The sequence below is a fragment of the Bactrocera dorsalis genome, chromosome 2, assembly GCF_023373825.1.
Source record: "Bactrocera dorsalis isolate Fly_Bdor chromosome 2, ASM2337382v1, whole genome shotgun sequence".
NCBI classification, from domain to species: domain Eukaryota; kingdom Metazoa; phylum Arthropoda; class Insecta; order Diptera; family Tephritidae; genus Bactrocera; species Bactrocera dorsalis.
Genome location: NC_064304.1, coordinates 9187124 through 9331302, shown reverse-complemented (window position 1 = coordinate 9331302; position 144179 = coordinate 9187124). Strand labels below are relative to the sequence as shown.

At 36.0% G+C, this 144179-nt stretch overlaps 2 protein-coding genes across 5 annotated transcripts; one reads left to right on the top strand and one right to left on the bottom strand.

Moving 5' to 3' along the window:
* Positions 1-31781: 31781 nt before the first annotated feature.
* Positions 31782-127789, bottom strand: LOC105234144 (forkhead box protein O). Of its 4 annotated transcripts, XM_049448459.1 has the most exons (11): positions 127645-127789; positions 124518-124739; positions 102542-102908; positions 101074-101288; positions 62792-63084; positions 60208-60429; positions 59689-59854; positions 59322-59601; positions 57386-57504; positions 56156-57286; positions 31782-32626 (listed from the first exon to the last, which is right to left on the bottom strand). In XM_049448459.1, the coding sequence occupies exons 3-10, from the start codon at positions 102753-102755 to the stop codon at positions 56924-56926; spliced, it is 1872 nt and encodes a 623-aa protein (XP_049304416.1). In that variant the 5' UTR covers positions 102756-102908; positions 124518-124739; positions 127645-127789; the 3' UTR covers positions 31782-32626; positions 56156-56923. The 4 variants fall into 4 exon arrangements, with proteins under 4 accessions (XP_049304416.1, XP_049304415.1, XP_049304413.1 ...); XM_049448458.1 differs by lacking the exons at positions 124518-124739; positions 127645-127789 and adding an exon at positions 124377-124509; XM_049448456.1 differs by lacking the exons at positions 124518-124739; positions 127645-127789 and adding an exon at positions 123759-123925.
* On the top strand, positions 53911-54626 carry LOC125776468 (mitochondrial import receptor subunit TOM20 homolog B-like). The gene has a single exon (XM_049448461.1). The coding sequence runs from the start codon at positions 53911-53913 to the stop codon at positions 54427-54429; it is 519 nt and encodes a 172-aa protein (XP_049304418.1). The 3' UTR covers positions 54430-54626.
* Positions 127790-144179: the final 16390 nt, after the last annotated feature.

The following is a 144179-nucleotide window of genomic DNA, read 5'->3' as shown; positions in this document are numbered from 1 at the left end:
ATTCTGCTCTGCGGTTCAGTAGTACAGAAATCCACCTACAGAAAGCCGACATGATCTCACTTTTTAATGAGAAAGAAGGTTCAAGTTAAACATAGAAAAAGACGATTGGCGTAAAAGTATGTTATTTGCTCCCAACACATTAAATATTTATGCGGAATGCTCGAAAATGCAGGACGGTGCAGGATTGTGCATATTTAGGCATCAGACAGCCTTTTCAGTAGCCGGACCACTGCAATATATTACAATCAGATTACTTTGCTATTGAGAAAGTCCCAGCTCCAAGCTGATGCATTACTCCCGAGTCAACATCAACGTAGACAGCCAATCAGCAGTCACGGTAACCTCACATCGCTTATCGGCCAGAACTGTCTTCAGAAGAGGCACAGCAGTAGAGATTGTCACCAGAAACCAGCAACTTCACTTCTACTGGGTACCAGTTCACAAAGTCATCAATGGCAATGATATAGTGAACGAGATTGGCAATAGTGATATACGGCTGTCATTCGATAACTTGACCAACATTGCTTTTACGATAAGCCGAACAAGAGCATGACAAGGAAGGTTAAAGTTCGATGAAATGAGATATGATGGACTCACTGGTCGCAGTCTCGTGCCGGCACATGGCTGCGGAATGGGGCTGACATATAGAAATGAATGTAGGAAATGTTTACAGCAAGACACCAGAAAAACAATGGATCATCATATGTGCAAATGTCCAGCACTTGCAAGGCAACGCTCCAAACATTTTGCGGAACTCACTAGCAGAGGCATCGACAGTGAGGCCGTCAAGCATAGACATTTTTAAAGATTACTACTTTTGAATTAGGGCACTCCATCTGACATCGATAATAACCAAAACTGGTCTATGCGCGGCTCAAGAGTATATTAACCTAAGCTAAGTAATACTTCAAATGTGTGATATAAGCTGAAAAAGAAGCACAAGGACAGTACTTTACAACACATGTATTTTAAATTGGAATGATCAATTAACGCCATTTCTTTATTTCTTGGCTGACTAGAGGCGAGAGAAGTGAGAAGAGGAGTGAAATAATATTGGGATTGCCCACAAAGGCCTTAAAATTTATATATCTCCACAGAAGTCTAATGACCGGCCCAAAACGTGAAATTATCTGCGTAAGTCTATCCATGATGAAAACCCAAATAAAAGTGAACAAAAATAATATGACAGCTTGACACAACTCACGCGTGAAAAAAAGGCCACTTGAAAAAGTAGCTCTACTTGAGTCGCACTCTATGCATATAATATGTACCGTTATGAACAAGAAACTAGGAATTGCATAACTCACAAGCACAATCCTTTAAGAATTTTAAATATTATATATATGCAATTTTGATAAAATTGTTTTGATTTCGAAACATTTTTCGGTCACTAAGAATACTTTATAAACCAAAAAAATTATGTTGCGCTTTGTGAGGCGGCCTCTGACAATCACATAATGCTTTATAATATTTCCCAACAGCTGCAAACAATTACGATGAAATCACTTAAGAGCTAAAAGCAACAAATTTTTAATACTTTCAAAGATTTCAATTTGAAATGGGACATCTTCTAAATTACTTTTCTCCAGAAAAGCTTCTCTGCCGCTTTGTGTCACCGTTCACGCTTCAAAATGTCTCGGGCCACAAAAGTATCTAACGTTTGTTATTGCTCCACTCTCGAGCGTTTTAAAGGAGGAAATGCGAAAATCTAAATACACACTCACATAAGTGCAGTTACATCGGTACATATATAGTGAGGTGCGGCTCACAGACAATGTAAATCTGTTTACAACGGCAGTCGCCACATTGTCAATGAAAGGCTTAGACATCTGTGTTGATATTTAATAAGGCGCTCACGACAATTCCCACGCGACGAAATAAGCAGACAATGTCAATGGAACCAACTGTCAGTCGCTCGGTGCGAAATTGCTCTGTTTTGGCGTTTGTCAGCTGCTACGCGCACAATACCGTAATACAATAAATGAAAATACACAACCCAGCGAACAAAAAGAGTGTGTGAGAGAGAGAGTATGTGATTTGCGCACGTTATGATACTCAAATTGATTTTCAACTTTAGGAAAATTTGATTTTATCAACTTCTGAACTAAATATTAAGAGAAAATGAGCAGCAGGTTAAATTGGTAACTAACGCTTGACATATGCGCCTCTTTAAAACTTGTGTGTGTATCTCACGCAGTCACATCGCGCAAAAATGCTCGTTGGTATATGCTGACAGTACGTGTGAAAGTCACGATAAGGATTCCTTTAATAACGCCAAGTCAAGTCCTTGTTGCCTGCGCATTGTACAGCGGATAGAAGAGAAGCGCCACCTCTTGTGACAGATTCAAAGCTTGTGGCTGTCAGTGACAAGTGTACGCATGTAAGAAGGTGTCAGCTCCCATCGACATATTTTATTTTATATCGTAGTCACTTCTTTGTTGCTTCTTGTTTCATTTTTCAATTTCTGCTCGACGCTGCACATTTTATTTTTCGCATTTTCCGCATTATACAATACTTTATTTCATATATGCTTGCTCTTTCTTCGATAATTTGGCATTTTCATTTTGTTATTGCTTTTGTGTTGCTGTATTATGGTAAGGGTGTCTGCGCTTTTCGCAACTTTTGGCCTGCACTTAACTTCACATTGGCAACGCAGTACTGTAAATGTCATGTCAAACACTCAAAGACTTTGAAATTTATATTGTTATTTCGTTATATGTGCTTACATAACAAAGGCTTAAGCTTATACGTATGTATATGTGTGTGACAACTTCTGCTGGTATTGTGTACCATTATATGTGTTTTCCTTCTTTATTTCATTAAACAAAGCGAATGAGGTCTGATTGAATGCTTGAAGTTTGGAGTTGCGCTGGTAAAACCATATCGATAGCGATCTTCAGGATAAGCAGCTGTATATATCAGTATACTGAGTGGATTACATCAGGTTTAACGCAGGTATACATTATGGCATTAAAATTGACATTAATCCAAACGCAATTATATTTATGATTTTACAGAATGTGGCTACAGTCATAAGCTGTCATTATGGGTTCTATATTTCAGCGTAAAATGATTAGCCTTCCATTATATTTTTTTTTTTAATTTTTTAATTAAATATGTTGAACTTTATACCTAATACTTTCAATTGTTCTTGATTATTTTAATATAAAAAATTCTCAGCCCAAAGACATTGTATTTTGGTGCAAAAATATGGCGAACATGTTCTAGCTGAACAAACGTGAAAAAAAAAGGTCAAACTATTTAAAATTGGTGATTGTGGCTTGGAAATGCTTTGAAAAACCGAACGTTTACAGCAACCTTAAACTCAAAAAATCCTATTTGAGATCTACCAAATCTGTCAAATCAAGAGCAAAATCGAATATCTAAAATCTTACCACTTCTTACTACTATTTATTCTGGTCACCTTAAAACACACGCAAAAATTGGCATAGAGATGAGAAATTGTCATAACTTATGTTACTGTTTCAAGTAATAAAGTTTTGATTATTCAAAACTTACCAGTCATACGAGTATGTATCTACATACATATCTTTACAATTTTCACAAGAAACTTCCTAAAAGGTGTCGAGCAATACCTGGAACTATAACTCAGCAGCGACATTGAGCTTGATGGTTAGAAATAAAACAGCTATTCACTTAGCATATTATCTGAAACAAACATATTTATTTAACGGTGTTTTTAGAGCAAACCTCACAATACTACAAATGACGAATCATTCCAATCTACACCTTGATACGTTTTAACAATAGCTTTAACCTTCGACATGTAAACATACTCAAAATTAGATTTTATTTTAAAATTATTTTTCCACTGCTTTCTTGTATAAAAACTACGCTGTGCGCTGTTCAAATTGAAAAAAGTAACGAAAGTTATTAATATGTTTAGAAAGCCAGTTCGTAGTGATTGCCGCACTCAAATTGACTACTACTTGATTATACCAGTCTCTTAATTTTATACCAGTTTTTGTTTAATAAGTTATTTCTAAAATTTGTTAAAGGAAAGATAGTTGCACTGCGAAAACTGGACGGGAAATTTTACTTGATTATGCCAGTCTCTTAATTTTATACCAGTTGTTTGTTCAATAAGTTATTTCTAAAATTTTCCAAAGGGAAGATAGTTGCGCTGCGAAGGCTGGTCGGAAATTTTTACTTGATTATACCAGTCTCTTAATTTTATACCAGTTTTTGTTTATTCACTCTTTTCGAAATTTGCCAAAGTGAACATAGTTGCGCTGCGAAGGCTGGTCGGAAAATTTTACTTTATTATACCAGTCTCTTAATTCTATACCAGTTTCTTGTTCGATTCGTTATTTTCTAAATTTGCCAAAGGGGACATAGTTGCGCTGCTAAAACTGGAAAAATAACGTATTTATGTTTTTTATTTCGTTTTAAAAAATTGTTTTCAAAATTTTGATAAATAGAAAACTTTTACTAAACTGTAATAAAGGGTGATTTTTTAAGAGCTTGATAACTTTTTAAAAAAAAAAAACGCATAAAATTTGCAAAATCTCATCGGTTCTTTATTTGAAACGTTAGATTGGTTCATGACATTTACTTTTTGAAGATAATTTCATTTAAATGTTGACCGCGGCTGCGTCTTAGGTGGTCCATTCGGAAAGTCCAATTTTGGGCAACTTTTTCGAGCATTTCGGCTGGAATAGCCCGAATTTCTTCGGAAATGTTGTCTTCCAAAGCTGGAATAGTTGCTGGCTTATTTCTGTAGACTTTAGACTTGACGTAGCCCCACAAAAAATAGTCTAAAGGCGTTAAATCGCATGATCTTGGTGGCCAACTTACGGGTTCATTTCTTGAGATGAATTGTTGTCCGAAGTTTTCCCTCAAAATGGCCATAGAATCGCGAGCTGTGTGGCATGTAGCGCCATCTTGTTGAAACCACATGTCAACCAAGTTCAGTTCTTCCATTTTTGGCAACAAAAAGTTTGTTAGCATCGAACGATAGCGATCGCCATTCACCGTAACGTTGCGTCCAACAGCATCTTTGAAAAAATACGGTCCAATGATTCCACCAGCGTACAAACCACACCAAACAGTGCATTTTTCGGGATGCATGGGCAGTTCTTGAACGGCTTCTGGTTGCTCTTCACCCCAAATGCGGCAATTTTGCTTATTTACGTAGCCATTCAACCAGAAATGAGCCTCATCGCTGAACAAAATTTGTCCGAAAAAAAAAAAAAACCGAACACTGATTTTGGTAATAAAATTCAATGATTTGCAAGCGTTGCTCGTTAGTAAGTCTATTCATGATGAAATGTCAAAGCATACTGAGCATCTTTCTCTTTGACACCATGTCTGAAATCCCACGTGATCTGTCAAATACTAATGCATGAAAATCCTAACCTCAAAAAAATCACCCGTTATTTCTTCAAATTTAACAAAGAATTGATAGATTGGATGTTGAAATTTCGGACACGTTCTTTTAATATCAAGAACTTGCTTATTTGTCTGAATCAGACAACTATAGCATACAGCTTTCATGCAAACTGACTGAACGGTATCAAGTGCTTGTATCAAAAGCTTTGGAATTAGACGAAGTATCTTCAAGACATTAGGCAGAGATTATTATGTAAAGCATAGCTACAATCTCCGTAGAAATTATTCAGATCGGACTGGTATCTCATATAGCTGTCATACGATTTGATCGGCAAACACAAATGCTTGCAAGAAAAAATTGGTTATTTATAAAATAATCTTCACGAAATTTGACATCGAGGCCCAAAATTTTGCTCTTTATTCATTCTAATAATAAAAAATATTTTTCTTTGTGTCTTGTGATTTTAATATAATTTTATTTAATATACATATGTAACTAAATTTGAAGATTTACATATCTAAAGTACCATATTTAAAAAAAATATAAATAACACTCAAATAGACAAGCTTGTTGCAACTTTTCTGATATCATTGAATTCAAATCGCTTAATTAAATTTTCGCATTCGTCCTTTTATATAAAAGTTTTTGATATAAGCAAAAAATCACTTGAATTTTCAACCAGACTGATTCAAGTAGCAAATAAATCTACAAAATCCAAAGCACATATAAAATACATGCTTGTATCCTACTTGTGACAATACACTCCGCACACGCTTGTAAGCATAGAAGCCAGCATGAAAATGTCGGAAAAGTCCCACGAGGCAACATTGTGTCAGTTCGCGCTTTTCTTTCACAACCCGTTGCCACTTGCCCCAACGGGCAACATACACATTACTTTGTATGCGCATGTGTATGTATGTATGTGCGGGTAACAACCGCGACGAGTAACGCATGTTCCGACACGAATCCGGAAACACATTCGGCAGAAACAATAACACATATCTGTGCAGAAAAAGTGGCTGCTGTAGCGAGCGCTACAAAAACATCAAATTTAATGGCAACGCTTCTCAAGCTTCCGCTCGATAAAGTCAAAACCAAGTGCAGCCCCCCAGACTGCTCCTTCTACAACGCAACTGACAACGTGTGGTGTGAGAGAGAGTGTGCCGCATAAAAAGCAGCTGCTAATATTTCAGAGACAATTCTTGCACCCCAAGAGTTGTGGGATGAGAGGATTGGTGGTGTTTGACTACATTTAGCTTCGCATTTTTGTCATATCGCTAACCCATTGCCTTCTTTCTGGAATTTTTTCTGCCAATTTGTAGTCTCCATTGTGTCTTGCCCCTCTGTGAACATTCACAGTTGTTGCTTTTTATATTGCCTATGTACATCAATTGGATACACAGCCGACAGCCGATCAACCGTGTAGGCCCAACGACTCGAATATTTGACCCGTTTTACTGGCTACAAATGCCGGCACGTCGATTAAATTTTAAATTGCCAGTGTTGCTTTGCAGTAGCTTTTCACTCAAACTGACTGTGCACACAAATTAGTACATGTTACATGCATACACAGTCAAATGTGGTCTCTAGGAAACTGATATTCAAAAAAATTTTCTGAACTCTTTGAGTCAGTTGCTTTAGTTAGCTGTAAGAAGCGCGTTTAAGATTCTAAAGAATTGCCGAATAATTAAAAATTCATTATTCATAATTTTTTATTCATAGTTCGTAATACATAATTCGTAATTAATAATCGATAATTCATAATTCATAAACTCATAATTTCGAACATAAACAAAATCTGGTCTCCCTTCTAAGTTTTTCGTTTAGGTCTCACCTGCTACCATACTAATATAAAGCCACCTCCATACCCCCGGTATTTGACTTTTTTGTGCGCTCGGAATAAATTATTAGAAAATTTAAAATTTAGTGTTAATTAAAGACATTCCTTAGTCGACACAAACACACGCATTTTTCCCCATACTTTCAAACACGCAAAGTATACACACCCCACCCATACGCACACACATAGTTGAAACAACAAATTTTGCTCCAAACCCGCCGCTTCTTTTGCTGCATTTTTTGTTGATTTTTGCTCCAACATACTGAGCCTGTCTTTTTGTATTTGTAAGCATTAAGTTTTTTATTGCTGCATCATTTTGTTATTGGCAGCCTTTCGGGCTGCCGACAGCCTCTTGTTACCCACATTAAAAATTCAATTACCAGACCAAAGTAAAATTCCATCGACATGAATTTGCGTAAATTCCTATTCGAACATTTTTGCCAAAGTTCAGGCATTAAAGTCTTTTATAAATATGTAAATGCTGCTGGCACGGAGCACCGGGCAGCGCACCCCAAGAGGATCTGTCAAATTTGTTAATAGATAAGTTGGTAAGGATTATTTAAATACTTACAAACAAGCGCACTTACTTCGAGCTGAGATGCTAAGGGCTGCCAGCTTCCATTGCTGTTGCGTTTAATGGGCAACTTTGGAAGATTAAATCGAATCAAATTTAATTTTGAACTACTGCCTTGAAATTACATGCTGAGTGCGGGGCATTAACATTGTTTAATGCGATTACATTAATGGGAGAATCTTTAAGGAATGTTTTAAGTTATGTTGTAAGGGTAGTAAATATTTCGTTAAATTATTTTTATCTCAAATGTAGTTTTTATTTAAAAAAAATATTATTCTATAAGAACTAGGGGACTGAGGGTTATCAAATCTTCACCTCTTTAACACAGAGCACAAATTTATATATTTTTTTATTAATTTTGTAAAACTTGAGCGCCCTGCGTGGTCACAAGGTGTGCACAGCTTAATGTGAATGTACAGACAGGGCGTATTAGCAACGTATTTAATTATGTAGGTTGCTATATATATATCTGGACTAGACAAGACTAAGTGTTGCCAGGTGCAATCTGACATTTCCATTGGAAAGTTTGACATTTCTTAGCATAACATCACTCAGAACGTTTTGTCATTTAATAGTGAATTGTTTTATTTACAGGGAATTAAACAATTCATCTCGGCAAAAAAATGGAATTAACTCGTGAACATTTTCGTGCGATCATTTTTCACAACTTTCGACGTGGATTTTCACGACAAGAGTGCATCGATGAACTAAAATCTTTGTATGGCTATGAAACACCATCCTATAGCACTGTGAAAAACTATTAAAACGAATTCAATCGTAGCCGACGCTCAAGACGAATTCCGTGAAGGTCGTCCAAAAACAGCCGTTGTGCCAGAAAACATCGATGCCGTACGTGAACTGATAATGCAAGACCGTCTTGTAACATACCTTCAGATAGAGGCATGCCTATGCATTTCTCCCGCCAGCAAACATTCGATATTGCATGAACACATGGCCGTAAAAAAGGTTTGTTCTCGTTGGATCCCGCACAATTTGACAATCGCTCAAAAAAAGGCTCGCGTGGATAGGTGTAAAGAAATGCTGAAAAAATACGATCGCGGTGCTTCAAAAAACGTTTATAAGATTGTCACAGGTGACGAATCATGGATCTATGCGTATGAGCCCAAAACAAAACAGCAATCGACCGTGTGAAAAAAAAAACATTTTCGTTGATAAATACGCCTATTTTCATTACTAGGCCAGAAATATATATAGCAGCCCTCGTATAATAAAACTAAATAAAATTGCTGATATATTCTATAAAAGCTAAAATACAATATAGTGGACTTAAAATTACGTATTTTGATATTTTTTGCGTTTGTCCATTAGAGCCTAATGCTTTTCGGTAAAGAGCATTATCATAGTTGTGCCGTACATGGCGTATGAGTGACACAGTTTACAAACATATATCATATTATATATTCAAATATTTTTTCAACTATATAAATATATATATAAAATCTGTTAAAAAACTGTCAAAATAAAATAGAAAATCATTATTAATAAATATTTTTATTATTTCTATCACATTGTTGGTTGGTTGAAAGGGAGACGGACGAGCCCTGGACCGCAAACGCCCGCACTTTATCCATCATTTGGCCAATTGTGCTCCGGACTAGTTACCAATTGAAGCCTTACAGAGGAACACAGTGGATTTGGTAATAAAAACTGATGCTTTAGTTATTATTGAGAACCGTGAAATATTGAGTTGTCGAAAAAGTCTTTTCGTATTTTGTCAATAGATGTCGATTTTTGTATAAACAAGAAAAAAACGTTAACTTCGGCTGCAACACAGCTAATATACCCTTCACATATATGCTATAGTAAGCCGATCTGAACAATTTCTTCGTATATTACATTTTATCTGTCTGCTGTATCAGTTTGTGAAGCACAACAATGGTTCGCTCGCTTCCGTTATGGAAGTTTCGAAATTTCGATGCATATGCTTCATTACGCGGAATTCACGTTTTCCGTTTTCTGAAACAACTTTGCAGTGTGCGCCGTGTTGCTAGTATTCCATGATCTGAGTTGTTTTTCTAGGGTCCATTGTTTTAAATAACCCTGGAATGAGCTGAATATCCTGGGGTAGCTTAGAGAAATTGTGTATACAGATAGTCCAGAGCGGACCAGATTGTCCACCTTTACACTACCTTCAATTGCTATTTCACCAGATGCTATTAAACGAGTTACCTACTATCGTTGACATTTTATCACATTACCTTCTGCAGCTTTTCTCAAATTCAAAATTCATAAAAACTGTAAAAATTTCATTGTTTTAGTGTGGTATGCTCATATTTTCCCAGACACCTACTATTTTCCTTTCTTTTATTGATCTATAAAATCATTGCTAACACAAGAGAACAAATGAATATTGTAATTATCAAATCTACTGTGCAAAATAGCCTTACGCATAATTTATAATTTCTTTGAAATTCATTTATATTGCAGCTTTCACAACTAAACCGCATAATGTGCATTAAAAAGAATTCAAATGCGTAAAAATTTAAGAGAAAAGTAATAAAAGAAAAATTGGGAAAATTCTGAGTAAGAAATACTGCTTGCACCGTTATATTTGCATACATAATACTTAAGCACAGTGTATATATATACTTTCCATCATTGCTTTCTACAAATTTACCGAGAAACGGTATAACTACATATTTCAGGTACAAACATACCATTGAGAGAGTAGTAGACGATGTCGTATATATACTCGTACATATATACAAAAAAGCAAATATATATGTATATCTATATCGCTATAAATGAGTGTTGGTGTACACTACAGCGGTGCAAATTCATATATTTTTGAAATAGTCAGCGAAAAATGAAAATTTACTTTGGCACGACTAACTTTTTCCCCAAGTTGTTTTAGCCATTAAAAAGCCAATTGTAGTTACTTCACATGACTTGAACGTGAGAAGAGATGAATTAAAGCACTCAAGCAAGCCAAAGCTGCCACAGTGTTGACATTCTTTACTTTTGCGAAAGGCATGCAGCGTCTGTCTACTCGTATTGTGGCAATAGTAGAATAGTGCAGCGCAGCATAAATGATAAAGTAGCGCCTCCTCGTCTATATGAAAGTAAATATAAATGTATATACATATATATACCTTATACTTAAGGTTCGTACGCTCGTTTATGTGTATGCGAATAGTCACTTTTTAGTTGGGAGTCGCTCTAAAAGTTGAACTGTTGAGGAAACTTAGCTTGACGGCAAAGAAATCGTTAAAGTTGCGAGTAACAAGAAGCAGCCTCTTCTTGTAGGGAGAAGTTATTATTTTTGCAGAACAAAAAAAAATATTTTTCACCTTTAAAGCTACAAAAACGCTTAAGGTGGTTATGCAAATTAGCAAGTATATACCACACTTTAAACTTCAGCTTTAACTGTTGACCACTAGCAACTTTAAAATTTCATACGAACATTCGAAAGCAAATTATTTCACGGTTTCATATATACAAATGCTTGGAAGAATATATTATGAACAAAAGTATTGAGTAATTTTTAATATTATGCCCTGATACTTAATAAAAATAGGACAATGAATATTAAAATTTAGAAAGAAACCTAAATAATAAATTAAATATGGAATGTGTGCCACTGGCCAATGGTTTCCATTGCATCTGACATTATTTCTTCATTTTCGTTTTCCGTTTAAAAGTTTTCTTACAAAGCTCGCAGTGCATATCAACCTTTCCTTTTTGTATTGCACTAAGTATTATATTGCGGTTAAATATTTTTACTACTTCTTTGAAAGTAAACTTTTTGGCGGTTGTCATAGCAAGTCGATGGTGCCGTAATATGGACATTAAGTATGAAATGATGAAAAACATTTATTTTTTAGGGCCAGCAGCCACACTAAGGGTGTGCAATTTCTTTCAGATAATATATAAAAATCATTTTTACATTCAAAAGTGAGACTAGAAAGGAAAATGTATGCATTTAAATCAAATGTATAATTGTTTTCGGACGCGCCCTTTGAGCAGCTTGTGAGCAATATGCACTTCTGCTTCACTTATATAGTATATCCAATCATTCAAATTACAACAAAAAAACACTTTCTTGGTCTCTTTCGGGCTTAAAATGTATTTTTTCTTCTTTTTTTGTCACATTTGAATTTTGATCTCATCTCTTGAATTTTGTTCTAGTATATCGTGGCTGCTACGGCGTATGAGTAACCTTATGCATTGCATCGCTACGATAAATTTTTCATAAATGGAATGATTTTGATTTGGCAGACTAAGACTTTTACTACGATTAAGTATATCTGAAAAATTTTTAAATAAAAAAAGAATACAAAACTTGAAAAGTAAACTACAAACTGTATCTAACACTGGAACTAAGGAAGGGCTAACCAAAAAAGAATTCAAATTGTCGAAATTTACGTTCACGGGATCGTCGATCTACGCGGCTTAAAAATATTGTGTGTTTTTGTGCATATTCATAATGAAGACGAATATAACTAGAAACATGCCCTATGAAGAACTAGAAAAAATCCATTCGTCAAAATATTTTTTTTCTAAGTTGGTTGTCACTGACATGTGTGCCAAATGTCACATCAAAATAATCATAAGTGTGTAGTACATGTCTGTCTTTCTGAAGTACATAAAATGCATTCAGTGATTTTTACGATGAGTGAAATTACTCAGCAAAGTTCCATTAAATTTTGTATGTGGAATGAAATTTAGTGTGCTTAAACGGTCACAATGTTAGAAAGCACCTTCGATGATAATTATTTGTTGCAATTCAAAATCACTATATTTTTCCCAAAAATAACGTCACGTTAACATCCGTGAAACAATACTTTCCGACTGTATGATGCCATGAAACGAATTATTACGTACTGCTGCTATATATATTTCTGGCCTAGGGAACACTAAGCGTTGCCAGGTGCAATCTGACATTTCCTTTGGAAAGTTTGACATTTTTTAGCATAACATCACTCAGAACGTTTTGTCATTTAATAGCGAATTGTTTTATTTACAGGGAATTTAAAAAATCATCTCGGCCAAAAAATGTAATTAACTCGTGAACATTTTCGTGCGATCATTTTTCACAACTTTCGACGTGGATTATCACGACAAGAGTGCATCGATGAACTAAAATCTTTGTATGGCTATGAAGCACCATCCTATAGCACTGTGAAAAACTGGTACAACGAATTCAATAGTGGCCGACGCTCGCTCAAAGTCGAATTCCGTGAAGGTCGTCCAAAAACAGCCGTTGTGCCAGAAAACATCGATGCCGTACGTGAACTGATAATGCAAGACCGTCATGTAACATACCTTCAGATAGAGGCATGCCTATTCATTTCTCCCACCAGCATACATTCGATATTGCATGAACACCTGGCCGTAAAAAAGGTTTGTTCTCGTTGGATCCCGCACAATTTGACAATCGCTCAAAAAAAGGCTCGTGTGGATTGTTGTAAAGAAATGCTGAAAAAATACGATCGCGGTGCTTCAAAAGACGTTTATAAGATCGTCACAGGTGACGAATCATGGATCTATGCGTATGAGCCCGAAACAAAACAGCAATCGACCGTGTAGGTCTTCCAAGACGAGCCAAATCCAACGAAAGTTGTTCGTGAAAGAAGCACTTCGAAGCAAATGGTCGCCTGTTTCTTCGGCAAAACTGGTCATGTGGCGACTGTTCCGCTTGAGCAACGTAGGACAGTCAATTCTGAGTGGTACACCACCATTTGTTTGCCTGAAGTCTTCGGAGAAATTCGAAAAACAAACAAGAGAAGACGAATCATTGTGCTCTCACACATCGGCTCAAACCAGCGCCTTTTTGACCGGCCAAAACGTCGAATTGATGGGTCATCCGCCGTACAGCCCTGACTTGGCACCCAATGACTTCTTTTTATTCCCAAACATCAAGAAAATAATGCGTGGTCAACGATTTTCGTCGCCAGAAGATGCTTTTGAAGCATTCAAAAACCATGTTTTGAAGGTGTCTCAATCGGAGTGAAAAAAATGCTTCGAAAATTGGTTTGAGCGCATGCAAAAGTGTATAAATCTTGATGGAGAATATTTTGAAAAACAATAAAACCATTTTCGTTGATAAATATTCCTATTTTCATTATTAGGCTGGAAATATATATACTTAGCAGTCCTCGTACTGGCAGTGAGTCTTAGATCTATGTGTACGACTCAGACATAAACGATCAGAGGACCGAATATGGCGGCAAAGGTGGCCCGAAACCGAAAAATCACGCCAAAGCAGGCCAAAAATCAAGGTTACGTATACGTGGTTACCAGAGTAGTTCGTATAGTATAGTGCTATAGTTATTGTATAGGGCTCGATATATAGTCTACGTTATGCAGTTCCATATTTCCAGAAACAATATTTACTAAATGTACGTTTATTTCAATGCTGAATAGTTGATTACTTGACAGTACTCGGCACTACTCGAAACTCCAATCAGTTTTAGTTTTATGACAGTCAATCTCGGATACACAAAAATCTAAGATGGATTTGGCTGGATTTCCGCAAACAATTTTTTTACATAAAATAAACAAAACACTTTGGAATATAGGTATTATAACTGTAACAAATATATCAATAACAAAGTGTTGGTGCCATAGGTGAGCATGTTCTAGAAATGAAGTTAAGATAGTATGGAAGAGGTTGCCTGGTTGTGCCAAAGGTACGTAATATGGTTTATATATTATTTCAATGATAAAAAGAAAATTTGTGAATGAAGTTTAAAGTTATTAGGGATGTGATATTTCGAGGTATTTGATAAGGGTCTATTTGATAAAATTGAAGCAAAAAGGAGAAAACTTCAGTCAAAATTGAAAATGAAAGAAACACAAAGTAACTCACACAAGTTTTCTGATACAATGAAATAGTAGGGACTCTACTACTGGTGGATGGAGCCATGTGTAGAAGTTCACGCCAGTGAGGAAAACACATCCCCACTGCTTTAGACTTGCGTACGGTCCGAAGTTCTAGCGTAGACTCTACGAGACAGCGAAGATACGCACGCGCCTAACTCTCTAGTAACTCTACTAACTCTTCATCAACCAAATTCAAATTTAAAAATTCAACCCATTTTTTAATTAAAAAATCCATTTCCGTAATACCCTTTCAGCTAATGACTTATATACAACTTAAAAAACTGTTAAATGCCACACACTACAACAAATACACAGCTAAGCGTCAACTTTTAACGCCAACTTTAATTATTAGCGCGATAAAATTGTGCGGGTGCTGTTTAGGGCACTTGCGGCGAAAGTGGCAATAAAGCGTTAAGGGCTAAATTACAACAACAAAAAAACCAAATAGCACGAAAATGTCAGCAATGTGAGACAATAAAATCGCAGAGAGTGCGCTGCACGACTTAAAGGATGTTAATAAATTTGCACAAAGCTCGTTCGGTACTCGCTCGCTACTCACTCACTCACTCACTGACTCACTTACTTATCATCTTCCACTTGTGCGCCGATGAGAATTCCTTTTGTACGCGAAGCGATGCTAACTCAAACGCGACTGATGTGCTTGATTTGTTGGCTTTTTTGCTGTCGCTTTGGTTGCACGCCTGAGTTTTTAACTTGCACCGCTGTGTTTCCGGTTACAACTGCTGCGGTCTGGCTGGCGTCGGCTGGCGACTGACTGCTGTGCGCTTGACGGACGCGGCGTTGCCTCTAATTAGACGGCTGCTGCTGGGGTTACAGCGAAATGTCCGCTTTTTGCGCGTGTGTTCATATAATCCGTTATTTCTTGCGGGTTTTCAGTTTTGTTCACAACTTTTGCGCTTATTTCTGTTATGCCTGCTTTGTGCGAGACGGTTTTCTTGGTACACTTTTTTATTGTTAACTTTTTTTCATTTACTTTGTGCGCGTTTTGCCCGCTGCGCTGTTGTCTTTGCTTGCCGCTAATTGAATCGCGTTAATGTAATTGAAAACTTACAACACAAATGAGCGACATGAAAGTCACTGTGATTTATTGTTGATTCGAGGCTTAGAGTCACGCTTTAACGGTACATGTATGCTCTTGAGGATTTATCGAGAAATACTACACTTTTTAGTTGGTGATTTGTGTGCCTTATTTTCGGCTGGGTAGCATATGCTGTGCGCACAAACGTCCCGTTCACTTTATTGAGTCGCTCATGCGTGTACACACAGTGCGAATGATATGTTGGCTCGTAAACGCAGAAATGGCAATAAAACCGTTAAACTATCTTTTTACAGCGTTGCAGATAAGTCAATAAATTTTTTGTTGTTGCGCGTGTGTGTGTGTGTGCGGTTCAATGCGCGCATAGTGTAATTGGCGGTCGTTTAGAGCGAATGCTTGCAGTTTAATTCGTTACTTATATATACACATATATACATACATATACACATACATATGAACATGCTAGTACACTCATATATGTACGTATATATGTTTGTATGTAAAAATGTATGTCCAGCTTTTGTGGTTAATGACTTGCAACAGCTGCTACGGTCAACTAACAACAAACGCAGCTACACACATACACCGAAAAGTAAATACCGTTGTATAATACACGCAAATAAACGCGAAGATATAGAGGAAACAGCCTCAATAAGCAGTCAACTGCAGCTCAAACAAAACTTCACTGTTGTTGCAGCAGTTATATTGCTATTGCTGCTGCTTTTCCTCTAGCTATTGCTCTGACTCTTGCTGTAGCTTTAGCTGCGGTTTTGGTGCAAAGTTCACACGCGACGTCCACAAGTCCTTGCGGCTCGAGCGTAAATTACCAACTGAAGTCCGCAGCAATCGCATGCAGTCGTCAAATGCCGTTGCGGCGGCAGCGAACGCTGGCAAGTGCGTGTGGTGAGTTTCACGCGTGGTGAGGATTTTGCTGTGCGAAGCATACTTTTGTGCGTTTGCTGTGTACTAAGCGAGCGTACAGGGCGTATGAGTGATATCGGAAGCTGTTTTGCCATCACATGTATTTAGAAAAGAAAACACATACAAAAACAAAAACAACTACAAATAACACCAAAATCAGCTTGTGCGCTTACTAATGATTTTCAGCCGCTTTTATGCTTTCACACGCTCAGCTATTAAATCACATTTGGCGTATACGCCTAGCAGCGTACTCCATTGATTGACTGTCAGCTGTGCGCGTAAGTGTGTGCGTGCGTATTATGTGTTGCGAGCGGGTATCTTCAGTAGACACACTTTTGCATTGCAGCTTTTCACCAAAATTGTTGATATGCAAAGCTTTCGTTCACTCTTTAGCGCCGGCTTAGAAATGTGCTTGCGTGTGTGTGTGTGTGTGTTTGCGTCTGTGTGAACCCATAAATATGCGCGAACTGCGAGTGAAACTTGCGCTCACGACATTGGCATTGCTTAGTTTGGCTTGACACGCGCTGTTGTTGTTGTGACTCGATTATTGTTGTCGTTTCATCATTGTTGTTGTGTAAGCAGAGACTGTTGCTTTCTGTGTGGACATAAAGCAACAAATTGTTGCTTCGTGTTAAGAGAAGCAGCACTGATAGCACGGTAGCTGCTATAATGCCGCTGCTTAGTGCTTATCGTAGCGCTGTTTAGTAGAAGTAGAGGCAGTGGAAAAATTTTTGGTGTGTTTATTGTAATTTTTTATAGGTTGAGCAAAAATATTGCGATTTCGGATAGTGATTGAATTTTTTTGAAATTTTTGACTACAAAAAAAGAAATGCAATACATATTTTAGAAATATTTGCTAAGCAATAGAAATATAATTGAGTGCAAAAATAATTTGTTAAGAAGTTTGGACTTTTATAAAAGGTTAAAAAATAATAATTTCGAAGAGTTTTTAGTCTCGAATGTTGACCCACGTTGTAGTAATTATTTTTTTAATCAATGAGCTTCTTTAGCCAATCAAAAAAAATCAAAAAAAATATTTCTTAAGTTTTGCAGCTTTTTGAGAAAGCGACATTCGTACTAAGCAAGAATCCACCATTGTTCTATTGCCACAAGAGCCAAAATGGTAACAGGTAATAAAAAATGGATAATAAATATATAATTTAAATGGTTTTGTTTTTTATCACTTGCCAAAAACACTGGAAGTTTAGGCCTCTGGACTAGAATACTCCCTTAAGTTGGCGTACTTTTTCACTTCTGGTCTGAGAAACTTTAATAATGTATCTAGCATAATTTTCAAACATAGAGGCTCTTGAAAATGTTCTTTTAAAATTTGATCTAGAAGCCGGCATATTTATTACTATGAGCAAAACATAGTAAGACTTTGTTCATAATTTTATAATTTTTAATTTATCCTTTGAAATCGATGTAGTGCCCTTCAAAGTAATCTTCTTCGGCCCAATGCACTTGTGGCAACGTTTTCTCGAAACAGTTCTTAAAGTCAATTTTCGAAATAGCCTTCAAAGCGCATAGCAACTCATGTTTAATGCCTTCAATTGACTCAAAACACTTTTCCCGGTGCGGTCGTTTGAGTTTTCTAAATGGCTAGAAGTCATACGAAGCTTACTAAGGTGAATACGGTGATTGCGGCACTATATTGGTTGAGAACTTGGCGAAAAACTTACGAAGAATCCATGGAGTATGCGACGGTGCATTATCGTGGAGCACAGACCAAGACCTGTTGGCCCAGAATTCCGTCCTCTTTTTACGAATAGCTTCGCGCAAACGATGCATAACACTCATATAGTTTTCTTAGTTGACAGTTTAGTCGGCCGAAGCAAATTCGGAGTGCATCGCGCATTGATAATCAAAGAACCTGCTGAATGAATCGAAGAAGATTGCTCTGCGTAATCAACGAAAATAGGGACTCTCCAATATGCGCCAATTACGGTGAGATAAGCTTTCTTAAATCGCATATAAGATCTTATCGAGTGTAGTATGTGAAAGGCTTAAGCAAACTGATTGGATCGTATCAGTATAGTTTTAGAGCTGGAAAATCTACTACCGACCAGATTTTCATCATGCAACAAATCTTGGAAAAGAACAGTGCAAGAAAGATCGACACATACCACCTCTTCGACGATTTCAAAGCTGCTTACGACATCAAGAAAAGAAACTGCCTCTGTGCTGCTATATCTAAAGTTGGTATTCCAGCAAAGCTAACATGAATGGGAAGCTGGCGTTGAGCAACACCAAAAGCTCCATCAGGATTGGGAAGGACCTCTCCGTGCCGTTCGATACCAAACGATGTTTCAGACAAGGCGACTCCCTTTCGTATGGCTTCTTCAACCTACTTTTGGAGAAAAAAAGAAGCTTAATCGAGCAGGTACAATCTTTTATAAGAGTGTAACTGATGGCGTACTTCGATGACATCGGTACCATTGGCCTGAAAATCCGAGCCGTTAGTTCGGCTTTCTCTATACAATTAGGTCATGTCATTCGAATGGATAAAAACACTCCAGCGAAACGACTGGCGCGCTGTTGTCAGCTTGGCAATACACGCTTAAGCGTTGTCTACGCCAGTCAAAAAGACGTATTTGTCGTAGAGATTTTATAATAATTTTAATTACTTATTAGTTAAATACTTAAATTTACTAATACTAATTTAGGATAAAGGTAATTTTTGCAAAACAGAAATAAGCAATGCAAAACTCCTTTTTTTAACAAAAATATACCTCAGCTTTTAGTCAGAATTTTATATGCTTTCCAACTAATATACATATATATGTATAAAATATTGTAGTTATAAGCATAAACATATATGTATATAAAGTATATCTGTTTTATATTATATGTCACTTGGTACGCATAGCACAAGCTCGTACACACTTTACAGAAGAAAATGCAATTTTCCTAGTTGCTTCTGAGAAACCTGAGTCTCGTTGTATAGTACTATGAATAAAAGGCAAATGGAATAAGTGGCAACAACAATTCGAATAGAAACAATAATGATATTTGAGATGGAAACGCAACAGCATTAACGCGCTGACTTTCAACTTACTTATTTATTTATTTATTGTTACCAAAGCTACTTTGCTCTATGCGCTTTTGTTGCCACTTACTTAGACTATTGTTTATTTCTGCATGTATGTATGTGTGTATGTTTGTGTGCTATCGTCTGTTGCTGCTGCCGGTTGTCGCACGGGATCCAGTTGCTGCTGTCATACCTGAAATTTATGGCAAATTCACACGCGCACACATACACACACGCGTTATGGCTGCTTACGCATCTGCACACACATTCAAGTTTCGTAATCATTTCATAGACGCATACATGTATACAGATATATATATATATGTGTGAATATAAAAGGATATAACACGACGTTGTAAGTTGAGCGCTAGTTGCCATCTCTTCTTCTTGTTCCACTTCTGATGCTTGCATATATTGTTGATTCGCATTAGCGCCATTGCTCCAACATCACAGCCGTGGCCACCAGCGCAACCACCACCACCGCCACAGTCACAGTAGCGCGCATTAAACTGGACTAGCGAGAAAACATTTTACTTAAGTAAGTAAAGCCGTGACCATGGATTCAAGCAAAGGTGGCAAACTCAAAGCAAACACTCCGTTAGTAAATAGAGAATCGCTAAGAAGTCAGCATTAAACGACCAGCCAGCCTCTGCACTCAGGCGGTGGCAGCAGCAGCGTGTGTCGTTGACAGCATCAGCGCCAGGCATTAACATAATCAAGAAGTATGAAAATTGTTCGGTCTTCCTTTGGCTATTTTATGTGTCACCATATATATACTTATGAGTTGGTATTTGCATATGTATTTGTGTGTTTGTATATGTTCTCAGCTACGTGTCTTTTCTTGCACAACGCTTGGCGCTCCTCTTAAGCTTAGTCGTTAGTATATATGTATGTATGTATTTCTAAGGATATCTATTTTGCGCTGCATCGTTTGGATAGTTTTTATTGTTGGTGGTCTTGTTACACAGGGTGGTCAAATAGCAGAGATAATGTGCTATCTTACAGGTACAGGTAAGAAGTATTCTGTATATAAGCTGAGGAATTGGTTGGTGAGATCAAAATAGGTAAAAAGTTTTAATCAAACATTTTGAAATTAAAATTTGTAGTGTTCTGGAAATACTAACTTCAACAATATATAGATATACATAGTAACATTTCTTTTTCAGCCTTAATTAATAATTTATATATTTTGAAAAAAAATTACCCGGATTTTTCCAGACTTCGAAGCATTTTTCTTAAGCACTTTTAATTATGGCTTTCAGCTCGTTCAGCAAATTTAGTAATTTCGATCGACTGAAGACAGGTTCAATTCCGATGATTGTTAATTTGCTTGGATATCAATATCATAGACCCATGTCTCATTGGCAGTTATAATGCTCTCCATGAATTTGGGATCAGAATTCGCTCAATCAAGCATGCTCAAAGAGACCTTTCTACGGTACAATTTTGAAAAAAAATCAGCTTTATCGAGCCGAGCAGAGTAAGAACTCGTTTCATACTCAAAATATCAATCAAAATCATTCGAACGGAGTTTCGAGAGATGCCGAGCTCTTTTGTCATATCCCTCTTATTATATACTCACAATACTGTACATATGATAGTGTAAAAAAAAACTTATTCTGAATTTGATTATCTACAAAATTCTGTCGGGCTATTTCGGAGTCAGTTTTTGCGAGAAGGCCTCGCTAAGCTAGGTGTTGCTTGAGGCAAAATTAAAAACATGACCTTAACCTACAAGTACGGTGTATACATTTGCAATGTACACAGGCAGTGCGTGGGTGGTTAAACAAGTTGTAAGTGATGATGTGTGATAGTCTCCGAATACTATCGTAGACCGAAGTGAAAAAGTTTAATGGGCTGGTCTAACCTTAACATTGATCTTCACTATTATTAATTTTTCAAATTGATTCCGAAAACCAGAATGTTTAAAATCTCAGATAGTTGAAGAGAGTGCAATTTAAATGAGTGAAGCTAAATCCACATTAACAGCTACATCCTCAAAATATAAAAAAAATATCCTCTTCAAATAAATAGTTGATACTTTCTATGTTCCCTTCACAGGGAAAAGAAGTTTTGGCTTTCATTTGCAACTCAGTTTCTTGTCTTTCGCCTAGAAACTCAAATTTCTGGTTTCGAATTTATCATTTAAATCATCAAAATTGACCCAGCATTGGTTTGAGAGTCTCAGCTACTAAGGCAACATATTTCTGAGACGTACACATCTCACTGACTTACGCTCAACATGTATAAGTTAAGTTATGTCTAGCCTCCCTTTCAATGATTCCTAACTACTTCTTAATGAGACTGATATAATTACCTGGCCACACCGAATTCTGGAGCTGATAAAGTTGCAAGGAAAATCTACTTTCCCTTAATATACATATGTATATACGTCGAATGAGTTTGCACAGTCATAGAACTGAGAGCTCGCGAGGGCAACAAAGTTCCCATTTCTCACTTTAGGAGGTATTAAGAGGGTTATTCTTGAATGCACATGATGTCTATCGAGTGTTATCTTCCAGCAGTTGAATCGAAAATACATTTTCATTATTCTCCAAATAAAATAGGTAACGTCTAAAATTGCGACTTATTTTTCAAACTGAGGCGGGCTCGTGGCCTAAGGAGCCAGTATAGCTGCGCCAACTTAAATCTTAGCAGAGTTCTTTTTATTTTTACGTGATCTTTCCATGCGATTCTTATCTATTGTAATCCCCAAATATTTTACCCGTGAGTTTATTAGTAACAACTGACCATATAAACCCACTTGAGGACAATTTTTGTGCCTGAGAGTATATACTACTTGTACGGACTCTTTGGTATTGATACCCATGTGCCATTTGGTAACCCACGGTTCTAGAGCATTTAATTTCATCTGCAGTTTTCTGGAAGCAGTAATAGGGTTGCCATTTGATGCTAGCAGTGCAGTATCATCAGCATAGGTTGCCGGCATTGTGGAGTCAGAGTTGACTACTGGAAGGTCTGCTGTATAAATAATGTATAGCATGAATGTAGAGGGGCGCGTACACTGCTTTGGAGCCCGCCAGCACGAACAGGTCTCAAATCCGACTCAGTATCACGGCATCTAAGGTAGAACATCCGATTGTTCGAGTAAGACTTTATCTGCAAATAAGGCATTGGTAGTTTTTCCTTTAATTTGAATAATAGGTCAAGAAGACAGACGTTGTCAAATGCTTGGCGACAACAAGGAACAGAGCAGAGCTTTATTTTCCATAGCACCAGTTATAAAGTTTTCTACCATATTACATTGTTTAATTGTGTCACGAAAATTCTGAAGCCAAACTAATGGCTCGGAATAAGTTGTTTGGCTTCTAAAACCTGCAAAAGCCTACGTAAAAATATTCTTTCGAATGCTTTCGAGATAGTCACCAGTAGACTAATTGGTTGGAATGAACATATTATTATTTTTTGCATCTATATCGAATCAACATATATTTGAAAATATTTTTTGTTTCGCCATTACGAGGTCAAGATCTCGCATATTCTCCTGCCAAAGTGAACTAGTTGGAAACAGTATCAATCGCATAAGCATTTAATAATGGGATCAAAACGCTTTTTGATCCTTAAAGAAATTTCTGACATTATCTGTTGCATACGAAATATTTCCCGGCTCGACAATCAACCCCTAACACAGTACCCTAGGGGCTAAAAATCATTTATTATGAACACAGAAAACTAAAATATGGCTGTGGAAAATTATTGCTACCAAATTAAATGTTTAAAACAGTTTTTTCGCCACCCTGTATGAGATTATCTAACTTAGCATATACTTAAGTCGATACATAATATTTTCACACCTCCACACCTACTTTTCTACAGTCATATGCGCACATGCTTATTTGTACATCAAGTTGTATAAATTATCAGCAGCAGCCTTCTCATCCTGTTGCTGTATGTGTTTGAGCTTCAGTTACCAACACAAGCACATACCATTACGCTTATAGCTGTCTATTTGCCAACGCTGCTCGGCTTTTTTCAACTGCGTCCGTTACTCAAATTATGCAAATTGTCAGCAACAAATGCAGACGCGATTGGGTTTGCCAATGCTGCCAGCTCTGCATTAATTCCGACTGCGCTTTCCAACTGGGAATTCCATTACAACGCCGCTGCTGTTGCCATTGTTGTTGTTGGCACAAATTAAAATAAAAAACGTGAGTTACATTTACTACGACTGTGATAGGCATCAGCAGCTGCCCGCAATAGCTATTGGCCAAATGCGGCGCAATCTTTATGGCGTTTGATTGAAAAAAGAAAACAAAATAGAAGAGAAGAGAAAGAAGAAGAGTTAAAACGTGTCGTTGCGCTTAAGCAGGAAGGGTTACGTGGCAAGATTGAGACATAATATTAAAGTGTATTAAACGTGCTAGCATTGTGTTCACATTCCTTTGAGCTTTTCTGCTGGTAAGCACATTAACCGGAGCATAATAATAACAAGAAGAAACGTGTGCGGCAGTTAGTTATTGCAGTATCATGCTCCACTGTGCGTATAATTGCCTAGGCTACCTGCAATTGTATGTATATAATTTGTAGGCTGATATTGAAATCGAACTTTTTTCCTCGGTTGTTGTTAGAAATGTTTTTCCAATACTTGCAAAATCGTGTGTTCTGGACCATGCTTACCTCAAAATCAACTTAATCTGCACCACCTCTGAGCACTGTCGGATCATTTGTGCTATACACGCAAACATACACCAGCAAAAAAATGTGCTTATGTATTTATCTAGATTTTGAATATGTGAAAACGCTGCGAAAATTCATGCTCGAATTGTAGGCCAAAGCGAATGGGGGGAAAATACCTGTTGCATGAGGGTTCCAGCGCCGTCGTATGATTATGTGAGCTTAAGTGCCATATATGAAGTGTATACAACTGTATGTGCTTGTATTAAGGTGGTTCAAATTATGGTGTTGAATATTTATTTTCCTACTTTGATCTATTAATGCAAAGCGATAAGAAGATATCCATATAAAATTATAATATTGGGTTGTCTAGAAAGTCTTTTCGTATTTCTAATCAAACATCAACTTATTTTTTTTTTTTTATATTTATAATAATAAATAAATAAACATAGCGAATTTCTTCATTATTTGCACTCATTTTTGAGCAGCTCTAAAGTTTTTTTCAACTTCCCCAAACTTGGTTGAATGAAGCTCCTTTCGCCTTTACAACTCTATATGGTGAGACACAATGTGTTTGGTAGCACTGGAGATATACGACTGCAACAACATCTATTGACAAAATATGAAAGGCTTTTTCGACTACCCAATATAAATAAATTACGACAAAAAGTACCCGGAATTGCAAACTATTTAATTATTCATCACTACTTTGTCGCCTTCAAAGTAGTATCCACCAGATCCAATACACTTATTCCAACGATTTTTCAAGTCCTCGAAAGACTTTTCACTTTTTGCGGTGGCCTTCATGGTCTTGTTTCCATTTCTGTATCATTTGCCTGACTATTTTCAAACACTATGTTCAACAATTTTTTAATATTTTCATCAATTGAAGGTGGTCCCGAACGTGTCATGTCTTCAACGTTCTCTTAACCATTTTTTGAGGCTTTGTACCATTCGTAGGCTTGTGTTTTTGATAACACTGAATCACCGTAAGCCTTTTCCGAAGGACTATGTGGCTATTTAGGATGCGTTTCATAGCTATATGATTACATAAATTATGACCTTGTGCAAGAAAAAAATATATTCTTTGTAGTATTAGTATCAGTAAAATATTCTTTAAAATAAATATAAAATTATTGTATATATAATTTTTTATATATTTACAAATGCTGCTTTTCTCAGTAGCAGAGTACCAACGCTGTATAGCTCACCCTAATGTACATTCAATAGCATGGAAAAGGTCATAAGTAACCATTATTTTCCGTATTTAGATTTGGTTAAGCCGCTTTAGTGAATAAAAGCCGACAGTTCAACAGAGAAAGCAGATTTTCACTCACGAATGAAAGATAAAGAGGATATATTGTATATATATTTATTGTTTTGCTATATATTTCAGGCAAATTCAATGAGTGTATGATGCTCATCTTCAGGGCGAAAACTTCAAAATTGTATTAGTGTTCACAATAGCGAAAGTTTATAAGTATATACTATATAATCATATGGTAGTGAAAATGAAATTTTCTTCATGCTTATGAATTGCAGCCCCAGCATACTTTGAATAATATTTATATATTTTTTTAACATCTACCCTTAAAAATTATGGCAAAAATCGCTAAACCGGAAGCATTATGAATGCAACTTCTTTGAACATATGTACAACACAAAAAGCTTTAAATAATCACAGCTTTCAACCACTTTTCCGCAAGTTTGCTCAAAGTATTACCGGTTATTTTACGAGATAAGTAGCTTTTAAACAAGCTACTTCGAATTCGAACTCGAAAGCTTCAAGTGATTTACTATAAAAGTGAAAAAATATGTGCTTGCCATTGGCTGTTATTATCATTTACAATTGGCTAATTTTATAGCAAAACAATGAACAGCTTCATGCAAACGACACATAACACTCAAATAGTAGTATTCCTTGTTGACATTTTGTCTGGCCGGAAGAAATTCGAAATGCACCGCACCTCGATAAACGATGAAAATTGTCAATATAACCTTTATTTTTGACCTGCTTTGAGCTGGTTTCTTCAGATTCGGCTCACCTTCGCCATAATATTCGGTTAATCATCTGTTTCAAGGTCTTAAGCACAGATCCAAGATTCATCGTCACTTACTATAATATAATATGTTTCGTGAAATCCTGGTAGTTAGAAAGGGTCGGTACACAGACGTTAACGCGACGTGAACTTGGCCCATTTTATAGCAAAATAATTTTTGTGGACATAAAACTTCAGTAGCTCACAGAAAATAGTTTCATATAAGGAAATATGTATATGAAATATGTATATAACCTTAACTTATGACATATACAAATATACATATACGAGTATTTTATTAATAATGAATTCATAATATTTCTTATCTGAAGGCAAAATGATAGAATACTATCTATAGGTGATATTGCAGAAAATGGGGTGCGTATCGTAGAGAGGTTGAGCGTGGAGGCCACATACAAATTTTGTTATTGACTTAAAAAGTAAAGTATATTTTTCTATTTTTTAGATACTTTTAGTAGATCATACCACCTCTGAGTTTTAGTTTTACCTTGATAGTGATTGTTGATGTGAGTTGCTTCAGTTCAATTAAGCAATAGCTTAACTATAGTGGTTATGGCTAACGAAATCTTTCTGGCTTTCATTACCTACCCTCAATTTGCCATGTGCAGCTAAGGTTTTAAATCTTCCTCCAGAAGACTGTTAAATATTATGAAGAGATTTTTTCAGCATTACATTTGGCTTTCAAAAGGAGACCGCTTTTATAAAAAGCATGTTTTCCGTCGGAAACTAAAATTGGTCTCAATTTCTTTGCACTTCTAACGCTAGCACCATTGTAATTAATATTAAGCAACTTTATCGTTTATATAAAACTTACCATTCAGATAATATTTGCGGACTGTCGAATAAATAACTTACCTGACTATAGCACTATACATTTGGGCAGCTAATTGATAAAAACTTTTATACTACATAAAAGGTAAAAAAACTAAGCCGGTACAAGTCAAAGTTGACCAAGGAAAAGTTATGACAACTTTGAAAGTGTATGTTTGATGACATGGATGGCTCAAATTTATTCGTAACCTATGGTGAATTGAACAAAACACGCTAACTGAACAGAGCATATTAAGTTTGCCACAACGTTTATAATAAAACTTGGGAAACCTTACAAAGTATATACACATATATAGAAAGGGTGATCAATTTCGAGGTTCCATACCTTTTTAAAGGAAAATAAACTTCGAATTTTATGGGAAATTTTTATTATCATTCGAAAGAACATTCTTTATATTTGCATTTATATTTTGAATATTATGGTCAGTTGGTCCATCCGTTGAGTCCAATTTTCGATGACTCGTTCGGGCATTTCGACTGGTAACTGGCGAATGACCCGTGTGATTTTTCGCTCCACAGCCTGAATCGAAGCGGGATTGTCCGCATAGACTTTAGAATTTACATACATATCCCCACAAGAAAAAGTCTAATGGTGTGATATCACATGATCTTGCTGGTGAATCGACCGGCGAAAAACGTATAATTATTTGCCCACCGAAGTGTTTTCTCAATAAATCCATTAATTGATGAGATCACGAGCTTAAACGTCAAATACTTAGTTGGTTATCATGGCGCGATAACGGTTGCCACCGGCCCACAAACTACACATAATCATTGTTTTTTCTGAAATTAATGACAACTCTTGAATCTCTTTAGGTTGCTTTTTGGCCTAAATCGAAAACGTCGGATCATCTTGGAATTTTTCAAAAGCCCATAGAAGCGATGTCGTTTGCGAAGACACGACTCGCACGTAACCCGTCAAATAAAGTCTATTGAAAAATGTGCCTATACTTTGATCTTCCGTTAAGCGGCCCACTCACGACAAATTTGTTTGACAAATCTGTTTGAAGACGGTTGAGCACTCACGACAAACCGATTTGACAAACTTTATTTCCATTGTGTGCTTCGCGGAGTTAACATGTCTGATTATAACGCGGATGATGTAATTGCGCTACTAGTAATACACCAGTGCATGAAGCGAAAAAAGCCAAATGCAAAAAAAAATAAATAATGAAGAAAGAATGGATGAAAGAGTGGTTATGTGAGAGATATAACCACTCAGTGGAGCTGAATTTTTCCACGACTTATCTTTTTGGCATTTATTCTTATAATTTTCACTTTTGCATTGCCATAAGGCCGGTTCATTTTTAAATAATTCAATAAACTCTTCCAAAAAATGTTTGCTCACGCTTGCCATTTTTTTATCCGCTGATGTTTACTCTGCAAAAATTTCAAGCAACTGACCAAATGTTTGCAAACCACGCCACTCACGACAAACGAATCCACAAATCGGTTGTTAGTTTTTGAAATTTGTCGCAAACCTTCAATCCGTTTGACAACATGCCCACTCACGACAAAAACCACCTCAAACTCAAACAGATTTGTCAAACAAATTTGTCGTGAGTGGGCCGCTTTATATGTAAACTTTGGAAGAAACAACTTACTTCACTAAATCAGAACAGATTTGCACAGCTAATTGATTGATACTCATTTGTCGGATCCGCTGATATTGAACACACTGAGCGTTCGGAGTCAACTGCCTTTATGGCAAAGATTTTCATTTGACGAGTTACTATACTCAAGAAATTGGGCATGGATTAATGCTTGTTTTGAAAACAGGGTAATTATTACTATTTAGTCCAATGCATTTCGGAAATTGTCATTAGGGTGTTGCTGTATATAAGTTAATGTTTTTAAGGAGTTTAAAAAATGATGAGGTTGGAAGTAAAGTAAAATAATAAATTTAATTATTGTAAATATGGGTATTTTTATGGGTAAATTTTAAAATATTTTTTGAAATATATAGCAAAAAAGCTTTTGATTATTATTTGAACTGAATTCATCACGCGTATCATTCGCCAATTACCAGTCAAAATGCTCGAACGAGTCATCGAGAATTGGACTGAGCGGAAGGACCGTCTGAGACATAGCCGCGATCAACATTTGATAGTCCTCAAAAATAAATGCAAATTAATGTTCTTTCGAATTATATATATGGACCACTATTCTGAAATTGTGCTGCACCTGAAATTTGCTCAATTACTTGCTGGTTCATAATTGCGGCAAAATTTGTATCTCTATTACTTATATGGGTTCAATTAAAGGTATAACTTTGCCTTTTCAGAAAGCAGCACCATGCTGTGAGAAAAATATGCCACAAGGGTGGGTGGGATCTTTGTGCTTACTGCAAGACGCCAAAACAAAAGTTATCGGAATTTTATTTTCAGTTTATTCAAGTTTTTATAAATTAATATTTTCTTTAATTTATAACTAATTTTAGCATAGACAACTTCAAGTGGTCCTCTTTAGAGTTAATTATGGCTTTAGCGACACACATATAACTTTATTGTTTATAGATTTCTTCATAGCTTAATTGTTACTTTTAAAACACACATTCATCGCTTAATTAATTAACTTAATCCTACATGTATGTGTTTGTAATTGCAGGCAGTTTATTTCTAACTACAAACTTGTTTCCAATCTGCCGGTGCATTGAGAGATGTTGTTACTAAGTAAAGTGTCTGAGTGCTGTCCTTTTATTATCTTTATTAATATATGGGTTTCCTTGTTTTCTTTTTCTTGGTGGGTACTGGTTTATGCTATGCTGTTTTCGTTCTCTTTGTTCTTAGAAATTTTTATTTTTTAATTAATAATTTCTCGACGATTTCCAATTGTTGCTTTTAAACTGTCAAAGCAGCTGAAAGGTGCAAGGCTAAGGGATCTTGAAAAATTATAATGTTGCTGAGCTCCTAAAGGTATGCTACATTTTTCCAGGCATTTTTGCAACTACTAATCATATTTTTTAACTAAAATACGAAAAATTTGTTGCAGGTAGTTTTTAGTACAATGTGATAAAGTGATTTAACACGTCAGTTCTCCATTTGAGAAACCTACTTCATATGTATATCTACATATCGTCACCCAAAATGCAAAATAACGTATCATCACTTTTCATAAGTTTACAGGCGAAGGAAAAGCAATCTAACAGAAACCACTCATATTAAACGAAATTTGAGTTTTGGTTATAAAATGGTTATATATTGGTTATATGTGACAGCAAAATCGGTTATGAAATGGTTATATGTCGGTTATATGTGACTCGATATATCTACACATCGTCACCTAAAATACAAAATAACGTAACATCATCATTCATAAGTTTACAGGCGAAGGAAAAACGTTATAATGGAAACCACTCATATTCAAACAAATTTTGAGTTTTGGTTATATATTAGTTATACATCGATTATATATGAGGTATACATCGGTTATATATGGGTTATAACTGGCGACTGAAACTGAAAATTTTATGCTCCATATATTTAATATGATGTAGTGAATCGTAAACAATAAAAAGTCAATTTCGATTTTTTGAGGATACGTTGGTTTGCATTTTAGGTGATAATTTACTCCGAATTGATTACGCTGCATGAGTTTTTGAGCAAAGTCGTGTTTTACAACTCTTCTAAATTTATATGAAAAACGATTATTACCTTGGCTTAAATGTAATAAATTTGTGTAAAGTGCCTTCTTCATATGTGGAGCGGTGTTGTGTCGATCTGTCACATAAAGAGACCTTAAACTGGCATATAGAGTCAGCATAAGACTTTTTACACCTTATATTTCCTTGCGCGATGTTCCAAAATGAGGGTATTTGAATTAAAAATGCAGAGCTTTAGTTAGAATGAATTGATCTAACCTAAATAATAGGATAGGTACGATTTCCTGAATTAAAATTTTTACATTAAAACAGAGAGTAAAGGGCACTGGCCGTTTCAATCAGAACGGGGACAGCTTTCTCAAGCTAAGTATAACAATATTTCTTTGAAAAACTCTATGATGGGCGATAACTAAGAGAAAATAGCTAAAACTAAGAGAGCACAATTCAATTGATTTATTAGGTTGATTTGCTGATAATCAAAAAACGTTCCGATCAAAACTAATATCTAATTGTGCATACATCATATACTGCTGAAAGATCTGACCTTTAGATTTAAGCTAGTCTAACAATCAAGTACTCTTTCTCGCAATATCATAGCCCTAGACTCTGTCTAATATTCAAATTGTAGCAGATATTAAGAAATGAACCCTTAAGCGCTTTGATCTCTACTACTTCTTACCACTTTGTAGAAATTTCCTCCCCTCACTCTGCAAAATCTCTATAACTATTCACTTTGCTGAGCGCAGCAAAAGCGTTTGAACGCAGCATGATGGCGGTTTTTTTTTATAAATTAGACGCGTAAAAAAAAATTTATTTAAACTAAATTATGTTAAATTCCTTTGCAAGCTGTGGCTACAGTCGCATGTCTCACTACATCTCACTATACTTCAGAGCAATTGTAGCATATATTTTTGAAAAATCTGCCGCATAACTAAATAAGTTAATAATTTATATTTAATATAAATTTTAAATTCCATTTAAACTAACGCTGCGCATGCGCGCGCTAAGCTCTTGGCTCACAAGTATATATACTTTTTGCTTGTAGTGTAATAAACATTCATCCTTTATTTTTTTTTTTTTGTATATTTGCTTGGCTTACATTTATGCTTACATTTTACAGCTATGACGTTGCCGTTCTACATTTTGTACTACTTAAAGAAAAATTATAAACACTTTTAACCATTTTTTTTTTTATTTTTAACATTTAAATTTATCGCGCTATTTATGCTTACTATTTTATATGAAATATTTTTCTTTTTCTTATTTTTCACAAATAAAAATATGTTTTTTTCTTTATTTTAGAAATAATGAAAACACTTTTTTGTTGTTGTAACTTAAACGTATTAACATGTTTTACATTTTATGCTCAGTTTCAATGTTTTACATACTTTGCATTACAGTTATTTTATAAAAAAAAGTTATAAGCAAGACAAAATTAATTATTTCTTTTATTTATGAAATTTTGCTAATTATATTATATTACGTATTACGTTGCTTTCAGGATTCCATTTATCATAATTTTTAGCGTTTTCTTTTCGTCCTATATTTATCATTTATTTTATTTTATATTATTTAGCACATATTTTAGTACAACATTTTTGTATTATTTTTTAGCTGAGAAATACAAAGTATATTTATGTGTTAATTTTAGTTTTTCTTTTTGTTGCTTAACAAACTAAAGTTGACGTTATAACATGCATATTTACAGAAAATTTATAGTATTGTTGTTGTTGCCTACATTTTACAAACACATTTCTTACTACTACTAGTACTAAACATTATTGTAGCTAATTTCAGTTAATTTTTTATATAGATGTCTGTATGTAATTATGTATGTTGTATTGTTTTGCTTCGACCATGGGACCAGAAAAATTAGCCTGCAAAGAGAAAAGTGAAGAGTGGTTATTAGAAGAGAGTTTTTGAGACTTTGATTTGAGGTTAAGCATTAATTAGAGGTGGTAATAACTAGGAAAATTTTTTGTGTACATACATATGTATGTATATAGGAACACGCTAAACATTTAATAAATAAATCCTCACTACATAATAATTATAATATACAGTTTTATAAACATAAAAATATTCGAAATTTTTTAAAGGATCCCTGCGTATAGGCACTTAATATTATTTGAGAATATTTTGAGGTTATTACTAACCTAAAATGCTACTAGTGGTGACCTTCTTTTGACCTAATATGAATTCTCATCGAAGTATTATATAGTATGTAGTATTATTCGTGTAATGAATTGGTTTCTGACGTTTCAAAACCGAAAGAGGAAATACCATATTTTCTGGTTTTATTCTGAACAAACTTAAAAGCATTGCACATCGAGAGAAAAAAGTACGAAAACTATAAATAAAACGCAAAGTATCCAATTGTTCATGAATATATATTTGATCGGCTTCAAAGTATTCTCCACCAGATGTAATACACTTAAGCCAACGATTTTGCCGTCCTCTAAATACTTTTCATAAGCACTTTTTGGAATGTTTTTCACTAATTTTGTTTTATCTCTTTGACCGACTGAAATCCACCCAGTGTCAATTTCAGTTTGGGGAACAAGAAAAAATCACACGGATTCAAACCTGGTGAAGGCAGTAGCGGATAGATGGTATTCATTGCTTGTTTTGGCTTTAAATTCGGTCACCAGCGTGGCTGGATGCGATGAAGCATTATCATTGTGTAAAATCCATGAATTGTTCCTACACAATTCCAGCGGTTTTCGACAGATGTTCTCACGCAAATGCTTCAATCCGGCCAAATAGAACTCTTTATCGACCACCTATCCTTTCTGAACAAATTCATGATGCACCATACTACGACTAGAACAATGAGCTTCACCTCAATTTTCGTGCGGCTTTGGCGTGGTTTTTCGATTTCGCATTTCCCCCTCCATTCCGATGATTGATGACTTATTTGATAGCAAACTCTTAAACCCATGTATCATCAGCGTTTAAAATGCTTTCAGTTTTTTACAATTTTCATCAGTTGAACAGCCCGATGGTCGTCCAGAACGAGGGACGTCTTCAACGATCTCTCGACCGACTTTGAGGGCTTTGTTACAGTCGTAGGCTTGTAATTTTGATAAAACTGAATCACCGAAGGCTTTTTCCAACATTCACAATGATTCCGCACACGAAATTAGGTTAGAAATATAAAACTTGAGACACTTGTCGTAGGCATTCTGTCTATGCATTCGACATATACATATTTGGGCTTCGAGATTTCAAAAATTCTGTCAAATACAAATCTATCGAATTAAAATGCTGCGCGACGCTTTTGCAGCCACTAATAGATAATCCTTTTGGATTGAATTCAAGATACCAGTCCGATGGCAGCGCAATTAAAGTCAAGTCAACAACTGAAATATGTACATTGAACTGTTGCGATGATTAGAGTGGCCTAAAAGTTTGCCTCGCTACGGTGTAAAATAACTCATCCAAAAGTATACTATATATCGAACTGATCTGTCAAAACAAAAGTCTGAAGCAAAGCCAAACAAAGGTTGTATTTGCTTCAGCTATAATGCTGACCCAATGGTTTTCGATAAATTTCTTAAATTTTTCGAAATTGTCAGATACCAATATGAGTCAGTCAGACTAATTAAGAGGGTAAGTGTACCCGTATAGTCTGAAAACAAAATACTTTTCTCGATTTATTTTTGGACAAAAAAAAACACGTAAAACTGAGCAGATATTTTCTTGAGAGCAATAATATTAATAACTGCATACCAATACATTTAATCCATGCAAATAGCATGCAAGGATCGAATAAAATCATATCCCATACTTATAAACCGCTAAACTTCACCGCAACTGACAAATCGCGCGCCCCTTCTTCAAGCATATCTCCATCTCTCAACTCAGCTATCACTCGCACTCGCGTTCAAGTAGCGCTAATAGCTCGTAAATGCTGCCAAGAAGTACAATTTGTGGCATTTATGGCAGATTTTAAATGCGCAGAATGCGCGACACTTAAGTGTCAACTCGCACATAAAATTCAATTACTTGACAGCGCCGCCGCGTGTCAGCCAATGCAGAGCGGCATGGCGTTGTGGCAAAGAGCAAAGAGCGCTGAGGCAGCAAAGGGCAAGTACATATTGAAGTGAAGGGAAATACAGAGGCGTAAAAGTCGCTGAAGTGCTATGATTTTAGACTGGTGGCGGCGGCAATAAAAGTGCCTCAACTATTTATAGTACAAATATGTAGTTATGTATGTATGAACAGATGTAGGCATAAGCGGCAATAAGACTATTGCATAAGTCGACTCCGTCTCTGCAAACGAATGGGTGGTACTGGAAATTTACGACTATCACCAATTTGCGCGATTTATTATTATTATTGCGCCTTAAAAGCTTTCAAAATTGTGCTCAACTTTTTCATATTTTTATAATTTTATTTGCAGCCATTCAAGCGTGAATATTTGCGCCAGAATTTACTTTAGAATTACGCTTGTGTCAATACTAAATTTTATTGCGACTCATTTCCCCCCACCCTCATATACGCAGTATTTATGCCGTTATTTGCTGTTAGGCCTATTAAATTTTGTATCACACACGCCCAACCTCCTGACAACTTATCTTAAGCCTCTTCGCATTTGCATATAAATATTTGCGATTAACTTTTCTAGCGCCAATTTCAGCTGAGTCTTCTTTATCGCCAAACACATTTGTGCATAGTACAGCACTAGTAGCATCGTCCGCTCCCCATCTTACGCGTCGCTTAACTCCAGTCTTTCACTTACTCATCGCTTGTCACTTTATCATTGGCCGCCGCTGTCGGCAGCAGTGGCAAGTGTCAGTCGAATTAATGAATAATTTAGTTGCTGTCCATTTGCGGATTTGTCGCCTAGTTAACTGCCCATTTGCGCTACATTTAGGCTGTAAGTAGTTGTTTTGCGCCTTTGCGTTTATCCTGCGAGGCAAAAAGTCTTTGTTTCCCAAGTTCAATTTGTTACTCTGTTGATAGCGATTTGATGAAGTGCGCCAATGCTCATAATTTTACGCCGAAGCGCGATAAGATAACCCATTTTTTATGTAGTGTGGTAATAAAATAGCCTTTGGCGCATATAAAAAATTGCTAAATTTTAAGCTGTATTATTGGGGTAGAAATTTTGATATCAGATAGAAATTATGTGGAACACGAGTGGCAAATGGTTTATGAAATGTAAAGTATACATACATATAGAAGTCATATTAATACAAAATTTCTTTATTTCAATGTCCAAATTATTTATACTAAATTTATAGGTTAAGCTCTCTCGCAGCAACAAAAAAGAGCAAGTCTTTTGAATATGTTGAAAACATATAGGCTTTTTCAATAAGGTACTACAAAAGTAGACCGATAGGTACCGGCAAACGACGCCATATTTTGCTCGCTTTTTTGACGTTTCTCTTCAGTAAAGTTTGTAATTTCATCACGAAAAGATATACGATCCAACAAGGAATCGAAATTGTTAAAATTTTTTACCGAAATTTTAAGAGTAATCAGTAATTACAGAAGTTTTTCAGCACTTCGAATGGCAATTAGCATCTAATTGACGAACAATCCAATAACCTAATAAAATGATTGAAATCTGTTTTGGTATAAACAAATGCTATCATACATATGTATATACATATATATTATAAGTAGAACCAAGTATGATTAAGTCATTTGCTATCGACTAATGCTGTATTAAAACAGCTCAATTAGCTAAGACAATTAAGTTGTAATATTTACTCAACTTAATACACAATTAAATAATTTCCTCGTACATTTTAATTGCTCACTGGAAAAATGCTGCGTTCTCTAACTAAGCATTCTTTATACCGTTTCACAAGAAAATCTGATATAAATAGTGCCTAATTTAGTCAAATGATTATAAAAATTATTTAGCAATTTCACATAAAAAGAGAAACATAACTAATTATACTTCATTCAAAAGTGAAGTACCAATTCGTTACTTTTTTTAATTGAGATACTGAAATAGCTGTATTCGATTCACCAAGTTTTAAAGAGAAGCGAATCGAACAAACTATACTAATTATTCAAAAATCAACATATAATATGTTAGACCAATTAAATCAGAGCATAGACTTCTGCAATACGCGTGATAAGTGCCTTCCGACCATATCAAACGACGCTGCTGAGGTAGTAGCGCAGATTGACATCCAAGGAGACGAATTCACGCGAATATGAAACTATCATAGACGTCTACCGCAACAAAAAGGGAAGAGAGAGTCAAAAGCATCACCATGTGGCAGCAACGATGGTAAACTTCAAGCAAAGGACGGTGGACCCATAGACTGATTGCGGACATACATACATTCGTGAACAGATAGACTATATGAAGACGTGGATTTCCACCTGATCCAAATACTCAGTGGTCATGGATGTTATACCTATAAGAATCCTCTACAAATGATTTTAGTCCATATTGTCCGACATGTAGAGAGTGCTTAGAAAATTCTGAACGCGTACTGTATCATTGCCCTCGGAAAATGGAAAAGCTGAAACCCACACTTGGCGGTAGTCTCAATGTGGAAAATTTGACTGCACTTATGTGCGAGTCCTGTGTAAAAAGGAAAGCTGTCAGCGAAGTGGCAGCTCTAATTATGAAAGATTGACAAATTTACAACAGATTAGGCGTCAGTCAGTCCGTATAATAGGATGACTTAAATGTCTTCTTCTCTCCTATGAAGTAATGCTTTGTCCAGTGGTCCCATGGCTATGACATAAGATAGGAGGAGGTTAGGTTTAGGGGATTAATTTTCGATGCTTCCTTCTAGTATAAAAAATAGCAATTATTCATACAAACTCAGAGTACTTTCGATGAAACTTGCGATGAAACCGAGTTCGGAAAATTATAAGTTATCATCGAATTCAGAGAGCAGTGTAACTTTCAGTGAAAAAACTAGGTAATTACATTACAAGTATCTGTCAGTTAAATCCTGGTTAATCGTACCGAAAGAAGGAGGCTGGGTTAAGTTAACCAGAATTTAACTGACAGATAGTCAACCTTACCGAAGGAAGTATCTAGCCTTGATTAAGTTAATCAGAACTTAACTGACCGATGGTCAACCTTTCCAAAGAAAAGGAATATTGGTTAAGTTGACGAGAACTTAGATCACAAAAGGTTGCTGATCCGATATTGAGAAAACGGCCTTTATTTTGATTGTCATGTCAAAGATGTAATGCCGCCAATCATATAAAATTACGAATACCTAAAAATCTGTGAATTAAAAAGAAATTTCCGCAATTGAAATTGCCAATTAAATAACGCCACAATTTGCAGTCAATAAATTACAAATCAATGCATACAATTACCTAAACAAGAACAATGCAAGGCACAATGGAGCGGAGGATAAGAAAGCGCGTGGAATGAAGACTATAAATTTTTTCTTCGGAAATTAATGACGGCAAAGTGGCAGGGACGAAACAGCCACAAATCGTGAGTGTGTGAGTGTGTGCTTACAAATTGTCGACAATTTAATAACAGTTAAGCTCGAGTGCACGACTAGCGCACAATTGAAAGAATGTGGCACGGTGGCATGGCACTCCATCACCCAGACCCTAGCGCAGTCCTTCGCAGAGCGCTTCATCTCGCTCTTCATTCACTGCCGCTATGCCTTAGCATACAACAACAAACATTAAACTGGAGGTGATGTCAATTGTTTGAGATTTTGTAAGTGTAGGTTTTGAGTAGGTACGTGTGTGCGCTAGTTCGAGTTCAACCACTCATTTGTGTCAACAACCACCGCAAAGGAACACCTCAGCGCGGGCACTTGTTGCCGCTGCCAACGCGCAGCAATAAAGGCAGCTACAACAACCACAATAAGCAAGAACAATACTAATAAGCGAGGACACAAAAAATGGATGCACAAGTGGAAACAGAAGGAGCAACATTAAAAACCGCAATCACGCCCACTTAAACGCGGTGAAGTGCGCTGAATGGGAGTGCAGTGAGTAGAGAGTGGGAGAGCGTTTGCGGCAAGTTGAAGTGGCATTTTGCGACAGGATAGCGAATTGTGTAGACAATGGAAGTGGATAACGTTGCACTGCTGGCTTTGAATATATATGTATATGTGTGTGCTGTGAACCTAGGGACTGCGCTTGCTACTCAACCCGACACAACTGCGTGCTGCCAGCCAGCAACGTTCGCTCTGGAAGCTGCTTAAGGTCCTTAAGGATTTATGTGCAAATGCAATGTAAAATATGTTTGCCAGTATTTATGCGATTATGTCTGTACGTTTTGCTGGCAAAAAAAAGTTCATTGCGATTACCACTTGTTGAATGGGAATTGTGCAGTAAGCAGTCACTGCTCCACTCGCTGTCTGTCTGACAGCTTTGCTGCGGAGAAATTGGCATTCGTTAGCTGCTGGCTTCAGCAGAGGGCGCATCAAGCTCGCCAAGTGGAAAATAAATAAACAAAATAAAACACTTGCACAACCAAATGCGACCTGCTTTTGCCACAAACAACTACAACTACCTTGTGCTGCTGCCCCAGCCAGCTGCGCATAATCTGTCTGTCGTTGGTCTAAATACTCGCACAATACAAATGCGAACGCCAAAGGCGATGAACGTGTTTTTAAGTGTTGTCTCGAAAACAATGGAACAACAAGTACTACAACAAAAGCAACAGCAATATGAGCGCAACTCTTTGCTTGGTGTGAAAGTGTGAATTGGGATGCTTTGAAATAAGTGCGCACTTATGCTCACATTATGCTGCGCTTGTGTGTGTGTGTGAGTAATTCATAGCTTAATGCGTTTGTCGAAGGATATGCGGGCTCTCAAGTCAAGTGTGTGTTAAAAAGGTGCTAAGCAAACAAGATAATATGCGTTTCAACCGTTAACGACCTCACTGAACCTCAACAATTGCAAGACGCACCAAGATAAACCCTGTCGGAAATATAGGGAATTTTATGAGAATATGAGAAAAAAGGTTAAAAATTCAAAATTCATTCAAATTAGTATAGAAACGATTAGAAAGTACTCATATATTGGTACTTGTCTAAGACCTAGACTTTACGATATGATAAATCTTTGATTCCATGCATTTTTATGACTTAAATTTCGGGCCTATATTTGATGATAGATTGGAAAAAAGTACACATATTTTTGGAAAATTTCTTTTCTATTTCATTAACTTCTTAAAACTGTGTTTTTTCACAACTTTGCCTTTTACGCGTTCTTAAAGGCACCACTGACCGATTTTTTCGAACATCGAAGGTTGACGTCTCCTTTAAAGGGTTACGTTGGTTTCAGGATTTCAAAAATTATTATATTTTTATTATCTTATTTTATTCTGTAATATCTGTAGAATATTGTCTTATATTCCCACGTTTATCCGAATAATCATTTTGAAGATAGAGCCTTGAAAAGTTGCACGTTCGAAGTCAGCTATACAGTCACTTAAAACTTTAAAAGTTTTTTTTCTGTTTGTAACAGTGTTTTCCAAGTCGGTTTTTAAGATTTCTCGCGATCTTCTCTACACTTTTCACTTCCAACGTCTGGTTTATGGTTTTAAGGGTGGGTTTACGAGTTTCAAAAAATCAAAATTTTTATTGTCGTATTAAATAATACAACACATCTAGAATATTGCCCTAAATTTTTAAGTTGATCCGGTAACAGTTTCGAAGATACAGTTTTGAGAACTTGTGCGATTAGGCTAGCTAGACTAAGTGCGCGATCGAAACTGCATTTTTGAAGTCGTTTGGCAAGTTTTTTGAGAACCACTCAACCGATCTTCATGAAATTTTACAGAGGTCTTTGAGATAAAATTATTAAAGAATTGGACGAACGATGTTTTTCGATTACTATTTTGAAGGAAAAGTCCTGAAAATTTTCAGTCTTTTGTAAAAAGGTTTACCAAAAATAAAATTCTTGGCTTTTTTTTCTTGGTCCAAGTTTTAAGTTAAGGTTTCAAAAAATTCTAAAATAATATTTAATTTTTTATATTAGAAAAAAAATTTAAAAAAAATGCTGTTTTTACCCCAGTAAACCCTTAATTAAAACTATTTTTGATTTTTGCTTCTGATGATCCCGTAAAAAGGCTTCGGCTGTCAACCCAGAAAGCACTTTTTTCCGAGGAACTGCCGGAAATAACGTAAATTAATGATCGAGTTTTGATGTTTTCCTTAAAAAATTCCAAAAAAATTTTGTAATATATGTAGCTACATATGTAATATTGAAAAGTTTGGATAAAATGTTATATTTTTTATATGAAAATCTAAATTTTTTAAAATGGGTGTTTTTTGCTCGCAGGAGCCCATATTACTACTTAAAAAATTAGCAGGCAAATTAATACTTGTACTTTTAATAAACATATAAAGAGTTAATTTTAAAATTTTCATTTATTATTATTAAATATTGGGAAAATTAGCTATTTTGTTTCAAAGTTAATGAGATAAGATAGATTTCGGTCATTGAAAGCATACTCTTTGTTAAGCCAATCTTTTCTTTCTGCGCAAAACACGTGTACATTTTCAGCACTCTTTCCATGGAAAATGCTTTAATTCCTTTCGTCTGTTAGTAAAATGCGCTATTGTTTCCTGATTGTCCATTACCTTTCGGCCATTGAAAGAATAATAGAATAGAAATTTAATATTTGACATAGATTATTCAATAAAAACTTTTTGTCAGTCATTTACCATCTCGACTTATAGAGCAGCTATAATTATATCAGCTGGTATTGAAGGAATAATCTTAACACGAGAGGCACGTGTAATCTTTTCGACGGTAAATTGTTTAACAAACAAACAAAATAAAGATGTCGACCGCATTTAAAGGAGAAATGTCACCTTTTAGTAATGACGCTAATTTATATCAGTATCAGATTAAGAAGAACAGCAAAATCTAATTGGACTTAAAAATTTTGAGGCAAAAACATAATCGAGAATCGATATAATGTTAAAAGGTGGTCTAAATTTATCTTTTTCTACGAAAGGTCTTCTAATTTAGTAGTTGTTTCCCAGACTAAGTCCAACGTAGCCCGAATAAATTATAAATTGTACAAAAAAAAGTTCATAGATCACTGATATGGAAAAAAATGCACATTATATTCTCATTGAAAGTTGATATTTATTCAAAATAGCTTTCCTTAGACTCAGATTTTTTGATGTCATTACTAGGAATGTCATTCCAAAAGCTACTTTCCATTTGGTTTTTAGTTTTGGAATTAGACTATATCGTAGATCAGGCGATAACAAGTTGCTCAGAGAAATCCTTTTGTTAACAAAAATACTCTGATTTTTTTATCTTCATGTGAAACAAGCTCAGACTTTTCTTTTACCCAAATCATCGGCAAAAAATTCCCAAATGGTGTTTTTACTAGTCACCACGTCGTTTTACTAATTTGACGGATCTTCCCCACCAATTCAGCTTGATTACTAGCTTTTCAACGACCTACCTTTGACCATCATTTAAAACCGCACAACCATTTTCAAATCACCTGTACGACGTATAAACCTGTCGACACAGCATGAGTTGGCGTTCCACTTGACAGCTGGTGTCATAATTTGTGGGAGCCTCAAATCAGTTGTCAACATGCCACACCAACCAACACACCCCAACTACAGAAGCAATGCGCCAACATTTCCCTAGCGGTTATTAATGAGAGAAACTTTGTTGGTGTAGGAATACCATAAGCCGCAACGCAGAGCAAGGACACAATACAAAAGAACTTCGCGATTCTTTATTATTTTAAAATGAAGCTCAAAGCCGACGAGCAAGAACAAGCTAAGCACAAAAAGCAAATGACAAAAGCGCGATAAAAATCGAAATTGGCCGTTTCCTAGCAGCGTATAATAGCTTTTGTGTGGCAGTGGCAATGAGAGAGCTTGAGGCAATGGAAAAGCAAAAAATTTAGAAAAACCGCTTAGCGTCCGCGACAAACTTTGTCGCGGCTTTCAGAAAAAAAATTATTGAAAAAAAAATGTTCAAAAACTTTCGCTAGCAACCACTGCCGAGTAATTCCCCACTTTATTGCATTTCCCAGCAGAAAAGTCGGCACATGGTTTCCTTTTTATGTTGCCCAGTACTATGCTTACCCACCTCCAATCACAGAGCATGGCAAACGTGGCAACTAAGTGTCAAACACTTCGTCCCTTAGTCATCAACTTGCGACACCCACACCTCTTTCCTTCCTTCCTTCCTTACGTCCTTCCTGCAACACGCGTTGCGGTGAAATTGTGTGGCAAAGTTGGCTTCTTTAATTTTAAGTGGCATGTTGCGAGGTGCGAGCCGGCAAAAAGAAATGAAAATCACATGCAAAAAAAACCAAGTGAGAGAATGAAGTTGTGCTAGAAACAAATTCTTTGGCAACTCGCTGAATAATTCAATCAAATAGAGCGCACATAGCCATGGGTACAAAGTTACCGTCATTCTTACAGTTCCTCCATTCATATACATACATACATATACATATACATATATGTATATTGGTATGTATGTATATTTGCTCACGCTGCGCTTCCTTTTTACTACTTCCCATGTGCAGTTCTTTGCCGTTTTTTTTTTGCTTTTTTGTCCTTTCAGTTGAACCTTCGGGACATCTGATTTAATATTGACAGCGCAGGCGGGTGGTTAATAAAGTTAAATTGTCTCATATAATGTGCAGTGAGCCAAATTGTCGCCCTTTCCATGCGCTCTTGCTGCTATTTTTCTGTTCTCCTTTATTCTACTCCTTCCACAAGTATTTGTCTTTTTTGTTGCTTTCTGCTGTTAAGCTCTCCGGTTGGCTTTCGCCTCCAGCCTGTCACAGAGGCTAAGTTGACAACTTTTATGTTCGATTAAATTTTAATACCCAAATTTTTACCTTATTAATAAATTCTGCACGAACTGAGTTAATCAAATGCCGAAAGTTTGAAAGTGTGACAAATAGCGATAACGCCGGGCAGCGCAGTGATGCCTTATAATTATATTTGTATGTGTGGGCAGAGATTATATGAGTAGATCAACTTCGTTTACACTTACCAATATGACGCAACTTATTTTTGTTACATATAATTTCCGTTTTTGATAAAAAAAAAAATAATTAATTTTAATATTTGTAATAAATTACAGTAAATATTTCGAAATTTCGAAATAATTTTGAATCCGTGGCAGCAGGCGATTGAGTTATCTCTTTTGCTTTTTGAGCAAGTATTAAGCCCAAGATGATTTGCATATTTATATTAATATTTCTAAAAGGTAGTGTAATTAATTTTAAGCTCTACCCTAGAAGCGAGGTAACCTCTTATTCCTGCTTGATTTCAGTCATTTTTCAATGAGGCCGCTCACACTTTGTGACAGAAGAACAATCTGGTATACACTTATAAAGTATAAACTGATCTAAATTTTGTACTTCAGGTTTTCAACTTTAAAAATTCTTGTTTTTATTTTGGAATTTTCTAAAAAAAATCTTTATAAGATATTTTTATTTTTTCTTTAATTAAAAATTGTAACAAAACTTGCATTATACAATATATAGCAACCAAATAGCCAGTTGCCAATTTACAATTATACAATATTCGGTTAGTCAAAGTTTAAGAAAATTGGTCATTTGTTCAATATGATCGTGTGTTTTCAGATATTATAACAAGTGCATAAGACTTCTAGAACTACTGTGGAAAATTCTGCAGAAGCAAGTAATAAGTTTCTCTCTTAAAAATACAACATCGAGCTTATGATTGGTAAGTACGCACGGTACTGGAAGACTGGAGAAAGAGCATTACACATTTTTTATATATTAAACAGTTCATTCTTTGGTGCGATTGAAGGATCAGATATGTTTTTGTTTGTTTATTTATATTAAAGTAAGTAAGTATTCGCATAAATGCCTGACTCAAATTAATTTTTATACAGAAATACCACGCTGTGCCAAACTCATTATTGAGAAGCAGTTCCAAGTACTGGTATTCTCATAAACTAGAATGTCCGTACGAAAAATTACAATGAAAATGAAAAGAAAAAAGAATAAGTTTAAAAGTTTTCTAAAAGATCTCAAGAACTATGATAAAATACTTCAAATAGGCCAACAACCTTTAATAAAAGAATGAGAAATTCGATAAATCAGGCGTTTGGTGGTTAATAAGAACGTAGACCTGTCGAAAATTTGGCGTCAATTGTATGTTCCAGTAGCTACTCGACGCGTCCAACAAATCCTGAAAGTAGATGACACTATTCAATATGAATAGAGAAGCGCTAAGTCTAGACTTTTGCAAAAACATAAGTTGGCGCGACTTCAGTTTGCACAAAATTACCATTTTTGGAACACCGAGTGGCAATTCGTCATATTTAGTGAGGAGAAAAGTTTGATTTAGATGAGCCAAACTGTTTTCAATATTGCTATCGTGATATTCGTTGGAAACTTTCAGGGATGATCGCTGATATGGGCCGCATTTGGACATCATGGAGTATTTAGTTTTACACAAAATGAACTAAGTAAAAACATAGAGCTTCTGGATAACGTGTTAGTGCAGTTCGTGAATAAAATTTGAGTGAAACGGTAAAGCACCAATTCGTAAAGCTGCATCTACTCGATGATTTTTGGAAAGCAAAAACTTTCTATGGGGCATTCTATCCAAGAAAGTATATGCCAATGGGACTCAATGCCAAATGTTATTGGAATTGAAAAGAGCAATACAAAAGGAATGGGAAAATTTAGGTTTGTCTTCATTTCAAAATTTAATTAGATCGATGTCATTTCGTATATCTTCAGTAAAAAAAAAACTTCGTTGTCGCATTGATTACTAAAAACATATTTTAATTTCAAAAAAATATATTTGCACTATTAAACTGAAACAGAATTACTTATCCCATATAATTATTTCGCAGAGAATGAATTTGGTTTTTTTTTTTTTAATGACGGATTTATGTTAATATTTAGAAATAAATAAAACATATAACATTCTTAAAACTGTAGCGTGAAATCTAAAATAGTGTATCTTGAAAAAGAAGTTTGTATTTTTAATGTTTAAGAAAAGCAGTTGTCTCGCACGATTTTTTCGCGCATTGTAACGGGTGATTTTTTTGAGGTTAGGATTTTCATGCATTAGTATTTGACAGATCACGTGGGATTTCAGACATGGTGTCAAAGAGAAAGATGCTCAGTATGCTTTGACATTTCATCATGATAGACTTACTAACGAGCAACGCTTGCAAATCATTGAATTTTATTACCAAAATCAGTGTTCGGTTCGAAATGTGTTTCGCGCTTTACGTCCGACAAATTTTGTTCAGCGATGAGGCTCATTTCTGGTTGAATGGCTACGTAAATAAGCAAAATTGCCGCATTTGGGGTGAAGAGCAACCAGAAGCCGTTCAAGAACTGCCCATGCATCCCGAAAAATGCACTGTTTGGTGTGGTTTGTACGCTGGTGGAATCATTAGACCGTATTTTTTCAAAGATGCTGTTGGACGCAACGTTACGGTGAATGGCGATCGCTATCGTTCGATGCTAACAAACTTTTTGTTGCCAAAAATGGAAGAACTGAACTTGGTTGACATGTGGTTTCAACAAGATGGCGCTACATGCCACACAGCTCGCGATTCTATGGCCATTTTGAGGGAAAACTTCGGACAACAATTCATCTCAAGAAATGGACCCGTAAGTTGGCCACCAAGATCATGCGATTTAACGCCTTTAGACTATTTTTTGTGGGGCTACGTCAAGTCTAAAGTCTACAGAAATAAGCCAGCAACTATTCCAGCTTTGGAAGACAACATTTCCGAAGAAATTCGGGCTATTCCGGCCGAAATGCTCGAAAAAGTTGCCCAAAATTGGACTTTCCGAATGGACCACCTAAGACGCAGCCGCGGTCAACATTTAAATGAAATTATCTTCAAAAAGTAAATGTCATGAACCAATCTAACGTTTCAAATAAAGAACCGATGAGATTTTGCAAATTTTATGCGTTTTTTTTTAAAAAAAGCTATCAAGCTCTTAAAAAATCACCCTTTATAAACTCTTAACTTATACCAATAAGCTCAGTACTTGAGTAAAGATACTTAATATATCAAAGGCTATCTTCGAAAACCAATTTTGATATCAGTGCTTCGTTTAGAATCACTGCGAAATACTGTAGAAGAGAGCGTACGGATAACCGGAAACTTAACCGGAATGTACCTAACTTTTAACCGGTTAGTGACTGTCAACTTGAGAGCATTTGTCAAATTTATTTCAATATAAATTTAGGATTTGTTTTGCATATACAACACCATCATTTGCTCTTTTAATGATAAGACGCATATCTAGTGTCATAGCTTAGAAAAAAACCGATTTTGGGATTTAAAATTAATTAATAACAGTTATTGGATTATTAATAGTTTCGAAAAAAAAGCATTTAAAGATATACCGATGGAGCTGAATGAACTGGCCGACTACATTTGAGAACGGCTACGAGTATAACTAAAAAATCATTTGCAATTAAGGTTTTGGAAAGTTGTTTTTAAAGGTGTAACCTATCCCAATATTGATTTTTTATATAAATTTCTAACTAGTTGTGCCCCTTAAGCGCTACAACTCCCACACATAACTACAACATGACATAAACTAAAAAATTTCAGGCATTTCCACTATGCAAACCTTCTATTTAGAAAACTGTAACTCTCATAAAGACGCCAGATCTCGTCTCAAATAAAATTTCAAATTAACTGAAAGAAAAAAAAGCAAAAATTAGCTGCCAAATGCAAATGAAGTTGCACAAGTATTCAAATAATTCGCTTAGATAATGCGCTCAAATGAAAGTATGCGAAAAAGTTTAAGCGCATTTTTGAGTTCCTTTGGCTGCGCTCCCGCTTTTATTTCGTTTTCAACTTTTTTTCAGCTTTGACTGGACAAGCATGATTTACGTCAAACTTTTGCGACCAAGCAAACACCAATGACGCATCACCGCAACGCCACCAGTCAGAAAACTTTCGATTCTAATTGCCGTATTACACACACACGCACACACACACAAGCGCACCCGCAAACAAATAAAAAGCTTGTAAGAATTCAATTTGTCAAGCAAAAAGCGAGAATTACAAAGAGACCAACAACAAAAAAATGAGCGAACACAAATGAATTGAAATAAATAGCGAGAAAAAAGTTGGCAGCAAACTTTTTACAAAGCAAAAATGCGCACTGACAGTTTGTGAAAAGTTCGCAAAGCGCAAATTACTAGCGCCAAGCCAAGGCGAAAAACCCAAAAACAATAAAAAAACATTGTACATAGCAGATGGGCAGAAGACACGGCTTTGGACGCTGACAAGTCAAAAGACAGGCAGCGGTGTGCGTAAATGAATTACTGGCGCTTGTCTTGAGCAGCAAGATGAAATGCCGTTAGGTGAGGGGAGGTGAGGAGAAATGTTTGCAGGCGAAAAAATCAAAATCGCGGTGCGTTGAAATTCTTTGTCACAAATTAGAGTATAAAAAACTTCATAGAAGTGGCAGAAATGCTGTAGAAATATCGGAAGGCAGGCTGTAAGTTGCCTAAGAAGACAGCTGCTGCATAATTTTCACAAACACATATACACATCTACAAAAAAAATATGAAAAAACGCCGCTTTGCCGCACTCAAAGGCCTTTCAGTTGCAGTTCTTTAGACATTTCTCCGACAACAACAACGCCAAAGCAGCCATAAGAGATAAATGGCGGCCAGTCAACCACTTTGAATTCGATCAAATTAAGTAAACGCTTCATTTACGCGCAACAACAACAACAGCAACAACATGAAGCGCGAAAAGCAAGTATTTAGTACAAGTGTGTGTGTATACTTGCTTATTCATTGCCCCAAGGATATAATTAAATTTTCAAAAGCTGTCCGCTGACAAGCGCAACAACCGGTAGCTAGCAAGCAGAGGCAGCGCAAAAAAGAAAAAAGACCGAAGTGGCAACAAAGTAGCATAGTCAAGCAGCAGTCAAGTGGCCACCGGCCGTGTGCTCAGTGTTGCATAACATTTTGTAGGCAATCACTTACTTAATTTGCCAAGCAATGCAGAAAAATGAGTGCTCCGCGTTGCTTGGTGGCTGGTGGTGGCACCCCGCCCTCCACCACGCGGTCGTTCATTTCGTTGGTAACTCTGAGACTCACCTGCAAACTTTCGCTCACACTTCTGCTTCTACTCAGCGTCTTGGCCTTTTCGCTGCTGGCTACATTTTTAAGTGCATTAGTAGCCAATTACAAATACATGCACACTCAAACACACACAGACATTAACAATAGCGCAAAGATACTTTTTGTCAAGGAGACAAATTGCCCATTTGGCGTGTTTTTTATCAGCACTTTCGATACTTTATGCGCGTTGTTGGACTTCAAGTACGCTTCGACGTGGTTCCACATTTCCATACGTTTCGTATTGTGTCGTGTAATGGATCGTTTACATATTTCACTTGCTTGTAATTTAGCTCACTTACGGCGAGTCGGTAATTGAGTTGCCGATTTAGAGGCTATTTGCGCTCTAATGAGCTCTAATGATGCAGTGATTTGTTTTAAATGCGCTTTTAAATATTTCAACGATAGATGATTAGTTGTGACGCAGCTTGATTGAAATGTGTGCTGCAGCAAATTGTGTTGATGTGCTTTAGGAAATTTTAATATTTTAAGCGAACAATCTTTAATGGCACGTTTTGATTGGGGGGGTCATCTATTTATCTTCGCGGTACTGAAAAATCGATTTTTGAATATTTCTAATAAAGTCGCAAATAGAAACATGTCTTATAAGGGATTTGATCGACAGCATGTTGATTAGCTAGATATTAAGACTCAAAGCCAGCGCGGCGCTCATTATTAACGTCGCTCGGTCAGCTTTAAACGCGTTTTCCCAAAAGTGGGATTTTGCTAAGTTTTTCTTTTCAAGAGCTTTTGAGAGCTTGATAGCTTTTAAGCTTTGAAAAACACTTTTTTCGATTGTAATTTTTTTTTTCTTGAAAACCATCGTCAAAAATTAACATTTTTTAAATCACTGCCATTTTGTCAGATTTTGAAATCATAAAAAAACTAGTGTCTTGTGTTTTGCAATTCATCGTCCAAAATAGGCTCAATAGAGCGCGAAGGTAGTGGAGTAATAACAACGAATTAAATGATTTTCTATAGTTTAAGTTTTATTCCCTTGTTAATTAAATAAATCTGTAGTTTCTTGCATATACTTAGTTATGTCGAATGTATATGCATTAGAGCGGGTCGATTTTTTTTTCCAAAAAAAAAATGGCGTATGCGGGGAATGTTCCAGAGAATATTCTGCACAACTTTGTCAAAAAGACTACGGGTCTAAAAACGGCTTCAACTCAGAGATTTTTTAATCGAAGTTCAACAAATATAAATAATCGGTTCTATGCAAGATATGTGATATTGTTGTCCGATCTGGTTCCGACAAATGATCCATAGAATATCAAAATGCACCCATGTATTGAATTTCATTCGGATATCTCAAAAACTGACGAACAAATTTTTATAATCCTTAAAAACGGAGTTTTAAAAATCGCTGGCTCGAAACCAGTTTTAGACTCTTAGGCAAAATTGTTTAGAAAGATGGGTAGAACATTTCCAGCTTACGCTAGTTTTTCGTTATTATTTATTTTTTTAATTTTTTTGGCTCCCTCTAAATCGACCCGCTCTAATACAAATATTTAAATATACATTTTAAGGTGATCCGACAAATATTTTCGGAGTTATGATTCTGTTTGTAGGCATTTCTTAACTTAGTGTAATTGTCACTAATTTAAACGCTTTATTCCGAAGCGCTGTTTTTAGAGACGGGGAGGAAAATTTTTCCGAAACTGGTAGATAAATCAGCTTGAAATTCTGTTCTGGTATATATTTATCAAGCCGTGATTGGAAGACTGTAGGATGGAGTCATATGTAGAGGTTCACGCAAATGATGAATTCACTTGGGAGTGACCAGAAATGATTCTTTTATATATGGCTCAAGCAGCTCACGACTACCTGTCTTAGACCAACTATCCTCTGGGTAGCCAAAAACATCCGTTTGAAAGCAAGCTAAAATGAGAAGGCTAAACATCGCTCCCAAGGGTTTCGAACTGAATTTGGGACCCGCCACGTAAAAAATACTACCAATGAAAAGCAGAAAACAGCCTCGGATGAGTCGCCTATAACCGCGTAAGCGCTGTGTACGCCAATAAGAAAGTGATCAAAGGATAAGAGAGTTTCTAAGAGGTTAGCAAAATATAGAGGTTTAAAACTTAAACGTTTTTGACATAGGTTTGGTAGATCGGATTGCAAAAAGTTTGAATTGGGTTTTAAAAAATTAAATTCGTTTTTTAAATTATAAGTCGAATTTTATTTCACACTCATTTTATTTACTCTTATTGAGCTTATTAAAGAAACCTTATACAACAAACCATTTTGCCTGTAATGTTTAAAGCGTTTGCTGCTTTTTCATGAAAAATATTAACGTTTTTACCTTTAAAACGTACAAAAATATTAAAATCTCCATTTAAAATATTAATCTTACAAATTTCTCTTTCTCCAGCAGAAAACTTAAATCTTCCTAAGCTAATCTTTTATTAAGTAAAAATTGCTCTAATGCTTTAAACTCCCCCACATACTAAGGCAGCAGCAACAACTGCACAGCAAAAGTATGCCAACTTCTCGTCTCGTCTCCGCCGAAGTGGCTGCACAAATTTTAAATGACATTTATGCATAAATTATGTTAATAATGTAATTTTAGAGTGGAAATCTATGAATATGAATGAATGCGCACGCGGCACGAGCGCAAGTGCACAAGTGAGGCGAAAAAACAAAAGGAGCAAAAGGAATAAATGAATGAATGAACCGTAAGAAATTGCTTGAGATCTTTGGCCAAAATTGAAACTGACTTGCCGACGAGACAGCGGTGCTGGCGACCACTGCAGTGCCCAAAGACACACTTTTAACACAGCCACCCACACAACAAGGTTTGGGTGTATATATTTATAGCACTTGTTAGTGTATGGGCGGCGTAATCATATACATCATTACGGTCGTCAACACCGAAGAAAAATAATAAAACTGAAAAACCTGCCGCCGTTGGCACAAAATCACGCGTACATTACTTGAGGAAATAAAAATCCAAATTGTCGTAAGCTTACCAACACATATACATATGTATATACAAGTATATGTATATATACAGCAACAGACAACCCTCAAAACCACTAGGCGATTTCAGCATACTGATTTGTGTGCTTTGCTGCGTGTACGACTTCTTGTCTCCACAGCTTGTAAGTTAATGTAATTTCATAAAATGTCCTTTAAAATCTGTGTGTAACTATGTCTGTGTATCCATGATGAAGAAAGTAATGTTATATGTGTATGTGTGTGTTACGATTCCAAGCAGCGAACTAAATCACAGCCTCACAAATGTAAGGAGGAAAGCTTACACAAAATGCAAAAACTGTAAAACGCAGAAAAAATCTTAACTGTTGTAAAGGAATACCATTAAACAGGCGCAGGATATGGCAATGAATCTTTTATTCTACGCGTTGAAATGCTTTGAAAGAGGGCATACAAATTTATATACAAATAATCACATATATTATTTTATACACTATACATAAGTACATATTTTGCGCGTTGTAGTGAAAAATGAAAAAAAGTCAAGAAGAATAAGTTTAGTTAAACTTATCATAGTATTTTTGGACTGAAATCGAACTAGTCTGAAAATAACCAAATTCATACCAATTTTTCGGAAATGTGATATACTACTATGGGCAAAATATGGCAAGACTTTTTTCATAATTTAAGGGCTCTTAATTTATTTTTCGAAATCTATGTCGTAACCCTCAAAGTGATCCCCAGAGTGGCCGGTCGGAAAGACAACCTCGATTACCGAAGAAAATTGTCAACATAGCTTTGATTTTCTACTGCTTTGACGTGGTTTTTTCGGCTTCGGCTCACCTTTGCCACGATATTCGGCCAATTGTTTAATGTAAATGGCTGGACATAGTTCGTTTTCAACGTGCCCTCGAACCTCTGCGAATAATGATTAAAATCACTTGCTCGCTGCAAACAATTATCACGGAAGGCCTCTAATTGTTTATATCAAAAAATACGTTCGGAAGAGTAGTTCGGCTTCCGCTTCACACTAGTCGAAAAGTAATTTGTAATCAGCTGTTTTTACTCCAGGGTTTAAGCATACATATTAAGATGTAAACGTGAGTACGTGTGAGTATTTGAAGCCATTCAACGAAAGGAAGAAATGGCAATAAAAATTTGTGGGCAATTATACGCATACAATTATAATAATGCTTTGCGTTCTTAGTAATTCTCATTTTTATTTCATCACCTCCGTTCATACTGTGGTTGGAGGAGTTGTCGAGAAGAAAGATTTTCTTTTGAGATAACTGAAGAAATTTCTTCTGTAGAATAAAAGCTTTGAAATGTAATACGGTTAACTGTTTGTTATAAAAAATAAAATCGCGGAAGAAAAGTGGAAACTTTATGAAAGCTTCGAACATAAATTAGATATCAATATATCTCCTAAAGTCCCTAGTATGTGTACCTCAGTATCTGTAGTTGACTTTTAACCGAAAATATCGGTCATTGCATAGCAAATACAATTGAAATTCAGAGAGAAAGATTTCCTGATATTAGTATCTTTGTGTATCAAAAAAGGGTTGGATCGGATCACTGCTTTCGTTAGCCCCCATATACCTTATAGAAATATTTTCGAACTTCTGAGTGACTGTATTCCGCATATATCGGCCAATACGTACGTGAGTTATCTCAATGAATTATCAAAATGAGAGAGTGTGTTTTCATCATAACAGTATATATGTATGTGTACCTAAAAAATGATAAAATTGGACGAAAACTCAACATAGACCCAATATAACTAATATTAGGATTTTCGAACATCCGCCTGACTCTACTCCAAATTAGTGATGATTGTATGGGATGTACTTTAATGAAACCCCGGCGACATTTACTTAAAACATATGTACACATAGTCACCGTGAGTCTCAAAAATATTGCTAAAAAACGAATAAATTTTCTACCCAAAAACGAAAAATTCCCACATTATATACCTAAATGGTGGCAACATTGCTTTTCTGTCATCGTACTGTCAAAAATTTTCAGCTAAAAGCAAACACACTTCAAAACCATTTATATCATGAGTCAGAGTAAGCTAGAAGAAGTCAAAATTTCTATTTTCCATCAAATTAATTTCAAAATATTTTTATTTATATATTTCTATAAAATTGTGAAATCCCTTTCGTATGAATACGCTCAACAAAACGACAGTTGGCATAGCAGCGGGTGTTGCAGGCACACTTTTTCTGGGCTATTGCATTTATTTCGATCGGAAACGACGCGCCGATCCCGAATACAAAATGAAGGTGCACGAGCGTCGACGGCGCCAACGTAAATATCAGAATGCGGTACGAAATGCAAGTCTGAATGATTACGAGGCGCTACAGCGCTATTTCGCACAGGAAATCAATTTGGGTGAAACACTAATTGGGCGTGGTGAGTTCGAGAACGGTGTGGTGCACTTCGTTAATGCTTTGGGTGTGTGCGAACAGCCGACGCGTATACTGGGCTTCTTTCAAGCCACACTCTCGCCACAAGTGTTCGCCATGCTGATTATTAAGCTGCAGGAATTCAGTAATCGCGCCAATGCCGAAATGAATGGCATACCGAAAATCGGTAGCGCCAATTCCATTGACAGCACTGATAAACCGGTTTGTTATGTGGACGGTTCGCCGAGTACGATTTTGATTGATGATCTGGAATAGTTGTGTCGTCGTATGTGTATGTGTGTATATTTGGTTCGATTATACAATTATAATGCTTGTATATGTTGTTGTGAGAGCATTGTATATATACTTTATATTTGTATAAAATTATAATAAATTTTAAAGTAAGAAAAAAAAACATAATATTTGGAGATTCAACGGGATCTGGTGTTAGCAATAAATCATCCCAGACTAACTACGAGTATATTTAAATATGGTATAGTAGTTGTCTTCTTTTCGCCATTTTTCTCTACGCCATTTTTGAGCGCTGCTCCCTTGTATTTAAGAATTGGATACAACAACTATATTATAATTCGATAAAGAAGATTACAGGGTTTGTCCGGAAAGTAATAGGACTGATTTTTTTCCCACTGCGACTGTATTTCGGAACGTGCGCGCCCCCACTGGGTTGGGTAGAGGGCATTCATGGCTAACAAAGGAGCAACTAGTCAGTTGTCTCCGAGCATCTGGAGAGTCGAGACAAGCATTTTCCCGCGATGTGTTTCTTTGAGTGGTGCAAGCCGAAAATTCGTCGTTCGTTAGAGCAGAGGTAGGCTGTATAGAACTCGGTAAAACTGCAACAGAGATGTTTGATATGATGAAGAAGGCTTACCCAGATTTTGCTTTAGCAAGATGTGGTGTGAGGTCGCTGATGAAGACCGTGCTGGAAGATCTGCGACTTCGACAAACACCAACTCGTGACACTTTCCACTCTCGTGTGTGTTTTGACATCAAAGACATCGTCCACCATGAATTTTATCCTTCTGGACAAACCCTCAACACCAGGTTTTACGTGGAAGTCCTCAAGAGACTCAAACGAAGGGTCAATCGGGTGCGACAAGACATCGCAGCGAAGTTGCGCCACGACAACGCCCCGACTCCACCGCCTTTCTTATGAACAGCTACCTAACCAAGGCCTGCAACCAAATACTTACGCAGCCGCCCTACAGCCCCTGACTTTTTTTGTTTCCTTGCCTGAAAAGGCCGATGAAAGGCAAGTATTTAGAGACGACAGAGGTTATCCGAGCAGTCTCTAATGCACTTGCAGACAATTTCAGAGTAAACATCTATCTAAACAGCCAAATCAGCAATCAAGGTAGTAAACGTATCGCAAATCGGCCAGAAGTGTCTTGGGAAGCAGAGCAGCAGTGGAAAGTGTTGCCAGAAGTAAGCTACTTCACTTCTACCAGATCACAGAAGCATCGAGAGCAATAAATAGCGGACAAGATTGCCAAGAATGAAGAACGGCTAACATCCAAAAACGTGATCAACACTTATATCAATATTGGGAATCCCATTGTCTATACGACAATGGCTCTTGGCAGAAGCAAGAAGAAAGAAAATTAAAACTCGATGGAACGAGCTACCAGGGTGCAAAACTGCGAAAGTTATGTGCGAAACGGTACATTGGAAGTAACCTCGATAGAAGAGACTGTAGGAACATGATGATAATATTAACTAGTCACTAGTCAGGAAATGTCTATAGAAAGGCACCAGAGAAACAATGGAGCATCTCATGTACACTTATCTCGCAATGGCAAGAAAACGCTGTAAGCATTTGAGGTCCCCACGGTGTAATACTCTGGAGGATATATCGATAGTTATGTCAAAGAGTCTAATACGTGTTTAGCGCAGGCATACTAAAGGATGACTATTCCTCTTAAAATAACTATATATACAAATATATATTATCTAGTTTAAAATAATGCAATTTTTTTGTACTCACTTTCCATATAGAGTCTGTATGCTATCCGCTTGTTTACGGTTATACTAGCAGTTGGTTAGCTCTAATCCGTTTCCAATGTCGCTATTGTCCTTGTTTTGTTTTTGTTTTATTCATAGTTTTTTTGTTGTTATCCAACCAATGTTTAAGCTTATTTCATATGACCATTATTTTTGTTTTAGTTTTTTTGCTGTATTTATTTTTGTGTTTTTATTTTTTATTTGTTGTTTTTTGATTTAGACTCAGTTTTTATTTGTAAACTGATTTTTGTTGTAATGTGGGTAGAAGGTAGAAAGCAATTCGTTGGCATTATTTTTACAGTTAGGTTATAGATTAAATCATTTCGTCAACTACCGATTGCTATGTGTGTATATAGTATATTTATATATGTATGTATGTATCCAAATACATAACTCTAGTGTTGAATTGGCTTGGCGCTACCAGACTGCCCAACTTGCGGCGCAGATCAATTTACATTAAACAAACGTACATATGTATTTATGTACACTCTGTTGCATATCGAATGTCACCACCACCTCACCAGTGGGTCATTCGTCATGCTGCACCTCGTTTACACTCGGGTTTGGCGGGCAATCGCTACCAATTACTCGTTATTAGTATTCTCTTTTACTTCTCATTTGCTAGTGTTTACAAAATCCACCGATTAGATTACCACTCTATTTAGCTAATAATGTTGTTGTTGTTATAGTTATAACTAATTTACTCCACATTGCGCGCAGTAACAGCCACTCGCCATGCACACGCACCGCTCTAGTGCACCCACGATGGTGGCGTCACGACGCTCGCTTGTGAGTATTGTACGCGTGCGTTTAGATTTGTTTGCGTCGGTGTGGCGGTTGGCAACTCTAACATGTTACTATTGTTATTATTGTTGTTGTTGTTATTGCTAGCGATACTATTCAACAGTGATGGCATCAATTGTTGCTGCTGTTGCTGGGGTAACTGAGCCTGCAACTGATTCAGCTGTTGTTGTTGTTGTTGGTGCGCATTATTCGCAACGCCGAGGGCGCTATTAACCAAATTCGCCGTATCGTTGGCAACACTTGTGGGGTCAGCGGTGAACGGTATATTGATGTCTAACATGCCGTCAATGCTCATCTCCTGCCGGATCAACTGCGGAGGGTAAAAGAGAGTGATGGAAAGGTTAATATATCATGCAAGGCGCTTGACATTTGAGGAAATTTATTTGGATTTTATTACACTGTTACTCACCTCCTCCAGATTGCAGTCGAGACCAGGTTGAAAGCTGTCCAATGTAAATTCGTCAATTTGTGGCTCATTGTTAAGCGCCTCCATGCACTGACCGATGAGCGTCGATGCGCAGTTATTGTCTGCCGAAATAAAATAAAGAATAAAATAGGGAAAATAATATTATTTTGAGATAAATTAAGTTATGTATAAAAATCTTCGGGGTTTTAGTATTTTGGGTCGGTCGAGTCTTGAATACTGTTGTTTAAAAGTTGTTAAAGTTGTTGTTGTAGCGGTTATGAGGTCCCCGTTTGTTTTTAAAAACAGAAAACGTGCTGTTTCGACGGGGTTTAGGGTGAGGGATGTTAGATGAATACGGTTCAAGGCATTTTTAGTAGCAATTGACAGTATGAAATGGACACACTAACCACCTTGGAAGGGTTCGAGACTCATGTAAAACCTCTGCCCTACTTTGTTTCCGACACCCGCTTGCAATAAAAATTCAAATTAAACTGACAAGTTATCAGTTCTTCCCGCATTTGGGTTTTAACTACAATCACCACAATACTCTCCGAGGGTTTTGTCCGTATGATCAGATTGGAGCGAACTCCGAGGGCTACTGCTCCCTGTGGTATTAGATTTAAGTGTCCGGTCAGACCTCGTAGCCGAAACTTCTACCAGTTGCGCTTTCATACTGTTTTGTACTGGTAATCAGGGGTTAAATTCTATAATATCCTGAACGAAATTACCCGAGTGTCTCGGGTAAACTCTAGCTCACGTCTGCAGTGGATGGTGATTTGTCTTCAAATACGCCATTAACTGGTAGGGAGTCGATGAATGTGTTGATAGCTCCACTGTGAAAGACGGTCAGTGCGTATTGTACGTATTGTTCGCGGAAATAATTAAAGACAGACCTATTGAGTCTCCTAGGAGGAAGGTCCACTTAAAGTAGGTGACTGCAGAGACGAATTTTGCGAAAACATCCTAGCGGAAACTGCTTTGAGAGAAATGATTTGAATTCATTGAGCAAGACATGTCGGCTTGACTGTATAGGGGTTCGACAGGAGAAACCAAGGGGTTTATATACAAAGTGGTGTATTTAAACACATGCGAAGGATCTTCGTCCGCGTTTCACTTTATCGAGCTGACCATATCGGTGCAACTTAGCTTGTGTCCAACCAGCCGATTGCCTTGCATGTTTCCTACAATGTTTCTCTATCCTTTCCCAAAGAGCTGTCGGCTAGCGACTTAACGATTTTGTTGCCGCTCGGTACTAAGGCAATAATCAACGTTGTATGTGGAGTGAAGGAACACAGACTGTCAAGTGTAACACCAAAAATCTTAGGGCTGTTTACAGTCGGAATTTTAACGCCATCGACTGTGATATTAAGTGGTACTCGTTCGTTCATTTAGTTGAAATGATGGCTGTGGATTCATTAGGGTAGAGTGTCAATCTCCCTGCAGAGAAGAAAGGAAAAACATCCCAGCAATATTTTCTTCTTCACGGCTCTCAATAGCGTCGCTGAAGAGAATTCGTCTAGATTGTGCCAAACGACTACAGAACTGATATCAAATAGTTGGAAAATTGTTGAACTCGATGTTTCGCCCACCATCACGACTATGCTGAATAATTTCATCGAATTGACACCTAAACGTTTATGTAAAGTCTAAAAATATAACTTACTCAATAAACTCTAATAAAATTTACATATCAATAGATATGCCAGACGGCTTTCGGAAGTGCCAAACTATTAAGGAGTTTAAATAAGCCAAATGTGCGTTAGTACCGACATAACTTTCAGCAAACTTCATCTTCGTATGCTAGATATTGTTTAAAAATTGGTATTTTTAAAGCTGCTTATTTACTCAAACTATGTAAATACTCAAATTAACAGTTTCGGACGTTTCGCCTATTTCATTTCCTGAAAGACTTCGTTTGATCAAGCAATTAGCGATTTACCTTCCAAATTTGTGTTAAGTGACTGCTGTTGTTGTTGCTGCTGCTGCTGTTGTCGCTGTTGTTGTTGTTGCTGTTGATGTTGTTGTTGCTGTTGCTGCTGCTGCTGCTGCTGTTGTTGCTGTTGCTGCACCATTAAGCTAGCACCGTTATCATTCGCAACGCCAGCGGCATTGGCGGCGTCCAAGACCACATTACTGTAAGTGTTCAAGGAGTCGGACGACGGCTCGCTGTTCGGATAGGCGGGTGACATGGTTGTGGTGACTGAATTTGGCGACAGACCCTACGCGTGTACAGAAAAAGGAGAAAAGTAAATAAAATGAAATTTTAAGACAAAATTTAGGTGCTGTAAAGTAAAAGTTGGGCTTACGTCGCGTGAGTTGTGCAAGCAGCTGCACGTCAGCGAGCGATGCAACAGGCATTGTTGTGCCTGTAGGCTGTAGCCCTGCGAGACGACTGGTCCGTTCAGGCCGTACGTCTGTGGCGCCTGGTATGGCGGTGGCGGCTGCGTGGGTATGCCGGAGGCAGCGCTAAACCTACTCCAACCGTATGACCGTTTAGTGGTAAGAGGAAGAGACAAAAAATTTCACTTTATTTATCTGCGGACTGAATGGCTTGAAAATAGCTGAAAGTGTACTGAACACCACTACATATACAGACATGCATTACGCACACACACACACATGCTTGCAAGCAACTACAAACGCACACAGAATTCTCAATTCAAATGCAAACTAAAATAGTTTGAGAAACAAAAATTTGCATTTTGCACGCTACTGCAACTCATACACGCACAAAAAAATTCAAAATCAAATAAAAAATACTGAAACAATAAAAATCACATCGGTTTACACCAAAAAGAGAGAGAACTGAAAATATGGTCACTGACCCTTGTAGAATATCCTTTGGCAGTTTGACCTCCGCAATTGAGCCAGCGAGTTGGTCCATGGAGGCTGCCTGTGCTGGCGTTATGCTTGTACTTGTGTAATCGCCGCCGAAACTCCAATCTGGCTCAAGTCCTATGAGTGCTGGTATCGGACTCAGGCGTCCGCAGGAACTGGCATTCGATGAGGCGCGTTGTCGGAAATCCGGTGACAATTGGAAGTTGCCACTTCAAAATCATCGCAAACAAACCAATAAGAAATCACAGCCAAATTGAAAATATACAGAAAACAGAAATGCAAACAAAAATTGGAGTTAAAAAAATTATAAATAAATGTGGAGATAATATAAATAATTTAAAGATAAGTTTTTAAAATGTGCAAATTAAGTATCAAATGCAGTTTAGCTATGAAATATGGCAACTATTGCATAAATATTAATAAATATAATATATAATAGATGGATTTCCAAAATGCATTTTAAATTTATAATAATGTGTAAAGAATTTGAATTATCGAGTTAAGGGTTTTATGCAAAATTATATAGATTTTCGAAATCTATATTAAAAATAAATAATTTGTAGCCGCTAAATTAAAAAAAAATATATATAAATAATATAAAACATACAACATAAAGCTCTTATGTCAACTACACGCTGCAGTGATCCCAGTTCGCCAATATTAGATCAAATTTTGAAGTTTTCTTTCCTATATATGTTAGTTATATTTATCTTTTAAATGGGATGCATAAAAATTCATTATGATATACATACTTCTACCTATATGTGTATCATATCATATCATAGAAGCACCGAAAATTACGAACCCAAGGGGCAGACTCATGCAGCACATGAGAACGTAGCCGTTATATACGAAGAGTTCGAATTCCCACGACAATTTAGAGTGACTTTTTCACAACTTCGTTCTGGGTGAGCCATCTAACGTTTTAAATTTGAATTATCTATATTTCGATATTGGAAGCGTCAAATACCATTCGGAAAGTGACAGATATTCAGTAAAAAGTCTAAAACTTACGAAATGGGTCGCTATTCGCTAGAAGAAAACTGGGAAATATTGACAACTTGAAAACCGACGATGGTCAATTTTACCAAAAAATCATCTTTTCGGACGATACTCATTTCCACCTCGATGGTTACGTTAACAAGCAGAAGTGTCGCATTTGGGGCACAGAAAACCCGCACGTAATCATCGATAAGCCAATGCACCCAGCACGAATCAGTGTATGGTGCGGATTTTGGTCTGGTAGAATCATCGGCCCATTTTTCTTCGAAAATGAAGAAGAAACCGCCGTAACCATCAATGGTAAGCGATATCGCGAACCGAACCGAATTCTTCTTCAAGCAAATTGAAGAGGAAGACTTGAGAAAGTACTCCAAAATTGCTTGGATCGGATAAGCTACTGTAAACTCAGCCGTGGTGGTCATTTGTCCGAAATAAAGACTCCACAAATAAATTTCATAAAACAACCTTTCAAATAAATGTTAGACCTTTCAAAAATATAAAGACTTTTTTTTTTATTGACTTTTTAAATTGAAAATTGTATATGGCCCAGTCGGTATATGTCCAGCGTGCAATAAGTCCCCGCATGACTCTAACTCATTAAACATTCCTCTCTCTTTGATCCGACCGTCGAAACAGCAAGCTTCGTGGGCCTACCATTAGATGACTTCGATGACAACAAACCCGAATCTTTCTACCAAAGCGAGGATTAGATAACCACTACAACAACCAAGTGGACTCAGTGGTCGACCAACCAAAAGACCATAAAATATGGTTGTTCATCTCGGACTTATCTACTATGAATATTTTGGTATACGAAAAATGACACACATAATTGGCCGATTCCTTATGTTGGAAGTTGGAAATTGCAAAATCGGGCTCTTAATATTTTTTCGGATCTGAGCTAAGGCGACTATTTTTCGTTCTCAGACTGCAAAGGGATGATCGCTGGAGAAAGATCGCGCAGACTGGGATCCTTTTAAAGCAAAAGTCAAATAGTAAGTTGAGTAAAAATACATAGGAATATACTCTTGAGGATGACTTTAGTTCAGGCGTGTGTTGATATATTGAGTTCCAACGGGGGAAATTATAATAACGAACTATTTTTTTGAAATCATACAATTATATTAAGAAATTATATACTATTTTGTAAAATATCGTAAATTAAAGTGCAATAATGCTACCTTAACTATGAATATTCTCTTACTTATAAACAATTTAAATAGTGCTGCTTGAGATCTAGATAAAACTACTTAAAAAAACATGCTAAGTTTTGGTGGAGTTTATGATAAAATAAATATTTTTTAGAGAGATGGATTAAAAATCAGAAACTATCATTATAGAACACAATGTCAAAGCTTGAAAAATGCGCATTTATCATAAATATAAAATATCTAAATAAGAAATGTATCCAAAAGCTATGCTAGAAAGCAACGAAGCGCTTATGAATGCTCTCTATACTACTTTGGCAGTTATAGACATACAAATGCTTGTATTTTTTTACTATTGTATATATATTTTTTTTTATAAATGAGGTAAAATGAAAGAAAATATTTCGAAGTTAATAGTTACCTGTGCAATGGACTCTCCGAGAAGTGATCTAAGCCTTCGCTAACACTACTACTAGGCGACGGTGTGGCATCGTTGAGACCCGTTATGCCCGCCTGACGTAAAGCCTCCACACGCTTTTTGGCACGCCCCCGACGTTTTTCGTAGCGTGACGTTTCCATAGAGGCAGCACGTCGACGCACCGATTTGCCGGGTTTGGCATCGGGATTCAGCATCCACCACGAGGATTTGCCGGTGCCTTCGTTTTGTACGCGCATAAAACGATTGTGTAGCGAGAGATTGTGACGTATGGAGTTCTGAAAAGAGAAGAAAGTGGGAATAAAGGTTATTTATAGCAGAAATATATAAATTCAATTCATTTTAGTTTGCAATATTATAGCAAAGATTTGAAGGCATTTTATTAAAGTGATTTAAGCGCTGGCATTTTTGAACTTGCCACAATTTAAGTCAAAGAAACCGTTATAAAAATTTGCTATTGTCGCGCAATTATTGCGCAAAAAATCAATTGAAAAAAGCACAATTGTAACCCCTTCATGCTGAGTCGGCACGTCCCTCCCCACATCGGCTCATTCATAACATTTGGCGAGACTTTGGTTTGCCCGCCACCCGCCACGGTTAGTTGTCCTCATTTTCATATATCATCGCTGATGTAACAATTTGTAAGCAATTGAAAGCGCTGCGCTGCGACAACATTCCAGTCATTGTCTGCCATTCAGCGATTTCTATTCAACTACCCCAACCAGCCGCTCTGCCCGCCATGCGACGAAGACATTTCGATAGTCTGCCGACATTTTTATCGCTTTTCTTGCGAGAAACCCCAAGGAACGCCACGCTTCTGCTGCGCTAATTGGACTGTCGTAGCGCACGCAGTGCCATTCAAAGCCATTGTCTCTGCTTCTTCTCTACTCCACTTTTTTGTCGCTGCTCGCTTTCGAACATTTGAACTGTCAATTCATATTTTATGACATAAACCATAAATACTGTGCGGCAAGGACCTGTCAGCGCGTTGGATGTGGGCTGACAGCAGCAAAGCAAATAAAGGGTGATTTTTTAAGAGCTTGATAACTTTTTTTTAAAAAAAAACGCATAAAATTTGCAAAATCTCATCGGTTCTTTATTTGAAACGTTAGATTGGTTCATGACATTTACTTTTTGAAGATAATTTCATTTAAATGTTGACCGCGGCTGCGTCTTAGGTGGTCCATTCGGAAAGTCCAATTTTGGGCAACTTTTTCGAGCATTTCGGCCGGAATAGCCCGAATTTCTTCGGAAATGTTGTCTTCCAAAGCTGGAATAGTTGCTGGCTTATTTCTGTAGACTTTAGACTTGACGTAGCCCCACAAAAAATAGTCTAAAGGCGTTAAATCGCATGATCTTGGTGGCCAACTTACGGGTCCATTTCTTGAGATGAATTGTTGTCCGAAGTTTTCCCTCAAAATGGCCATAGAATCGCGAGCTGTGTGGCATGTAGCGCCATCTTGTTGAAACCACATGTCAACCAAGTTCAGTTCTTCCATTTTCGGCAACAAAAAGTTTGTTAGCATCGAACGATAGCGATCGCCATTCACCGTAACGTTGCGTCCAACAGCATCTTTGAAAAAATACGGTCCAATGATTCCACCAGCGTACAAACCACACCAAACAGTGCATTTTTCGGGATGCATGGGCAGTTCTTGAACGGCTTCTGGTTGCTCTTCACCCCAAATGCGGCAATTTTGCTTATTTACGTAGCCATTCAATTATGTTTATGTAGACCATAAATCGGACGTAAAGCGCGAAACACATTTCGAACCGAACACTGATTTTGGTAATAAAATTCAATGATTTGCAAGCGTTGCTCGTTAGTAAGTCTATTCATGATGAAATGTCAAAGCATACTGAGCATCTTTCTCTTTGACACCATGTCTGAAATCCCACGTGATCTGTCAAATACTAATGCATGAAAATCCTAACCTCAAAAAAATCACCCTTTAGGAGACGAGGTGTGGCGCTGGCGTTCGGCGCGTAACCGAGATCAGTTATTGAGCATATATTTACAAATTGAGCATGTAAAAAGCGCCATCATCTAAACACACAAGGTGCGAGGGCTCACAGCAGACTTATATCGAGCATATGCGCCATACATCGCCTAAGTATGTGTTTTGTGTTATGAAAACGGCGTCACACCAACACCATTTCACCTGCTCGCACAATTACAGTTAGACACACACACATGCATACATATTTTGCCAGTCATGCATGACTTACATGTGCGTTTGTATTTCCGCCGACAAGGCAACTAAACAAATCACGCAGAAAAAAAGCAAGAACGCCAACGCCAACCAACAGGAGCAACGTGTAAGAAAAAGGTAGTAGAAAAACGGTTGAAAAAATTGCTGTCAGCAAACGGTGAGCAAAAAAAATTTCTAAAACGACAGTAAAACAAACCAAACTAGCAAACTCGTTGATGACGCGCCAGCAAACACGGCATTGAGCGACGGTCTGGCGCCTTTTATCGCCGTGTTGCGAAGGATGCGCCGCCAATGCCGTCACCATTTCAGCATTACTCCTCAACTACATACGCACACAGGCACATATATAGACACCGTGTGCGACACTCTTTCTTTCTCCCCACTAAATGCGGTGTGGCGCGGCGACGCATCATGCCGCAGACTGCGTGGGCGTATATGCACGTAAGTTTGTGTATGTATGCATATGTGTGTCTATGTGTGTATGTATCACTCTAAAAAAGTAAGTATAACTTAATTTTACTTTTTGCTAAACTTTTTCTTGGCGTCACTGCCAATAGTTGCGTCGGCATCCTTTTTGCACGTTTGCACACCCCTTTGTGCCAACTACAACCTTCACTACCCCCTTTACTACCACCATACTACCGTTTACCCTTACTTCTTCGTTGTCACGGGTGTCGTGCTGAATTTTTGGTTGTTGCCCAGGTCGTCATGGGGTTGTGCTAATGGTTTAGCCTTTAGGTTTTAGTTTACTTTGGTTTTCCAAAAATTTTTACACACACACATTTTTTGCGGTTATATCCTTTTCACTTAATATAATCATATTTATTTAAACGCTTAAGTGCCAATATCACATAGATATATAAATATATAAGCGCCGTTAGTTGCGGTTGTGTGTGTGTTTGTGCGGCAATTTTCGACTTGTGACTTTGGGGGAGCTTGTGAAAATTGAAAAGTGGGTAATGAAATGGATTTGCTGCGTGTTAAAGCTTTAAGTTACACGCTGAAGAGATGTTGTGAATGATAGGGAAGGTCAGTTTGTAATGAAGTAGCTAATGTTGTTATGATTTTGGGACGACAAGAAAAGAAAAGAAAGGTCATCAAATTTTGTTGCTAAAAAAGCTTTCAATACAATCAGCTCGATAAATTTATACTTAAACGAGATATTATCAAAACTTGTAAACTAAATTTTTTAAATTTTCTTGAATCATTACAGGAAGATATACTATTCAATTAAAAATTCAAATATTCGATGAAATATTTTCTTCATATTTTGTACAAACGGGAATTTCAACAGCGTCGCTACGAAAGTAGACCGCTAGGGACAACGAAAGACGCCATACTTTTTCCCGCTCTTTAGACACTTCTCTTCAGTAAGGTTTTAACATTTCACCATGGAAAGATATACGATCCAACATAGAGTCGAAATTATTAAAATTTACTACCGAAATTCGGAGTCAGTTACCTCAACTTTAAGAGCTCTACGTCCAATTTCGTCGTCGTCACAATCGTCCTTTCAGATGAACAATTGAACGCCTAGTAGAAAATTTTGATTTCACAGGCACAGTACAAAATGTTCCCATGTCAGTAACACAAAAAAGTGCCTGAAGTGTACAGAATATTGCTGTCGCTACCGCATCAATTGAGGAAGACCCAAATCAGTCTCTCTTACGTCGGACTCAAGCGTTAGTCGTCTCTGTGGCATCGTTTTGTCCAATTGGCCTACATCCTTACAAGATCAATTGTCGCAAGAACTGAATTCGTTTGACCACCAGAATCTCCACATGTTCGTGATTTGGGCTGAGCAACAGCTTGAAAATTATCCGGATTTTTATCGAAAAATCATCTTCAGTGATGAGGCTCATTTCTGGCTGAATGAATGATAAGCAAAATATGCATAATTGGTCAGGCAGCAAACCACACGTACTCCACGAGTTACCATTGCGTCCCGAAAAAATTTCGGTTTGGGCCGCTTTATGGGCCGATGGCGTCATAGGGCTGTCCGGCATAATAAAGACCGGCACGTTAATGTGAATGGGAATCGCTAGCGCTCAATGACAACCTAATATTTTTGGCCCAAATTGGATGTCCATATCATCATTGGGCCATATGAGGTTCCAACAGGAGGGTATCACAAGCCACACAGCGAGTCACAATCGATTTATAGAAAACAAAGTTAGGAGCACGTGTTATCTCACGAAATGGCACAGTCAATTAGCTACCTCAGTCGTGCGATTTGACGCAGTTTGACTGTCTGTGGTTCTACGTCAAGTCTATGGTCTATGCGAATATCGAACGTGAAATTGCAGCAATATCGGCCAATTTATGTTTAAAAACCGTCAACAAATGGGTTTAGGGTCTGGACTTCTGCAAACTGCTGCCCGTGGTACCCAAGCAAAAGAAATCGAGTTCTATACATAATGGCATCAAATATATTTTCGCATGAATAAAGAGAGAATATCTTTTGTTTTGAAAGGAATTCATCATTGATTATAATAAAAATATATTAATTTTTATGCTCACTGTCAAAAGTATTACAAAAGTAAGCGAGTTGAATTTGTTTTAAGAGTATATGCCGATTTCTCATTAAAGTGGTATAATTTTACCTTTCTTCAAGACATCGCGCCTTTGTTTTACTAATTTTACACTAGTTTTACCATTGTGAATGACTGAAGTGAGGTATGATTCTTAAAGTAACGTATTATACAAAGTTTGTTGTTATAAAAAAATTAAAATTTAGCATACGCAAGCGCTAAAGCAAATTTGCTTATTTCCTTAAATGTTTAAATAAAGACTCGAATTAGTCTGAAATTGTTTATAAAAAACAACTCAGTGCGACCAAATACTTAATATATTATATAATTTTCGACAATTATTTTTCAGTGCTGCCAGTCTGTTTAAACAGCTTTTATAATATGCGCAATTCGTTGCTATCTTATGCTTGGCGAGTTCGGGACAGTTAAAGGCTTTTTTCTCACCAAAAATGTGCTCATTTGTCAGAAAGACCGACATAGCACTACTATAGCATTTGGCTATCATACAAACTGAATGATCGGAATCAAATGCTTGTATGAAAAACTTTTTTATTTGACAAGATATCTTTACGAAGTTCAGTATGGCATACTATCTAAGGCAATGAAGAAGTCTCCGAAGAAATTGTTCAGATCGGATCACTATAACATATAGCTGCCATACAAACTGAATAATCGGAATCAAGTGCTTGTATGAAAAACTTTTTCATTTGACAAGATATCTTCACGAAATTCGGTATGGCATATTATCTAAGACAATAAGGAAGTCTCCGAAGAAATTGTGCAGATCGGTTCACTGTAGCACATACATAGCTACCATATAAACTGAACAATCGGCATAAAGTTCATGAAGAAATCTCTTTTAATAGGAAAAGGTTTTACAGCTTCAGTGCAATCGAGGTATTTTTTTGTTTGTATAATTCTTCAATAAAACCTAATATATGTAATATTGTCGGTAAATTGAACTATTAGACAAAATTTTTTGCATTTTTATGTAACTTTTCGATTAAACTTATGAAAGAAAAGCATGTATTTTTATAATATATTATATATTTATTGTCTATATTAAACCATGGTTTGGAGTTTTGATTCCCATTTACCCATAAATTCCCATACGCAGGAATATTTAATTAAAAATTTAACTTTGTTCTAATTGAACAAAAATATGTTGTACCAAATTTCTTAATAAAATTATTCGCGCTCATATCTTTCAGCACATATGTTTCTTAAATGTATATATGTATGCTTAAATATGCGTGTATGCCGTCACCCACATCTATCAAAACTTGTGATGACATCACAATTTGCCAAACAATCAACACACGCAGATCGCCGTAAGCCAAACGTGCGCTACGGATAAGCGCTTACATATGTCTTATTAAATGTACACACGAGTAAGAACCAACAAACATACAAACGCGTGTATGCAAATTACTCTCCATATACATGAGCGTATTGCTGCAAACATTTCTGGCTAAATGTGCGGGCATTGGCGTTGCGTACGGCCATAATGAAGCAGCAGAAAAAGCGGAATTGTGCGCGCATTAATAGGCCACAAATGCGCGCAATATTCTAGGAAATTTCCCAAAACCAAATCAAATTTGTTGTTGTACAGCATACGGCGCTGAAATAATTCAACGCGATTTTTAAGCGCCCTTGAAGCGCAATCGGCCTAAAAGAGTTTTAATATATACGTGCACATAAGCATACATATAAATACATATGTATGTATATGTATGTACACGCACACCTTAATGAAATACACATACATATATACAATTTTGCCAACAGCTGTCTACAAATACCGTATGTAGGCTTGTGTGGCTCGCACAAATTACCTCCTCGTCTATTAGTTGCTCATACGCCCTCGCACACGCATTGTTGCCAAGCATTTGAATGCTGGCTAGATACACGCGCACAAACAAATTATTGGCCTTTTCGCGTTCGCAATCGCGCTGAACAAACAAATCAGCCGACGGATAAATGTGCACAAAACGCACACACACACATGTAGATACTTATAGCGACATGCAGGGTGGTGTATTTGGCAGATTTATGTGGGCATATGGACATGTGTGCAATGTAAATAGCTGAGAATTTGTAGAGTAATAAATATAATTGACATGCTTATGCGTATACTAGGCTACTAGGCAATGTAGCCGTTATATGCCACACGCTTCATTGTCGCTCGACGATACACTCATATGTATGTATGTATACGTGTGACTATCAATGTCAAGCGACCGGTAGTTAAGCGAACTCAAAAAAAAACCAAAAAAATCATAGATTTGGTTGCTGTGGTGGCCGTACAAACTTACACATACTTCTATTTATTTGTGTGCTTGAGTGATTTGTAGTAAACATTTTTCCATACAAATAGATATGTGGCAAGTTACGCATGTCGAGTTGTATATTGTATGCATGTTTGTGTAAAGTATGCGTATTTGATATGTGTAGACTTTGTAAGCAAGTTGACAGGATAATAGCTGCCGACCAGGATAATCAAACATCTGTACGCATATACAACAAAAAATACTTATATTAACAAATATTTGCGCAAACTATTATTTGCTCAAACTATTGTGAAGTAAAGCAAAATTTACCGAGTTGCTTGCCTGTATACTCGTAGTGTGTATATGCATGCGTCTTTCGGCAGTTTGTGGCAAGCAAAGATGCTACCAGCTAATTTTATCCAAGCAACTCCTTCTACAATTAGAGCAATGCTACAGGAAACCGGAAAGCCAGTGAATTATGCTCAAACGCATGTGTGTATTTTTTGTTCTTTTTTGTGTGTATGTGTACTAGTATATGTGTGTATATGTGGCCCATGAATAAAGGGGAAGTCTCAAAATGCTGAGAATTTTTTTTCTTTTAATCTTTAAGGGACGCTGTAACTGTTATTCAGCCTCAGTTACAGTCACTTACATACACAAAAATATTTGTAGTTGGAGAAAGCCGCTGCAAAGGCATGAATGAAATTTGTGATATCTCAATTGCAAGTACTATATTTATATATATACATATGTATATACACATATTTATATATATATTCGCGAAAGTATATTTTTGTAAAATCTGCATGAATAAGCCTATATGAGTTCACGGTTTAAGCCGTGCGACTGTGAGTCAGCTGTAAACCGCAAAAAATCATCGGCGTCGGCTTTCAGCGCGATAAAGTTGAAAAGTAAACTTTTTTTTATAAATACGAGTATGTAGTCTACATAGTTACATGCATTTATATACAAATCTGCACAATTATATACATATAGCACTCATATATAAAGACATCGCCCTTGCTAAACTAACAGACGCCACCAACACCACCAAAGCTACTGCCAACTTCTGGGCCTTCCCCAAAAAGTATTTGCGTTAGTTTTTCCCCTTTCTTTTCTTTGGAAGATGTCTTGCCGCTGCCTTTTAATGCCATTAACTTAATTTGTTTGCTTTGCTGCTCTGAAATTCGCTAATTTATTGAAATGACTTTATGGGCCTATTTAAATCTGCATAAAAGATATTTATATGGATTACTTACTACACGAAAAGAATATAGAAAGTACAGCGGGTCACTAGCGAACCCTAAGAGCTAAGCTGTCTACACACATTTTGGTTTCTACTATTTACTAATATCAAAAGGGCCATGCCCACCCACAACAAATTACTACTGTATATGTATATATATGTATTTTTTAAGCGAGATATCGCATATTAAGAGAGTTTCGGGTGGCGTGGGCAGCGTGCCTGGTAACCAACTGTCATATTAATATTTAGTGAGCGTGACATTATTAGCTCGAAATTATGTCAGGCAAAAATAGCTATGAAAGAAAAGTGAAAGTAGTCAGTTAATGTATGTGCAACTTAAAGTGGCAGGCATTTGATGGGGAATACTGAAATATTTATAAATAATATACATTTTTTTCTTCCTATGCAATTTTTATTATTTCTCACCATATTTCATATTTCTAAATATATTTCTTAATTTCACAGCAGCTCTTAATAATGCCTCAAAAATTTATCACTCAAAATTTTCCAATAATTGTGTGCATTTATATCGCCATTGCGCACCTGCTGGCGTTTATCATAATCTAAATTTAATTGTCTCAATTTTCGTGCTATTTTAAAGTGCTTTGTCTGGAATTGGAAGCCAATTTGTATGCGCTTGCATATTACTGACCCTGCTGCCTAGCAGGTGTTGTTTATCTTGTGTTTTACCGTTAAAATCCGATAAAATAAAATAGCCAGCTATTTTCAGTTGGATTATGGCATATGCTTGTTTTAATACTTATAATATATTTGATCAGCTTTTTTATTTTATCCGCCACTTCGCTTGAACAAATTGAGCCTATTAGCGCAGTGACCAGCTAAAGACACTTGGATGCGCTTAACTCTCCATGAAAATAAAATAGCTGGCATTAGCACGAATTAATCGAAAGCAAATTTCGATTTTCGAAATTTTGAGTGGCAAATATGAGCGGCTTATTAGCTTTTGATTCTAAGAAATTTGTGCGAATTAAGGACTTATTTTGGATTAAATCATAAATGGCTTACTAAATTGTACCTAATGAGAATTGATATTAAAATTGGTTCGTCTTTTCGTATTTGGTCAGTAGATGTCGGTACATTCGTATATCTCCAGTGCTACCAAGCACATTGCGTCATACCAAAGTAGTTCTGGAAAGGTGAGATTGTAAGCTTCATTTAATCAAAAAAAAAAAAATATTCGAATTCAAAGAAATTGAAAAAAAAAATTTACAGCTGTTCAAAATTGAGTGAAAATAATGAAGAAATTCGCAAAATTTTGAAATTTTTGTATAAAAAGGGAAGAATGTCACGCATGCCACCAATGAAATTTGTGAAGTTTACGGAGAGGATGCTGTATCAGTTTAGCACTGCAGTGGTTCACCCGCTTCTGTTCTGGATATTTCGATCTGAAAGATTTACACTGATGGGAAAATTTGATTAGAAATACGAAAAGACTTTTTCGACTACCCAATATAATAATTTGTTTTCTAATTTTTTATCTCAAACAATGAGGCTATTTTGATAATTTAATATTCTTGAATAAACACATATATTTTTACATATATATCAAATAATAAAATAAATATATATTCTTTCAAACTGATCGAAATACTTTAATACATCTTAATACTATGAGGAAGTCGACTAAAATTGAATAAAAAAATATTAAAAATTGTCTTCAAATTTCACTGCACAAATCTTAAAGCAACATCATGAAAAATTTAACACATACATATATAGCACTATATAGTGTATAATATATCTTTTATATGTATAATATAAAGCATTGCTTTAGCAACGCAGCTGTCGAGGTGTAAATTTGTACTTTGCCCTAATTTTTCTGTATATTGTTCGCCCTTCAGTAAAAAAATAAGTATTATATCAATTTTCCTCCGAAAAAATGGCTTTCATCGCTGTTACCATAGAAAAGCCTTAGTTTCCTTGCTGCAGTATCTTTTTCCGCACTTGCTGCTTTCTCACATTGTTTGGATCTACTTTGTGATAAGAAGTCATTAGGTGTGTAGAATCGATGAAAGCAAGAAATTTATATATACACATATTTTTTTATGTATATGTATGTATATGTATATAGTATAATAGCGAATATACATAAATATAGCACAAAATGTGATATGTTGAATTTTAGTGTCATAAATATTTCGAATTTTTTAATTTATGTCTATTAGCATCGCTAAATTAAAGGAAAGGAAATAAAATTTTGAAATTAAGTCTTAACTAAAGCAGTGTTCAGACATTTTGGTGAGAATATTGAAATATCGAACAAAGAATTTGCCTCGTTCTGGACGACCTTCCGCAAGTTCGACAATCACCGGAAGGGAGGGAAAAAAACAAGCCGAAATCAAAGCCACCACACCAAAGCCACTCAAAAATCAACGCGATGCTCATTGGTTTTTTCAATATTCGTGGTTTGGTGCATCAGGAATTGGTTCCGGAGGCACAGACTGTCAATAAGGAGTTCAGTCTATCGAAGAGATAAAGCAAACCTCGCAGAAATAACTGAAGACCAACGCAAAATGTGCTTTTGAATAGAGCTTCGAGACCTGGAATAATCGTTGGCATAATTGTATAACAGCTGGTGGGGATTTCTTTAAAGGCGACAAAGTAAATACTGACGAATAATTAAACATTTTGCGTTTTATTTAGAATTTCATATGATCATTTTCAAAACATAAGGCGATTTTGTCGATAATAGAAAGCTGCTTAGCAAATTTAGTTAAATAAAATTTATTTTTGGAAGTCACTATTAACGACATATGTGCTGGATGCTTCCTCGCGCCAAGAAAGCGTGTGCGTGTAAATATTTGTGTCACCATGCCGGCAAGATACACGTGTAGCCAACACAAACTCACGAACCAGGAGTACACAGTATACTTTACGTACATATGTCTGTACATACGCATATATGTATATAGCATATTCCGTAGATATGATTATCGGATATAACCCGGCAACACATGACATATTTCTTCAAAAGAAACACAAGCACGCGCACATACTTATGTATATACTTGACTAAAAATAGACCGAAGGAGATAATTAGCGCTCAACAGCCAGCCAACAGCTGATAAAAAGCATGAAATACACATGAAAAAGTACAAAATTACTAACTAATATTAAAGTTAAATATTGAAAAGTAAATACAACAATAAAAATAAAAAGTATGATTTGTACAAAAAATTAAGAAAATTGTGTGAAATAATCAAAAACTACAAAAACAATTACACCGTAAATGAATACTAAACAAAAACTGTTATCTACGCAGAAAATAAATGGTTGCAACAAAAACTAAGCATTATGCTAAACCCGAAAAATTTCCCTCAACTTATCTAAAAACAGTTTAATGGCACATAATAATAATTATCGCCTTTCGATTAAGTTCAAGCAGAGGCCATTCACATAGCAGTCAACCGAACAGACAGGCAATCAGCGCCACAACATTGTTGCTTTAATACACATATATATATATATATATGTATATATGTATATATATATGTGTGTGTAGAGAGCAACATTTGTTTGTATGCGCTGTGTACTATTTTTAGTGTGCGTGTATGTGTGTGCGCGTTGTCTGATAAGCCAGTCAGTCAGTCGGCAGTAGGCTCTGCGTATCACAACACGTATGTATCTGTTGTTGTTGTGGGCGACTCGGCATTGATAGGTAAGCGCCACGCGAAAGCTTCGCCAACCGCTGTGTAGCATGCGAGGCAGGGCGGCTAAATATATATGTGTATATGTACATATGTATGCATGTGTATATGTAGGCATGTACGTATGTATGAAGGTTTAATAGTGATATGCAAAAGTTAACTACTCTGGTATTGAGGTCAATTATGCGACACTAGGAGGTACTCGTATAATACTTTAATAAACATTTTATTCGTTTATAGTTCACATGTCTTAATTAATGCGTTAAAAGTGCGAGAGTTATCAGTGAAATGATAGCAAGCGAGATAAGCTTTTGAGTAATTTTTTAAGAAGCGAGTTTCAGTTTTATGGTAATGCTATAAATAAATTATAAGTTAAATTAAATTTAAGAGTTCTTTATTTAATTTTAGAATTTTGAGGCATTCATGTACAGTCCTGTCAGTGCTATTTAGCTTTCTTTGTTAGCGATTTACCTAAAAGTATTGAAAATGTGGTTAGTTCTACTTTTGAACGCCAAAATGTAGACAACTCTACGACAAAAAATATTTTTCTAGCATAATTTTGGGCTTTGAGAATATAAGTGCCTAAAAATTGATGCAATATGAGCAATATTTTATACATATTTATTGAGAAAGCGTTTTAAATTCGGCTTTAGCCGCCTAACCGGTCTTAAGGAAAAATAAAGAAGAAGAAGCATCTAAATTTAAGCTTTTAAACTTTAACATATAAATCCTGCGGTCCTTATCACCTTGTTTTACGTGAAAGTGCAAAAAATTTGGCTGAAAAAGCTTAGTTTAATTTATAATTGCCTAAAAGTAGGCAATTTGTTTTCAATTTTATTTATGTAGTATACTTTTCGGCTTTCGGTATATGTCTACATTATAACTTATAAGGTATGTGCACTACATTATACTAACTTGCCAAAATTTAGACATATTTGTTTACGAGTAGCAGATAAGAATTGCTTTAGCATACGTGGAGCATACTTTTAGGCTATTAAGCACCCAGATGTAAAGCTACATGCACATTTCTATTAATTACATAACCAGATACCACTTTTCAAGCAACTTTTGTTACTCTGAATCAAAAAATTAAGTTTAGCATAGTTTTAGGCTGCTGTGCGCATTTAGTTTCTACAAGGCTTATACGTTATTTTGTACAAAAATTGGATAACGAAGTTTTTGTAATAATAAGTTAAGTTTATTATATAAGTATATACTATTTTCCAGGCATATTTTGTTACGGTGAATTAAAAAGTTGTATTTAGCATAGTTTTAGGCTCCCGCTTGATTTAGTCTCTCACAGCCTTTAAGATATTTTTAAGATTAAAATTCAAAAAGAATCGGCTCACGAAGTTTTCGAAAAAGTAATTAAAGCCCCGCGTGACCACCGGTGGTCACAAAAAAAAGGGAAAAAAAATAACAAAAATGCATTTGGTTTATCAAAAATAAATATCACAAAGTCACCTCAATCACAAAAAAACCAATAAAACTAAGTAAACAATCAATAAAACAAAAACAACCAAACCAGCTTGTCAACTAAAGCACAACCCTTCGTCAGCATGCGGTCCACCGGTGCAGAAAAAAAATGACCACCGGTGGGCACGCGGGGCTCTAAGTGTTAAAGACGAAACGAAGAACGAAGAAAGATAATATTAAATTTAACATTGCTTAATATTACTAAATTTTATCTATCTACTTTTTAAACTAATTTTTCAAAACTAATAAAACTCCGCCAATGTCAATGAAAACAATAATCTTTTTGCAGTCCCAACCCACTAATTACAGTTATTGCCACTTTGAAGCCTTGCACTGTAGCCTGCTACAGAACACATGCGTGCTTCAAGCATACTGCAATTTAAATATTTAGTGGTCAAACACCTTCAAAAGTCTAATTTTAGAACATAACTTGCAGGAAAATCAATAAACTACAAAACTGGTTTGCAAAAAAATAACAAAAATAAAAAAAAATTTAAAATAATTATATGCTGCCTAGAAAAAAAGGTGCGCAAGTTGAAAACGGAATTTTCCAGCGCTCATATATATTTTAAATATACTCGCATGTGTCTATGTATGACTGAATTTTCACTACAAGGCTGCTAGAGTCACACACAAGCATATTCTTGTGTTATTAGTATTTTTTATGTGCATTTGTGTGTATTTCTATCTAATCTCATTGAAAAAATCATGCAAACCGCCAAGTGAACAGCTGCAATGTTTCTCAGCAATGGACAACTGGCGGACCGGACCCGGCCGCTAACCTCGGCTAAATGCGCGCTGCGCAAAAATATTAAAAAAATAGAATAATATAAAACAAATGCGGTGACATTCTTTATGTTTATATATTATTTGTTGGTTGAATGAAATGGCAGTACAAAAAATTGCTGCAAAAATAAAACGCATTTAGATTCGAAATAAAGATACACGTCAATTTTAAATCAGATGCTTTGTCAGCGTAAGCTCTGCAGTTGTGGGTGAGTGCTTTAATAATGGTGCGAATGAATGCTTGAATGAAAGTGCTTTTGTTGAAAATGAATTTAAAGTGTGGAGTTTGGTTACAGAAATTAAATTTTCAAATACCTGTGCCTGTGAGAGTTGAAAATATAAATATAAATTCATATTTCTTATGAAGTATTTTATTTTATTACTTTTTCTCTATTTTTCCTTCCTAATCGCTATTTTTTATTGAGTTCCCGAAAAACTCTCTAAATACAATTTTATAAGATACTCGTATGTAAGCTTTCAAATATAAAGTACATCCCACACTATATTACATTTCAATTAAATTTATTGCTAAGTTTGCAAAAAATTTCGCGCTCAAGCTTTTTGCTCGCTGTAATCACTTTAGACCTGTGCTGCGCATTCATTGAACTTGTAATTGGATGCGCGTGCGAGCGCACTTTTCTATTCGCCGCTTCAGCAAAAATATATATTTTGCTTTTCTATAAAATAAATAAATAAACACGACGAACACATATAACTGGCTAGTGTTTTGGTTATTAAACTCGGTTGAAATTATTTATTAATGTTGAAAACTGCTTTTATAGCAAATTTTCAATAAATAATAACTTTAGCGAGTTAAGCACCAGACTTTTGCTGACAGTGACAAAGCAAAAAATTGAACTTGAGCACTTCCTGCTTGATATTTTTGATTTGATTTGCCGTTACACCTGTGAGTAATGTGTTAATGACCTAATGTATTTGGAACAAGCATTTATTTTGTGGATTATGAGCTTTACAAACTATTCGATTGAAAGGTTAGATATAGACGAATTTTCCGCTGCAGTTCCAAACTTGGCAAAGTATTCTTAACTTATTCTTCGTGCTTATTAGCCAATACACATTTTCACAGGCGTTTAATTTCCATTCCGCCCGTTTAGTGGGATGTCTAAAGGTATGAGCTTCCAAGTGTTTGAGTCTTGACCTCCTTAACTCCTCCAGTCAAGAAGGAAGTGTTGAGTTGTTTCCACCTCATCTTCTTCTATATATGTAGCTTCTGCGGATAGCGTCTGGTAAGTTTACCAGCTTTACTGCGTGGCCATCAATAGCTACAAAACCAGAGAGGCTAGCCTTACTGAGGGCAAAGAAATCACTAGATCTCTTGCGATCGATCTTGTGCCAAAAGGTTTTTGCTTTTTTCGAAACTACCGCTTGGCACCACTAGGGTGTCTTTCCGCGGGTGTCTTTCCGCTGTTGCCTGACACACATACTGTCTTATCACAAATACACTCTATGCTATTGATAAAAAGGTTAGGCACTCTTTAAACAGCCCTGAACGCACTGTTAATGACTTAAAGGCTAGTATCGCCGCCCTGCTATCGACCACTTCTCTGAAGGAGGCTGCACTCTATAACACAGCAACAGTAAGGAAGTCTGATACTGGAGTTGATAGAGAGCTCCTGATAATAGTCCCTTCCACCAACCTTTCTCGAAGCTTTGACCCATCTGTAAAGAAGCTCACTGCTCCTCTCCTCCAACAACTTATTCCCACCCGCAACTCCCTCGCCGGTAAATAGGCAGAAAAGGAGCTGCCAGAGTTCGGTTTGACGACTCCATGATTAAAGTGATCCAGTATGAAATCAAAGTCAGTGAGGAGGAAATAAAGTAAGTGTCCCGAGTTCAAAGTCAGCATTTTTTTCAATTGAGCTGTTTTCAACTAGAAAAAGGTTGAGAAAATAGCCAGTTTAGTCTCTTAAGTCTTTTGTATACAAAATTTATAAAAATTTCGTTATCTAAGTGAAGTGGAGCTCTTCTCAACAATACTAAATAAGAATATAGTAGTTTCAAATCAACTAGTCTCTATGAAGTCTAAATCGGTCATATTTTCATATAGTTTAGGTTAGGATACCTTGGCTGGCTGTCAGGTCCGTCCTTTGTAATGCCAGTTGGATGTTCATTATTCGTACCAGTTGAAACTTACATCGTGCAGGACGTCATCGCTTTTTGCGAAATCTAATAGAAATAATAAAAACTTGATATACTATAACTCGGACACTTCATCTAGTCCCTTTAACCACGTAACTCCGAGTTCTAGATGAGGCCGGAGATAACCAACGAGGTGTTTCAGCGTCTTTCTCAATCCTATTTCCCTTTATTTTCTACATTAGTCATGCTCAATAATACCAATACGACTCGCATGTTATGCCAATAAATTGTGATCAATGATTTGGCCAACAGCCGTCCTATAGTCCTTTCGAGACCGTGTGAGTACAAAGCTTGCATGCCATATTTTCATATAACGCTAACCTCATCTTTACTCCAAAAACATAAGTTTCATTGAAGTGAGAATAAATAATAAATTCATTGAATCCCAATCTAAGCGAAGCACCAAAGATATGATATTCACTTGTTGCATTCTTCATTCTTCAACATCCAAATAGCTACAATCAATGCAAATGCGGAGCCAAAAAACCACGAAGCCATTTAATAACGCTTCACATAAATCTAGATATGAAAAACTCGCATTCCTTATCACACACCATTTAGCAACCACAAACTGACACAAGAAATGCACAAGAAATACAAAATATAAACATTCAACAAGAATTGCAAAAAAGAAAACAAGAAGAAAAGGAAAAAAGAAAAGCCAGAAATAATAGAATGCAGTAAATGAGCACAATTTGAATTAAACGCTGACAACTGGCAAGCAAACTGCGCGCTAAACTAAACAAGTGCACTCGCACGAAGGACATAAAAAAGGATATTCATGTGGCAAGTGTCATATTGATTGTGTTGCCACAAACTTGTCCGTCTAATACACACACACATATATAGTATATAAACTGGATATTTCTATATTGTGTGGCCATTGCTGTTGTTTGTGTAGCAAATAACTTCCGGCGCTCGTTTGTTGGTCATTTTCCTGCAGAGGAGACGAGCAAGCGCTTGCAAAAATTATGTGCCAAAAGAAGATCATAATACAAACATATCTACGTATACACATATACTGGCGCATATTAAATACTAAAGCGTGCAGAACAAGTTGTATAATACCACTACAGCTGCATGTAGTTATATGTGGACTCGTTTAGTGTTAAGGCTAAAGACGCTCGCACAAATGTATGCTATTGGCTTTAAGTGCATTGCCCCAAAAACTATACATTGTAGTACATTTGCAGCAGAATTGGCGTAATGTAAGAGTGACATAAATGTGGCAGCGACTAAATTGAGCCAAGTTCAATTCAATAGTTGAGCTGACAGGAGGGGGCATCTCCGCACAATAATTTCAGTCATCAAAGTGGATTTGTAAGTCCATTGAAAAAGTTTTCTGCATTGAATGGAAATTGCGTCGTCGTCGACGTCTAACCAGCGACGGTCAAACAAGCAACACTTTCACGCACATACATATGTGTATGTGTATAAGTGTGCACTTGGTGGACAACTCGATAGATTCACTTGTCTGGTTTGCAGACGATTATGTGGATAAGCGCTTGTCATCGAATAAATACTCATAAATGCTTTGGAGGAATTAGCGGAAAAAGTGCATTGCACACATACATACAAAGATATTATTTTGTATATCTGTATACACTTTGTATATTGGTATATGCATACGTACCCTGCAGGCATGAAAACTGGTTTATAACTGGAAGAAGTCGAACGGGCCATATAAGGTAAATACGGGGAGTGGTTAATGGTTAAAATGTGATTTTTGGTCAAATAATCAATTAATGATGTCCTTCGAATGTTGGATTCTTAGCAATGTAGATAATGTAATAAAAATAGCAGCTTCTAACGCGCCAGTCGACATATAAATGGCCCCCTCCAGAGGGCGCTAGATTCAAAAGATCCTGTTTTCTTTGGATTACACCTTGTGTTAGTAATAGTTTCAGAGATACAGCCTTGAGAACTTGTGCGCTCGAGGCTAGCTGGGCCAAGTGCACCGTCTTTAAACGCGATTTTGTCGAAACTGTGATTTTGAAGTCAACTGGCAAGATTTCTCGAGTACTACTCAACCGATTTTCAAAGGGCTGCTTTTTTATCCGAGGAGACCCCTTAAATATATTTAACTCAAAAAAGTGGTTCATATAAAAAATTATTTATAAGTGTGCGAAGTGTCTTCAGCATTTTTGAGATCTTTAAAAATAATTTCAATTTTCTAAATACTTTTTTGTTGAACTACATGTCTTTAGAAGTGAATGGTGACTTGTTTCCTATTGGGTATGCATGATTAGTTAATGTAACTTGTAATTGCATCATATGAAGACATTCTCGGTCTTTAATTTAGTACAACGAATTTTTATAAGTACTATTGGCACACTTTTTGCCTCTCGCTTGGCAGCCGCTGTTACTTGTATAATGGGAGAGATGATTAATTGTACCGAGGCTTTACAAGCAAGTCTAAGGCATATAGCATATACACATAAATACACACATGTGAGCTGGGTCTACGACAAGTAATAATGATTTTCTCTGTCATTGCGTATTTAGAAATTAATTTATCAAACTATTTAATATATGACGCATGTGCGCTTGCAGCAGGTCTCTAAGCTTCTTCAGCATAAATCAAATACTCACAAAAAAAGACCAGCTCTCGCCACAGCAAAATTAAAATTAATGATGCAGGTGTGAACAAAATTGCTACAAACGATTTTTATAATTTTGGAACTAACTTTATAAGTAGTTTTTTACACATTTTTAAACACACACAAAAAAATATATTTTTTTAAAACACTTCGCCAATACTTTTTACAGAAAAGCAGTTTTACTCTTGCAATATGAAATAGTTTTTACATTATTGTCTTTTCCGCTGCTGACAACTTCCATCCACACACACACAGACACACAGATTCCCGGCATTTCCGTACGTCCGCACGTAGTTATCTCAGCGGCAAGACGACATCCCTCATTACGGGGCGCCAAGGCGTCTTTGCGACGCCAATATGCGCGCATTCTCGCGATTAATCGAATTGTTTGCTGCTCGCTGCCGAGCGCTACTTTTATCTGCTATTCATTTTTATCCCAGCCGAAGAAAAGTAATATAATAATATGTATTTATATAATGTGCGTGTGTGTGGATATGTGCTACATAACTGTGCATGAGTAACCAGGAAGTTCAGTACTTTGTGCGGATTGAATTCCGCAAAAGTTTTGTAACAATTTGCGCGATACTAATCTGTGCAGTTGACTACCCTCAATGCCCGTCGCATAAGTTGACAGAGAGGCGGTGTGCGTATAAGAATTGTTACATACTATATATACATACATACACATGTGCATATAGACATATACTTATGTATGTGTATATATAGTGAATCGGCTATGCGGTGGGTGGTGGTGACTTTCTTAGAATTTGCAATGCTGTAAAGCCCCTTCCAATATTGATAACAATTTGCTAATATACCCAGTAGGGAATTATATTCCTCACTCATGGAATTGTTTGTTATTCATTAAATGAATTTTGTTTGTCATTCCTCTTACAGATTCTATAAATTTTAACATTCTATGTAGCAACTTTTTACTACAGAGTATAATAGTTTTGTTCACTTAAATTGAAGGTGTTTCGCGGGCATCGCTCAACTTATGGTCAACATAATCGGCCTACTGAGCGTTCTATTCGCAGCACCATCACCCATCTTGAGACCCAGTATTCATTACTGGATAATATTCGACCGTCAAGCACGCAGTGAAGAAAATATAGCAGCCGTAGCTTCGAGTGTACACAAAGACCGTGGAGAGTCGATTCGACGCCGTTCAGAGCAACTCTGACTGACGTATGGAACGACTGGGCGTATTTAACGTCGATATCTTAAATGGAAAACATATAAAATACAGCTTGTGCAAGAACTGAAGCGGCTCGACCTTTCCAATCGACATAGCTTCGTTCTATGGGCTCTTGAAAAGTTCCAAGAAGATACCACGCCTTCGAGACAAATTTTGTTCAACAATGAAGTTCATTTTTGGCTCAATGGATATATAGACTAGCAATATTGTCGCATTTGAGACGAATAGCTATCTGAAAAGATTCAAGAACTGCCATTGCATCCAGATAAAACAAAGATTTGGTGTAGGTGTGGGCCGGTGGAATCATCTAACCTACTATTTGATGTCTGAAATGGAAGCTCATGATCTCGGCGACATTTGGTTTCAACAAGACAACGGCGACAATTCCCACACATCGCATCAGTCAATAGATTTTGTGGGAGAACACTTCGGTGATCAGAAAATATCACGTTTTGGACCGGTCGATTGATCACCAAGATTGTGTGATATCACACCGTTAACTTTTTTCTTTGGGGATATGTAAAGTCTAAAGTCTTTGCGGACTCTTTCTAAACTTGAAGTTTCTGTTTTTTTCTTTAACAAGGAAGAGAACCTCGAAATGGCTCATTACTGATAATTAATATACATATAAAATATATAACCATAAAAGCAATATATAAATGCGTTAGAAAAATAAAATTTTACAGCCGAGATCATAGCAGAAGGTTCTATTAGAGCCGCTGTCAAAACCTGCGGCGTGGCTCCGACCATATTTGGATGACGGGCTCGTCCGATTTCAACCAAATTTGAAGTTGGGATTATATTTTTATTTGTACTCTTAATATAAATGCAATTTTCTTATTTATTTGACATACACCATCCAGAAAACGTATCAGAGAAACAGCTAGTTGGACAAGGCTGTTGTGTGGATTTTCTTGGAATTGTTGTTCAAGAAAGTTAGCTGCTTTTGCAAAATTCGAAGGCCATAGAATTCGCTAAACGATAAGAAATACCAAGAAAAGAATGCACCAAGTTTGTAGAGTTGAAAACCGCATTCTCATCACTGAAACATGTGGAGCTATAAACTATGTGAAAGAACTAGAGGAAAGCATAAATGAGAAAAGTAGCAATGACCTAGCCCAAGTTGATATTAGCTTAAGTACTTGTTTCTTGCCGTCCAAAGCCAAAAAGAACACGTTCCACTCGCTGACCTTGAATTAGCTATTTGGTCATTTAACTACATTTTCATGTGTGTATGTATATGTTTATTATATAATTATATGTTCATTGCAGCATTTTTAGCAACATTTAATAATAAAAGAACGCTGTCAATATGCAAATGCGTTGAACCCACTCTTACACAAGCGCTTGTGGAAGAGTTTTGCTAAGAATTTTATTCATATAATATATAAAAAAATGTATATTTTTTATGCATGAAATACGCCAAAGTTGATGTCATAACTAAGAACGAATTGTCTTCATAAATAATCTAGCAAAATTAATCTACGAATTATACAACAATAAAAAGAGAAAACGTGCCAGCAGCTAGTAGGCACGAGTAGGTGTGTGTACTGAGCTCTGCAAAAGATATACATACATAAGCTTATACAACTTTTATATGCCTTTATTATATAACATTCTTTGACTTTTTATATGCCTAATGGCAAAAAACTGGAACAACATGATGTAGAATACTTTTAATGAAAAAGAAATGAGCGCCATAAATTGGCGACAACTGAAATGAGAAAATATGAAATTTTTTTTTTTAAATCTTAAAAGCGGTCGCCGCTATAATTGTGTATACAGTCTTATAAATAAATATTTTAAGTAAGACGAAAGACACTTTAAAATCAAAAATATATAGCGCCTAAACGCTTATCACTAACATTAGTATCTTTTTAATAACAAAGGGAATGTAAGGCTGAGCACACAGTGTGCGCCAAAAGTATGAAAAGTATGGGTGGCCAACAAGCAGACTCTCTCCTTCACAAGAGCTGTCTGCCATTGCTCAAGATAAATCTGTCATTAAGACGCAGCGGCCACGCCAATAAGCATACAAAGCACATACTCGTACATAATATGACACACACACACAGGCATACGCATGTATCTAGTTGGAGTCAACCATCTGACGGCTCACCGTGAACTCAAATAAAATATCAAAGTTTATTGATAAACTATCTGGCTGGCATAAAAGAGCGCACAACGCGGCACTAAAAGATGAAAGCCAACAATAAATGAAAGAATATCACAAAAACAACAACAACAAAAACAAAATGAAATATACAAAGATATATGGAGCGTATGACGAGTGGCACAAGTGCAAAACCGCAAGTTTAAGTGAGGGCAGTGAACAGCCAAAGCAACAAAAATAACAACAATAGTAACAAAAAATAAGAAAACAACTACAACAATGTGAGCAGCCACATAAACTTGGCATATATACACTCGTATGAAGCTCGTTAAATGACAACACTTTTCAGAAAGTAGTAAATGACCAGCCAGCAGACGGACAGACAAGCTGCGCGCGCTTCATGCCATGTGTATGTGTGCGCATGTATAGTTTTGCAAAGTGCATAACTCATGTGTGTATGTGTGTGTGCAAGTGTGTGTTTGCGTTTTCTTTATTCCGCGCGCTTATAAAGAATATCAAAAACACATTTTAATGTGCGGCTGAAATATTTTTATGAGCCTCTCAACAGTTTAAAGGGCAACAAATGCAACAACAGTAACAGCAAACAATTGTAAATGCACATTTAAGTGCTTTTTGTCAATTCTGAAACAAAAAAGAGCAAGAAAAAAACTTTATTTCTGCTTTTGCTTGCGAAGTGCGGGAAAGCAGTAAGCAGTGACTGACCACAAGTAGCACACACGAGCCGTTTAGCGAGTTACAATGTGCATACATACACATTGTATATGATTGGGTGTGAGTACGCTAAGGTCGCGGGCGTAAATGTGTAAACGTGCTTTACTTCCAAAGTTTGGCTTTATGACACAGATTATGTCAGGATAATGCCAAACTGTGCGATAATAAAAAAAACTTCTTTTTTTAATATTGTGTGTAAAGTTTTGCACTGAAACAATTTTATTACAATTTCTCATATGCTGAGGCATTATTGTATATTTATAAGAGTTTTTAGTAGACAAACTGCCACTGGTCAAATTATGTCCTAAATATTGTAAATAAAAGTCGCTTTGGGGGACAGTTATAAAGATATTAAGTTGTAAAGTGAAGAGCTCAATATACAAGTTATATAGCTTGTATACATATATATATTTTTTTTTACTTAAAGTATAAGACACTGTAAAAATTTTAGAAAATTTTGTATGCATTAAAATTATTTTTGATATACAGTAATGTGAAAAATATATGCAATTAGGTATCTTAGGTACTTGAACTTCTAATAAAACAACTTTTCCATACAAAACTGGATTTTTATCGTTCAGTTTGTATGACAGCTATATGTTATAGTGGTCCCATCTGAACCGTTTCTTCAGAGATTATAAAGGTGCTTTAGACCATAATCCATGTCGAATTTTGTGAAAATATCTTGTCAAATAAAAATATTTTCCATACAAAACTGAATTATAGTGAATCAGTTTGTATGACAGCTATATGCAATAGTCGTCTGATTTTAACCATTTCTTCGAAGATTGTGTCATTGCTTTGGAAAATAATGCGTGCCAAATTTCGTGAAGATATCTCGTCAAATAAAAAAGTTTTCCTTACAAGGATTGGATTTTTATCGTTCAGTTTGTATGGCAGCTATATGCTATAGTGATCCGATAACTGCCGTTTTGACAAATAAGCAGCTTCACAAAGAGGAAATGATGTATACAAAATTTCATATCAATATCTCAAAAACTGAGGAACTAGTGGGCACAGACAGATGAACATGACTAGACCAACTCCGCGCACTACGCTAAAGATTTATACATATACATACATATTTATATATACATACATATTTTAAAGTCCTCGACGTTTTCTCCTGCGTTTTACAAAATTCGTGGCATACTGAATCTACACTGTTCAGGATATAATACTAATAAAACGCTAACTTTATTTGATTATACCAGTTTATTTGATTTATACCAGTCTTTTGTTCGATGCCACTCTTCAAAGTCCTCCAAATTGAAGAGAGCTAATAAAGTACACAAAATCATCTGCTTATCAGTGAAGTCTTTTAATTTTGCCCCTAAAAATATTAAAACTGAGATAAATATTATTTTGACGCAGAAGTAATAAATGTCACTCATACGCTCTGGTGTACATTTGCGAACTTATTGTTTTAACTTCATTAAAAGACAATTTCCACTTATAAAACATAGAAAATTCTAATTCAATAAATTCCAAACTTCAAGAAACAGTGTTTCCGCTTTACAAGTAGTCACGACTTTGTAGTAACAAACTTGCTACTTTGAGTTTGTTAGAATGAAAAACCTTTCCATTGATCGCTCCGATTTGTTACTGTCATTAATAAATCGCAGCGCTACCCACACACCTTGACTTAATTAGCAGAATGTTTAGTTTAATTTTTCCTATAAATCTTTTTCTCGCTTTAATTGAATGCGCGTGGCGTATATGCGCCACACAAATCAATACAAATTTGAATAAAATGCAAATTCAAGCGATTTATGAAAGTGAGCAGTAATTGATCATATAATTATTTATATGATTATCTATAGGCGGCGAGGCAATACTTCGAATAGTACGTTTTGCAGTCTTATTTTCTTATTAATATTTATGTATGCATATTTGAGTAAGCGCGTGTTGAATACTTAGAACAATAAAGTGCACAAACTGTACTTGAAAAATGACCGAGCGCACTTTATAAGCATTGCTAATCTAAATACAGTGAGTACTTAGTAAATTTGAACACATTGTTGCCGTTATATCCATAATGCAACGTGGGTGTGTTTTATAATTCGTCGTGATAAAAATTTTTGAGTTCCAGCGAAATTTTCTTGGAGAGAATGAAGAAGAGGTTTCAAAAATGGTTTTGAGAAAAGAGATTGGTTTAAATTAAAAAAAAAATATTTTCTGCTTTGGAAAATTTTTTCTAAAACAATTTCATTTGATACCAAAATCGTAAAGGTGGCTTATTTATTTTTTAATCAGATGGCAACCCTGTGCTTAAATTAACAATTTTATATTTTATTTTTTTAATCAAACTGTTCTATTTGATAGCAGAATCGTATAGTTTATTTTTTTAAGCAGTTGGCAACCCTGTGCTTAAACTTACAATTTAACAAATTGTTTATATTTTTTTTTTATAAAAATCTGAAACAATTTCATTTGCTACCAAAATCGCTTATTTGTGTTTTTTTTTAATTTTTAGGTAGATGGCAACCCTATGTTTAAGTGAACAATTTCACTATTTTTTTTACATTTTTGGTTTACAAAATTCGCAAACTGTTTCATTTGATGCCAGAATTACAAGGCTTCATCTTTTAATTTTTTAATCAGGTGGCAACTCTCAGTCATTAATTTCTACGAAATCATAAATTTTTCAAATTAATTTTATTTGACAACAAAATCTCGATGACTTTCGATAAAAAACTTAACAGATGGCAACTCTCTAAAGAAAATTTCTCTTAAACAGGATCAAAACAGTTATTCATATTGCGAGATTTTTTTGTTTAGACAATGCAATTAAACAAATAATTTCAGCAAGTGGCAACACTGCTAAAAAAAAATTTGTATACACTTTTAGTTTTAACTCTCTCACGAAAATTTTTCTTAAATGGAATCAAAGCAGTTGTTCTTATTGTAAAATTTAATTTTTTTCTACAATTCAAAAAAACAAATAATTTAAATAAGTGGCAACTCTGCTCAAAAAAAAATTTAAATTTAGAAAACGCTTTCAGTTTCATACCAATATGTTAACGAATACAAAAATGAAAACAATTTTACTGTATTAAACTTTTTTTAAATAGATGGCAACACCACATACATTTTAAGAAATTTTTACTTATTTAATATTTTTGTATATCATTTTCTTGACATTATTTTAATATTCTATGGCATAGTTTGAATAAGTTTTAAAGAATTTTCGAAAAGGATTTTGGTATAAACTCAAGCGATCTGGCCACACGGTTAACAAGCAAAGGCAATGCAGCGGATACCCATAAATGTATGTATCACACATAATTTCATATCCGGCACTCATACACTTCCACCCAAACTAAAAACCGCTACAGCAACAAACATGTTAAATACAGGGTGAGCATTATAATTAAATTTATTTGATTAATTGAGCGCCAACGCAAGCAAATCTTAATGCCTAATCACAAACAAATATGTGCGTGTGTGTGTGTGTAGTAATGCATGCTAATCGATGCAGTTTAGTGGCGCAATATAAAAACAAAAACAAATCACCCCAGATAATTGCAATGAAAAATGCAAAATATTGCGACGCAATAGCAATTACTTGGCGCCTGTTACGGCAGCAATAATAAATATTTACTACACACCGTTAAGTATTTAGCTAAGTTCGCTAGCAAAATGTGCAACAAAACACTAGAGTTTGATGATTATTTCTTAATTTGTTTTTATTTTCATTTTTAGTGTTTTTGTCACCGGCAAGCGCCATTGAATGAGTAAATGTTTTCATTAAAACAACACCAATTACGTAGAATGTGAAGTAAATACGTAAAGGTAGCATAAACAAAAACATATGACGTTATAAAGGTTATGCGACTTTTGAGCACAGAGTGAAGACGAAGACGCGCGGGAAGCAGAAGAAAGCGTCAAAAACAATGTTCATTGCTGTTACAACACGTCAGCAGCGCAACGTGCCCACTATTCGCACACACACACATCGTCAGCGGTCACACCCCCTTTATGTGACACACATACAGCAACATTTGCACGTGTGTGTGTTAGCATGTGTTTGTGTGTATGATTGTAAATATTTATTTTTCATTTATAAATACTTTGGTTGGAAGCGATTGCACACACACGCACATATATGCATACATAGTATATATCTGCTGTTGCACTTGCAATTCCGCTATTTTGCAAGGTAAAACAACAACAACAAGGCTTTTATGAATTGCACAACTATTTGCTATGCGCTCGCTGATACGATTTCTATTTAGAAGCTGCGCAGTTTATTGCCGTACGGCATTTACGATGCAGAAAACCACAACACTCGCGAATATGGAACATAAAAATTCGCAAAATTCAAACAAAATAGAAAAAAAAAATGAATTTAAGTTATTGTGGTCTTAAAATTGGCACGTGAGGAACCTCTATGTCTATAAAATTATGAAAACGTGTGAACGATCACTTTTTGAGACTCTAAAGAAACGTAATAGTTCTAAACTGTTTTCTTTGTGATATGAAAAAAACAGCTTTTCTTGATCGGTGCTCGATTTGGAACTTCCCTATTTCTGTGCTTCCTCCTTGCAAGACATTTTACTATTGAGTAACCGGTTAAGCACACATAACATACAAGTTTTAACTGTTACATCATCGGTTATTTACCCAAAATTTATCAGTTATATTCGTTAAAGTTTATTAAAAGTAAAGTTATTAGTTTATTGATACCCAATGGACAATTTTAACCAAAACTCTTCAGAACATGCGATCGTTTATTCCTTTCTTAGGCAAAAACCTTATAATTGACATGTTGTGCATTCAAGTACAGGTTAGTTTTCGTGCCATTTCTTTCGATTTATTGAAGTTTAGGTATCAGAGTTTTGCTGTGTTCCTCTTAACCACAATTCCCAAACGAAAGTCAGAATAAAGTTGTAATTATTCATGATCTGTTTAAGCCAGTCTTTTCACTTTATACCAGCTTCGATTCTGCATTGTCCAAAATATTTTCATAAAGAGGAAACTGGATTGAGTAAGGAACAGACATGTCGCATTTGTAAGAAAATCGTATGTTCTAATCTGTCAGAATCCCAAATTTTTTTCTCTTTGAAAAAAACTGCTAATTTATAGATCCTTCATGACATTAAAAGCATCTTCAGTGGTGCAATAATTGTGGTTTCTAGCTATAGTTAATAGAAACAGGACTTGTCAGAAAATTTCTACTTTGTTTTAATCAGTATTTGAACAGAAAGAGTTCATGTGACAAGTAATCACGACTTTCGGTTGCAGCGAACTTCGCCAAATAAGTCAATACTTTGAAAGCCTTTGATTTATATTTAAAAAATAAGTCAACAGGCAGTTTTTGCACTGTATCACAAGCTCCAGAGTCAAGAAAGGGAGAAGAAAAGGCAGGACAGACAATTTAGCAAAGAACTTAGGAGAATATCAAAGTATTCTTAAGATATTATTCAGGTGAAAAAAGTGCATTTTATAACTTCTTCCAAACAACTATTGTACGTAAGTACAATACACGTTTGATAGCAACACGAAGAGTCCAAATAGGAACTCGCTCATTGCAAAAAAGAAATAACTCGACAGAAAGGCTACATTATGACTGAATAGCGTGCACTTGTAGCAGAGCCAACTTAGTTGGTTATAATAGCCTAAGCATTTCTACTAATTTGACATAAAAATATAAAATGGCTGCTATGAGTCTCCTCTAAACAGTAAATTCTCACGCCACTTCGATTCATTTGCAGCTGCTAAAAAAGCAGTACCTCAGTCCATCGGCTCGCACTTTATTATTTAATTCAGGTTTTCAATGCAAGTGTCGTCGACGCATGTACCGACGTAAGTATATGTATATGCATATGTATATATTCACGTCCATTATATACAATATACGCAAATGCATACAAATTGCAAGCGTTATAAAAAGTCACCTTTCAAACGTGAATGAGGTGTGACTACAAAATACTTCGACGCAATTACTACATTTGCTATGATAAAACAGAATTCTTAGCGTTCTCAGACACAATTAACTGCCGACTGGTTCGTAAATATTCTTGTAAGTACGTAATTACATGTATTTGTATGTATGTACTATGTATATATGTATGTACAAGGCTTGCATTTATACACTTAAAGAAAATCTAACGGTTTTTGTAGCAAATAAAAGAAAACATCAACTTCGGCTGCACCGTAGCTATAGTACTTTTCGCAGCTGCACTGCGTTACTAAAGGGCAGTTATATGCTATAGTCTTAGATAATATTGAAGAAAACTTTTCAAAAAGAAGGATTTTCATACCAGGTTGTGATCAGTTGGTATCCGATGCCGGTGATTTCGATAAATAAGTAGTTTCTTAGAGAAAAAAGGACGTGTGGAAATTTTCGGATCGATAGCTCAAGAACTGATCAACTAGTTCGGGTAAATACACTTAAATAAGTATATATAATATGTTTGGCTAGATGACTAATCTAGATCGCATGCGGACTGCTACTTGTAGGTTAGGTCTAGATGGCAATGGGCTGCTATGTATAAGTAGTCCTTTGGTAAATCATAGAAATCTAGTATTCGAATTTATAAATTGGCAAGTAGCCAATAAATTTGATCAGACTTTTAATTTCCATTTCCGCCTGTTAGGTGGAATGTCTGAATGGGGTATGCGCTTCCAAGCATTTAAAGAATTGTTGAATTGTTTCCACCTAGTCTTCTTCCATACAGCTTCTGAAGATGACCAGCCTTACAATATGGATACCAATGGAGAAATGGCCTGTTAAAACCCCCACAACTGGAGAGAGGCTAGCTTTACTAAGGGCGAAGATCTCTTGTTATCGATTTCGGGTCAAAAGGGTTTTGCGACAGCGCATGTACCGATGGTGCTTTGCACTTGCCAAGATCGCGCGAAGCCCAGCTGTCTGGTAGTAGAACACAAAAGCGCACTAGAGCAACGACCTGTTTCCATTTTACTGGAAAGTATCGCTACTCTGCTATCTGAGGGGACTACAAAGTGCTGCACTAAGCCAACTGTAAAGAAGCTCACTGGAAATTTCCTCCAACGGCTTCTTCCTACTCACAACTTCTTCGTCGTTATATGGGTAGAGAAAGAGTTTTGTTTGGCTAATTCGTGATCTGATAAGTCAAAGAGTATGAGGATTTCCGAATGTTCAGGCACTTGTTCTTTTAGCAACATTACTTTATATGATCTCCAACATTTTACAAGCTTCGTGGCAAAATTAGGGTATAAGTATGGCTTTAGATTAAATCGTTTTGATCACTTCCATGTGATCCAATTTTATATATGTGTGGATATTTGACTTCTTCAGCGCAGTCAACTATTCTTAGAGTAACAGTATCTACCAATAATTTCTTAAGGAAGCCTCTATTGATAAATGTAACAACTTAGTACAATTTAAACTGTGCCATAGCTATTACACTATAACTTGACTAGGCTCTCTATTTTAACATGAATAGCTTGCTTCTATCTAAACTTGTCAAAATTAATCTTTTCTTACAACTCAATGAGTCCAACAGATGCTGCATTGTAAAAACTGCTACCGCCGAAAGTGTAGTCTACCTTTCGGCGCGCAGCTATTTATTCAGTATTTATTATAGTAATGTTTTAAAGCGTAAAGTAGAGTTGCTTTGGAAAATCCATACTTGCACACGCCATTTCATACACCTACCACAAACTTATAATACCGAGTGGAATGTACAATTTGCATTTTTCATTGAAATTTCACGCAAAACGTGTTGCTGTCACCATTGATAAATCAATGTTGCGCAATCGGAATAACTGGAAATAACAGTAAGCTATACTATTCAATAAAAACTATTGCGCAGAAGTATAAATAATTGCAAATTAAATGAACACTTAAAGAAATGAGTTATATTGCGGTTTTAATACAAATTTATTCTAATGAGATGTAAAAAGCGAGGCGGGAGGAGAGATTATTGAAATGGATATTGAACCATGCGATATATTCAATATAAATATGTATAGATATGTATGAAACTCTATTTTTTAAAAGTTCATAACAGTATATAGTATGATCAAATCTGAAAATAAAAATCTAGTTTAAGATCAATACAGACAAGTCTTAACAACCGAAGCACATTTCCGCTTGTGACTCATCAGCAATCGCCTCATCGAAATGAATCTGCGCAATTTAATTGTTATTCCACATATTTGTTTACCAGATCTAAATTGATTAAATTCCGAAACATGAATGCAATACCGTCTAACTCTGAAGTAAACAACAACCATTCCTAAGAAACGTTTAAGCATTTCACAAACAAAAACAATATGATTTCATACCTAAAATGGTCTAAGGCATAACCCAAATACCTGGAAAACGCGAGCACACGATCGATAGCAAAAATATGCGCAAATAAATATTATAAAACTAAGCAGACCTGGGCAAAATACCGGAAATATGATTATGAAAATAATGACAATAATAATAGCTTCGCAAATACTTTCCGCTGGAAGTATGCAACTAAGACGCAGCTATATGTAGTATAACTTCAGGAAATAGTACTCAATGATGATTGATTTAAAAAAAGTTCGTCTAAGGCCAATTACTGATAAGTTTTTTCCAAATAAAAATATCGAATGTTATCGAAGGTTAAGTGGACACGCGTAAATGAGAGCGATAGTGAGTGCGGCGAGCGGCAGTATGTACTGAAAGGCGTGTTATCAAGGCTCTGGTAATAAATGGTTGTAAATCTTCCCTTTATTTGATAAAATCCGAAAAGAAATAGAAAGAAAGCGATAATTGATTGACCGTTTGATATTGTAAGAAAAAAGAAGAAAAAAAATGTCCTAAAGCACTTAGATTAACAGCGCGATAAGATACTAGAGACTTGAGATAACGTGGAAAAGTATTAATAGCGCTCCATGTGCACTTGGGTACTCGTAAAAGTGAAGTGGTCAAAATTAAATATTTGCAGGGGATTTTTAACACTTAAGAGCGACCATGAGGGCGTACAACTGGATACTGTTTCTCCATCTAGCTTCCAAATCATTTATCAATGAAAGAAGATTACGCAGCCAAAATGGTAGACACCAAAAATATTCTTTCACTTTGATGCCTCCAACTACTTGAAGAGGAAATTGCTGAGAACAGCTGTTCGTATAGAGATTATCATGTAGCAAAGTCTTTGAAATTGGATAAATATATAAAGGGTGATTTTTTAAGAGCTTGATAACTTTTTTTTAAAAAAAAACGCATAAAATTTGCAAAATCTCATCGGTTCTTTATTTGAAACGTTAGATTGGTTCATGACATTTACTTTTTGAAGATAATTTCATTTAAATGTTGACCGCGGCTGCGTCTTAGGTGGTCCATTCGGAAAGTCCAATTTTGGGCAACTTTTTCGAGCATTTCGGCCGGAATAGCCCGAATTTCTTCGGAAATGTTGTCTTCCAAAGCTGGAATAGTTGCTGGCTTATTTCTGTAGACTTTAGACTTGACGTAGCCCCACAAAAAATAGTCTAAAGGCGTTAAATCGCATGATCTTGGTGGCCAACTTACGGGTCCATTTCTTGAGATGAATTGTTGTCCGAAGTTTTCCCTCAAAATGGCCATAGAATCGCGAGCTGTGTGGCATGTAGCGCCATCTTGTTGAAACCACATGTCAACCAAGTTCAGTTCTTCCATTTTTGGCAACAAAAAGTTTGTTAGCATCGAACGATAGCGATCGCCATTCACCGTAACGTTGCGTCCAACAGCATCTTTGAAAAAATACGGTCCAATGATTCCACCAGCGTACAAACCACACCAAACAGTGCATTTTTCGGGATGCATGGGCAGTTCTTGAACGGCTTCTGGTTGCTCTTCACCCCAAATGCGGCAATTTTGCTTATTTACGTAGCCATTCAACCAGAAATGAGCCTCATCGCTGAACAAAATTTGTCGATAAAACACATTTCGAACCGAACACTGATTTTGGTAATAAAATTCAATGATTTGCAAGCGTTGCTCGTTAGTAAGTCTATTCATGATGAAATGTCAAAGCATACTGAGCATCTTTCTCTTTGACACCATGTCTGAAATCCCACGTGATCTGTCAAATACTAATGCATGAAAATCCTAACCTCAAAAAAATCACCCGTTATAATATACTGATACAGTCTATATAGTGGGTCTATAACTATATTCGTGCGAAGTTGGTTTTGGTCACTCCATAATCCAAGTGATCCGGTATTAAGTCAAAGTGTATGAGGATATCCGAGTGTTTCGATATATCTTTTAAGAACACAGATTCTTTGAGTCCGATAGCAATTTTCGCTCCATGGTTGGAGTGGACTTTAGTGCTCCACACATGCTCTCAAGTTTCTTTGAAAGTGTGGTTTTTCTAGAGCCTTCCAGTACATAAAGACTCCATAAAGTATAAAGGGTTTGACTATGGAGTCGTAGAGCCAAAGGACCACTTTAGGTGAGGGACCCCTCCTTTTGCCAATGACTTCTCTACATGCAATCGATGCCTGTTTTGCTCCCTCTTTGATATTCGGCTTCCATGAAAGCTTCCCCCTTAGGCTGAGCCATAGATATATCATCGGATTAGCCAATTGCAGACGGATGTCTCCCATTTGTCGCAGTGGTGTCACCGGGACCTTGTATATTCTAGTAAATAAAACTATCTCGGTTTTGCTTGGTTTGATGGCGAGACCACTTTCAACAGCCCAATTTGTTGAGTTGATCACAAACTACAGACGTGAGCCACGTCCTAAAATTCAAAGTTTCAGTCCCTGAAAATAAATAGTTAAGAGACAGCGGCTGCGGTGGCTAGTTCATGATGTCCAAATGTATAAAAACACTCCAGCTCTGAAAGTATTCGACGCTGTACCCGCCGGGACAGAGGAAGATCTCTACTCCTTTCGAAAGACCTGTTGGGGAAGAGCCTGACTACACTTGGAATCTCCAATTGGCCAAAAAGAGCGAAAAGGAATAGCGACTAGTGCGCTGTTGTAAACTCTGCTAAAACGTGTCTACGGCAATATAGAAGAGGGAGAAGTTAAGAAAACACCTGTCAGGAATAGTATAGCTTTGATGCAGCTAAAGTTAACGTTTTTTCTTTTGTTTCAGCTTCTAGTGTTTTCTCGCCGCATAATGATCTTTAGTCGACCTCGCAAAACTGTACTACTAATCATCAACAAATATTGCGCAAATGATCAAGAATTAATTACAATCTTTTGGAATTTTCCAAGGCCACCCTTGGCAACAAGCTACATCACTGCTTCATATAAAAGCAAAGTGAAACTTTCCACTCCAAACATCAGACTGCCAAAGTGTAGAAATATCAATAGCAACCATGGCAATGCAAAACTCAAAAAAAAATGCAATTCATACTCAATTCGTTCACATTTAATTATCTTCCTAAACAAAGCGCATTTATCACTCCGCTGTTACGTGTTAATGACGCTCGAGTAGCGCACGACTGCAATAAAATTGATGACACGGCTTTAAATAAAATGAATAACAGCAAACATAATTAAAAAGCAATAAAAAAAACGCAGACAAAGAAAAATTATTTATGAATTACACACACACTTGCATAATCGTTGACAGTGGACCATTTGCTATATTTCAGCCACAAATTACAGCAGTGGCAGAGAGGAGCAGTCACGAAAGCAGCAACCAAAACAAACTAAAGCAATAACAACAAAAAAGCGGTGGAAATAGCTGGGCGGAAGACAACAAGCGCAGCTGACCAAATAAAGCCGAAGAATAAAAAAGAAATGAAATGGAAATTCACCAAGCCGGTGAGTGAACCGAGCTGATCCGCCGTCGAATAAGTGACGCTAGCTTGCTTAGCACTTCATGAAAATGTAGGAAAACAACAAAACTGAGAAACAAACAGAAGCAAATAAGCGACTAACTAACTAAACCAACAACCCAGCTATCCAAAAGCTGTGGCCCTGAACTTGACTCGCGCCGCGTAAAAACCCACAAGCCAAACAAATAGTGGCCATAACAGCGGTAATGATGATGTGATGCAAACACAAACGTATAACAACAACAAAAAACACTAAAAACACTGTAAGCTAAATATATAAAAAGCACCTAACAACACACAACAACACTTTGACCGTCGTCCGTCTTTCTATGTCTGTGTATGAGTGTGTGTGTCGGTTTGTATGAATGCGCCATAAAGCAACAAACCAAAACAAATCGTAAAACACATAAATGAGTGTAATGCGAAAAATGCAAAAGCCAACAACAACAACAGCAATGGCGAAGCAAACAAAGCTCATATTTAACTTTGTTGCTACAAAGTAGTACACTTGAGAGCGCTCGAGTGGCAGATAAAATGCATTGCAAGCAAAACAAAAACAAAAATATGAAAAAGCTGAAAAAGTGTAACAAAAAGCAACCGAAATAACAACAGGAACAACGCCAAAACAAATAGCAACAGTTGTGCATAGACAGACGGCAGAAGCGTTGGCAACAACAACAAGCGTTTTCGTTGCCGTAATTTGATTTGTTTGCTTAGTCAACAGCTGCTGGTCACATGCAACAGGTACGCATGTATGTGTGTGTGTGTGTGTGTGTGTAGTAGTAGAATATCAAGTTGATCTAACCTAGCGCTTGGGCTGCAATAAGGGGCGGCTGGTGGAAGCGCTTATCAGCTTAAATGCTTTGTTTCACTTAACTCTTGAGTGTGCGTTATTGTATGCGTATGTGTGTGTGTATGATTTGCACTACTTAACTTACATATACACATACATACATATGTATATATGGGAGGGATGGAAAGTTATCAAAGTTACTTTTGAAGTGTTTTAACGACTCTAATGATTTAAATTATAATTTATTATTTAATAATTTACAATAAAAACATAAAACTTGCTAGTGAACTTTAAAAGAAATAAAATTTTCGGAATAAAGTAAATTAAAAATTAAATTTCAGAAAAAAAAAATTTTTCAGAATAACGCAAAAAAATTAAAATTTTGAATGATGAAAATAATAAATTATTATTTATTAAAAATTATTATTATTGTGTTTTTTACTATTAAAAATATGTATTATTATTTTTTTATTGTCACTTTTTTTTGAAAGTTAAAATATGTTATTTTTCAACATAAATTAGAAAATAAAATTCTATAAATTGCATTAATATTAAATTTAACGAAAAAAAGTTTATGTTAACATATTTCTACCCAAACCAAAATATAAAATAGCGTTTCCCTGTCACTCTTTGAACATACAGATGTTTGCCAAAAAGTTTATAACAGCCACTACTAACTAGTCCCTGGCCTTACTAGTTTATAAAATATCGACCTGAAATTTTGCCTACGTCATTTTCTTCTCAAATAGAAGCTCACTTGACGAAGTCGCCGATATTGAACCACTATAGCGTGCAGTTGTCATACCAACTGAACAATATCAGTCAAGTGCTTGTATAGAAAACTTTTTAATTTGACAAGATATCTTCCCAAAATCCGGCATAGACTATTGTTCAAGGCAGCGCTACAATCTCCGAAGATATCTTTTAGATCGGACTACTAAATCGTACAGCTCTCATACAAACTGAACGATATAAGTCAAGTCCTTGTATAGAAAACTTTTTAAATTCACAAAATTTCTTCGCGAAATTTGGCACAGAATTTTGCTCAAAGTAGCGCTGCAATCTTCAAAGATATCTCTCATATCGGACTATTATATCGTATAGCTGCCATACAAACTGAACGATCAAACTCAAGTCCTTATATGGAAAACTTTTTTTATTTTATAAGATATCTTCCCAAAATTTGACATAGACATCTGCCCAATGCAGCGCTATAATCTTCAATCATATTCTTCAAATCGGTCCGCTATATCGTATAGCTGCCATACAAACTGAACGATCTTATTTGAGTCCTTGTACGGAAAACTTTTTAATTTGACAAGATATCTTTCCAAAATCCGGCATAGACTACTGTTCAAAGCAGCGCTACAATTTCCGGAGATATCTTTCATATCGGACTATTATATCGTATAGCTTCCATATAAACCGGACGATCAAACTCAAGTCCTTATATGGAAAACTTTTTTATTTCACAAAATATCTTCCCGAAATTTTGCAAAGAATATTGCTTAAAGCAGCGCTGCAATCTCCGAAGATATCTTTCAGATCGGATGACTATATCGCATAGCTGCCAAACAAACTGATCAATCAAAATCAAGAGAAAGACCTTTTTATACCATTTTATGTTATAAAAATACACCAATTAGAGGTATTGTAGTTCCAGTGCAGCCGAGGCGTACATCTTTTCTTGTTTTTTTTATTTGTAAGAAAAAAATTTTTTAACAGGCACAAATGAAAGGCTCTCCAAACTTTAAAATTATATAAAGTTTCCAATACAAAAGTATAGGGAATAATAAAAAAAAAAAACAAAATCTTAAAAACCAACTTGAAACTTGAAAACCCAACAAAAAATTAAAACAAATTTAAAAAAATATCAAAAGTTCTTGAAATGAAACTGATTTAGCAAAATGCTAACAAATATCTGAAATAATTTTACAGAGTGAAGTTGTAAAATATTATTTCAATTGCAATTTCATGGCTTAAATATATTCTAAAATAATATTCAATCTTACTATCGGAATGTTGTTGTTGTTGTAGCGGCAAAACTCGGCCGAGTTGACCAAATGCCGAGTGGGAACGGCTTAATATCGGAATCGAAATGTATTACTGCACTCTATAGACTTCATTTTTATATTTAAGACTTTATTTAAATATTTTTGAAAAATATTTTCGGTATACTGATTGCTTTTGAAACAAAAAGCAGTATTTCCGAACACAATAATAAACTCATCGCATCTTAACTTAGGTTCCCACGAATATATTCACTTCTCATAAAAAAATGTTAATAACAACAAAGAAATCGAGCGCACAATTAAATAACTCACAGCGCCATATAAATATACTACATACATACATGCGCGTTGGACGCTAAATTAATTTTCCTGTTTTGCAACAAATTATGCGCATAATATTTTTCCCGCCAATTTGTTGCAAACATACTCCTCATAATAGTTGTTTACAAACAAACAACATTTACCCACTTCTTCTCACTTATTTGCGCCATTTGCCATTGTTTATATTTTGATGCTATTTTTCGTTGCATTGTTATTATTGTTTTTGCGAAATTTGTGCATTTATTGACACGAGCGCGCTTTATGAGACCTTACTAACGCATACAGCGAGTATTTTTTATTAATTGATGTGCCTTTAAGCAAAACACATTCGTGTGCAATAACAAAGACATTAAATATCAATGCATGTAAATATGTATGTGTGTATGTAAGCGTGGCTTTGTACTCACCTTCCAGCCGGCACTGCTATTCGAGTCGCCTTTATCCTTGAAATACGGCACATTCTGCACCATCCACTCGTAGATTTGGCTCAGCGTTAGCCGCTTGTCGGTCGCCGAGCCGATGGCGTGCGTTATCAAATCCGCATATGACAAATTGCCCCACGCATTACGACGCGATGAGTTCTTTTTCGCTGTATTTATATTCTGTATAGTCTGTTGCGAATCTGCAAAGCAAGCAATGCGAGCCAATTTTTAATTACAATTGTTGCAAAATCGAAAATATTTGATAACAAATATGTTTACGAGTAAATACAGTTATATAAGTGTGCATGTATGTGTATGAGTCTTAGCTGTGTGTTATTCGCATTGCAGAAATACATGTGTGAGTTGCTCTATATGTTGTTGCCTTCTAACAATATTTTTTTTTTTTGAAATACTGTTGTTTTTTACTCAACACACTACTGCTGAAGAAAAAAACATTTTTTTTTTTATTGTAACATGCTTAGTAATTTTTCTTAAAAATTGTATATAATATTTGCTTTTTTCATAAATTTTTACAATTCAGGATTTAGCTAAGCAAGAGTGAACTTGAAATTTAACAAAATTCCATACAAAATTCCTCTGAAATTATGCTATATATTGGGTAGTCGAAAAAGTTTCTTCGTATTTTATCAATGCATGTAGATATCATCCCTAAGGAACTTAACATTTATCATCGAACGAAATGAAATCGAACCATTTCTGAAGCGAATGTTAAGAGAAAACGAAAAGTGGATCTAATACGACAATAATGTGCGAAAAAGGTTGTGGTCCAAGCGTAGTGAAGCTCAATAAATAGTCGCAAAGCCAAGATTGACGCCTCGAAAGAATATGCTGAGTGTTTGGTGGGATTGGAAAGGAATCATGGACTATGAGCTGCTCCAGCCTGGTCAATGGATTGATTATACTTTTTACTGTCAACAACTAATGAGATTGAAACAAGCAATCGAAAAAATGGCCAGAACTGATCAGTAGAAAGGGCTTCGTTTTCCACCAGGACAACGCTAGACCACACACATCTTTGATGATTCGGCAAAAGCTGGGAGAGTTGGCTGGGAAATTTTGATGCGTCTACCATATAGTTCATGTAGTTACACCATAGAACTACCATTTGTGTCGGTCAATGAAGAACATTGCTATCGCAGTTTTTCGCCGAGAAACCAAAAAAGCTTTGCACTGACGGAATAGTGTCTCTAGCGGAAAAATGGCAAAAAGTGGTCGACCAAAATGGTGCATATTTGATTCATTAAAGTTCATTAGAAATGTAAAAAATTAAGTTGAAGCCTGATTAGAAATACGAAAAGCCTTTTTCGACTACCCAAAAATAACCCATATTACTCTATGCCCAGCCTTACTCCAATCATATAACCTAAATATTTTGCTACGTAATTAATTAATAATAAACTAGTAATTTTATTGCTACTCTTCTTGCACTCACCTGCGCTCGCCAATTGCTGATTACTCGCCTTCGTACTGTCCAAATCATCCGATGGTTCCACAAAGTTCTCTGGCCGCGGGCATGGCCACGTATTCGATCTGGCACGCGTCTGTGGCTCAAAACCGCCATCGCCCTGCAATTCGCTGACTAGATCCATGTGCAGGGGGATGTCTGTGGGCGGTGGCGTGGGCCAGTCATGCACGAACCCCTCCATTATAGTGAACGGATCGTTTATGAGGTGCAGGTTTGCTGTATTTGTGTAACTGGTGGGGTACGAAATTTTTTGCGCAATTTTGGCGAAGTCGTTTTTGTTGAGTGGTATCAACTCGTACCGCGTCTTTTTGAGTTCTGGTAACAGAGTGATATTCTGAAATGAAAAAAGTAATAAAATTATTTTTATTAAAAATTCAGTTGTGTCTGTTACATAAAAGTATACTTGAAGTTTTGCTGATTATTTTGCAAATTATTCAATGAAAATTAGTATTAATTAATATTACACGTTCCAACTAAGTCTAGTAGCACTTTGCTGTCAAACAGAAACACACACAAATTCTGTTGAAATAGAATGCTTGTTCATTAGTACCTAGTACATATATGTATGTACATTCAGTATGTATTTAAAATATAAAATAATGTCATGGAAAAATTTACGATTTAGCTGATAAATGAAACGCAAATTTTCAAATCGGTAAATATTTGTACTGCCAGTACAAATGTGATCCATTAACCCTCTATAACTCAAAACCTCCAAATTAACTATTTTTAGTGGAATCGGTTAGTTTTATGGGAAAAATATACAGAAATTATTATTTTTTATTTTTACTTTTTATTTATAACACATATAACACAAAAAAACAATGAGTAACAGTGATAAAGAAAGTGGGCAAAATTATGAGTAAAATGGAAATCCTTCAGGACAAATGAAAGTTCTTGAAACAATTATTGTTTTTGGTATGGCATAAAGCTAACCCGCACTTTTCACACACCGTGTGAGTGAACGCGGCACATTTCGGGAACTTGCATCGGATTTTTTTTCCGCACATTGAGGCCAGTGCCCGACTTTCACTGAAGAAAAAGCTTCATTGGAAAAAAGTAACCGCACTTAGTTTGTTTTGCTTATGCTTGATTAGAGGAATGGAGTGTAGACTACATTCTACATTGCTTGACAAGACGAAAAAAATTACTACGAGTAGAATTTAGGAAGGTGAAACGGTTTGTTGCCTGTGGTCTACCATACGTTATAGAGGGTTAATAGCTAAGCTAATTCATTAATATATTATATATTTACAAGTAGTATTATTTAATCGCTACTTGATAGAAATCGGTTCGAGGTAGCATATATAGTATAATCAGTTATTTCAAGTTTGAATATCAATGAGAGTATACAAGTATAGCAGAGTAAATTTGATTAATATTACAAGGTAGTATTTTCCTGCTATAACTTTATATATACAATATCAGATATATAATATCTAACCTTGGCAAAATAACTTATTTAACTGTACAAGGTTCCCTAGATACATTTGATTCAATATTGTTGCAGAAAAGTTCAATATTTTCTACGATTAATGAAGTGGTTCCTTTGCAAATAAATGAATGTTGTTTTTTAGACATGAGGTTTTCAAGAAGAAGTAGAAATGGAACGGGATCACGGATTGCCAGGGGTTAGTCTAATCTTGAATTTATAATAAGCAGCAATTTAATCATCGAGAATGGGGTTTCTAAAACCACCTCTACAACCAATACTCATAGAGCGAGCTGGATGCGATAAACCAGTTCACAATTGACGTTTATGATTGCGCGTCTGTCCACTAAAGGCGATTACCAGAAAACAAAGCAGTTCATGGTGAACCAGAAAACTCTCAGTGCTTAGGCAGTCAGTTCGGGACTTTTCAACAAAGCCCAACGCTGAGGAATGCACCTAACAACCTATATTAAGAAAATTTTGATCGCGAACCGACAGCCTTAGGAAATTATGTGACTACGCATCTTTGGCCCCAAAGACAGCCGGACCGCACAAGGCTCACAAGACACAGCATTATTCATAAAAAAACATAATGGGAACTATACGATCAGCGCAGAGGAACTGGTACTCATACTTGCGCTAAACTATTAAGGATGACCAAATTCCAACAACATTCGCATATAAGCCAGATCGCTCAGATTGAACAACTCCAAGGAATTTATTCACTGCAGACTCAATCAAGTGGGCACTGACTTCCTTCTCGAACCATAAGTCACCAGTAATAGTTTTCGACCATTTTGGAAGCAATTGGTTCTGTATGTCAGCAATAACTCTTCGAATATTCTCTTCCAAAGTCTTAGTCGACTTGGACTTATCTGCGCAAGGAACGTGGATTCTCAAACCCCTACAAAAAATAGTTCAGTGGTGTTAAATCTACGATCTAAAAAGCCGCACCACTAGTCCACGACGCGAGATAATGTGCTCACCAAAAAGCTTCATTCAATAAATTCATTATTTCGTTGGCTGTATGGTAAGTAGCATCGTCTTGTTGGATCCAAAGGTCGTCTATATCAACATTCTTCAATTCAGGCATGAAAAGTCATTAATCTATATAGCGTTTCCCATTGACTGCAACATCATGTCGGGCTTCATTTTTTGAAAAAAATATGGACCACTATCCCTAGAGCACACCAAACAGTGACTTTTCGAGTATGTAAGGGCGTTTCAACAAAGACTTGACCTTATCATCACTCCAAACGCGACAATTGAACCAAATGGACTCATTCAACTAAAAGCCGGCTTTACCGCTGATGTAATTTTCTTGTTAAAATCGGTATCTGCGATCATCTTTGAACCCACCCAAGGAACGTGCGACGCACTTGAGGGTATTTCCGGTTCAATTCTTGGATTTTGTAAGCCCGCAAATATAGATCTTTCCAAAATTGGGTGGGTCTTATTCGATACTGCGCTCCACAGCATCAAATCGAAAAAGTTCAAAAATACTCTCAAAAAGTTCATAGGCTAAAAAACTACGGAATGATTTTTTAATCACTATTTTGAAACTATTTTCTTGATTATGTTGCTATACAATTGAATTATCTATATTGTTTATCACCATACAAAACTTTAAATAATTGTCTTGCCTCATCCTAATAACAAATGGTATCCATTTAAATCTTAGACAAACTTTTATAACTATAGGTAAGTGTGTTTTGATTGCAAACAGATTGAGTAAGAGCTGTTTAGTGGAATCATCAAAAAATAAGAGTTGAGATTTTTACAAGGTCTGTAAATAAGGAAATTGCAATGTGAATTTCAACCGCCGTTTTATGAGGATACCCTTATGACTGAGGCACCCTTAATTCGGTATCTAAACGCTCTCTTGTTCCTACACCTTCGCTTCAATTCGAGCATGTCATCTCCTTCTTTTCCTCTAACAAAAATGGTAAGTGAAAACAACAACCAACTTATGCAGTGGGATTCTATAAAAGAGAATATGCTTATATCTCATTAATAACGCTTTTTGTTTGTTCGATTCGCTACAATCCGAATATACAATGCTATATACTGCTTCATATATGAATATATATATATATATGAAACCTATTGATATATAATGAGAACCAAACCAAGATTAAATAAAAGTTAAATTAAATTAAAAGAAAATTATTAACACGAAAATTCGAGGGAAATAATTTAAAAAATCTTTTGTATTTTTGTTGGTCTTAAACAGTAAATTTAACCAGAAGGCCTTCAGTACAAACGAGTTCAACAAACTTGAAAAAAATCCCCAATTTTTATACTTTCTCTTGAATGTATGTAAGCATGTATTTCAACTGTTTTACGTCATAAAAATTCCCGGATTTCTTAACGAAACTATATATTTATGTCCAAGAATACATATACAGTGAAACTTCTCTAACTCGAACTTCCGTAGCTCGAAATATTCTCTATATCGAATTTCCTTAAGAACAAAATACGTTTTTATAACATCACTATGTAATTTTTTCCCTATAAGTCGAATTTCTGTTACCCGAATATTTCTAAAACACGAACTAAAATGTCACAGAAACAGCGGCGGTAACCAAGCATAACTCGAATTTTTCGGGGAAACACCTACCGCAATTTCGGGGAATTACCGAGCTGCGAGTCGGCGACAGATAACGACTTGAAATTTAAATTTCTTAGCAAGCGTCGCACGCACTTACATAAGATTATATCAGTTGTTGTTAGAACGGTGGTGAAAATTGTCAATTTTTGTAGTGATATTGGACTAAAATGACATCAAAACGAAGTGTAAAGTGTTTAACGCTTAAGGAAAAGTTCAAACTAATTGCCGAGGTAGAAAAGGGCGAAAACAAAAAAAAAACATTGCACAAATGTTTGGGATTCCTCCTAATACGTTATCAACCATTTTGAAAAACAAAGACAAACTTTTAGAACAAAAAGGTGACTATAATTTTAACTCCAAACGAAAAAGGATTACAACTTGCGTCAATAATGATGTTGATCAAGCTATGCTTAAGTGGTTTACTACCGCACGTGAGAAAAATCTTCCTCTCTCGGGAACCTTAATCAGAGAAAAAGCTAAAGAATTTGCGGTTGCTTTGGGTCGCGAAAATTTTTCTGCTAGTGTAGGGTGGTTAGATAAATTAAAAAAAAAGGCATAATATCGCACAAATGTCGATTTCGACTTTCTCCTTCCGCCGATTTACAGTCTAGTGAAGATTGGAAAAAAACGTTTTGCCAGATTTAATCAGACAATACCACGAAAACGATATTTTTAATGCAGATGAAACGGTTTACCCAATAAAACATTAGCCTTTAAAGGTCAAAAATGTTTTGGTGGCAAAAAACAGCAAGGAGAGAATTACCATTATGGTTGCAAGCAATATGAGTGGTTCAGAAAAGTTGAAATTGCTAGTTATCAGTTATCGGCAAGTCAAAAAACCCACGTTGTTTTAAGGGTATAAAATCACTTGATGTGGACTATGAGTACAACAAAAAAGTGTGGATGACAAGTGAATTTTATGATAAGTGGCTCAAAAATCTAGATAAAGTCTTTGTTGCCCAAAATAGAAAATACTACTGTTCGTTGACAATTGTCCCGCACATCCTAAAAATGTACAAGCAAATTTAAAAAACATTAAACTGCAATTTTCCTCCTAATTTGACGTCTGTTCTACAACCAATGGACCAAGGGATTATTCAAAATCTCAAGCAACATTATAGAAAACGAATTGTGATGAAAGTTTTGGCCCATATGGAAGAACCAACTCCTACGACTGTGTCGTTACTTGACGAAATCAGGGATCTAAACAAAACCTGGAATTTGGGTGTAAAACCACAAACAATCAGCAATTGTTTTAGAAAGCCTGGTTTTGCTAAAGGTGAGTTAATGCAGAATGCTACTACGGATGACTGGGATGAAGAAGACGATCTTCCATTGTCTGAATTGAAACAAATTTGGACCACATATCGAACGGCAATGGGAACCGATAATGTGTCTTTTGATGATTACGTCGATATTGACGATGGTGTGCAAACAATGTGATTCCCAACAGATGACATTTTAGATAGCGTCATGGAAAATCTAGTTCCTTCTGGAAAAGGTAAGTCTAAAGTAAAATTTGTAAAATGTAGCATTGTTCAACACAAATAATCTATTGTTTCAGACTTAGAGGAGGAAGTCTCTAGTGAAAGCTAGGTTGAAACAACAACTGAAACTATACCCACATTTAATCAAGCGTATTCTGCTATCCAGACCCTAAGAAATTTTACTTCGTCAAAAGAAAATGTTCCCAATGCAGTACATGCGTCAATAAATGTAGTGGAACATTTTATAGAGAAAGAGAAATGGTCCGTATTTAAACAAAAAAATTACCAATTTTTTCCAATAAGAATTTATATACATTTATTTATATACTACATATATATTACAAACTGTCTTTTTAAATAAACATGTTCATACATACATATGTAAATAAATTTGAACTCAACTTAGTGTATTTTCCTTAATTCGAATTTTCCGTAACTCGAACTCTACTTTCTGTCCCTTGGACATTCGAGTTAGGGAAGTTCCACTGTATATGTATGTATGTAGCGCTGCTTGTCGTCTCTTTGTCTGCTTGTACAATGGCATTGATGACCAATTAACAAAAATGATAATTTCAGGTCAATATTACTTGCTTCCTTATCGCCGTTATGCATTATCGCTTAATGTAAACGAGACCCGAAACACTTGCTAGCAAAATATGCACTTGTTGCTGGGCTAATGAACTGTAAATTTACACTTGTTCCGTTTACACAAATTAAAATTTAAGGCGAAATCAACGTCCCTTACTACTTTCGTAGAAGTTTTTAAGTATAAACATATATAGTTTTTTTTTTAATAATTTAGTTCACGATTTAAGATATGAATGAAGAGAATATAATTAATATCTCTTTCCAAACTTCAAAATAATGTTTCCATCTATGCCAGCGACATTTTTAGCAGCGAGTATAGAAATTCAGGTTCCATACCTCAAGCTTAACTGCAGAACTTAAGATGCTGTGTCATGTTATAGACCTACATGCACATATGTTTTTACATGCGAATAAATATATACATATATCAAGTGTAGTTTAATACATATTTCTTCCATTCCTAATCTTTATCATAGAGTGCCGAGTTCCGCAGCCTTTTTATGCTATTTTTTTTGCTCCACCTTTGAAAGTGCAAAACGAAAAAACCTTCAATGATAAGATAAGATTTTGTCAGGCCACAGGTATAAATATTTACTTAGAAATCTAATTTCTGGCATAAATTGTCGAAATTATCAGACATAAGGCACAGACATGACGGCACTCAGATAATTAATATGGAAAAGTGAGAAAGTAAAAAAGAGGAGAAGAAGATTAATAAATTTGCAAAAAAAAATATATATATTAAGCTATAAATCATAGAATCACATATTTAAATGCATTTGTGAGAAAATGCTTGGGCTCTCTCTCGTTAATTTGTTTAAAACCGCAAAAACACAATGATCCTCTAGCCAGACAGAAGTTATTTGGCAGTTTACAAATAAATCAGCTCAATGTTTTCTAAAGAAATTCAGCGTAAAAAAATGTTAAAAATCTAACAAAGCGAAAATATGTTTGAAAAGTGCAAAAAATATATACATTTGAAAGGAAAAATGTAAACATTTATAGCGCCGCAATCGTTTGGTATCTATCGGTACACTTAAGGTGGATGTTTGTAAATAATTTGCAAATTTTTCTTCAGTTTTTTTTAATGACTACCAGACCGGATAAAAACTTGCATTGCCTCACTAGTTTTCTACACTCTATGTTTCAACTCCACAACATGAAAATTTTGCAGTCTTTTTCTAAGCAAAATAGTAGTTTCCCGGTGCGTCAAAAAATGTAAAGTAACAAATAGAAGAAACAACTAGTATAAAGCATACAAATTAGTATAAATCATACAAACTGGCATAAAAAATATGGACAAAATAGATATATACAATTGCAGAGGGGTGAACAACAATATCTTCACTTCACGTTCTCGCAAAGTATGTAAGTTGTCGCAAGACAAACATTTTCTCCAGAGAAAATATAATAATAACAAGCAGACAGCTGTCAGACATAATCTGTCAGAGTTAGACTATTATGAGAGTACTTGTCATTGTTGTTTTGTAAATCTAAATTCGAGGAGTATTATGTATTAGCATTAAGTCTTTTGATGCATTTTTAAATTCATATTTCAGAAATAATTAAATTTTATAATAATTTGATTTTAAAAATTTTTATAAATAACAGAATAATTTCAAAAATTACAGGCTGTTGAAATGTGTGATGTTTATTCTTCTAAGACATTTTTGATATGTATTTTTCTGGTAACAGTTAATATTTCTTAAATTTTTGATATATTTACTCTGATTTCGTTGAAAAAAATCATACACACTGCTCATATTTTGTTTGCATTCACATTCACGTCATGTTATTTTTTTTTTTTTTTTGGCTCTGGCGTCAGAATTGCACGTGAGTTCCGCTAGTCAAGTGGCGGTCACGTTATAATTTCGATTATGTATGTACCTCAATTCTTATGAAAACGTATCAGCTTTGTAGATTCAAAACAGTCAACTCATTTAGCAATATGGCATCGATCATACACTAATTTACCAACATTAGATTACGGTAAAGTACATATTGTGATCGATTGCAAACAATCTTATCTTCTTGCTTACAATAAGAGCTCGAATATGATGAGATTACAATCACTAATGGTCAGACAAAAAGACCTTGAAATATCTGATTGCAAATGCTGCTCCGAATAGAGAGAATGAATAAGGAAAGTTAAGGAGTTAAGTATATACTAGGACATTGAGAAAACGACATTAATTTTTAGAACAAGTTATCAAAATATCGTTCCCAACCTACTCTGTCGAGGCTGTAACATACATACAGTAGAGGAGTCGAGAAGAATATGTCGAAATATCTTCATACCGCCTTTCTCCAGACAATTTTTACAATTGTTGTCAATGAAAATTACTCATTGTCCTTTGTCATATTGCGATAAGATGTACCTTGCTGAGAACCCCTACTTATTATTTCCTCATTCTGCCAATATATAATATAAATTACTCTAAATATATTTTAACAAATCATAAAACCTTAAACACTCTCTAAATACATCGAATCTCTATATTTTTTAAGTATCTCCCTTTACCATCTCTCTAAATACTGTTTACCATATGCTGTATACACAATTAACAATTCATAGCTCGAAAAATTAAGTGACACAATAAAAAGTCAATAAAGTGGACTTATTTTTACCACAATGTTGTATGTATTTATACATTGAAGGTTCCACGCATAAATATGTCTCGTACATAATAATAATGATGTTGAGCGAGGCGTGTAAGTGAGCTAATCTATCTTTGGACACAGTGTGACGCAGCACTTATGTAGAAAAGTTTATTAGCAAAAAAGTCGCGGATTATCATTCATGACATTTCTGCGAAAGCCTACTCAACAAAGCTGTGTGTAGACATACATACGTACATATGAAAGTACATGTGTAAGTATACAAACTTGTAATGCTATTTTATAAGTTCAACTGCTATTTATGCTTAATCAAAATATATGCAAATAGTTGCAAATACTGTTAAAAATATACATAAATGTGTTCATGTATAGAAATATTACTAGGTCCAACGACAATTATGAGTCGCCAGCGCGATTGTATTTGTAAGCCTGTGCCCAAGCCAAAGGCCTGTCAGACTGAGTCGGACTTTATAACGTGTGTGTGTCATGCGAGTGCTTTAAAAAGTATATAAATAATTATATGGATGTATTTACATATATACATATGTATATAAATATATTGCATATACTCGTATATAAAACTTTACATTCACAGGCTGAACTATGAGTGTGCCAACGCAGAATTATGCGTTAAGTTAATAATATCATGCAAATGAAAAGAGAGAGAGAGAGAGAGAATGTGGTCTTATTTACATATTATATGAATGCACATACAAACATAAATTCGTACGTGAAATTGTAGCGAAAAGAGATGTATGAATACATCTTGAAAACTAATAAAGTAAATATTTAAAAAATATTGTTTTCGCCTTTTTTTTTACACAAAAAACCATGACTAAGAATTAATGTCTCAACTGAAAACTAGTTTTTATTAGTGAAAATAAATTATACAAATATTGAATATAAAGTGTAGCGAGTAAATACGGACCCTTTACAATTATTATTTATTTTTTTAATAACGCTTGAGTAATTTTTTTTTCTAGTATACTTAGCAACAGATCATAAAAACAGATAAAAGTTTCCTTACTGATTCAAGCGTTGTAATTGAAATATAACGGATGATCCAAGTAGAGGTATTTTTTTCCATAGCATCTTTTGGACAGATCAGCCGTGAATCGTGTCAAGCTGTCATATTATTTTTGCTCAGTATTGTTTGTCATTTCATTCATTTTACCAATCGTTCATTTTTATTATGTTTATTCACGTTCTGCAAAGAATATGTTTCGCGCGCTTCGCTTAATTTTTGGTCTCCATAATCGGCCTACTGAGCACTATATTCGCAACACCATCACCCATCTTGAGACGCAACAACCATTATTGGATAATATTCGACCGAATAGACCACCTCCAGCATGCAGTGAAGAAAAGATAGCAGCCGTACTTGAGGGTGGACACGAAGACCAAGGAGAGTCGATTTGATGCCATTTGCAACAACTCGGTCTGAAGTATGAAACGACTTGACGCATTTTACGTCGATATTTTAAATTTAAGGCGTACAGAATACAATTTGTGCAAGAACTGAAACCGTTCGACATTCTCAAGCGACATCGCTTCGCTATATGGGCTCTTGAAAAGATCCAAGAATTTTCCACTTTTTCGAGCGAAAAACCGTTGAGGCGCATTTCTAGCTCAGTTGGTATGTAAACAAGCAAAATTACCGCATTTGAGACGAAAAGTAACCTGAAGATGTGCAATATCTCCTTTTTCATACAAAAAAAACGGTTTTTTGGGCTTGTGTGCCGGTGGAATCATCAGAAATTGAAGTCAACGGATAAACCATCTGAGACGTAGCCGCGGCCAACATTTCAAAGAGGTAATCTTCAAAAAATAAGTGCCGAAGAATGTTCTTTCGAAAGATAAAAACATTACCCATGACACTTGAAGTTTCTGTGTTTTTCTTTAAGTAGGAAACCTTGAAAAGGATCAGGAAACGAAAAGGAATTTCCTTTGTACAGCTTAAGCTCTATTCTATTTAATTTTGAAAGAAGTAAAACGGCATGCGTTCTGATTACATCTCAAAAAATCTGTAAAAAAATTGGAACTGATGTCCTAAAACGTCTGTGAGGTATTTGAGGTGTCCTGATTATGAATTTTATTTCAAAAAAATACCATCAAGTTTAGCTATTCTGGTCATTTTGACAACCCGTAAAAGGAAAATCGACACACACAACCACTTGGTTGATTTCAAAGCTGCCTTCGACAGCAGGAAAAAGAGCTGACTTTATGCCACGATGTCTGGATCCCCGCAAAACTAATACGGCTATGTAAACTGCTGTATTATCAACACCAAAAGCTTCCTTAGGATCGGGAAGGACCTCTCCGAGTCGATCGATGCCAAACGTGGTTTCAGATAAGGCGACTCACTATCGTGCGACTTCTTCAATCTGTTGCTGGAGAAAATAATTCGAGCTGCAGAACTTAATCGAGCTGGTACAATCTTCTATAAGAGTGTACTGCTGCTGGCGTACGATTAATTAGCAAGAAAGAGTTGTAAAAACACAGTTTCAAAATTACTGTAAACTAGTGTAATTTTAAGAATTTTTAGTGCGAAGAAACATGACAATATAAAGTTCATTATACATATGTATCTATAATCAGTAATAAAGGGCTACATAATTAAATTGAAGATTAGCGATTAGTGATGGATAGATGATGGTGATAAGTGCTATTCAAATACATACAAACATGGGCACACTTTACAGTAAATAGCGTTATCAAATTATCAAACAAATATCACGTTATCAAAAAATCATTACACCTATGTATGTCATACATACTCGTGTATGTATATATATGCATGTACACATACTTATGTATGTGTTATATACTTGTACATAATATTTGTAATCTTACAAGGAAGGTCAGTACGCGCCGGGGAAATGTGAAAATCTCATTAAAACTGTAACATACACATACACACATATACGAGATAACAAATCCTTTAACATTTGTATGTATAGGTCTATAAATACTACTAAATACATATAATAAATATACCTTTTTAATAAATTTTCTCAGTCATACCCGATTGCACTCGATTCTGTCAGTTTTATGTGCATGTATGTATGGCTGTGTGCATGCGAGTATATGTATGTCATAATTACAACGCTGGCTTTATCTAGCATACTGTCACTCAACTTAGCGCTGTTTCGTAAATAGTAAAATATGAACAACAAAAACGAAAATGAGAATTGTAACCCGCTCACAGCTGATAAGAGGGCTAATCGCGATTATGAAGGCGTTGCAATGGGAGTAAGTACTTATATACATATGAACTTATACTTGTATGTAAGTATGTATACTGCTTATTTTTATTTGCTTGAGCAAATATAATCAATGTACACACGCGCCCTAAAATATTTGTGTATGGAAGCAAATTCTTTGTCTGAATTTTTAGAGATCAAAAGCGAATTTCAAACCAACACACCCTGCAGCCAAATCGGTTTAAGATTGTTCTCGAACTTGGACTACAGGGCCTCGGTAGAGCAAAGCATGTTGATGTGAATAAACGATTAAAAAGCTATAATTTTTATGTTATGTCAAGTGAAAATACAGTTTGAGATGAAAAGCCCAGCATAAAGCCTTTTTATGGTTGCCAAAAAGTTAAGAAAGCTCACAGCTGTGAGCAGTTTTTAAGGAAGGATAATAACACAAGTTTGGAAATCTTAAGTTCAAAGACTGGTCGAGATAAAAAACACTAAATTACGGTTATCAAACTTTCATAGCTTTCACTTAAATTTTCCAAGCAGGTGGTAACCTTCCTTTAAAAAAAAAACTGAAAAGCTTTTATTTAAATAATTCATTTCAACAAATTAAAATTACTCTCGTATAGGTAAAATACACGTAAAAACCGTAAAAAATTGTTTGAAAAAGTTGCCACCCTTTCACAATTTGACTAAATTAAATTAATAGAAAACAAAAAAATGTTAATATAACGGGTGATTTTTTTTGAGGTTAGGATTTTCATGCATTAGTATTTGACAGATCACGTGGGATTTCAGACATGGTGTCAAAGAGAAAGATGCTCAGTATGCTTTGACATTTCATCATGAATAGACTTACTAACGAGCAACGCTTGCAAATCATTGAATTTTATTACCAAAATCAGTGTTCGGTTTTTTTTTTTTTCGGACAAATTTTGTTCAGCGATGAGGCTCATTTCTGGTTGAATGGCTACGTAAATAAGCAAAATTGCCGCATTTGGGGTGAAGAGCAACCAGAAGCCGTTCAAGAACTGCCCATGCATCCCGAAAAATGCACTGTTTGGTGTGGTTTGTACGCTGGTGGAATCATTGGACCGTATTTTTTCAAAGATGCTTTTTGGACGCAACGTTACGGTGAATGGCGATCGCTATCGTTCGATGCTAACAAACTTTTTGTTGCCAAAAATGGAAGAACTGAACTTGGTTGACATGTGGTTTCAACAAGATGGCGCTACATGCCACACAGCTCGCGATTCTATGGCCATTTTGAGGGAAAACTTCGGACAACAATTCATCTCAAGAAATGGACCCGTAAGTTGGCCACCAAGATCATGCGATTTAACGCCTTTAGACTTTTTTTTTGTGGGGCTACATCAAGTCTAAAGTCTACAGAAATAAGCCAGCAACTATTCCAGCTTTGGAAGACAACATTTCCGAAGAAATTCGGGCTATTCCGGCCGAAATGCTCGAAAAAGTTGCCCAAAATTGGACTTTCCGAATGGACCACCTAAGACGCAGCCACGGTCAACATTTAAATGAAATTATCTTCAAAAAGTAAATGTCATGAACCAATCTAACGTTTCAAATAAAGAACCGATGAGATTTTGCAAATTTTATGCGTTTTTTTTTTAAAAAAAGTTATCAAGCTCTTAAAAATTATTTGCAGAGAATTTTAGCGCACATATTACTGAGCAGCGTTGCCACCTGCGGCATTTGTTTAAATAATTTAGTTCAACAAATTAAAAATTCTATCGTATTTGTAAAAAATACGGTTTAAAATGAAATGCAATTAACTTTTTTTTTTTAAGTTGCCACACTTTTACAATTTTGTTAAATTAAATTTATAAAAGTCAATAAAATTTTATAATGGATTGATAAAGCAACGCAACAAAAAATATTTAAAGTCATTTTTAGCGCACAGTTTTCTGAGAAGCGTTGCCATCTGTGGCTTTTGTTAAAATAATTTAGTTCAACAAATTAAAAAGACACACATGTAAGAATTATATACGTAAAAAAGATTTAAAATGTCATACAGTTAAATTTTTTTTTGAAAAAGTTGCCACCCTTTTAAAATCTTACTAAATTAAATTAATAAAAATTAATATATCTATATATTAACATATGAGCAACGCCATAAAAAATATTTACAGAGATTTTTAACACACATTTTTCTGAGTAGCGTTGCCACCTGTAGTAAATGACGTATTCCAAAAAACGAATTAAATAAATTCGATATTATAACATTAACGTCCAAGTATAGTTTTTTATGAAAATCCATATAATAATATTTTCTAAAATAACAGTATTTTATGTATCGTATATCCGTTTTCGAAAATCCGTTTTTAAATATTATATTCGAAAGTATAAATCAATATATATGTATAAATGAAATAAAAAACAAACAAACGCAATTTTTTTCCAATCTCTTGAATAATAAAATTCCTACTCATTAAATTCAAGCCACACTAAGATATACATATGTACATATGTATTTTGCTTCCATTGGCGTTATTTATATTCATTAAATTTGAAAAAAATTTTGTATTGAAAACTTACTAAAATATAACTGAAAAAAAATTTATTATTCTTTCTCACTCCATTGAAAAACTCTGCATAATAATAATGTTCCTACGGGGTCTATATGAAGTATTCATTAAATTTTTTTTAAACTTTTTACGTGTATATATATGTATATGTACATATACATACATACATGAATAAGCACATTATACGATTAATACTGAAAATAGTTTTATGCGCCCATTGGCACACAGTGCGCACGGTCATCAAGGTTGGCAAGTCCAATTAGTGGGCCATACAATATGGTGATGTAGGAATTAAGCGCTGAGCATAATAGCATTATTTCTGATAGGCAGACTCTCTTATAGTTTCACATGTGCGCGTGGGTGTGTTCCCATGTAGAAACAGACAATTTTTTAGATGACTCGGTATCCCGGTTAAGGCATTGCCAGAGGCAACCGTGACTGGCTGTTTTGAGATGTTGCAATAAAGCGGCGCGATTCTTGGTAGCAAAGTTACATAATACGGTTATATAAGTTTATACTTGTATACATAGGTCAGGTTTTATTAATTTTTCAATGCAGGCCAAATGAGGAATATGTATAAAAGTCTAAATATTTGGATTACATTTTCAAAATAATTTGTGAGATTTCTAGTTCTGTTCTTAGCTCTTAAAGCTAGCAGTGACGCCATGAAAAGTTTCTATGAACGTAGTTGAGAAGGCGGAATATTGATGCTGTATCAACGAACAATCTTTAAACAATCCTCCATAAGTCACTTATCATTCCCGTATTATTATGCGGCATAAAAAAGGCAATTGGAGCATTTGAAGAACTGTTCTCCGCAAGGTTTTTAGAGTCATCCGCGAGAGTGATGAGTACTGGCGAAGAAGGAATCACATACTGTATAAGCTCTACGGAGGTTAGGTTAAATGGCTGATCTCGAGAAAACGCACTTGGACTGCTGTATGTAGTCCTTTGTGAAGCCATAGAAAAGAAGAACTCTTGTGTTCGAACTTATAAATTAGCCAAACGCTTAGTAGCCAATAAAAATTTGCATAGGCGTTTAATTTTCACCCGCCAGATCGATGGGCTGTTTTAAAGTATGCGCTCCCAAGTATTTAAGTTTTGACCTCCTAAACGCGGGTCTGTCAAAATGGAAGTGTTGAGTTGCTTCCATCAAGTTTTTCTTCCATACAGCTTCTACAGATGGCGACTGGTAAGGTTCCCAACCTACCATCATGAACGCCAGTATGGCCTGTTCTATGCTCCACAACAAAGGAGAGGCAAGCCTTACTGAGGGCAATGAGATCACTAGATCTCGATCATGAACACAAGAGGGTACGGGAGCCCTCCGACCCACTCCCATTCTACTGTTGTGGCCTGGCACCCATACCAGTCTTTTCACAAAGACACTCGGATGGTCACTTGAAGGCGGCTACACTCAGGAGCAGTAAATCTACACATACATTAATGGCTGCAATCTTCGCTAGGAAGAAACTGCAATAGTCATAAAGTTTGAGGCTGGAGTTAATAGAGAGCTTCATGAACCGGTATGAAGTCAAAGTGTGTGAGGAGATCCGAGTGTTTAGACACGTGTTCGTTTAAGAACCCAGATTCTCTGAGTCTGATAGCAACTTTAAAGTTTGGACCAAGGATTAGATTCTTAAAAACTAGGAGCCTTAAAAAACTTGGAGTAATTTGCCATTTGTTTACATTCCGCTAATTTGTCTCACACTCTTTATTAATAGCAGTAAACGTACTCACTTTCAGCTGATCCGGTTATGCTGAGCAGCTGTGACCGAAATTATAAATCTACATATGTATATTGTATGTTGTATGTTGTACTGCAGAAATCTTTAAAAGCTTTCAGGTGGGTGTCTTGAGCAAGTACTCGCGAAATGTATGTATGTATATGTGTACCTAGACGTTTTTAGTCACGTCAGCTTCTACAGCAAAGGTAATGACGTATCGTGGGGGCGTAACAGCAATTTCTAATATTATATGTATGTATATGTACATATGTATGTATGTAAAAAATTGCTCAGCATAAATACATTATTTACACAGTATTTTTCCATGCTATTTTTAGACAAAAAAAATTTATGCTGATTTGAGGAATTTTTCGAAACCATAAGTCTTTCATTTCACCTGTTTAGTGAATACTCTGCAAAGGCCAAACATTTTTCTATAAGAATATAAGTAGGTATGTATGTAACTATGCCTTTATTACAACATTACTACACTTCAGACAGTTGAATTATTTTCTCTCTTTTTTTTACTCTACCGCTTCGCTGTAAAATTTTCCATGCTGATAATTTATTGCATTAAAAGTTTATTAATGTTTAATTAAACAAAAATAAAAGCGCCGTCTACAAAAGAGTTTCTTCGCGCTCTCTGCTCTATCATTCCATCATGTGCTCACTTGCCATTAACACACACGCCACTTCAACTATTTTATTGCACACTCCTCTCTATTTATTAATTTACATACCTACTGACACACACACATATATTTATATAAATAGGTATGTATGTCTGTATGTGTTACATCGGCAGTTGAATATTGAATGTTTGATTGAGTTAAATATTAAAATGCTTGACGGAAAAAAATTACATAAAAAAAAAATGGCAAACGATTCCGTAAATGCTAAACGTGGCGCTGTCGCGCGGCACGCATACTATCTGCTTCGCTATTTTATTTCATTAAATTTTTCTTTTTATTTATATTTTTTCTATACAGAAATCAACTGCGCAGTAGATACGCCATTAAACAAATTACTCGCTGGCGCTCTCTTTTCTAACGTTATTTCATACTCTTGCTCATGCTAGCAGTCTGACAGACCTTGCGCTCACGTTGGTGCTCAAATCAAAACAGTAAAAATCATTAGACATTTGATTAAATCGTATGATCACTCGCTTACGCTCTTTCGCTCAGCGAATGTCATACGAAAGAGGCGTGAAAATCAAAAAAATAAAAGAAGACTTTTTTCAGCAGCAAACAGCGAGTGAAAAAAACTAGTCAAACGTGCTTACAAACACCACAAGCAAAGTAAGTCAGCAGCTACACAAAGTACTCATGCACACGCCGCGCGCCACCCTGCGCCCCACTTTCCGAACGAAACAAGCTGCGCGACTGCGGCAAACAGCCGTGAAATGTGTTCACTCTCAGTCGGTGATTTCGGGTTTGGCTTGGCCGTCATGATCAGCGGTCAAATATACCCACAAACATACATTCATATGTATGCATGTTCTTATATACCGAGCATCACATCATCACTGTCATTCTTGGTTCGTCACAGTGCCCCCGGTGCATCTGAAAAAACTCGGAGCATGTGTTGGTGCCTGCATATAAGTTTAATATAAATATGTATGTGCGGGTCCATTGGACCTCTGCTGCTGTTGCCTGGTATTTTATTTGCCTCGGTGTCATTATTCCCTGTTCGCCGCACACCTGCCGAGCAGTCTGGCTGACTTCTTCGCCGTTTTGCCGACATAGCTTCATACGTGTTCTTCCTCGTCACATGTTTAGGCCCACACATACCACTAGAAATGTGTACGCAGCCCGTACAGACGGTCGGCACACAGATATTGCCATAATTTATATGTATGTATGTACATCGGTTTGCTCGGTATGTGCGTTCGCTATCTCCGCATAGGCCTCTGTAATCATAAAGCGAAAATTGAACACGCGATTTTTTTCTTTGCCTCTTCGCTATTCTTTATGAATTTTCTGCTTTCCACTAAGAGACTGTAGCTTTCTTATTTTGCTGTCTTCAAAGTATTTCTAGCTCTGTTGGACTCACAGCCAACGTAATTAATTATATAGAATTATATTTCTATTTTTTTGTGGGTGCGACATGATGCTAACCGACTTGTGGCGGATTCCCGTGGTTTCTTAATGCGATACAGAGAAATTAGGGGACTGTGTTGGAAAATTGTTCATGTCCGACATAACCTCGAAAGATGTTAGTAACTTCCAGAGTTAAAATACAAAATTTTCCGTTAAGTTTTCGAATTTATTTCGAGTAGTACCTCAACATAGAAGTCAGTGATTGATAGTTACCGAGTTAGAATTCAGATATTTCTAAACCGTGAAGGATCTCATGATACTTATATTCCGAAAACAGTTAACTAAGACTTTCCAATAAGAGCTATGAATCTGCAAAATGTCTTCCAAAATATTTTTTTCGAAGTTAACTATTAGTAGAATCTTCATTAGACCAATTGTCATCCCGCACCATGTTTCATTAGTCATTTATTGTTTTCGATCACCGCGTTCATTATATTCCCTCTACACGTTGCGCAAAAATTACTTTGTTATTTTCTTAAACTTTTTTTAATTTTTTTTAGATTGCCACACGGCATCTGTTGCGGCCAAATTTACGTTTATTACCTTTCTGGTTGGCTTTTCGCTTGACTTTTTGTTTACCCCGTCATAAGGTTGTTTTTGTTTTATTTTATTTTTTTCTTTTCTTTTACGAGCACACACACATTTCTTCCTCCACTTTCTGCAAATCTTCCACTCTTTTGCCACATTTCTTTGAACACACTTTTACTGGTTTCGTTTCATTTCTATTTCGTTTTCCTTTTTTGCGGCGTACATTTTAACACTTTTGCTCCGAAACCTGTTCTCCATCACATTACACGATCATCAACTCATCGCAAGCTCCAACAAATACCGAGACATACAAAGTTTTTGCTTTTCTCCAACAACCGACGGTCTCGTACGCTTTTTGACTCTCGTACAGCAGTTCGTATTCGGTGGCATTTGGCTGATTCGAGCTGCTCGTTTATCATCCCTTCCCAAGTACAGCGCGCTACAGATGCAAATGATCGTGCAGAGATCTGACCCATACACAAAAACACACACATATGTACATACGTTCGTGTAGATCTTCAGGGGTAAATGTTTGTGTCTTCCTGTTGTCGTTTAAGTTTCTTCACCGGTTTTGTTTTCGCACATACTGCGCGCCGTCAGCGGCGTTCTTCATCATTAAGCAGCGCGGCCATGGTCTTCGGCCTGCGCGTTTGACGTAGTCGCAGCTTTTGTAAATTAATCGCCTCTAAATAAGATAATCAAAAACGTAAATGTATGTGTTCAGTGCCTTTCCCCTAGTTCGTCGGTATCAGCAACATGTTTTGCGTCACTTTCGACTTGGATTTGTCCCCCTCTCGCCGGTGCGCCCGTTGCATTGCGCATTGCTCCGTGGCGGAAGGCCGTTTATTGTTTGTTTACTTATTTGTTTTGTTTTTGTCCGGAAGATTTATTTTCATTTTTATTTTTCTTAACCACACCACACATGCTTTTCTACAATTTTTCACACTACCGGCTTTTTAACCGCATATACTCTGCACATATGTATGTATGTGTACGTATGTATACCTGTTTTTCGTTTTCGCCACTTGATTAACAGATGATAGTTTAGAGATGTATGTATGAAAGAAGTGATTGAGGTTAAGTAGTCGCCGCTTACGCTGCTGACCACGTTTTCATTGTATTTTGCTATTTTGTGCGCTTTTCTTTGAGATTTCAAGGTTTGGGCTTAACAAAATGTCAGTATATGTGTATATATTTATGGGTATGAATTTTTTTCAATTTTTTTGCAGATTTTTTAAAGGGTTTTATTAAAAAATAAGATGCTCTCTAATATATTATTCTAAATTTTTTAACAGATATGCCTTCTAACTCACAGCTATTAGTGAATCGAACACGCTTGAGCTTTTCTGAGAATATTTCTCCAAAGGGTGAAGAAAATACGCGTAAGAAAAATACTGTTTACTTTTATGAAACACACAGTTTGAATTGCGGCCATTATTAAATTGAGAAACATTTTCGATTTAGGTCACAGCAGTGAATTCCTTCAAATATTCTGGGAATAATTTTACAGCAATGATTCAGTTTAGGTGTCTACGACAGTAAGAAGAAGAAGACTCAATTTAGAATTAGTTTGAACGTTCTTAATTTTTATTTTTTTCTGACGCTTAGAAGTGTTCTTGCTGTGGTAATATAGGGAAAAAACTATGATTTTGTTCCAACATAATGATTTTTATTTTTTTTCTATATTTGTTAATCATTTTCGATTTGTTATCGATAGTGAGGCGACAGAGTCTGTTAAAATTTAGGTCAAGCGCAGGCATCCTAAACGATGACTACTCCTCAAGGACCTGGCAACTGAACTTCATCTGGTATCGCAAGGAACCAAAACTGGTATATGCGTGGCTTATTATCCTACTAAATTAACATAACCTAACCTATAATAATTAATTGGTGCGTTAAAAAACTTTTTTATAGTGTAGCAAAGTTCATACTTTCTGCTGATAGAGCAGTTGTCTAATGTCCACATATGTAGGACTTCATTTCTTCAACAAATTTGCAAAGCAATTTGAAGTCCAAGCGAGATAACTATGTATATTTGGTTACGATATATGAGAAATCTCGACAATGTAGACCGTATGGAGTTGAAATAAATGTATAGTTAACAATCGAAGTAATTTTCCTAAAATCGCCTTTCGGGGATTACATATTTTCCCGAAATCCTCAACTATCCAAATAATTAAAAATAATTATCAATATCAATATTTTAAGACACAACAGAAGAAAATTCGAGATATACGGTTTCAGCAAAAAAATCGTGTCTAAATTGCACACAAAAAAAACAATAGCAATATTTTTTTTAATTTTTTGGATATGAGACAATTTTATGCACAAAAATCTTCCTCACCACCTCTTTGTTTTCGGAGCTTCGCTTGGAGAGCGCCATGGGATCAAGGGAATCTAGCTTTTTTTCAGAATGCACTGCCGATGATTAAAGTACATTAAATTTTGTAAATGTACTTAATTTTTATTATTTTGTTAAATAAAATTTTCCTTTAAACAAATTTGTCTGCCTTTCGAGTGATTGGCTTTATTTTTTCTCCATACTACACTTCACAAACACTTTAGATCATATCAAACACTTCTTTGTCACTGGCAGTAAAGGACACGAATTTCCTCATATGAATAATTGGCAAATGTTCTACGAATAATTCACAGTGCGAAACAATTAAGTTGTCGAATATCAAGCACAGTATTGAGTGCCGCGGAAAGTATTCAATAAGAAGTGTGCTCTGATTCATGCATATAGTAAATAAATTTATAAAAAACGTTTTGCAGGTTTTCGAGCTGGAAAATTTTTCAGTAGTTGTATTGAAAACTAAAAAAAATTATAAAATTTTCTTTAATTTTTTGGGAACACATAACGGCAAATTAATATGAAGTAATTAAGAGTTTTAGGCAGTAATAATCCAATGTAAGCAAACCTATTAACGTTTACGAATATTTAATCCCGACTTGTACCTACATCCAAGCACGCCATGTCGTCTGCGTTTTGCCAAGCAATCAATATTCAACACTTTTATTACTATTAGTTAAATAAAAAACAAAAATCGACTGCGATCTTTACATTGCATTTCTCACAAATGACAACAGGTAGAATACTTACAGAATAACCTTCAGCGCTGTCACTCCGTTAAAGTGCTGAACCGCTGTTTTGGTGTTTTGCTGCTCTCCTTTAGCGCTGATAAAGTTGTGCTAGTTGTTGTTGCCAAGTAATTTATTTCACTTTTAACGTTAAACAGCAGTTTTGGCCGCTGGTCGGAAATTTAATGCATACAAATATTTATTTTTTTGTTGTTTGCTTTACGCTCGCGCGTGCTCTCGCGTGCTCTCGCTCTCTCGCTTGTAATATTATTTTTTTTTTTGCTTTATAACACTGGGCTCCAACTGCGCTCAATTCAATTGTACATTTTCAATAATAAAATTTTGTCTGCACTTTGCCACACTTTTTTCACTTTTTATTTAACACGCGCGATCTAACTGCACTTGTACGCACTTTTTACGCGTTTTTTCGTTTTTTTATCTCATTTACTCGGTTATCATGCTATTACTTAACACTTTTACTTGGCGATCGTTTGTCAGTTGTCACTTTTTTGAACGGTTTAACGCAGTACCAAAACACATGTGACGCGACTTTGGCGCTTTCCAACGTGGAAAATTTAATATTTTTTAACAGCCCCGAAACTCAAAAACTAGAATCTCAGCAGCCGCGTACACTTGGCTAAAGCGCGGGAGCTTCTTTTATTTAGTGGTAATATTTATTTTTGGAATTTTTATGTTTAAGCCGTTGGCTGGCGCTTTTGCTTGTATTTTAGGCCGCGTTTACACGTCAAACTTTATTTCGAAATTTTCTTTTTATAAACTTTTTTCACACACTTTTTTAACATTTAACTAACTCCTTCAGAATCTGCAGCACCTGCAAGCGCAACATAATCGTTTATTATTATTTTTTTACGGTGTAACGAAAGAAAGAGTAAGGAAACTGTGCACAACCCTTTGGATTGTTTTTTCACATAACTGGCAAGTTGTTTCGCAATCGCAATGTATTTATATCTTATTGTTTATACACATTTCAATATTGTTAAAAAAAAGTGACACAAAAAGTTATAATTTGCTTGCCGAAGACACAGCACAGTTCCAGCACAACATCGCGAATCAACTCCGGCATTAAACTGACACTTCACAGATACAAAAAAAGACACAACGCGAAGAAAGTAAAAGATAAGATGTTGGGAAAAAAGTAAAAACTCGTTTCGAGCGCAATGCTTGTTGTTGTTTTTTGTTGTAGTACGCGACTGACTGGCAGAATTACTAAATAGCGGACGACTGGGCAGCGCAGCAGCGGCTGATCAACTGACCGCATACACACGGTACTTTGTCTGACCGCGGCTGATTACTTGACCGCCTTTCCGACTGTCTGACTGACTACTTTTCTGCCTGCTTGCCTGCATGCCTGCCTGACTGACTGACTGCCTACTATACTTCTATACAAACAGACATACGCACATACATACATACGTGCCTACCTCATCGACTGGACTGGACTGGACTGGCTGGCAAAGTGCTGTATCTCGCCACACTGCGGCGCACAAACGATCAGCTACGCGCACCGATATTCATGCTGTTTGTGTTGTGCTGTGTAGAAAGGAAACAACGCAGTCAGTTCCAATAAGGCAATGCAGACGCGTAAGCGATCGATGCTGCGCCAAGTAATCAACGACGACGGACGAGTTGTAATGGATATGAGTAATGAATTACTGCAACTATGTGTGACTATATGGAGCGCGTATTGAGGACCGGCTTTTGAAATTGGAAAAATTCGAAATCATAGCGGTTCACTTAAGCGAAATCTGCAATGTACCTTTGGTGACAAGCGAGCTTGTGCGAGCGCATAAAATACCTTCGCGTTCATACATATGTACGCGTATTCCGTCTGAGCGCCGCGCTTACAATGTATGACAGCATAATTAAGGCGTGTAAGCGTCACGTCATCAATTCCCAGCAATGCTGCATTGATTTTTTGAACGCGAATAGTGTTACGCGGCATCGCGAAACCACAAAAGCGGGAAGCGCTAATGGCGCACACAACAGATGAGCTGCGGAACCGCAGAATATTATTTTATTTCAAAATGTGGTTTGGCGCGGCTATGGTTGGAGTCTATACTAAGTGTTGAGCTCATCTTTACTTTTAATTGCAAATATATGTATTCGAGAGATCACTTGTGCTTTCCTAGCCTATTGCTGCTCCCGCTTTTAAGAATTCTTTCAGCGCTTGAGCTCAAAGCCAGCAGCCGCCTTGCTCACGAAACGTCTGTTCTGTAACGTGAACTTTGCGCGTTTCCGCTTTACACAAACCGAAAAAAAAAAAAACAAAAAAGATAATAATAAAAAGACGAGAAAACAACAAAATCGCTTTCGCATAGGTAGCACGATCGGCAGCAGCCAAATTCTCACACGGCAGCGCTTGGTCGGCGCATAGCATTGGCGAAGTGTTTTCTAAAAATATTTTTTATTCTAAAATTATATGATTAGGTGATCGCGTTGGACGCGCAATTTGCCTTTAAGTCGGTGAATTTATTGCCTCGCAGTGCACAACACGCTACAAACACACGAGTCCGCAAACATTTGCGGTTTTTTTTTTTAATTTTTTTTAGAATAAATAAAAATTAATTTTTTCTTTTCATTAAAAAAATTCCATTTGTGTATTTTCCGCTGTACAAATTGTTTTTTTTTTTGTTGTTTTTCATTCATTTGTTCACCGATATTTTCATTTCACTTCTCGCCTTTCGCGCATATTTTAGCCTTTTGCGCTTTTTGCTCGGGCGCGCATAAACATTCACACACACGCAAGCACATATGTATACAACTACACAGTCACTTAAAATGTATGCTTGTGATTTCCTTCTCTTTCTTTCGTCGTTCCTTCTACTACGTGTTTTTATACAATTTTTCTTTGCCTCTCTTTCTCGATTCACGTTCTATGGCAGAAATTTGCAAATTCTTTGAGTTTTTCCGTAAGTTTTCACATTTGGTATTCACGTATATTAATTATTTTATTAGACCTCTGCTGGGGCCATCATCATCATGCGTCAGTTAGATACTTAGTCAGTCATTAAGTCACTTAATCCGGTCGCTATTCAAATTGCCTTCATCGTCGTTGTGCACACACTACTCGTTGTATAGTAGTAACGTGTCGTATCGTATGTGTCGTAATGAAAATAAATATCACTCACAAATTGCTAACGCAGCGAACGACCTCGTGGCTTCTTACCGAAGAAACTCTAGTACAGACCCTACTTGCTTTCTGGTTGGATGCGAACAGACAACTGACTCGCACAGCGGATCCCAAAAGCGTCACAGTACGCCTCGCCACAGCAGCAAAAGCAACAGCATTCACACACCGAGACAACAACGATTATACCGATTCATTTTCACTAGCGTATGTACGAACGACGATGTGGATGCCGCCGGAGCGCAGCCAACAACGCAACGCTTACAAACTGCGACCATGTGGATGGCGAATCGGCGTCGTTTCGTATCAACCAACGTCGTCGTCGTCATCGTAATCGTTGTCGTAAGTTTCGTCGGCCAGCGCCATATGGGGCGAAATAGCTCTGTGCTTGCACATACCACAGACAACCGCACAGACGAGCTGGCCATTCAGGCTCCACCAGCTCGTTAACGATAACTGGCTGTGTGTTTCGGTGGTTGCAAAACCGAGTGCAGCGGCAACAACAGCAAACTGCGCGACAGCGCCACCACCACCACCAGCCATTGTCGTCGCCAACGTCGACGGTTGTGTCTGCGGCAGCGTTAACGCCGTCGGCTACTGCGCCGCCGAGGACAGCGAAAGCGCTTTGCGACCCCATCGCCAGTATACACGCGCACACACACATACACATAGACGCGCAAGCACACGTTGAGCCCCACACGCGTTGTTCCCAAAGCAAGCCGATTTGGCGGTGGCGTGTTGGCGCTGCCATACATTGACATACATTCCAAAAGCGTTCATTCTTTAGTATTGGCCGTGGGCGCAAAGCTGCTGGCGATGGCTTAGTGGGCGCTAATGTTTGTGTTCATTTCGCTTTTTGCTCTCTCTGGCTAGTGGGTCGCGTTCTCTTATTTATTTTCTGCTTAGCGCTGAGTGACGCTAATCGCGCGCCTATTTTATACTCAACAAGCACAGTGGTTTACAGGTGCAGTCCTCAACTTATATGTGGGGTCTATATATTTTTGACTGAAAATTGTAAAAACCAGGAAAATGTTTTTGATCTAACAGCTCAACACTTTACTGTTTAGCTCTGGTAGCCTCTAGATAGGAAGTGTGCTATAGCGAAGGTTGTGTCTATGGTATTATGGAAATAAATCAGTGTACAACTGCATGGAATCATTCAAGTTAGAAGAACACTACTTCCTAAACAGTCCATAAAATTTAACCGATAAAGAAACGTGGTATAAAAACAGAGTTTAATGGCGACATTAAGTAAAGACATTATTCATATATTCTCTTTAACATGCAGGCAAAGCTTTGGCTGGACAGTAATCAACCATCGTAACATAATTGAAAACTCATATTGTTTTCCACAATATTGATAAAGTCTGCGCAAAATACTTCTAGGTACTAGCGAAGCGATGTGATCTCTATTGCAGAAACATGAGTTCCCACAGGGAAATACGGCAACTAATGTGCAGTCTATTGACGAGATAAAGACGGCATCGAAGACTCATTAAAAAAAAATATTTTTTGAAGTGTTTCAAAGATTGGAAAATTAGCACGAGTTATGCACCGGGACTTAATCTCATGGCATCGCCTTCGCCTTTTTGTGACACCTTGTCTCTTCCTCAGTTGACGTGAATTTTCTTCTTTTCCGAACTCTTCTCTTATGGTGTGTAGACCCGCTAAAAAGTAAAGCTTTGATGAAAAATATGTATCTTTAAAGAAATCATCTATTTTTAATAAGTACTAGATGCATGCGGTTGACGAATCAAAACACCCAACATTAGCTTAAGATGTAATATCCACCAGTCAGAAAAAACTCTTGAAACCGTAGCCGATCTTAAAGAGGACCTCTGAGTCATAAGGAACAATTTTTTTTTAAACTACATTCAATCCGGAAACTCAAAATAAAATGCTATAAATCAGTTTTGGTGATGATCAAATGACTAGTAAAAATTTTGATTTTTGGCAAAGTGACGACCCCAAAACATTAGTTTTTGTGAAAAAATTTACATTTCAGAGTGGTTTCGAAAAATCGAACTTTCTTTAGTATCTTATTAAATTCTTTAAAATCTTTGGAATATTTTCCTAAATTTTCAGGTTGGTCCGAGTAATAGTTTCGGAGATACAACCCTGAAAACTTGTGCGCTCGAGGCAAGCCAGGGTAAGGTAAGGCTATCTATTAACGCGATTTTCTCGAAACTGTGTTTTTGAAGTCGGTTGGCAAAATTTCTCGAGAACTACTCAACCAATCTGAAATCTTACACAGGTCTTTGAAATATAATTCTTAATGATTTGGAGGAAGGATTTTTTTCGATTACAACTATTTAAAAAAATTTTGTGAAATTTTCACTGAAATTTAAATTTTTTTGTAAAAATATCTGCCAAAAAATCAATTTTCGTTTTTTTTATCTTCGTCCATGTCCTTAGTTAAGGTTTTAACTAAAATACGTGTTTTTTCATTTAAATGAAGTTATCCTGTCAACGCGGCCCATCTTTTTTCCGAGGGTCACCGGAAACGGCTTCACAATGGCCGAGTTTAAAATGTTTCTTTTTCCAAAAAGTTCAGAATTTTTTTGTTAATAATGTATGTTTGTAACAATAAAAAATTCTAATGAAATATTTCACTTTTTATATGAGAAAAAAGTTGTTGAAAAAGTTAATTTATTACAGTCTGCCCACCACAAAGTCACCAGACAACTCGTTTACCGAAATAATCTCGTAAATGCTTTTACCCAACGAACATAATTCAATAATTTTGTTACTTTTTTCTTTCTTTTTGTGTTTGCTTTTTTGAATTTTATTTTCCTTATTCAAATAAATAATCCAAGTATAATCCTTCTTCATTTATAAATACCTTTTTTAATTATATTTCATGCGCACGCTTTCTTTCAAAATTATTAGAAATGCTTCCAACAGCTTCTGCGGCTACATAGGCACGTAAAGTATGTATGAAGGTGAGAGAGTGAACACGAAAAATGTTTAATATTAACATTTCTATAAGAATTTAATGCGCAAATATTCTCGTTCGCGAAGCAACAAAAATTAAATAAATATAATTAAACACTCAAGCTTTGTTATTGTTGCCTGTTTTTGCCTTCCTCATTTTGTCTTCTCTGTGCTTGTGTGTGTGTGTTTACGAAAGGCCGAAACAGGCAGGTATCAGCATATGTATGTACATATGTGTGTGTATATAGAAAGCACTTTTTATGCTATACAGTTGCATAAGAGTATGTGGTTTTTGTGCCAACGGGTTTCATATGCAAAAAATAGCTTGACAAAAAAGTAGAAAAGAATTCCGTCTTCTACAACTACTAACACCAAAGCAACGAGAACGAGCCCCTCAATTTTACTTGCTCGATCATCGCCTCTTCAACTGCGAAATAAATACTCGACATCTTTTTTTACAGTGTATATGGTAAGTACAAACACGCGAAGGTTATTCAGTTCAGAAAATTATCGCCAACAGTGACGCCTTGAAAAAGTTAGCTGTATATAGACACACGTGCTTATATATGTACATATATACACATATATGTGTGTGATTGTGTGCGTATTTGTGCCAATAATTAGATTCTTAAGTGAAGTGAAGCTGCGTGCGCACTCAACAGGCTTTTACTTATTCCAGAAGGTCAATATTTCATCGCTTCGGGCAGAACGCTTCATACGCGCGCCGCAGATACAGTCTCCGTCTTCGTATCGGTCTGGGTCTCGCTGTTCAAATCGCAATTGGCGATAAAAAGCGCAGAAAAAAAGTTTGCATAATTAATGAAAGATATGTCAAAGACTGGTTTTGCCACACACATGTCTACTTACATATTTAGTTGTTAGTATATATGTATGTATGAGTTCAAGCAATTATATTCAGTTATTTATTTTCAATATATTAATACACACATACATATGTACATAAATCACATTTGCATACCGGCCGACATAACGGTTGGCTTAGATGCTCCCACTAATATTCCATAAATTCTAGTATTTTGCTCACCTTGAAACTTCCGTCATTCGCTGCGTCATTTCATTATACCTGTAAAATTATAACAACAATAACAATAATCATAAATTTAACTTAAGTTAACCGGTGCTTTCAATACAAATAACAACAACAATAAATCCTTTAAAGACAGCTCTTAATTGTCTTTAATTTAATTTGGTGGGTGCTGAACCTCAAAAGGCCCAAGGTGAGAAAAATGTGCAGATGACTCTTGGAAATGTTGTTGTTATTACTTTGAGGATTAACTGCCGTTAAATATTACTTCGTTAAATAAGAATGTCGAGGCAAAGATCAAGTCCAAATGCGATCAAAACTTTTCAAGCCCTAGGTACCGAATATGTGGACCCTCGTATCTATAGTTGACTTTTGGCCGAAAATATCGGTCAATGCGAGAAAGTTTAAAGCGAAGATCTTTTTTCTCCGTTGGTTTTAAAATACTCTAATACTCTTCTGAGGTGGCTTGCGTGGTCGAAACTAAATATTATTCAGCAGTGCAGAGGCTTTTGAAAATAATAAAACAAGAAAGTTATACAGAATAAGTTATAACCCATCGAAGACGAAAGATAAAATAATAAACATTAAGGGAAAAGTAATTTAACAGCGATCTGTGGTCCTAAAAGTAATCCTCCAGTACACTTGTGCCAATGTTTTTCCCATTTCTCGAATTAGTTGTTGAAGGTAATTTCCGGAATAACCTTCAATTGACTCAAAATGGTTTTCGCGGATCGGTCGTTTCCGTTTGCTGAATAGCCACAAGTCACGATATTGGTTTGAAAATTTGGCGAAAAACTCACGAAGAATTAATGCAGTAAGCGATGGTACAATACCATGATGCAAAAACCACGAGTTGTCGGCCTATAATTTTGGTTTCATTTTGCTTCCTTCCGTCGGTCGGAAGAAATTCGAAGTGTACCACACCTTGATAGCCGAAGAAAACTCTCAACATAACCTTGACTCTTGACTTACAGTTATTTTTTTGGCTTCGGCTCAACTTTGCGACGATATTCGGTCGATTATCGTCTGTTTTCGGGTCGTGAGCATAAATCCAAGACTTATCGTCAGTAATAATACGTTTCATGTCATCCTGGTAGTCGGAAAACATTGTTTCTCAAACATTAACACGACGCTATTTTTCTAAAAAATTTAGTGATTTCGGAACCAACCGTGCTTTCACTTTTCTTAGGCCCAAATGATATAGTATTTCAAAGTGGTTTTCGCTGATCCTTCCGATAATCTAACGATGTCTGTAAGATCTATGACTGTTAATCGTCGATCCTCAAGCAACAAGTCCTTTTTTTATTGACGTATTGATCATCCGTTGATATTGATGGCATGTGGTCCTTCGTCAACGCGTTCCCGAACCTCTTTTAATAATTTGTTTCAATCAAGAACCTCTCTTCTGGCTTAAACGGTGAATTTTTTCCAAAAACAGACTATGCTGATACCTGAATATAAACAAGTTTGCTATGCTATCACAATTCAAATATGTTAGTTTATATAAGATTCTTTACTGTTACATGTTCGATTCACCACTCTCCAAAATGTCTACCGGTTTCTTGCTGAGCAATTTCAATCCATCTTGTAATGTAGAACACAGCAAAAGATAATAAGATTACGTCATATTTCGTTAAATTCCCAAATACAAGAATATCGTGTGATCATAAGCTCAGAAGATATATTTATTATAAGACGAAAGCCAAACTCAAATCACTCGTTATCAAAAAAACTCGAAATTTCAAGCTTGTGTTATTAATGGCGTAATTGAAATTAGATAAATGTAGGAATGATAAGCGTTGAGCTCAACACTTGCTCGGCCTTCAAACATCGTTGTTTGAATTTGAACAAGCCGTGGCAGTTAAATACTTATGAACCTCTATTGACACTTTTCGCGTGTACGCAAAAGCGATTTGAAGGATAAGCAATGGCTGGAAATAAACATACTATGTGAGTTGTTGTATACAGATGGCATATAAGCATATACATATGTATGTATATAGTAATAACTGGCAAGCCAGCTTAATGCAGCCGTACACTGTCTGTTGTCAGGCTTAGTCACGTTTGACACGCGTGCCAGTACTTTATGAATTTTTAATTATTTGCTTTTTTCTATATTCGGGCCTCAACTTTGTTTGTAGGGTTTTGAACTTGCTTAGCATACACTATAGGTACACATATAAATATGTTTGAGCGTAGAAAAAGTTGTGTGTACCCTAGCATATTTACACGCGCTTCTAAGGCTGGCTCCAACAAGCAGACATACACACACATATATGTAAGTGTGTGACTGTAATTATAAATGCGCCCGTAGAACAGCAAGCAAGCATTCTAGCCCTTTTTTGCTTTTTCATCGAGGAAGTCAAAATTGCTAATTTATTTCAGGTTTGGAAATTAAATGAGAAAACCTGTCTCGGATTAAATTATTAGAAATTAATTGCCCCTAGCTGGATTTAATGAAATTGTTTTAATAAAAAAAGTGAGTTCGAAGATTTATTACAACGTGTTTTGGTAGTCGAGAAATGTGGATTTTTTAATCGCTACTAATAAATAAAAACGTAATATTAGTAAAGAATCTAAGTTCTATTGTCGTCAACCAAAAGATTTTATTCTTCAAATTTTTGATTCCGAACATATAGTATACATATCTTCGAAGCATTTCAAGCTATACATCCATTTAAGATATAGAGCTTACGAAATTTCATTAAATTCTGTCATTTTATCCGAAAGTCACATTAAAGCCATACCAAGTTATGCTAGTAAATTCATTCCGTTATAGATTCGCTATTTTTCTGCGCGCTATTTGGTCTTGTCAAACATTTGAAGGTTTCTTTAGGTTCTCCCGCAAGTGACGACCACCCATTTGAATAGTTGGTATAGTTTGAGCAATTCGTTTGCTCATTAACGTTTGGCGATTCGAACTGCTATGAATACTTATTATTATTTTCTTATCTATTTCTATTTTCCAGACTTGTTCTGTAAGCAACTGGTAGCGAAATCTGCTCTTAGACAGGGGTAATCCTCCATAATAGTCGCTTGTAACAATAAGCTTTCTAAGACACCTGGCAAGTAAATCTTTCCACCCAAGAATGTTTGTAATCCTTTACAATTGAACTTAAATTCGGTCCAAGAAATTGCTTTACCTTACAGAGAAAAGTGGCCTTTGAGTGAGGTGGACAGGTCCACAGTGATATATGGATGGGTTCAAACTAGATAATCGACTGGGATCGCCCTCGAACTGCCAGGCTATTGCAGTGTAGCCCAAGCGGAAATCATAGCAATTAAACAAAGCCTTCTTGTTCTAAAGTGTGTTAACAACGAGACATAACTTTATATATACAGATAGTGAATAAGCTTTGAAACTACTAAAGTATCTTAGGGTTTCATATAAGATAGTAAGATAATGATAATCCAACAGCTTATTTCACCAAAAACCTTGTCTCTTTGAAATTCGTAGCAAATGCTCTCGCCACAGCTCGAATAGGATTGCTAACAGCTCACCGTCTCATTGGCAGACATGTCAGCGGGCTGGGAATACCAAAAAATGAACGAAAGAAGAAGAAAATACTTTAGAACAATTGCGGATATATAACCTTTGGCATTGATGAAATTTATCAGGAGAACAAGGTGGTTCAGAGAGGACATAATAGAATGAGGAGATTTTAGTTCCAGTGCTTTCACAACGGATCTGATTTATTGATTAAGGTTAACTGTATAAAGTCATATAAAGGAAATACTTGATAACTATGAAAATATTTCGCAAAATTAACGGGTGGTCCAAGGCAGATCACGACTAAGTCGTGTCAATTGTCATGTTATTTTTGTTCAGTTTTGTTTGGAATTTTAGCATGGAAAGACTTACGCCTGAACAACGTTTACAAAACATTCAACTTTATTACAAAAATTCACGTTTTGTAAAAATGAGTTTCGCGCGCTACGCTTAACTAATGGTCAACATTGGTTCACTGAGCGTACTATTCACAACACTTTCACCCATCTTAAAACCCAGCATTCATTATTGGATAATATTCGACCGAATTGACAACTATGGAGAGTCGATTCGGCGCCGTTCGCAACTGTTCGGACTGATGTATGAAATGACTTGACACATTTTACGTCGAAATCTTAAATTGAAAGCATACGAAATAGAGTTTATGCAATGACTGAACCCGCTCTAACTTTCCAAGCGATATCGCTTCGATCTAAGGGCTCTTGAAAAGTTCCAAAAAAATCCGAAGTTTTCGAGCCAAAGTTGGCGCATCGATGAGGCCCATTTCGGGCTCGATGGGTATGTCAACAAGCAAAATTGTCACAACTAATTAGAATAGTAATCCAAAAAGATTCTAAGGCTGCCATTTCGTCCAGAAAAAACAACGGTTTGGTATGGTTTGTGAGCGTGTGGATTCATCGGCCCATATTTCCTCAAAAATGATGCTAGTGAGAATGTAACCATCAATGAGGATGGTTATTGCGTCATGATAACCGGCTATTTGATGACTGAAATTGAAGCTCGTGATCTCGGCGGCATTTGATTTCAACAAGACGACGCCACTTCCCACACATCGTATAAATCAATGGATTTATTGAGAGTACACTTCGGTGAGCAGATAATTTCACGGCTCTGGGCCGATCGATTGACCACCAAGATCGCGTGCTATCACATTTTCCTGTAGGGTATGAAAAGTATAAAGTCAATGCTTCGATTCAGGCCTTGGAGGAAAATATCACGCGTGTCATTCGCCAGTTACCAATTGAAATGATCGAACGAGTCATCGAAATTTGGCTCAACGGATGGATGATCTGACACGCAGCCGTGGCAAACATTTGAAAGAGATAATCTTCAAAAAATAAATGCCAAAGAATATGCATTCGGATGATAATAAACATTCCCCATTAAAGTTAAAGTTTCTCTGTTTCTTTTCTTTAAAAAAGTGGAGAGTCTCAAATCTCTTTAATACATACACACATACATATGTATGTAGCTAAAAAAGAAAAACAAAGCAAGAACTTGATGACTAAGAAAATATTCTGAAAAAATATAATAGTCCATCCCTTAATTGTATCTAATTTTAGAATCATTCAAATAACTACGTAATGTATGTACATATGTATGTATGCATATACATTTGTAAAAACGCGCCAATATCTTATTTTGTAACGCCATTTGACAGTTGCATTTTACTATTTGCCACTTTAGCCGCCGAAATGGATCATCGCCAAACAGCCACTTTAATTTTATTTAGTAAACAGAAAACTATTTCAATGTTTACTCAACAGTTTGCGCACACACTTACACACACTTACAAGCAACCCGAGTGAGCTTTGTTTTCATTTGCGAAACTAAACACGAAAATAAAAAGCACAAACACACACATATGTATGCACGAAGAATGTTCGTATATGTAGGTATGTATGGGTGAGTGTAGACATTCGGGAACGCTAATATGCTAATACAAATGCGCATGATCAAAGTGCGCATTAGCTTGAAAACTTCAAGCGCCAATGTGGAATTCAACTTCCGCTTATGGGCGCTTGTTGGCGCGCCGGCTGCCCACCGCCGTCCGTCTACCACCAACGCCCGCCCATACACTCCGCACACAACCAGCCGGCAAGCCAGACGATCGCTAATCGAACGAAAGCGATGCGAAATTCCATATGAAACGACCAGATAACCTCGACGAGTAGCGACTGGCGATTAACGATAGCGATGACGTCGCAAAACTCGTACAATCGATCGACAACGGAACGCCAACGTGCGTTTGTCGATGCCGTTAGTTGGGGGGGTGGTGGGATCGGCATTGAGCGCCAACAAGCGACGCAGCAGCCAAGGTAGGCATAAATCAGCAGCAGCAATACTTTTGTGTTAGTGTATTTGTAGCTGAGTACAGCACTCTCTCGAAACACATTGCGAATTCATCGTCCACAATTCATTCGGCGAGTTTTTAACGCTGGCAAAACACGTGGTTTTCAAGTTCACCGCGCAAATTGAAGACAATATAAATTGGCTTTCTATTAAAAATTTTTTTTCCTTGCTGTATATTTATGCTAAAAGCCTACACATATTTACATGTAGGCATCAGCACAAATATACATGTATACATATGTATATATATACTTTCTAATACTATGTAACTACATATAGGCGCGCAGCAGGTATTTATATTTTGTATTTCTTTTATACTCTTTCCCATCGGCCTTACTTTCCGATAGAACTTAAGTGAACTCCATATGTTGTCATAGTAGAACAGAAAAAGCACAACAAAGCAAACATAAATGAAATATACATATGTATGTGTGTGTGCATATGTGGTAGTTTAGAAAAATACGCAAATCATTTGCATACAGGTAACCCAAAAGCAGAGCGTTACTCACATATACATATGTATGTACATCTGTATATATATATATATATATATATAAATGCTCTCTGCTGTTGGGTTATACATACATTGTTATTGGCAAATATACTACATTTACACATATATATGTATGTATGTATGTATATCTTTTACTATACATTTGGAGGCCTAATAAATTCAAATAAAATATTTACTCAACATCCACGTCAAACATCAACGCAACGCAACGGCAACGACCAATTTAGCAAAACACTATCGAAACTTTAAAGCCAATGATACGGCGCAAATAACAAACAAAATAAATAAAAAATTTAAGAAATTTTCAATAACATCAAACTAAGAGATTTTAGCAGTAAAGAGTGGACTTGCTAGCGTTACTCTTAACTATGTTAGTAGCAACTAAAGAGAGTTGTTAATTTCTGCACATTAAAATATGTGAAGATATTCTGAATTTCGCTTAATATTTATATTCTTGCAACTTGTTGCTACAGTGTATAATAATTTTGTTCTTATTACATTAAAATATATATACATACATACACATAATAACTCAATTGAGGTTTTTCCCTTTTGAAACCAAAGTTTTTCTTTTTCAAAATTAGGGAATTCAATTCAATTTGTTTCCGACTAAAAAAAAACCAGTAATACATTGAGAAAAGTAGCAAGAAATTTTAAATAAAACGCAAGATATTTAATTATTCATCAATATTTATTTTGTGGCCTTCAAAGTACATAAGTCTCACCAGATGTAATACACTTATGCCAACAATTTTTCCAGTCCTCCAAACACTTTTCATAAGCACTTTTTGAGATAGTCTTCAGCTCCTTCAGCGAATTTTGTTTTATCTCTACGATGGTCTGAAAACAGATTGCATGAAGGGGCAATTCAAATTTGAGGAACAAGAAAAAAATCGCACGGAGCCAAATCTGGTGAATACGGTAGTTGATCGATGGTTTTCATCACATTTTTGGCTTTAATTCGGTCACAATCGTGGTGCCTTATCATTGTGTAAAATCCATGAATTGTTCGTCCGTAATTCCGGACGTTTTCGACGGATGTTCTAACGCAAAGACCTCAATACGCCCAAATATAACTCCTTATTGACCGTATGTCCCTCGTGAACAAATTCATAACGCACCAAACCAGGAATATCAAAAAATCAATAAGCATTACCTTGATGCTTATTGAACGTTTTTTTTTTGATTACGTTTCGTTTTTCCCCTCCATTCCGATGATTGTTAACTTGTTTGTATGTCAAACTCATAAACCCGTGTCTCAATGTCTCAACAGCAGTTATGAAGCTCTCCATAAATATGTATAAGAATTCATATGATCAAGCATGTCCCACGAGACATGTTTACGAACTCTTTTTGAAAAAAAATCAGCTCTTTTGGGAAGAGTGGAGCAGGAGCTCATGCCATATCACTAACGCTCTCTTGCCATATCACTAACGCTTGCCTGACGATCTTCAAGCATGAAAGATGGGAGTTTTGGCTAATAAATAAAAACTTCTGCATCAATTGCATAATTTTCGAGGTCTCGATTTCCGACGATGCCCTAAGAAAGCTGCTCCACTGCTGCCGTTGTTCCGGTCTTATCCGTCGATGAAACCCAAAAAGCCTCTACTGAAAGAAATTGCCCGTACATTGATATACGATCGAAAAAATCAAGAAACGTCAGCGTTTAAATAAAGTTTTAATTATATAAAAAAATTTGGTATACAATAAAAACGTTGACACAAGTGTATTTGGGCAAAAGGGATTACTTTGACAGGAATGACCACGATTTGGAAGGATACATTAATAGTTTTAAAATCATGAACAAAGACTTCCTATTTCTTGCTCATTTTAGTATATATAAAAGTAGCATAATATATATACATGTGTATGTATATATAATATATTTTTGTAAACTTTAATTTCTTAAATCACACATCTAAATTATAAACCGATAAGAAAAAACATAGATTTTTTCAAGTATCACAACTCAAAAAATTGTAAAACTAACTATTAACTTTTCAAATGAAAGGCAGCATAATTCTTCTACCCCATCTTCAACTCCCCGCGCACCCAAATGCCACCTTCAAATTTGTATATCAAAACCAACTACAACCACATATACACATTCACATACATAATTTATTCAATAAAATCACATAAAAACCTAACCTAACCTAATACATGTTTTGAAAGCGACATCACTTACTCAATTGTAAAAGCATACGGCCAGTATACACGGTGATGGCGAAAATAGAACGCGATGCTCAAATGAGAACAAAGTTCGCAAAGCAATGTTCGATGCTTGACAAACCAAATAAACTTGATGATAAAAGAGAAATAAAAATGAAAACTCGTAAAATGACAACATAGAACATTTGAAATGATAATGGAAATAAAGAGAGGAAGCGAAAGACATAGATACTACTAATAAAAAAAGTCAAAATAAATTGTGGTTGATTTCAGCTTTCGCATACGGGAACATAATCATAAACACATACTTACCTAACAGTATATGTATATGTCGTGCATATATTTTTATTTGAATTTATTATCAATGATTATTTAGAACATTAAAAACACAGCCCAGTTAACCATAAGTTCGTTTAATATCAAATTGATTAGAAGAGAGAATCTTAAAGTTATTCAGACTAAGCATATTTTTTCTTTTAACTTTTATGAAAATTTATAGAATTGCAACTTACCTATACATACGTACGAAAATGTATATTGTATTATATTTACAGCATTTACCAATGACGGGAGAGGAATGACGTGATTTTGACAGCTCGTTGCGCCATTTTTGTTTCCAGATATATGTAAAATTTTGTCAGTATATTCAATAATGTTTCTCAGTTCATGAGTCACGTTCCTTTTTGAAACAATGCTTGGAAATTTATTTGGGAAAATTTCGCAAATTCACGTTTTCCGTACTGTCAGACTCACTTTGCATCAAAAAATCATCTCCTTAAATGTGACAAGTTTCTGCCTTAAAAGTTCCGTCAACAAACACAATTTTCATTATAGGGGTGAGTAAGATCTCCGTGTGGTTCATGAAAGTCATTTGTGGCATGGCGGCATCATCGGGTCTTATTTATTTCGAAATTAGGCAGGCAATGCCGCTATTATCTATAGCCGTACCTACTCCGCAGTCCATTTTGGATCCGTCGGTATTAACTGAGATGTATTTTCCTCCCCTATTATGCCCCTTCTCCATTCTCGTCTAGAGGGTATCCTCACCTGGAAGTATCTATTGAAATTCAGCATTGGGAGAATATAGTCTGATTTATTAACGTTGAGTTGGTTTAGGATATCATTATGTCCATAGTGCATCTGATTCCTCCCACCCAATACTTTTATTCTTATTGCAGAACTTTCTGCTATTTTGTGAATATTGATGTCTGCGGGTAGTTCTCAGAGTATTCGACGCAACACCTGCCGAGGGAAGTAGAGGAAAAGAAATACCTCCACTCCATTTGAAAGATCAGGTGGAGAAAGACTTGGCTACACTTGGAATCTTCAATTGGCGTCGAACACCGACTGACTCGCTCTTGTAAACTCGACTATAACCGTGCAAGCAGTATCGACACAAATAAAGACAAAGAAGAAGGCCGCCAAGATCATGCGATTTAACGCCTCTAGCTTATTTTCTCTCTCCAATCAACCAGCAGCCCTCGAAGAGCTCGAAGACAATCTTGCACAAGGTCATGGAAAATTGGCGTCAATGTGTGGATATTTGCAAACGGAGCTGTGGTGGCCATTGGCCAAAATTTTATTCAAATCAAAAATTAATTTTATCTTAAAGTTGATTTGTAGAGAATATAAATTGTACGGAATTCTTATTTTTATGAGAAAATAGAGCTGATATCTAGATAAGTATGATCAGCATAAACGTCTAAAATATGGCTTACTGGGAAATGAAGCAGCTGATGAGAGAATATACGCACTACCCTTTACCAGTCATAATAGAAATAGAAGAACAGTGAAAACAAAAAAGAAAAGTACAAATTTTCACACTCATTGAAAAGAGAATATTTCTCATTTTTTTCCATAAATCACATACATACACGCATATGTAATATTTCATAGCGGATGCATTGCGTTAATTGTTATCAGAAACCATAAAACATTAATATAATTCACATTTGTACGCGGAAATTTGGTATGGAGGTCGCGCCGCACACCCACTTGTATGATTCCAGTTGCACGTGCTCGCTCTCTTCACTACGCACACATACCGTTATAGCAGCAGCGCGCTCATGTGCGAGCGTCAGTGTAATTGGCAGCGCTGTAGCGGCATTCAAGGCGTTCAACGCAAGCAGCGACGTTCCCATTAACAGTTAGCTGGCGCTGCCTTCGCACGCACACTCCACGGTAGAGGGTATGAATATTCTTGATTACCTCACAATGTGTGTGCTTTTGTTGTTATTTTCTTAACACAATGCTTTTCGACACTTTGACCGCAAGTTGTTGGCACCACGCGCCGCAGTGGAGGTGGCAAGTTTCGTATGACCCACATGTGTCAGAACGGTGACGCAGCTGTTGTGTGCGCGCTCTTTCTCACCACTTCGCTCTTACTTGCGCGCTCTTTTTCTCTCTCTACCACTTGGCATACAAGTTGCAAGTAATGCAAGTTTCAAAGCATCTTCAACGACTACCGCAAGTTCGTGCAGTGTCTTCGGCGAACTTCGTCTTTTCCGTTGTTAATGACTTTTGGCTTCCTTTTGCACCTTCGTCAGCACTTCTTCTCGCTTACGCCACTGCACTAACTAACTGAGTGCTACATTGTTCACCGTTATTCAGCGAGGATTTCAGTGCGTTCGTGTTTTGTGGGAGTGACCAATTGCGGCATGGCAGGATTCTGCGCAGCTCATGTCCTTGCATTGCCGACCTGTTATAGGTTGGCGTTTATGCTTAATTGTTGGATTTGTTCAATTGGAAAATAGCGCGTTCGGGTCGGTCGTGGCGCCTCCTCAGCGCATACCAGCGCTTGACTTTTGGCATTTGATGCCGCATGGCAAGGCAGGTACAGCCCCTACGCCGCAAGGACATTTTCGCTGTCGGCCGTCGGCTCGGTAGAGGCGCTGCACTCAAACACACCCACATACAAATTATATGTATATACGTTTATTTGTATGTATGTCCTTCATGCTCGCCGTTAGGCTTGCATATCGTTGCGTTGCTACCTGTCGTCACCACCTCCTCCCTCTGCAGCCGATAGTTGGCATATTCTTGTGGATGTGTGATGGTGTGTGCCTGTGATAATGAGAAAGTTTATTTGATTGGATGCATATTTTAAAGCGTCGCCTTTGGTGGTTGCTTATTGATTCGTTTTCTTACTATTTCATCTTCAATTGTTTAGAAACTTTTTACGGAACTCATCAGTGCCGCTATAATTCACTTTTAGGTTCTTAAAAAACTTTTTTGGCACAGCCAAAAGAGCATTACGTTAGCTCAAAGGAAGAGGAATATTTTTTCTATTTTTTTTCTTTTTCAAATGGTTGTTGTAACCCTTTGATATGCAGATTTCTATTTAAGTTCTTCTTGCAACTTTATTTGCACTATTTTTGAGCTTTTGTTTAAAGATCTTTTTCTATTTGTAAGTGAGGAGATTTGTCTTAAACTGTCGACTTAGTTCACAAATTACAAATAATTTCTGTAGTAAGAGCAAATTTTTTAAGTGAAAATACATGGTTTTGCTTACAAAAAGCTTTAGCGCCTTAACATATGCTACTCATTTTTAGATTTATTTAGATTTACATTAAATTTTTGTATCGATTTCTAAGGAGGATAAGAGAATATTTTCATAAAGTAGTTAAATTCGATGACTTTTTTAAGCTGGAAAAAGTAAAATGTTATGGTTGTACATACACGAACTTTATCTAGAGCGTGAATATCTTTCATTTCATTCTCGAATTACCAAGAGTTTTTTTCACCAAGAAAAACTTTTTCAAATTATTGTGGAAAATCGTATTTATAGACAGTCATAAGGAAAAAAATAAGTTTTCCTTTTTTTTGAAGCATTTTTTTGATTTACTCAGATATCTATTACCTTCATATTAACTAATGGTCATATGAAGATTTTAACATAACATGTTTGATCACGAGGAAAGATCTTCAACAACTGCTAAAAAATATTATGGGGCACCCCTAGTGTGAAATTTTGAAAAAATCAATTTATTTTTCATATTTCGATTTATG

Excerpts from the sequence above, each read along its gene's own strand:
- LOC125776468 (XM_049448461.1), top strand. The coding sequence starts at position 53,911 with ATGAATACGCTCAACAAAACGACAGTTGGCATAGCAGCGGGTGTTGCA.
- LOC105234144 (XM_049448456.1), bottom strand. The coding sequence starts at position 123,797 with ATGGCGCTCTCCAAGCGAAGCTCCGAAAACAAAGAGGTG. Across the intron at positions 63,085-101,073 it reads ATAGCAGTGCCGGCTGGAAG|AACTCCATACGTCACAATCT; the intron begins GTGAGTACAAAG and ends TTCTCTTTTCAG. Across the intron at positions 59,855-60,207 it reads CCAAAGGATATTCTACAAGG|GTTTAGCGCTGCCTCCGGCA; the intron begins GTCAGTGACCAT and ends CGGTTGGAGTAG.